The following is a 136,180-nucleotide window of genomic DNA, read 5'->3' as shown; positions in this document are numbered from 1 at the left end:
ACTTCCTTGAGTCTTACCTGTTCCTGCTGCTCTGGCGGGGAGAGGGGGACGCCACGGGGGCTGTGGGGTCCTGAGTGACACAGAGCTCACGACATACACAGCGTGTTTTTTTTCCCCAAACACCTTTGAACGCAGCACCTCACAAACTCTCTCAGCCCCTAGAAGGGAGGGAAGTCCTAATTGTTCCCATTTCGCTGTGGAGACTGGGTGATGCCACTGATTAGGGGCAAAGCGGGTCTCCTGGAGCAGTGTCAGAGGCCACGGGCTCTCCCGCAGCCCCCAGCCTGTGCGCGGCCCCGTGGCCAGCTCTACAGGCCAGTGCGGGGACGGGCTGACACATTCCTCACTGGGCCCGGAGGGCGGCAGGCAGGGTGGCCCTGGCTTGGTGGGCTGAGGGCTGCAGCCCTGACCTGCCTTCCTGGCCCTCGGACACTGCTCTGCGGACTGACATCTGGCACCCCCATGCCTCTCTGCAGCGCCCCCTCAGTTCCTGGAGACGCCTCCCCAGGTGCTGGAAGTGCGGGAACTTGAGCCTGTGACCCTGCGTTGTGTGGCCCGGGGCAGCCCGCAGCCTCGTGTGACCTGGAAGCTCCGAGGACAGGACCTTGGCCAGGGCCAGGGTCAGGTGCAAGTGAGTACTGGGGCTGGGCAAGGAGGGTAGATAGAGCGGGGAGAGGCAGGTGGAGGCCTGGGAGCGGGGCTGGAGGACCGGGGGAAGGCCAAGCTCCCACAGGAGGGGCTTTGTGTTGGCTTCCTAGCCCGGTGTGCTGCCTCCCTCTGCTGGCCAGTCTCGGGAGTGCGGGGTCGGAGGCCGGTGGGAGGGCAGGGGGAGGCACAGGGGACCCTCCTCATCGCCTCCTACCCTAGGTGCAGAATGGGACGCTGTGGATCCGACGGGTGGAGCGAGACAGCTCCGGAGTCTACACCTGCCAAGCCTCCAGCACCGAGGGCAGCACCTCCCACGCCACCCAGCTGCTGGTGCTAGGTGCTCTGGAGGGGGGGGAGGGCCATGGCCTGCGGCTGGAGTGCGCACAGCAGAAGTGGGAGGGGTGTGTGGAGAGAGAGGGAGCTCCCAATGCAGGCGGGTCCTCCAAAACCAGCATCTTAATTTTTAAAGGATCAGTGAATGGACGAGTAGACATTTAGTGCCCAGCAGTGTAGTGTGTGACCCCCGCCCCCCCCGACCCCCAGTTTCCTCGTCTGCATATAAGGAGGTTCATATCTGCATCTTAGAACTATTACAAGAATTTAACCGAGCACAGTGATCAGCAGTTAGTAATTCCTGTCCAAGCCCCTTTGAGGAAAGTGAGCAACGGGGCCTGGACTCTGCCTGCCATCCGGAACCGACGTCCTGTCGCTCTCCTTGGTCCTGAGGGCGGCGTGTGCGGAACTGCTAGGGGCCAAGTCCACCGGAGGCAGGAAGGCCTGGATGAGGCTTGCCTGCCCTGTTAACCTGGGGCAGCTCTCCTCACTTTTCTGCCTCTGAGCCTCCATTTCCTCATTTGTGGAGGGAGACAGTGACTCCTGGTGTTCCGGTGGTGCCGGGGGTGTTCTCTATGCTAGCTTGGATCATGACCTGTTAAGACTGACCACTGGCGCAGCAGAGCCCAGGGAGGGGCGAGGGCGGTGGAGCAGCTGACCAGACTGCGTGGCCCGGCCTGACTCCATGGGAAGAGTGTTCCAGATGGGGTTTGGAGCAAAGGCAGGGCAGTGGGAACGAGGCGCAGAGCCGGCTGCCCATAGTGACCTGAGTCTGTAACGGTTGGCCGGGCAGGGAGCCGTTGGATCATGAGGGCCCATGAGGCTAGATCAAGAAGTTTGGGCTTAACGTGGTAGGAGCCAGGAGCTGTTGTGGGTTCTGGGGAAGAAGTGTCCCGTGGCCAAAGGGAGGCATTTCTACATGAATGGCTGCTGGAGGGGCAGAGATGGGGAGCCGGGATCAGAGGTTGCTGCAGTATCTTGGGGTAAGGTCCTGGGTATCCATAGCAGGGTAAGACACACAGAGGTGACTTCAGATAGGACAGATGAGGGATGTAAAGGGTAAATAGGCAAATAATAAAACCAATTTCCCAACCCCCCACACACGCACACACACACACACAGCTTCTAGGCCGGGGAATCCGGGTGAATGGTGGTGTTCCTGGAGGGAAGGAAGGGAAGCTGGTCTGGGGGAGAGAAGGAACTTTTTTCATGTACAGGGTCAGAGCCCATTTCAGTTCCCCGAGGCTTCTGTATTCCAGAAGGCAGATCCAGAAGAACTGCTGAAGGGACCTCAGGGTTCTGGGCAGACTGTGGGCTGATGCCCCTCCCTCCCCTTGTGCTCCCCCACAGGTCCCCCCGTCATCGTGGTACCCCCCAGGAACAGCACGGTCAACGCCTCCCAGGATGTTTCCCTGGCCTGCCGGGCTGAGGCGTACCCCACTAACCTCACCTATAGCTGGTTCCAGGACAGCACCAATGTGTTCCACATCAGGTGGGGCTCGGGGGTGGGTGAGGGGCTGGTAGGCAGCCTTTGGGGAGCGAGCCTGGAACCCGGCCCACACGTGCCATCTTGCAGACGGCTGCAGCCCCGCGTGCGGATCCTGGTGGACGGGAGTCTGCGACTGCAGGCCGCCCAGCCTGATGACGCGGGCCGCTACACCTGCGTGGCCAGCAACGGCCTCCTGCGCCCGCCCTCGGCCTCTGCCTACCTCACGGTGCTCTGTAAGCCTGACCCCGCTCTCTTCCCAGTCTGCTCCCCTCCCCTGGGCCAGGCTGAGCTCCTGCCCTCCAACCTGCCACTGCTCCCCTCCACCAGACCCAGCCCAGGTGACAGCGATGCCTCCGGAGACACCCCTCCCCGTGGGCATGCGGGGGGTGATCCAGTGCCCGGTCCGGGCTAACCCCCCACTGCTCTTTGTCAGCTGGACCAAGGATGGGCAGGCCCTGCAGCTGGATAAGGTAGGGGCCAGGGGAAGGAAGGGCTCAGTTTGGTGTTCTCCTAGTCAGGGTAGCTGGGCTGGAGGGAGATCCACTGAATTCAGGTCGGTGGCTGGGGTACACTTCTTCCCCGGGGCTGTGTGGGGTGTTTGGGGAACAGGAATGCCACAACTGTCCTTAAGAGCACAGCCTGGAGGGGCTAGGGCAGCCCACATGCTGGAAGGCCCGGGCTGGTTGAGGAGAGCTCAGCAGCCGCTTCTGGGACTTTGGTGATGGGCCTTGGGGATGCACAGACATTCCAAGCAGAAGTCAGGGCCCTGGGGCAGGGAACCGTGCAGAGTGTGGAGGGTATGGTGAACCCCAGGGTCGGGGCGGGGGGCTGGTGGGAGTCACAGTGCCTGTGGGGACGTGATGCTACTGAGAAAGCTCAAGGGATAGGTTGGGGCCAAAAGGAAGCTCTGTGGATACCATCGTTCCCTGGCAATCTTTGCAAAGGGAATACAACCCATGGGGCGCTGCCCCCATGTCTTTGGATCCCAGGGTCCCCGGGGCTTCTGCAATTAGGACTCAGTACATTTTTGTTGAATGTTACCAAAAAAGCCTGCAGGCAGTTGGAGCCCGTGAAGTTGTCTGAGCAGAGGTGTGACAGCTTCGGAGCTCTGAGCAGGAGCTGAGTCCGTCAGTGAGTGGAGGACAGAGTGGACACAGGGACAGGGGTTCAGAGGCTGTTGAGACGGTCCAGGGGAGAGGTGAGGAGGTCATGGCAGTGGACGGGCTTGACGCCTAGACAAAGGCCTTCCCAGAGGACAGAGCTGGTGAGCATTCGGATGGGGGAGTGAGGAGTCTGGGGTTAGTAGGGACAGTGGGGCCCTTAACACAGAAATAGGGAAGCCAGGGAAAGGAAGGGATTTGGGATGGAAAATGCTGACTTTCATCGTGGAGTGATGGGAAGACAGGTGGGGGACACCCCGGCAGGCAGGGAGCTCCCTACCAGGGCTCAGCTCCAGGGGGCGCCCCTGGGGAAGAGAAGTGAAGGATGAGTTCAGAGAGAGGTCAGGCCTGGAGGAGGAGTCCTCTGCAGGGAGGCGGCTTTCTCCTCCCTCTCCCACCCCTGCCCTGCTGCTGGGACTGGTGGCCATCTCCTCTCTTCTGTCCCCTGCAGCTCCCTGGCTGGTCCCAGGGCCCGGAGGGCTCACTGATCATCGCCCTGGGGAATGAGGACGCTCTGGGAGAGTACTCCTGCACGCCCTACAACAGTCTTGGTACCGCTGGGCCCTCCCCGGTGACCCGCGTGCTGCTCAAGGTGAGCCTGTGGATGGGCAGCCTCACCAGGCCAGGGGGCTGAGGATGCACCCTGGCCTTGATGCTGGAGGACCAGGGGGTGGGGCAGTCACGCGTGGGGAGGGGCTTCCCGTCTTTCCTATGGTGGGCACAGCCGTAGCTGTCAGGCACCACCCCAGAGGTTTCTGCAGAGATGGTGCTGGGGAGGTGGGACGGAAGGCCGGCACACCCCCAAAGTCAGATACCCCGCCGGGCCAACTCACGAACCTTGGCCTCTCTGGAGAAGGAGTGGGCAGCAGAGGGGAGGGTGAAAGGGCGTTCTGTGGAGGTGTATACATCCCTGGAGAGGCTTCCCAGCCCCCCAGTCCTTGTGCAGTCCCCCAATTCCCTGCAGCCCCTCCAGGGAGCAGAGACTACAGGGAGGGAGATGGGGCCTGAGAAGGGAGATGACTGGAGACCCAGAGAGGGGAGCGGCCCTTAGCTAGCAGGGCGAGAGGCCCTTCCCGATGCCAGATCTGGCTTGCAGGCTCCCCCAGCTTTTCTAGAACGGCCCAAGGAAGAATATTTCCAAGAAGTAGGGCGGGAGCTACTCATCCCCTGCTCCGCTCAAGGAGACCCCCCTCCTGCTATCTCTTGGGCCAAGGTAAGTCTCCTGAGTCTGCTCTGCCTGGGCTCCCGCCCGCTACACCCCTGCCTCTCCCTGCCCTGCTCATCCAGTGGGAAGGAGGGGGCCTTCAGGGCCCGGGTGGGGAGGACACTGGAGCTGCCCTCAGTGAGGGGTGGCTGCGTGTGTCCTCAGGGCTGACCAGTGGTTGACCAGTGGTTCTGTAGGTGGGCCGGGGGCTGCAGGCCCGGGCCCAGGTGGACAACAGCAGCAGCCTCATCCTGCGGCCACTGACCAAGGAGGCCCATGGGCGCTGGGAGTGCACCGCCAGCAACGCTGTGGCCCGAGTGGCCACCTCCACACATGTCTACGTGCTGGGTTAGTGGCTGGAGGGCCGGCCAGAAGCTGGAGGAAACTGTGTGGGACAGGAGATGGGGGCAGGGAGAGGGGGATTATTTTTGGAGGTCCACATGGGCGGGGGGAGGGGAGGGGCCTGGGATGACACAGAGGTGAGAGGCCCTGGGACTCCCCTTAGTTCTTCACCTTCCCCAGAGCCCTGACCATCGTCCCTCCCTCAATTCCCCCTCCCCAGGCACCAGCCCCCACGTTGTCACCAATGTGTCCGTGGTGCCTTTACCCAAGGGTGCCAATGTCTCCTGGGAGCCTGGCTTTGATGGCGGCTATCTGCAGAGGTTCAGTGTCTGGTATACCCCGCTGTAAGTGACTTGCCCCTGCCATTCCTGTCCCCCCAACCCCCATTCCGTCGGACCCTCTGCCCTTCCCCCACCCCTCCAGTCCAGCCCTGCCCGAAATCTGCCCTATTTCCAGGGGATCTTAGGTGTTCAGGCCCCACGCTTGAGACCCCAGATGGCTGAGAAGGGACAGGTTGGATCTCTACACTCCAAAGCCTCCTGGGCCTCCTAGTTCACAAGTTTCCTCATTTTCTCATGTCCTCTAGGGCCAAGCGTCCTGACCGAACCCACCATGACTGGGTGTCCCTGGCAGTGCCTGTGGGGGCTGCTTACCTCCTCGTGCCCGGGCTGCAGCCCCAAACCCAGTACCAGTTCAGCGTCCTGGCGCAGAACAAGCTGGGGAGTGGGCCCTTCAGCGAGATCGTCTTGTCTGCCCCGGAAGGTGAGAAGCCTCTGCCCCGGAGAGCAGCCGGCGGGGTGGGAAAGGACTGGTAGGGAGAACCCGGACGTGTGACCTCCAGGGTGGGAGGGGGCAGAGGTGCTGGGCAGCTGCTTGGGGTCCGCAGGGGTTTGTGGAACATGATTCAGGCTTGTCTTTGGGGCTCTGGGAGAATGCGCACGGAGGTGGGGGCAGGGGTGGTGGTGAGAGGTGGGTTGGAGGGGCGGGTGGGTGGTGGAAGGGGCAGGGGATAGGGGAAGGGCACTGGGAGCCTAACCCTATCTCCGTCGTGCCTCTCTGTCCTATTCAGGGCTTCCCACCACACCGGCGGCCCCCAGGCTTCCGCCTACTGAGATGCCTCAGCTCCTCTCACCTCCCCGAGGCCTGGTAGCAGTGAGGACACCCCGGGGGGTGCTCCTGCATTGGGATCCCCCAGAACTGGTCCCTGAGACGCTGGACGGCTATGTCCTGGAGGGACGGCAAGGCTCCCAGGGCTGGGAGGTGCTGGACCGCGTCGCGGCAGGCACGGAAGCGCAGCTGCTGGTGCCAGGGCTCATCAAGGTGTGTGGGAGGCGGGCACAGGGACGGTCCCCCGCTCGGCTGTCCCCGCCCCAGCTCCAGCCCAGGCCTCAGCCTCCCACCCTAACCTCCCAGCTGCAGTCTTTCTGAACGGGGCTGCGGTGGGGGGAGCTGGGCCCTGACGCCTTCCCGGACCCCCACCCCCAGGACGTACTGTACGAGTTCCGGCTCGTGGCCCTGGCCGGTAGCTATGTCAGCGATCCCAGCAACACGGCCAACGTCTCCACTTCCGGTGAGAAGCCGGCGGGAGGGCAGGGCGCTGGGCCTGGGGCTCCGAGCCCACGGTCGCGGGCACCGACACTCCCCTCGTGGCCCCGCCCAGGCCTGGAAGTCTACCCCTCGCGCACACAGCTGCCCGGCCTCCTGCCCCAGCCGGTCCTGGCCGGCGTGGTGGGCGGGGTCTGCTTCCTGGGCGTGGCTGTCCTCGTGAGCATCCTGGCCGCCTGCCTGACCAACCGGCGCAGGGCAGCCCGTCGCCGCCGCAAGCGCCTCCGCCAAGGTAGGCCCCGCCCTCCCTAAGCCCCGCCTACGGGGGAAATGGAAGCCCCTCCCCGCCGCTGCCACGCCCCGCGGCTCGGGGAGCCAGGTGCGTCCTGTCCCCGGCACAGTCCCGGGGCGGGAGGGGTTGCGGGCGGGCGATGGCTGAGGCTCAGCGCCTGGGGCCCTGGAGGCCCTGATTTTTGCCGCTGTCCCCTCTGGTTCTCCTGCCCGAACAGATGCGCCTCTTATCTTCTCTCCTCCCGGGAAGTCAGCTCCACAGTAAGTCCCTGCACCTCTGCGGCCTCCTCCTGCCTGCCCTCTGCGCCCACTATCTCGGTTTCTGGGGTGGTGCTGTGGGGTGGGCTGGGAGGGGCGGAACGGAAGTGGGAAGGGGGTGATGGTGGGAGTGCGGAGGCCCCGGCTTGGGGCCGCCACTGCTGCCTGTGCCTTCCCGCCGCAGCTCCACCACGGGGGTCCTCGTCTCCCTTACTCTTCCCAGCTCCGCTCTGTGGTACACCAAACCTCTCAAGGTCCCGAGGCTGGTTCCTGGGGGGAGGAGGGGGTTGGCCGGGGACAGGACGCCTGCCACAGAGCCGGATCTCCTGTCCTTCCCCAGCTCTGCCCCGGGCTCAGGCAGCCCTGATAGCGTGGCGAAGCTGAAGCTCCAGGGTTCCCCAGTCCCCAGCCTGCGCCAGAGTCTACTCTGGGGGGAGCCTGCTGGCCCCCCCAGCCCCCCTCCGGATCCTCCGCCTAGTCGGGGGCCCTTACCCCTGGAGCCCATCTCTCGGGGACCAGATGGACGCTTTGTGATGGGACCCAATGTGGGAACCCCCGAAGAAAGGTCAGTCTCTGAAGGAGCTGAACCTCGGACCCCGGCCCAGCGCCAGGTCAGGTCCTACGACTGCAGCAGCAGCAGCCCCAGCGGGCAGCCCCAGCCACTCCGCATTGCAGACATCAGCCCCGTGGGGCCCCCTCCCGCAGCACCACCTAGTCCTCGGCCTGCTCCGGGACCCTTGCTCCAGTACCTGAGCCTGCCCTTCTTCCGGGAGATGAATGTGGACGGGGACTGGCCCCCTTTTGAGGAGCCTGCGCCTGCTCCACCCCCAGATTACATGGATACTCGGCCCTGCCCCACTTCCTCTCTCCTTCATCCCCTGGACCCCGACACTGTGTCTCCCGGGGCAGTGCTTCCTGGGGCTGCGATGGGGGCCGGGGCCGCCCCAGAGCCCCTGTACACAGCACTGGCTGACTGGACGCTGAGGGACCGGCTGCTGCCTAGCCTCCTCCCTGCCGCCCCTCGGGGCAGCCTCACCAGCCAGAGCAGCGGACGGGGCAGTGCCTCGTTCCTTCGGCCCCCCTCTACAGCCCCCTCTGCAGGAGGCAGCTACCTCAGCCCTGCTCCCGGAGACACCAGCAGCTGGGCCAGTGGCCCTGAGAGGTGGCCCCGGAGGGAGCATGTAGTGACAGTCAGCAAGAGGTGAGGACAGTCCCTGTCCATCCCTGTCCTGGTTCCCGTTCCTGCCCAGACTTCCCCTAATGCTCTGTGCCTTCAGGCTCCACTCCCATCCTGGGACCAGGAAAACTTGTGCCCTGTTAGAAGCTTTGGCTGAGGTCCCAAGGATCTGCAGGGAATGCATGGCCCCTCCTCAGCTTGGGGACTCTGGGTTGGGGCTTCTGTGGTCACTCTCAAAACTCCACCCAGTGCTGGACGTTTGTCCCTTTTAACAGGAGGAGCACATCTGTGGATGAGAACTACGAGTGGGACTCAGAATTCCCTGGGGACATGGCACTGCTGGAGACTCTGCACCTGGGCTGGGCTGGCCCTCGGCCCCGACCTGAAGCTGAGCCAGAGCTAGGTGTGCGAGGCCTCAGAGGGGCAGTGTGGCCTCACTGTTCCCCGTCTCCCCACTCTGTTCTCCGTCTGGTCCCCATCGCCCCGTTCCCCAGGCTTGCTGTTCCTGTTCCCATGGCTCCTCTGCACCGGCAGGACCTGGGGGCTTCATGGGGCCGCTGACCCTCAGACCTCTCCCGCCCCTTGTTCTGCTTTCCCCTTGCAGATGTGAAGACTCCAGTGGAGGGCAGCCTCCCTAGCACGGCCCGTGCTCCAGGCCCCGAAGCTCGGTGCGCTGCCCTCCGGGAGGAGTTCCTGGCTTTCCGGCGCCGCAGAGATGCCACTAGGGCCCGGTTACCAGTGTACAGACAGCCAGTGCCCCATCCTGAACAGGCCACCCTGCTGTGAAAGCTGGGTGAAGATACACAGACTGGGCAGAGGAGGGTCCATGGAGACCCAGCTCCAGCCCTGAGCCCTGGCCTGCCCCTTTGGTGCTCAGACATAGCCCTGATGGTGGGTTGGGAGGGTTTGGCAGATGTCTGTGCTGGGCCCCTAGAGCCTGGGGACTGGAGCAGGGATCTTAGGTCTGCCCGTGTTTGTGTGTGTGTGTGTGTGTGTGTGTGCGCGTGCGCGCGCGCGTGCGTGCCGGCTCGGTGATGGTGATGGTATTTGTGGTGTGGGTGAGGTTTTTTACATGTGAATAAAGAAATTCTGAAAAATGTTTGTGTATTTTCTGCCTTTGAATCTGAGAGAGAGGTAGAAAAACCCCTGAACCCTGACAAAGGAGGAGACTCTTCCGGAATGAACAGAAGTGCATTCAACAGATCTTTGCAGAAAGCATTTATTGAGTGCCTACTGAGGCCAGCTACTAAAGACAGCCATTGAGTTAGATGCTAAGAAAACAAAGCTTATTAGGTCAAGCCTTTGCCCTTGGCGAGTTCTTTCCAGTCCGAGAAGCTGGCAGAGAAACAGTTACAGTGTGATGTGATAAATTCTGTGATAAAGCTTTGTGTTGCGTATTGTGGCTGCACAAAGGAAGGGGTCAACAATGAGTATTTATAGCGTCTGCTGGGACCGTGCTACCTCCGGCTGGGAGATCCTCCTGGAGTGGGAGTGATAGCAGTAGTGAGGGGCTGAGCCCCCACTGTGTGCCAGGCACGGCTCTAAGCTCCTTACATCGTTTTCCACCACTCAGAGGGAGGAACCATTCTTGGCTCCATTTTCTAGACTGTGGAACGGAAGCGTGGAGGCTGTAGGAATTTGTCCAAAGGTCACACAGCGGGTATGGAGTAGGGCAGGTCAGAAGTTGGTCAAGGGAGGGAAAGCATCCCAGGCAGAAGGCACAGAAAAGGGAAAAACACCTGGTTTCCCAAGGGCTCACTCTGCATCGGGTTATAACATTGGGGGGGGGGGTGGAGCAGTGGAGGGAGGACACTGGTGGTTGATGCCCTTGGAAACCAGGCGAAACAGTAGCTTCTACCAAACGGGAAGGTCCCCGCTGTCGGACGTAGGCAGGGACTCTACCGGAGGGGAAGAGAAGCCTCCATAGAAACCTGAAGAGGGGTGCTCCTTCAACCCTTAAACTATGCCCCCTTCCACCCTCAGACACAGAACAACTGCCAGGCTCCTCCCTTGAGGCCTCCTCTTCTGATCCCTGGGATCCCTCCAGGATTAAGAGATGCCAGGTCAGAGAGGAGGAAACGGAGGGGAGAGAAATCAGGTCTGAACCCTGGGTCCCTAGGCAAAGAATGACCTCACTGTGGGTTCCTGCCCAGGCCTGAAGAAGGTGGAGAGCAGGAATACTGTCCTGGCCTGCAGCCCCAGTACTGTCACACCCTAGTCACCCGGGGGATGGGGGTGGGGGTCTTCCGGTGCCTCCATTTACCTAACCACCCTTTTTAAGTCAAGAGGCTTCTTCCCACATAAACATGCCCATAGTCTTGAGCTGACCTTCCGGGCAAAAAGCTTCCCGCCAAGGCATAAGTTTAAGAGCTCCGGGGTGGAGGTCGAGATTCTCACGGATGGCGACCGCTGTCATGGCCCGCGGGATGGCGACCGCTGCCCTGGCCCGCATAGGCTCGGACTCCTCATACCCTCCAGCCCAGCTTCCCGCCCACCGCCCCTCCAGCAGAAGCTCTGCCCTCCGCGCCCGCCCTGCGGCGCCTTTAAAGCCAGGGGCGCTCGCCCCGCCCCGGGTCCGCCCCGTCCGAGGCGGGACCCCGCTGAAAACCCCCGGCCCCGGCCCCGCGCGCCACTCGGCCCGCAGGCCCCGCCAGAAGTGTACCGCGGCAACCGGCCAACGGTGAGCAGGGGGCGGGGGGCGCGCCCCGGGAAGCGGGAGGCCGGTGCTTGCTCCCGGGACTGCGGCGAGGTTCCGACGACCGCCCGCCCTGTGCTGTCGGGTCCTGTCCCCAAGCCCCGACCCCGCATTGCTGGGCGATGAGGTCAGCCCCGGTTGCCGGTGCACGGACAGGGCGTCCGTCCGGAGCGGGGGGACCCGGCCCTCGGGGGAGAGGAGCGGCGGGCGCCGGGGCTTGACCCGCGTGCTCCGAGGGCGGGCGCGCCGGAGCTTCCCCGCGACCCTCAGTGCCGGGTTCCAGGAGCACGTGTGGGAGCTGCCCGCGCTCCGCGGCCCCGAGGCCGCCCTTTCCGTTCCTCTTCCCGCCCGCCGTCCTGCTGGCGAGTCGGGGTCTCGGGCTGGCGCGGACAGCCCCCCGACCTCGGGCTCCGGGGGCTGCAGCCCGCGCCGGCGGGCGGTGTGGGGAGGGGGTTGGTTGCGGGCGCTCCTGCCCCCGCGCCCGCCGGGGCCCCCACCCCGCGCCCCCTGCTGCTGGGAAAGCCGGCGGGGGCTGCGGGCGGGCTGCGGGCGGGCTGCCCAGACCACTGCGTCACCCCGGCGGTGGGCGGTGGGTGACTCATCCGGCCTTAACGGCCCAGGGCGTGGCGTGGCGAGGCGGCGGGGCCGGACCTGCAGGACCGGAAGTGGACGGCCGCCTTCCCGCCCCTGCGGGCCCCCCGGAGCCTGCTGGAGCCCCGGCCGGGGGAGTTCTGGGGAGCAGAAGGGAGCGTGGCGGGAGTGAGGGTGGGTGGGGGGAGGTCCCGGGTACGGCTTGGCTGGGCTCTCCCGACTGCTGACTCCAGAGCACCGGGCGCAGGGACAGCTCCCCTCCCCAGCGCCCCTCCCTGCCTATGTCTCCTTCCTCGGTCCCCCGGGAGACCAGCCGCCCGGGGGCCAAGGTAGGGTGGGGCGGCGGGGCCCTGCCCTGCGGGGGGCAACCGGTGGTCTTTGTCCGGCTGCAGCCCCCAACCGGCGCCCCAGCCCTCTGCTGCTCCTGGATTGGCCTGGGATCCTCCCCTCTGCCCCAGCCCTTCTCTCTCCAGGATTTCAGGGAGCGGACGCTCTAACTCCAGACTTGCCCTCGGTGCCCAGAGCATTGCTTCTGAACTATTCCTTGAGGCCGCTTCTCTGTCCCCCGACGTGTAACTTCCCACGCCTCCAGCCCCCCACCCCCGCCTCTGCCGCTGACCTAGCACCCCCCCACCCCGCCCCACAAGGGATCCCTCGCACCTGCCTGCACCTGGGAACTGCCGTGGTGGTGGTGGTGGGGCGGGCTTTTCCACGGAGGCCGCGTGTGGCCCCCGGGCGCGGAGCCTCCTCCCCACTGCATGGGTGTTGCGTGCGTGTTTCTGCCCGGCGCCCCCACCCTGCGGGGTTCCTGTGTTTGGTACACAGAAGCCATGGCAACGGCCCCACCTCACCCCTCCGCCCGCTAGCCTTGCGGCTTCCTGTTTGTGCGGCTTGGGCTTTCTCTTCTGCTCTTCTGCTCTGCTCGCTGACTTGATGGGGAGGGGCTGTCCCCCGAGGGGCTCCTCGGTCCCAGGTGTCCACCACCCTTGCCTCTGCCTGCTTCCTCTGCGCTACCCTCTGGGGGCGCCCCCCCCCAATCTGGTCCTTTCGGAGTAGCCCTAAGCCCCATTCTGACTTGGGAAGTTCCCCTGCGACTTGTGTGCACAATGAAAGGAGAGTCTCTTTGTCCCCCCCCCCCCCCCCGCCCCGTGAGACGCCCCAGCCACGGACCTTTGGCATCTGCGTGGGGTGGGGTGAGGTGAGAGGCCTGCCCCTCCCCCTCGTGGGAGCACTGCGGTCTTGTGGGTGGGGGTGAGGGCTGTTCCCCGGCTGTAGGCAGCTGTAGGCCCCTCTGGCTTATGTTACTCACCAGGGGGCCGACCCCCAAGTGGCTCAGCTCTTGTCTCCTCTTTGGCTCCCCAGCCTTGGGGCTATACCGCTCCCCACCCCAGCAGGCACCTGGCTGTCTTCCGTTCTGTTGAGGCAGGACTGCAGAAGGTCCCCTGGGTGGCACTCGGCTGGGCACACCAGCTGGGGCCCGTCAGCTCGAGCCTGCCCAGCGGGCGGGGCTGAGCCACAGCTGGGGACAGGCTGGCTGGGCCGCCCCTTCCTGGAGCTCTGCCCCAGGGCTCCTCACCTACCAGGTTCCAGGACAGTGGCCCCTGGGGGAACCCAAGACACTGCGGCTGGAGGCTGTGACAGGCCCAGCTGTGTCCAGGCTCCAGAGTGGGGAAGGGGCCCTCAGCATCCTCTCAGAGCCGGAGCCCTGGGGCGGGGAGGAGGGGTGGGCGGCTGGGAGGCCAAGTCTGTTTTGCCCCTGTGGGGGGACACTGGAAGGGTAGGGCGTCAGGACTGTCCTCCCCTCTTAACCCGGTGCCTGGGTTAATGATTCTTCTGCCCTTTTTCTCCCTGGGCCACTGTGATCTCTTGGCCTCAGGCCACTTGGCTGCAAAGAGACAACCCTTAGGCCCAGGGGACCCTGGTGAAGCTGCTCCAGAAGAGAGATCTGGACATTGAAAAGGGGGCTTACTGGTGGCTGCAGCCCCATCCCCCTCTTTTCCCCCCAGGTCTCCTTGCCATGCCCCTGTGTGTCACGGACCCCAGGTTGAGCTGCTGGGGCCGCGCTGGGAGGAGACAGTCTTGTTCGCCTTCCTTCTGAGCTGCTCTCTGCTTGCCCTCCCCCAGCCGAGAGTATGTGTGCCTGGTGGTGTAGGTCAAGGCCCAGACCAGCATTTATCAGGGCCAGCCTTCAGGCGGGGGGAAGTGAGGGTGGGTTGCTCTTAATGAGGTATAAAAATAACTGATTTATGGGGAGGATCGGGGCGGAAATGTGCTGCTGGATAAGCTGGAGTAGAAGGGAGCCGCCAGGCTGGAGTGTGGGGGAGGGGACCGGCCTGAGACCCAGGGGCTGAGAGCAGGAAGGGGTTGGGGCGGCTCTGCCCCTGGGCCTGGCTCCACCGCTGAGCCCGAGGCCCTTGGAGGGGGTGGCAGGATAGTTGAACCTGGGGTGTGTGGGCGGGAGGGAGACAGTGACTTCATCCCTTCATTCTGACCTGGCCTGGAGCCAGATGTGGGGAGTAGGAGTGGCTTCCTTTCCTGTCCTTGGGCACAGGTGCCTGTGCCTGGGGGTCCCCCCCTCCCCCGCCCTGTGGGCCACAGCTGGATCTCACGGTGGAAGGGGAAGAAAGGGAAGCTCATTCATTCACAGAGGGTTGGGGACAGGGAGTGAGGTCCTGTCGCCCCTGTGGTCCTGGCCCACCGCCCACCCCCCAACCCCCCACACCCCTGCATGGGTAGCATCCCTGGGACTTGAGCCCCAGGATCCTGGGGCTGGGACCTAGGCAGTGAGGTAGGAGGTGGGGACAGACTGCCCCTGGGCCCGCGGTCTGGAAACCACCCAGTTCTTCCCAATACAGGTTCTCAACCGAAGTTCAAACGTCCTGTGTGTTTCCCCAAGTCTCCCTTCCCTCCAGAGTTTCCCTAAAAATACCACCCACCTCCTGGGTCAGTTCCCTATTCCTGCTGTAACAGATGAGTACAAATTCAGTGACTTAAAGCCACACCCGTTTCACGTGGCCGGGACCTCAGCAGAGGTTCAAATCAAAGTGTCAGCGGGGCTGCCTTCCTCCTTGGGGAGTTCAGGGAGAACCCCTTGCCTTGCCTCCTCCAGCCTCTGGAGGCCCGTCCCCCCCCCCCACTCCAGCTTCTTTCTTCTCCCGCTCTGACTTGTCTGCCTCCCTCCCTCGCTTGTAAGGCCCCTGCTGTGTGTATAAAGCCCCTTGCTGTGAGGACTCTGGGCCATCTTGGATGATCGAGTGCACCGTTCCCTGCCGGGACCCTTCATTCAGTCCCACCTGCAAAGGCCGTTTTTGCCACGGAACCTTCGCAGGCTCTGGGCGTTAGGATGTAGACACCTTTGGGTGGCACCGTTACTCTGCCCGCCGTAGCTTATCGAGGGGAGGTGGGATTGGTTTTGATTGCCTGGTTTCTCATGGGAAGTTCCTTCTGCCTGCTAAAACCTTTTCTTTTTTCTTTTTATTTATTTATTTGACAGAGATCATAAGTAGGCAGAGAAGCAGGCAGAGCGGGGTGGGGGGGGCGGGAAGCAGGGGATGCGGGTTAGGACCTGAGCTGAAGACAGAGGCTTAACTCACTGAACCACTCCGGCACCCCCTGCTGAAATCTTTTAAGGGACTACTCAGACCTCCTCTTCCAGGAAGGCTTCCGGACTGCTTCTGCCCATACTCTTCTCTACGTTTGTGTCACGTAGGGTCTGATTCGTACAGTATCTTCCCGCACAAGCCTTCCGCTTTCCTGGGTGCTCTCTTTGTCTCTCTGTGGGCTTTCCAGGACCAAGAACTTCCACGGCTTTCACAGTCGCGGGCACGGATGGGGGTGCTCGGTCAAGCCCAGAGGCCGGTGGTGAGGGTGGGTGTGTCCGGTTCTCGGGCTCCTGGAAGAAGTTCCCTAGTCATGTCTTCCTCTCCCCAAATCCTCCTCCTCCCCACGGCTGCGGTTCTAATGACCGGTTTGCCTTGGCTAAAGCAGACCACCCCGAATGAGGGGCCTCGTTTAGGCCGTATTCTACTCCAGTGGGTTTTCTATTTCATTCCAGTAGTGGGGCCGTTTGAATGAAGTCTAATGGCAGCACTCAGCGAGGTCAGCCTGCCGTAGGGGTGGGGGAGCCCAGAGATGGCCTGCACGGGCCCTTACCCCAGAGCTCTGAGCAGTGTAGTTTTGGGCCCTGTGCCAGAGTTGGGGTGAGCCCCGTGTTTGACCGTGGTTCTCCCCTCTGGGGCCCACCCTGGGGATGCAGGGTGTGTCCCTGCAGGCTCAGAGTACTGACTGCGGGCCCCGCCATGTCCTCTCTCCAGCCACCACTGCCCTAGGGAATGGCCAACAGGGGACCTGCCTACGGCCTGAGCCGGGAGGTGCAGCAGAAGATTGAGAAGCAGTACGATGCGGACCTGGAACAGATCCTGGTCCAGTGGATCACCACCCAGTGCCGCAAGGACGTGGGCCGGCCCCAGCCTGGGCGCGAGAACTTCCAGAACTGGCTTAAGGATGGCACGGTGAGCGCTGAGCCCTTCTGACTGGAAGTGCCAGGAGCGCTGGGGGTCTGGGGGGCCTGGGTCTGTTCCGCTTCCTCCTTAGCCTGGGTCTCTACCTCACAGAGGACCCACCGAGTGAAAGGGGATGCCCTGGGGGACTCCGGGAAGAAGTGCTCCGGGGAGAGGACCTCGGGAGGGTGTGTTGTTCCGGTGGGACAGGAGCCCCGGGGGCACGCCTTCTGTCTCCCGGCCAGCGGGCTCTCACCGCCCCACACCTGTCCTCACCCAGGTGCTGTGTGAGCTCATCAATGGGCTGTACCCCGAGGGGCAGGCCCCGGTGAAGAAGATCCAGGCCTCCACCATGGCCTTCAAGCAGATGGAGCAGATCTCCCAGTTCCTGCAGGCCGCCGAGCGCTACGGCATCAACACCACTGACATCTTCCAGACCGTGGACCTCTGGGAAGGTGGGTCAGGCCAGGGGACTGTCTCCCAGAAGACCAGACACCAGGCGGGGCCAGCTAGCTCCGGGAGACGGGGTGGGTTTCTGGCACCCTGAAGACAAAGGGGGTATGTGTGTGTGTGTATTTCATGGTGGGATGGGCCCTGTGGGAGGCTGGCGGGGAGGAGGGTGTGGGGACAAAAGGAATTAGGAAGCCATTAGGTGCATTAGGAAGTTAGGTGCTGGCCTAAGTGGTCGGGGTGGAAGGCTGGCCCCCAGGACCCCAGCGTCGCTGAGGCCAACACAGCCCCTCCCCCTTCCCAGGAAAGAATATGGCCTGTGTGCAGCGGACGCTGATGAACCTGGGCGGGCTGGCCGTAGCCCGGGACGATGGGCTGTTCTCTGGGGATCCCAACTGGTTTCCCAAGTGAGTATGGCACGGTGGCCCAGGCCTGTCCCTAGCGAAGGGTCTGGCACAAAGCCCTTTCCTGTCCCTCGCAACTCTCCAGGGATGGCAAGGGACTGTCCCCTTTGAGACACGAGGCGGTGGCTTGAGAGAGCTCGGGCCTCTCAGACGGGGTGGACACCGGCTCCCGAGCCCCCCAGCGAAGCCTCAGCCTGTCCAAGGGCAGACGTGCGCTGGGGCAGTCTGCGGGCTCGTCCTCACCGGCGCTTCCTCTCCCCCCAGGAAGTCCAAGGAGAACCCTCGGAACTTCTCGGACAACCAGCTGCAGGAGGGCAAGAACGTCATCGGGCTGCAGATGGGCACCAACCGCGGGGCGTCCCAGGCCGGCATGACTGGCTACGGGATGCCGCGCCAGATCCTCTGACCCCGCCCCAGCCCCGTGCCCACCTTCCCATGGATGGTTAATATATATGTATATTTTTTAGCAGTGACATTCCCCGAGAGCCCCTGGGACTCTCAGACTCCCTTGGCCAGGGTGGGGGCCCGGCCTGCCTCCTCTGGGGTGCCCGGTGGCAGGCCCCCCCACCCCGTGCTTACTAATACATTCCCTTCTTCAAACCCACCAAAACTGGACCAACTGGCCTCCTTCCTCCTGGGACCAAAAGTGGGGGGCCTTGCCACCCTGCAGCCCCATACCTCTTCTCTTTCCCTTTGGCTTCTTTCCGCCCTGAGCTCTGCCCTCAATCTGTTCCTTGGCTGGGGGTCCGAGACCCTGCCTTCTGGCCTTCCTTCACCTCGCCCCTTAGCTGGGGCTGCAGGGACTTAATTTATAGGGAGAGGCCTGTGGCGGTGGCCACGGGCCCCGGCTGGGCTGCCGTCCCCACACATGGAGGCGGTCTGCCCCTGGCGGGGCCTTCTCTCTCAGCTTCCCCTTTTCCATTCCCTGTGCTGTGGCTACGGGGGAGAGGGGACAGGGACAGGACTGCGACCATGGGCTGGGGCTTGAAAAACCTGAGTTTGCTGATTTCAATAAATATCTCTTGTCTTTTTTGGGTGGTCTCTGGCTGTGTCAGGGGCCCCGAGCCCCCCACGGGGAAGGGAGGAGTGTGGGGCCAGTACCGTGACTTTGACAGGGGAGAGGGCTTCGAGATGAAAGGCTACAGTCCTCACCCCCATCTTCTGATTTCCTTCCCGGGCACCTTCGTCCCCAGGTTTAAGGGAGGGGAGGTTGGGTTGAGGACCATGGCCCTTGGTCCCGGAGCCGAAATGCAGGAGATGTGGGCGGTGTCCACACGCCAGCCTAGGAATCGGGCATCCACCCTGGTGCTCGGGTTGGGCCCCTCGCCCAGCCCAAGTGGCTTCTTCGCCACCGCAGGAGGGTGGGGCTGGCTGCTGGCCCTGCCGGGAGTCCTGGCAAGTCTGGAGGCAGGAGGCCCCTCAGGCAGGCCTGGGGTAAGGCGGCCTCTGGGAGTTGGCTAGGCCAGCTTGGGGGCCTGGGGCAAGGCTGGCAGTGCTGGGGAGGAATGGCCCGGCTGTGAGTGAGCTGGAGGGAAGAGGGCCTGCAGACGAGGCGGGGGGGGGGGTACTAGGTTATCTGGAGCTTGCCCTGATGGAGGCCTGAATGTCCCCCACCCCCACCCCCGTTTCCAACTCCTCGGTGTCATCTTGACCCCACAGCCTCCCCATCAGACCCTGGGACTTTATAGGGAGAACGGGACAGAGCCTGGGCCAGCCCCTCACACCAAGTTCCCCCACCCTCTCTCTACTTCAGCGCGTGTTTCCTTCGGAGGGCAGAGCCCCAGCACTGTGCCAGGGGGTGACAGATGCTGAGGAGGTTGCTAACCAGAGGGCTTCACGTCTCTCCTCCCTCTGCCTCACTGGCTCCCTCTGCCAAGGAGCACCTACTGCTCGCCTCAGGCTCAGCCCGCATCTGGAGGGGTCCGCCTGAGGGAGGGAATTTGCTGCACAGCAGGGGCTGAGGCCCAGATTAGATAGGCTGCCGCCTGTATGCAAATTCCCAGGGATTAGCTGTCACTCTGTCCCTTTATCTCTGGCTCTGGAAGGCTTTCTCCGTGGAGTACAGGGAGGGAGAGTGACATCATTTCAGAGAAAACCTTGAATTCACTAATGGTTACACTGAAACACTGACCTACTCACACCCTTCCCGGATTTAACCGTTTACAGCTTCCCATCCTTGGCTGGGCGCTTCCCAACATTCTGAGACACTCCGCTTGATCCAGAGCTGAGACACTGGGTCCCAGGGCATCCATGGCCATGTAAAGACTAAAGGGGGGATGTGGGTTCGATGCCAGGTCAACCTGGCTGTGATCTCGTGCCCTTGGAGGCTCAGTAAGAAGGGGGGTCGTGGAGGGGATGCGGGGGCGGTGGGTGCCCCTCCTCTGAAAACTGGAGGTACTGGCTCCCACCTCCTGTAGCTGTAGGGGTTTTGCCAGCCTGGGCAGCAAGTGCGGTCCTTGGCCCAGCAAAGGCTCCAGAGACAGACATGCAGGTGCAGCGGCATCCATGTGGATGCCTCGTGGGGGCAGAGGTGCCGCCTGGCTGGGCTCCGAGATGCTTCAGGCAACAGCCAGGCCCCCCACCCAGAGCAACTGGCTTCCAGCCAGACACAGAGGGGATGGGGGAAGTGCTTGGTTAAGGGGCACGCCCCCCTTCTGGCTGTGACCGCCACCCCCACAGGCCCTGTGAGCCATCTCCTCCACTGCAATCCACCTGGCCACAGCTCCAGCAAATGCCTTCTGGAAATGGCCTGCACCGATACCCCAAAATCGGGTGCGTGTTTTGTCGCATGGGAGGCCACAGTTTTGTGCCGAATCTGGCCTATTCCACCTCTCCTGACCTCTCCCCTTTCGGGGTCCAAGACCTAGGGGAGGGGGGCAGCATCTCCTCTGTGTGGCACTTCCTTCTCCAGGGCTCCCTACCCTGCTGTCTCCTGACGCCCCACCTGCGGGACTGTCCCCACTGCTGCTAGGACCCCTGTCCCCTCCAGGTCTCACCAGGGCTTGTCCTTCAAGTCTTTGTTCAAAGTTTACCTTCCAAGTGCAGCCGTCCCTGGTCAGCCTACTTTGTGCATTCCTTCCTCGGCCCCCCCCCTTTCTCCTATCACCACCTCTGGGTGTATTTTACTTTCTGTCTCCACCCACAGAATGTACACTCTTTAAGGGCAGGTTTGTGTTGGTTTTGTGGATGTGGAGAGGTGCCTGGCCCGTTGTCGGTGCTGAATAAATATTTGTTGAACAAATGAATGAATATCACCCCACTCTCCCGTTCCTCAAACCCCTGGCCCAGTGACACGGCGCCCCGGTCAGGCCAGGGTCTCAGCAAGCCAGCCTGACCTTGGGTCTGAGATGGAAACAGCGCCTCTGTCTGTTTCCTTCCAATGCTCCCCCATGGTTCATTTCCAGCAGGTGGAGAATGGGAGACTCTGGGGCTCCAGAAGGCTGGAAGGGGGGCTGGGGAGGGAGGGGAGAGCCCTGTGTGGTCTGCGCAAAAGTAAGGCTCACTGCGGATTTGCGGGAAGACAGGCGGGCGTGCCTACGAGTAGGGCAGGAAGAGGTAGGAGCAGACTTGGGTTCAGGTTCATTGACTCCTTGCCTTCAGCTTTGAAGTGCAGAATCCCTGAGGAGGTAGAGAGAAGGCAGGTTTGGCTCCTTGTGGCCCAATGGAAAGAACTGGAGTAGGAAGGCAGGGAGAGGCAGGGAGAGGCAGGGAGAGGCAGAGCGGGGAGGAGGAAGAGGAAGAGGGCTCCCAGGGCTCAGCCTAGCTTGGCTCACCCTTGGGGAAAAAGCACAGGTCTCTGTGGTCCCTTCCAGTGCGTGTGTGTCCAGGTGGGTGAGCATTTGCAGGGCTGGGGCTCAGGGGCGCAGGTGGGAGCAGAGGAGTCTGTCACCCCACGTGGAGGCCACCTACAAGCGTGTCTGCCAAGGAGCAGAGGGAATGGGTGCAGAGAGCTGTGCGTCCTGCGTGCGTAGGCAGAAGGTAAGCATCTGTGAGTTTGCGCATGGGTCCTTGGAGAACAAACAGTATGTCCCATTCCTGCCTTTCAGCTGGGGGAGGCCTTGGAGAGCTTGGCAAAAAGCCCAAGGAGCGGCAGAACAGGGAACAGGCTGGGCAATAGGGCCCTGGGGAGAGAACTATGAAGGGTCTGGGATTAAATTTGTTGAAGAGAAGCCCAGAGAGTAAATTAGTAACTGTCTCTGTGCAAAGCAATGAGTTTTAGTCCCAGTGGCCATAGAGGTGGATTAGAAGAAAATGCACTGAAGTTGTATCTAGAGAAATTTAGGTGAGCCAAGGAAAAACGATGCCCTTGGCTCTGAAGGTTATTAGCCTCTGGTCTCTCTTACAGATCAAGAGGCATGTTTTCAATAATAGGATGGATCCCGTCTTGGGGTGGAAAATGGGCAGTCTGCTTGGGAATGCATATACTACACCCATCTTTAAAATTCAGGCCTTCATTCAATATTTATTGGGGTTCTCTATGTCAGGCCTTATGGGGGAAATGAAGATTATTAATACGTGATCTCTTTGCTCAAAGAGCACAGAGTCCTGCAGGGGAGATAAAACACAGATATGAGCCGAGCCACGATCATTGGGGAAGCCAGTGCTCCGTGCCTTTGGAGAAAAGCAAACAGCAATGTTTGGGCGGGTCACTCGCCAACCACCCGCAGCCCTGGGTCCCTTCTGCAGTGGAGGGGGGTGACATCATAGGGAGCTAAGACTGCATATCTCGGGGATCAGCTCAGGGGGAGCAGGGCTGTAGGTTGGGGGCTGGGGGGGCTCCTCCAGGAAAAGGAGCAGTCCTTGCTCTGTGGTCAGAGGTCAACTTTCAGCGCTGTTGGAGGGGGGCTGTTCCCTTCCATCCTGGAGTCGGGGGTGGGCAAAGAGGCCTGAGTTTGGGTGAGCACCAGGGACTGGGTAGGGAGAGATCAGCATCACGGGTGGGCTGTGAGGAGAGCATGAAAGAACTCAGACACTTCGCCCTGCGCCCAGCAGACCCTGACTTCCTCTTCTTCTTTTTTTAAGATTTTATTTATTTGTTTGACAGGCAGATCACAAGCAGGCAGAGAAGCAGGCAGAGAGAGAGGGAGGAAGCAGGCTCCCTTCTGAGCGGGGAGCCTGATGCAGGGCTCTATCCCAGGACTCTGAGATCAAGACCCCAGTGGGTCCGACACAACCGACAGAGCCACCCAGGCGCCCCTCAGCAAATAGTTCTCGAGCACCCATTTTGGGTAAGGTATTTGCTGAGTGCTGGGATAAAAGCATCGGCAAGGCGAGTAGAGTTTTTGCCCTCCTGGGAGGAGCTAGGGAAAGCAAAGAGCAGGTTATAATGGGATATGGGGGGTGGAAAGGGGAGAGAGCGTAGGTGCTAAGGGACCCCGCAGCAGGGGACTCAACCCAGCCTTGTAGGGGTGGGGTGGGCAGGGGATCCCCGAGAATCTCTGGAAGATGCTGGAATCTGAGCTGGGGATTTAAGGACAATGAGAAGCACGAAGGCAGGGCCCGTGCTGGTGGGGAGAATGTTCCAGGCAAGGGTGCAGCATGGGCATGGCCTGGAGGTAAGAATGCGCACAGCCGGACAGTAGAGGGCTGAGAAGGGAAGAAAGGCCCAGCTCTTCCAAGGAGCGTCAAAGTCAAATGAAAGATTTTGGATATTTCATTAAGGACTTGGGGGTACCCCTGAGAAATTTTAAGCAGGGGGCTGCAGAGACGAGAGTTGTGTCTTGTTTAGAAAGCTTCCCCCCGTTGTAGGGCAGAGAAAGGCCTGGGGTTGGGAAGACTCTGGAGGCAGGCCAGCCTGAAGAGTCTACTGCACCGGTCCAGGCTGGAGAAGAGCCGGGGCTTAGGGGGCTGGGCAGGCGTGAGAAGGGGAGAATGGATTTCCAGATTGGCTTGTGCTCTGCGGAGAGTGAAGAGGGTTTCAGCAACCAGGTGAGTGCTGCCGTGGTCGTGGTCTCCGGGATGCGAAATCCAGGAGCAGGGGCTCCACAACACAACGGATTCGTCTCCTCTTCTCTCCCATATTCCAGGTAAGGAAACTGAGGCTAAGAGCAAAAGTTACTTCAGAACCCAGCTGGTGGCTGAACTGGGATTTGAACTGATAAGCAAAGCAGTTGAAGCTTATCGCTTGCCCCATCGGGGCCTGCGAGCTGGCTGACCCGGGGAAGGGTTCGGCTGGCAGCCAGCGTGAACTGTGCTGTTTCTGTGGGCGGAGGCCGGGGCCGCAGTGAGGAAGCAGGAGGTCAGGCCTCAGAAGCGGGGCAGGAAGTTCAGCTCGGAGGCGGCTACCCCTCCAAGGCTGTTGCCGATCTGGCAGCTTCAGAAAGAGGCTAATGGAGAGACCCCGAGGCCCAGGCCCTGGATCTTGCAACTCGGGGTTCCTGTCCTCAAGGCTCTCTGACTTTTTCTGGAGCTTTCTGACTGCTCAGCTTACCCCAGCAACAAAGGCTATCGCGACCACGAGGACTTGGAAGGCACTCCCGTGTCTTGGAAAGGCTTTAGTATTCCCATATCCTTTGCAGAAAAGAGAAAAACACACCTGAACTCTGTTAAGTGGTGTGCCTTAGGTCCCAGCGTCCTTGAACCCCTGGTGTATCTGCCTCTGGCTTCTGGCGCTCAGCCGGGAAGCTCCTGGCCCACCAGTGGGCTCAGGGGAGTTGGTGGTTTTGCACTGGTTCTGCATGTTCTAGAATCCAGATCTCTGGACTCCTGGTCACTCCCTGGACACTGAAGATACCTAAAGGGAAGCATCAACAGGCCTGGGGCCGGTGGCAGGCGCCAGCAGACACAGCGGGGTTGGGCTACCCTAGGTCCCCTCCCGTATCTCCCCTGGTCCTCCACAAGGAGCCCAGCTTGCTCAGATGTCTTCTGTTTCCAAGTGACATCTGTCCTCACGGTGCCAATACTGAAGTCATCCCGGGCGCTGGTTTGAGATATTTAGAAACACAGATTCCAGTTTGTCCTCTTAGAACCCTCCACCCCCCAGTTTCCCCCGGGGGGTGGGGTGGGGTGGAGGGTGCTCTCTGGAATTTGGTTTTAAACGCGTTTCCCCCATAATGCTTAGGCAGCCCTGTCCTCAGAGATGCAGAGAGAAGTTTCTCCATGGAAAACAGGTCTGGGAGGGCCCTGGCTGGAGGCCTTGCCAGGGAGTCGTCCCTCCCCCCCCCTACCCTGCACTGTTTGGCGACTGTGGCTGGGTTGCCAGGGGAAACAGGCTCTGTAACTTCCGGGCTTCGGCGGCTTTCCCTCCTTGGCCTTATCTCAACATCCGCCAGGCAGTCCCGGGTCTGTGCTGGTCACGTAGGAGGGGAAGCTGGTGCCAGGCGTGGGGAGGCGTGTGGGGCACCAGGGACCTGGGGCAGGCCAGAGGGTGGAGATGTGGTTTGGAAGAGGGGCGGAGGCTGTGGTTTCCTCTAAGGTCTTTCTCCTTGGCCTGGGGGCTCTCTGCCCTGGGGGGCTGGGGCCAGGTAGGGGGTGGGCCGTGTGACCTGCAGGGCTCTGTCAGCGCTCTGGGGGTCCAGCACCCCACTCCCCACCGTCCCCCCCACCCCCCAGGCCTGAGGGGGGTAGGGTGACAGTGCTTCCTTGGCCAGTTCCCCTCACCCCTTCCCTGCTTCCTCCCTCTGGACCCACTGCCCTGGGGCGCCTGCCACTCCCTCCTCTCACTCCCCCAGCCCTCTGTCCCCCTGCCCTTTCCCTGGTGCTTCCCAACGTTCCCCATGGTCCTCCAACTCTCTCCCCACTCCCTGCCCCATGCCTCATCTCCTGGCTGTAGCAGGGAGGCCCCACAGTTTTTAAGGATGGGGAGGAGAGTTGTGAAGAAAGAGGGAAGGCAGTGAATACTTTGGGGAGAACAAGTCACGCATTTGAGTGTTTGTTCATGTGCTCGGCTCTACTTTGCTGTGGGAAGAACTGAAGGCCGTTTTGAGAGTTCAAGTGCTCCAGGAAGAAGGGGGTGGTGAGATAGGCTTTCAGGCATCTTTGCAACTGGGAAGACTGGCCCCCTGATTCCTGACCGCATTTGTACTACACCCAGGACGAAGATGTCCCCCGCCGTGGCCCGCGCACGCCCTGCTCTGGCGGGGAGGAAAAGGAATAGTAACCACCAGGCACGGTGCAAATTGTTTTTCGAGCCTGGTGGGGACAGTGCCTTTTGGGGCGGTTACCCCATGTCAGATGAAGAGGCAAGGCCCAGTGGCTGGGCAGGTGGCCCAAGGGCTCTCCCCTGTGAGCGGCTAGGTCAGGGCTGTAATCCTGCCAGTCTGGTTCAAAACTTAGTCACCGCTTTCCTTCTTCACGCTGCTGCCCCGCGAGCACAGATTCAGAGACATGAGCGGCCAAGGCCCAGTGGGAGAGCTTCTTCCCGCCTGGATGGACTTCCTGGCCACGAGGCAGCCGAGGAGCAGCGTGTTTCCTGAGAAGGGAGCGCGCATCCGCAATTCCCTTTACCGACAGCTGGTCACCTCCGCCTCCAGCAGAAGCTGGTAGGCCGAGGGAGGCAGGTCCAGAGGAAGGAGATGGGGGCCCTATGTTGGAGAACTCCCGAGACCCGTGCATCAAAGGCGTTCAGAGACCACAGGAGCGAGGAGAGAACTCAGGGCGACCAACACAAACTTTTGGAAGCCTCTGGGCTGCCGGCCATTCTCTCCGTGTGGCCCAGCTACCCCCAAGTCCCTTACAGGACCCTCGGCCTCACGGGTCCCTGGCCTGCAAAATGCAGGTTCCTAAATGCTTTTCAAGCACGGAGAGAGAACGAGAGAGAGAGAGATCAAAAGAGATAGAAGGGAATCAGCTTCTCTTCTTGCCCTTAGGAGACGCGCTCCAGCGAGCAGCCAGACTTGTTTTAGCCGTCGGCTCCTCGGGTCTTTTGTCCCCGGCTCCTCCCATTTAAATATGCTTATTCATCAGGGTCCAGGTCCTTACCCCTCTGGCCGGAGCCAGCGTGGGGAGCGCGTCGGGACGCCTGCAGGGTGCGGCCGAGGCCCGGGAGGGCTCCAAGGCCTCGTGCGGCGAGAGGAGCTGCGGGGGTGCCCAGCGCACCCCGGGGACCGCGGGGTGGCTACTCTGGGAGTGGCGACGCGGTAGGGACGGCCCGGGGAGCCGGGGTGGGATTCGGGCAGGGCCGGGAGTCGGGACCGCCCTCTTCCTCGGGCTCGCCGGCCTCTCTCGCCGCGGACTGCTCTCCCGCGGGGCTGGCGGGGCCGCGGGGCCGCGGCGAAGGGGCGGAGCGCCCGGCGCGAGGGAACCGGGAGCCTGGGGATGGGGCCGCGGGAAGCGGACGTCCGAGTCGCACCGCGAGGAGGAGGGACGAGAGGGAGGGCAGCGCGCAGGCGAGGAGGTGGGAGAGGGCTGCGGGGAGGAGTGGACGGAGCGGGCGGAGGCTGGGAGGGGAGAGCGGGGGCCGCCCACCCCGGCCCCGCCGGATACGGCCGCCCTGGGGAGCCAAGTTGTGCTAAGGGGAAGGCTGCCTCCCGGCTTCTGGGGGTGGACCCAGGCTTGGTGCGGCCCGAAGCGCGTGCAGTCTGGCAAGCCCCGTCGGAGGGACACAAGGCCGCATTATGAATGCACTGTTAATGGCGAGACTGGACGTTTATTTAGTTTAATCCAACGTGACAGATTGGAAATGTTTCAAAATCTGGCAGATACTGTAAACATCATCACATCTGGAAGAGTAACAGATTTAAATGAATTCACGGCCTGAGACAACCCCGAAATAGCTTTCACCCTTCCCTTTTTTGGGCTGTTTATTCTTTGTGTCCAAATGACAGCGATTTTATAGATATTTTATATGGAGAATAGAGTGATAATTCATTCCTTCTGATATGGATTGACACTTTTATTATTATTAATAGATTAAGGGGGCGCCTGGGTGGCTCAGTGGGTTAAAGCCTCTGCCTTCGGCTCAGGTCATTATCTCAGGGTCCTGGGATCTAGCCCCGAATAGGCTCTCTGCTCCGCAGGGAGCCTGTTTCCTCCTCTCTCTCTGCCTGTCTCTCTGCTTGTGCCTGTCAAACAAATAAATAAAATCTTTAAAAAGAAATAGATTAGGATGTTTCTTTTATTTCAGTTTGCCGTTGGTAAAATCATATCAATTTTTGTAATTGTCCAATTTGGGGAAATCTGTGCTACGTTCCTTACCTGGGCTGTAGAATTTCAGGACATTGTTCAGTAATTACATGTTCTTTGAATTGATGGCACTCATGAACCAACTTGTCATTGGTTCTGATTCTAGCGTACTGAATTTTATGCAAGCTCTGTCAATGTCAGTATTTTATGTCAGATCAACAGGAAATCTGATACACTCCCGATGTGTTCATAGGATTTTCTTCTTGTTAATTGCATTATTCAACAATCCAAGGGCCTATTTATTCAAAATTTGTCTATTTCTCTTATTGAATTATGCTGTTGATAGAGTCTGATCGCTTTTGCTACAATTTACTTTTCAATTTCATAATAATTTGTGCTGATTTCATGGTTCATTTTTATCACTTTGGTTTCATAAACCTACTGAGTTCTTTTATTGAGATATAATTGACACATAACATTATATTAGCTTCAGGTGTGCAACAGAATGATACAGTGTTTGTATAAACTGAGAAATGATCACCACGAGAAGTCAAGTCAGTGTGTGTCACCACAAACGGTGACACATTTTTTTTTCTTATGATGGGAGATGTTAAGGTCTATCCCTTAGCATCTTCCAAAGATACAATACGGTATTATTAACCACAGTCGTCCTGTTGCACATTCATCTCCGCGACTTACTTATTTGATAACTTGGAGTTTGTGCCTCGGGTGGGAGCCGGACGGGTGGATCTTCCACCTGCCCCTCCAAAATCTTAAAAGTTTGCAGAGAGGCCTTAGCTGGGTCCAGTAACATATACTGGCCAAATGGTCTCAGTGCCACATCGTTCTCTTAAGGCTGTGTTCTTGGAGCAGCCTCTGGGAGTGGTAAAGCCAAGTGGAACCCATATTCCAAGGTCAGGGTGGGGCTCAGGAGTCTCTGATTGCCTGGGTCCAGCTTACGGGTCAACCAGTGGTCAGGTCTTTGATGACCTCCCCAACAGCGGGATCATACCATTTGTCTCTTCCTGTCCAACTCATTTCACTTAGCAAAATGCCCTTGAGATGTATCCATGTTATCACAGATGGCAGGATTTCATTCTTTATGGCTGACTAGTATTCCATTATATATAATATATGTATCACATTTTCTGTATTCATTCATTCATCGGTGGACACTTAGGTTGATTTCATGTCTTGGCTATTGTAAATAATGCTGCAAGGAACACAGAAGCGTCTATACCTTTTTGATCTAAGTGTTTTTGTTTTGTTTGGATAAATACCCAGAAGTTGATTGCTGGATCATACAGCAGTTCTCGTTCTAGTTGTGTGCGGAACACTGTTTTCCACTGTGGCTGCACTAATTTACATTGCCACCAGCAATGCACAAGGGGTTCCTTTTCCCCACACCCTTGCCAACACTTGTCACTTCTTGTCTTTTTGAAACTAGCCATTCTGACAGGTGTGAGCTAATATCTCATTGTGGTTTGCATTTCCATTGCCCTGATGATCAGTGATGTTGAGCCCCTTTTCATGTACCTGTTGGCCATTTGTATGCCTTTTTTTAAAAAAAATGATTTTATTTATTTATTTATTTGAGAGATGGAGACAGCACGGGCAGGGACGAAGGATAGAGGAAGAGGGAAAAGCAGACTCCCCGCTGAGCCCCATCCCGGGCTCGATCCCAGGACCCTGAGATCATGACCCCAGCCAAAGGCAGACGCTTAACTGCCCTTGACTGAGCCACCCAGGTGTCCCCATTTTTATATCTTCTTCGGAAAAATGTCTACTCAGAACATTTGCCCATTTTTTCATTGGATTTTTTTCTTTTTTTTATTCCTTCCTTTTTTTTTTTTTGATGTGGAGTTGTAGGAGTTCTTTATATATTTTGGATATTAACCCCTTATCAGATACACAATTGGTAAATATTTTATCTCATTCAATGGATTGCCTTTTCATTTTGTTGATCGTTTTCCTTTCTTGCGCAGAATAAACTCATCAATTTTAAAGTAACTTTTCTGTTCTTCAACACATACATTTAAAGTTGATGAAAGAAGGGAATGTGCTCTTTTTAAAAAATTTAAAAAAAAATTTTTTTTAAAGTAAACTCTGTGCCCAGCATGGGGCTGAACCTCACGACCTGGAGATCAGGAGTGGCACGCTCTCCCGACTGAGTCAGCCAGGTGCCCTGAAGAGGATGTCCTCTTGACATAGGTCCACGTCTGTTCAATCTCACATTATTTAAATCTTCAGAGAGACTCCAAGATCAGTTTAGAAAGGCACGTTCAAGTTGTATCAACTTTTTGAATAAATAGTTTTGCATTTCGTTTTTTGTATTTCTCTCCCCAACCTTTGGAAATATGTTACAGATCCTTAAAAGGTCCATGTTACCAAGCAATGTGTGGTAGGCAGAATAAGGTACCACCTCCCCTCCAAGTACCTACCTCTTAATCCCCAAGCCTCTAAATATTTACCTTACGTGGTAAAAGGACTTTGCAGGTAGGAATAAGTTAAAGATCCTGACATGGGGAGATTCTCTTGGATTATCGTGGTGGGCTCGACCTAATCAGGAGTCCCTAAATGAGAGCAATTTCCCCAGTAGAAGGAAGGATGACTTGTTCGAGTTGCTCAGCTGCGTGATGTGACAGGCTTTACATACGGGAGCAGGGGCCGTGAGCCCAGGAATATCATGGCCTTCAGAAGCTGGATAAAGGACTCACCCTAGAGCCTCCGTAAGGAACACAGTCCTGCTGATACCTCAGTGTTTAGGCCGGTGCAAACTCCAGGACCATGAGATAATACATTTGTGCTCTTTTAAGCAACTAAATTTGGGGTAATTTGCTAGAGTAGCAGTAGACAACTAATACACAAGGCTTGAACAGTTATTAAATGGAAAGACTGTCTCACTGTACTCAGAAGAGTTCAAGTGGGTGTGTGGGTTTGAAATTCTCTGCGAGAAGAGCGAGGAGGACAAACTGGGTCTCTCACTGTTGGCAAAAACAGAAGTCGTCAACACGTTTAGGCCCTCTGGAGGCCGTTTCTTCTCTGGTGAGATGTGTAATGTGTTTATAACCATATATGTTGTATTACTAGGTCTCTTCCTGGCCAGCGAGACCCTCCTTTTTGGCCTGGCAGTGATAAGAACAGAATCTCCACTTACAATTTGACACAGTAGGAGGGTTAACATTGATTCACAGACTGGCTTCTGGCTTCTGAAAAAATTTCAAACTTTGTTTTTCTTCCATTTCGCAAATCTTTCTGCTGTCGGGCACCACAGCCCCTCTTTCCAACGGAGAATGTGGCCAGCACTTTCCGGTCAGGACCTCAGATGAGGTGGCGGGTAGAGGGGTGGGGGTAGAGGGTAGAGGTAGGTCGTGTCGGCCTCACCAACAGCCCGCCGGGGAGGCAGTAACGCAACTATAGAGGTGATGGGGAACCAACACAAACAGGTTTCCCCCAGCCAAAATCCATGGATCCCTAACCAAGCTTCCTTTTGCAAACTCCAAACAAACACACAGCGAAGAGCCCTGAAGGCCCGGAAGCATATTGGGCTTCCAGGTCAATGCAAACAAAGCTGGGGCTTTGACCCTTGACAAAGTGGGGTTCCTGACCCTGTGCCGTGTCCTGCTCCCTTCCTGCCTCAGCCTTACCCTGGCCTTCAGAGCTCACCTGGGCTGAGGAAAGAACACCAAGTTTGGAGTTTGGACGGTGGTCCCTCTGGGCCTGTCTCCTCTCTGGGGATGGGGATGGGTACACAGAGACGTGGCTGCGAAGATTCAGTGGGACACTTAGAGGAAGAGTCCCATCCGGGGCAGGCCACTCACCGCGTCATCCCTGTCCCTTCTCTCCATGCTGCTTGAGGAGGCTAGGAGGAACCCAAAAGCCCTCCCCTCACTCCCAAGCCCAGCGGGTTGTGCTTCCCCTTCAGGCCTGCCGGGTGGGGTCGCTGCTCTCTCCTCCAGGTCGGATCCCACCTCCCACACTGTGGCCTCCCACAGTCCCGCCCCCATGTTCTTTTGAGGATCCCAAAGGAGATAAGGCTGGGAAATTTGGAGAAGGAATGTGAGGTCTGCGGGAGTTAAGTCCTTTTAAGAAGAACTGGAGGTGACCCCGGCTGCCTTCCTCCATTCCCCTGGGGCTGTGGACAGCCCTCGGGCCCCTGGCTCTGCGGACCGTCCAGCCCGGAGTGTGTCCCGGATGCAGCGCGGGGCTTGGAAGCAAAAAGTCAAGCTGGAGGGAGCTTCAGAAGGGCGGGCTGTGAGGGCATGGGGAGAGGTTCCCCAGTGGGAGGCAGTTCCCAGGATCACGGCGTCATCGTGGCCTTCTGGCGGGAGTTCAGCTCGCCATGGCTGGAGGGGAAATGTGCCTGGTGCTTGCAGAGGCTCCGAGGGGCTTGGGGTCAGCAGGCCGAGGCCTTAGCTCAGTTCATCCCTGCAGGCTGGGAGGCGTGAGGGCGAGCCAAACTGGGAGAATCCTAGAGCTCCTAAGACCTCTTCCAGAACAGTCCACACAAAAGTTAAAAGGCAGATTTCCTAAGGCCAGTTCCGTCGATTTCCATGCTGGTAGTCTTTGGGGCCTCCCCGGTGGCTGAGCTGGAGGGCCCAGGAACTGCTGCTGAAGCTACACGCGCGCACACACACATACACACACACACACACACACACATGCACGCACGAGCACACACGCGCGCACTCACATGCACATGCATGCACACACACACGCACGCACGCGCACACACATCCACACACACGCACACACCCACACGCACGCTCACACACACATGCACGCACGTGCTTACACACGTACTCGCGGCGGTAAGTTCGTCCTGCGGTCTCACTAGGCTCCCTCCTGGTGTGCAACTTGTTTCCTCTGATCCAGGGTTGCCTGGATCTCCCAGGCGGCCCTTGGGCAACAGTAACCATGGTAACCAGGGGGCGTCCGGGCCTGGCTCTTGCAGGAGTGCTCGCAGTTGGACGTCCTCGGACCGTGCCAGGCCCTTGAGGGTTCGGGTTCTGACCCTACGGTCCAGCCAGAGCCAGTGAAGAGCCGCGCGCCCTGGCGCTCAGGCTTTCGGGAGCGCGGTTCCCGGTCGAGGCGGGGGTTTGGGTCCCCGAGATCGCTGGACGCCGCGAGCGTCTGCGGGAGCCGAGGGGCGGGGCCGGGGCGGGCCTGGGGGCGGGGCCGAGGCTCTCGCTCGCGCGCTCTCTTGTTGCTATGGTAACGCATCAACATCCAGTGCCGGCGGCGGAGGTGGTGGCCGAGGCTCTGAGCCCGGGCGTGCCGCTGAGATGGTGAGGTCCCAGGAGGACAAGGGTGGGGGCCCTCGTGTGTCCTGCACTGGGTTGGGGTTCTGAGCGGGGAGCGCGGGGAGCTGGGGAGCGCAGAAGATGAGTCAGGGTCTGGGATCCGGAAGGGCCAGGGGCAAAGAGGACATCCCTATAAGAAGTAAGTGAAGTCCTGAGGAGGGTCCACGGGGGGAATTAGGGGTGGGGTCGACAGGGCTCCAAAACGTGGAAGGGTGCTAGCCCGAAAGTTGCCGAGAGAGGGACGCTCTCTTCCCTCCCCGTCAGCCTAGAGCCTCCATGGGCTGGGGACAGTGGCCGGTGATGTGGGACAACCGCCCGCGAGGAGGCTACATGCAGGTTATAGGGCCTGCTGGGCCACAGCTAGCAGAGTGACAATGCGTAAGTCACCTAATGTCCCTGAGCCTCAGGTTTCTCTTCTGTTGGTTTCTCTTCTGTTGGTGGGACCTTTGTTCCCGCACTAGGGCTCAAGAAGTACTTGTGCATGAATGAACGGATGGGTAGGTACCAGCTTTGAAAGGCCCTGGGGAGGGACCGGGTCTGCTCTAGCAGGCCTGGGCTTCCCTGTGGTGAGGGTTGACAAGGGCACCAGGCCCAGGAGGAGCTGTGAAGAGGTGTCCGGTTTCCAGTAAGGAACGTGTTGGTCCCTGAGGGATGAGGGAGTGAGCCAGAAGGTAGGCACTGGAGCCTCGGGGTGTTGGAAGTAACGTAAAAACTTCTGGGGCACACCAGGGGGCAGAGATGGTGACCTGGGTATTCTGTGGACACATTTCATGCCCATAGGTCACGCTGCTTCTCTAGGACCAGTGGTTCCAATTCAGGGCCCCCAAGTAGTGATTTCCAAGAACTTTGTTAATTATACACAAACCAATCTCCAACCAATGCAGCTCCCAGTGTCTGAGGACTCCTTGCGATGTGGCAGTGGGGCCCTTCACGGATCTGTTTTATCACATGGTTATCCCGGGCTCTCCCCGGGGCTTCCTAAGTGCAGGGTGTCATCTGTTTATCTGGGACGGCCTAGCGTCACCTCAGGCATCCTGGCTGGCATCTAAGGGCACCCAGTAACGGTTACTTCCTTTCTTTCCGGTTTAAAACAATTCATATTTTCCAGTGCAAATGAATCAGCTGCACTTGGGCTGGACGTGTGGGAATTAGCAGATCGGGCTTCCCTGCCAAGCGCCACTCAGGGCAGGGATCAGCCCACTGTCTGAGCACTTTGAGATCCCTTGGACAGGACCGGGCCTGCAGGCACCTTTGGGAAGCAGTGGGTCGAGTCCGTGGTCCCCGCCTCCTAGCAGGCTGTGTGTGCGCGTGTGCGTGTGTGTGGCGGCTGCTGCTGACCAGCTTTTGAGTGTGTTTGGAGGGATGGGGAGAGGAGCGGCCCTGGGGAAGGCAGGGGCCCAGGGAGGCGGAGTCCCAGGACTCTTGCGGAAATGACGAATAACACCATCCTCCAGAAGGAGGCTTGGGACCTCTGTACTGACTAGGATGCCACCTTGTCTCCCATTTGAGGAAAGAGGTGCCCTAAGTGGATCACTCAGTAGAAGGCAGGAGCCGCGTGCTGGGCACCCTCACCTTCTGGGTAACCAGAGCCCACGGAAAGGGAAACAGCGTTGGGCTGAGAGCTGGAAGCTTGCCTTTGCTGGCCCCTGATGAACCTATATGCAAAAGGAGAACGGGGCGGCAGGGTGAAGAGGACGTCCGGGGAAGGACGCCCGAGGTCTTTGCTCAGTCGGCAGGTGTTACCATCACGTCAGGGAAGCGCGCCAGCTGTCCGCACCACCTGTCCCGGCCCCTTCTCACCGGATTCGAGCTGAACGGACGGGATCGGGGACATCGAATACTGCTGTTAAGGGCTACACCCTTCTGGTCAGAGTCAGGGACTAGCCCCAAGGCCAGTCCTTTTATTTGTTTTCAAATAAAAATACAGTGTGTTACCTACAAAAATAGTTACCGACTCAATGGCAGAAAAACATTCTCTACGGGAACCGACGGAAGTTAGTAATGCTCACCCCAAATTTCTGTTCAATGTTGTTTGGTGAACATTCTTTTAATACGCCCTTGGGGTGCATACCCTTCAAACAGATATTTTCGCGGGAAGTACTTTCATGGGTCTTCTCATCTGCTTTCTTCAGATCTTAGTATGTTCTGGAGATTGTTTGTATCAGTGACAGTGAAAATCGTCTGACTGACCCGCTCATCTTTTGGCACTGGAGTCTCTCCCCACATTCCTAGCAGTGGCCACATTCCTGCGGCCCTGGGGTGGGAGGGTATTCGAAGGGAGGGAATTAGCTGGGTCAGCAAGAGGAGAACATCAAAGCAGAGCTGGCGTCTTTATCTGTCCCCCGTCCTCATCTTTGCCTGTGGAACTAGGAACTAGATGGGCTTGTCTCTGGGCGCTGCTCACCCTCTTGGGGACATTTATTTGGTGATCCAAGAAGTCACACCAGCCCCTCATTTCCTGAAAGAACCTTTTGGCTAACGTCTCTGGCCTAGAAGGATCTAACTTTCCATTTCTGCTTGGCTCTTCATTTTTTTCGAGTGCTGTTCCACAGTGACCTCCCTAATTCTTCTTGTTGCTCTTGGCCAAAGTGACCATTCTAACCATGGTGCGTGGCTTGTGGCTTCAAAGTCAGCATTTCCTCAGTGAGGTTTCTCAGCCACCCAACCCTAGACAGCGCAGTGCCTCCCTCCGCCCTGCCCACTGGCCACTTCTCTGTGGTCATCTCTTTTCCTTCCTCTGTTCTGACTTCTAGGCTCTGGCGGTGGACCGTCCCTTGAGTGGCTTCCTCTTGAGCTGGGTGCCAAGGGTGCAGGAAAGAGGTAACTCGGTGTCAGCCCCGGAGGAGCCTGTTGCCCGGTGGGCACCCGAGCAAAGGGCAAACCTGCAGGAGCCCTTGGAAAGAAACAGGAGAACACATACAAAAACAGTAATAATACTTTCCCTCTGCCTTTCAAAGTCCCATCACTGCATTATTTTCCACAGCGATTTGGAAGATGTGGGGTCGGGGAGGGGCCTGGAGTCAGGCGTGTTCTGGGAAAGCTTCCAGCTCAAGCTGGCCCGTGGCCCTCGAGGGGTCACCTTGCTTGGTTCCATCCATTCACGCTTCATCAAACGCGTGTGGAGCCCCTCTGATGTGCCAGGCGCTCCGGCTTTTCCCGTACTCAGAGACAGAACTCACTCCGCCCCTGCTGATCTGGTAGCTTCCACCTCTCCTCCTCTCCCAGTGCTTCCCCTCAATCCCACTGCTGCCGGGTCTGTTTGTTTCCTCTGGTTCTATTTTTGGTGGACAGGGGAGCAGTGGCTCACCACTAACCATGCGATAACCCTTCCGAGTCTGTTATTAGGCGTCCTCGGGGCTGTTATATTTACCTTTTAATAAACCCAAGCTTTCCTGCTCTGCTGTATTGGGGCTGCCTGAGGCTCTAAAGGGAGGCTCCCACCTTACTGGCCAAGAGCCAGTAAGCCTCTTGCTGGCTGAGGAGGCAGAGAGGGGCCAGGGACACGCAGCGGTACGCAGCTGGAGAATAAACTGGTTTAGCGGTAGAGCAGGTGCCGGGGAGTCTGGTTGGTTAGGGCGGACGGGAGAGAGCTTTGGAAGCACACTGTCCAGGGCTTACTGACCTGGAACGACAGGGTCCGTCTCCCTGTCTGCACTGCCCCTTGACGGCTGCTGATTCCAAGGCTTGGGAGACCCAGAGCAGGTAGCTCATGCTGCGGGATATCTTAGCTTAGAGACTGGGGGACAGGATGTCTCCTGCAAAGGGAGATTGGGATCAGCTTGAGAGCAAGGCGGGAGATGCCCACAGTCCTCACCAAAGCCACCTGCCGGAGACAGACTCCTCTTAGGGCTGAGCTGGGCTGTGGGAGTGCAGGTTGTCTAGTGCTGTTAGGTGCAGACAACAGAGCCAGAACTCTGGTTCAAGTACAAGGGCACACAGGGAGGGGGTTTTGGAGAGCTTGCTGGCTGGGAAACTGTGCTTGGAAAATGGGGACAAAGGGAGGCCCTGCAACTGGAAACGGGGCCAAAATCACAACCCAGACCCGGTCTGGCCAGGCCCGGGGATGCGCCGCGGCCCGCCCAGCGCTGGCAGCTTCGTGGGGTGCTGCTGTGTGTCCTTATCAGCACGGCCCCAGATGCCGGCGGTGGCTGCCGCTCTGCCTCCGCCACAGCTTCTCTGGGCTCTCCGGGTGCCACCAGCTCCCCTCCATCTCCGGCTCTGGAGATCTGTGCCCAGCCCTGTGCCCAGGCTCCTACATATCAGGGTTTACCCGGTGCTTCCCCCCAGTGGTGTCCCCACATGCCCACCCGCTTCTCCCCAGCACGGGCTGGCGAAGTGTTTACCTTACCCCGAGTCCTGCCGGCCTCTCCGTCCGGATGAGTCGACCTTTCTGCCTCTCCCTGCAGCCGCTGAGCACCGCTGGCGTCCTGAGCTCGGCCTCCACCGCTTCCAACAGGTCGAGGAATAGGACGCGCTATCGGACCAAAGCCGTGAGCTCCGAGGTGGATGAGAGCCTCTTTGGAGGGGTCAAGGTAACCGTCCCCCAGCCCCTCCCGGCAGCTGGCTCCTGGAGGCAGTGGCCGACTGGCATTGCTCAGGATGAAGCCAGCCTTGGGCAAGCCGTCCCCTCCCCGGATTGACTCTCAGAGGGAGACCGGAGCAGCGGCACGCTGGCACCTACTGGGGCCCTTGGGAACGGGGCACCCGGCTCCCTCCACCCCTGCAGTCTTCACATCTGCCCTGTTGTGATGTCGGGGTTGGGGGGCTCTGCTGCAGAGAGCGGATCGCTGCCCAGTGAGTGCCCCAGGAGGAAGGCCTGCGAGGGCCACGGACGGAGCTCGCAGACCCGGAGCTACGCGTGGCCCCCCAGCCCGAGAACAGCGTTAGAGACAACCCCCGATCCCCTCTCCCAGTGCTCCAGTAGCAGGGCTCATCAGCTCTGGGGAACCCTGAGCAGGTTTTCATGGGCCGGTGTGGTCCCCACTGAAAGGCCGACAGCTTCCTCCGTGGAGGAGGAGAGCTGGCTAGAGCGTGACTCGGACTGTAGGACGCGTAGCAGGTGAGAAGGGGGAGAGCAAGGACGGAGGAGAACGGGACACGGAGAGAGGGCGGCGAGAGACAGAGACACAGACGGACAGAGCAAAGGGCGGGAAAGATGCCGGCAGCCGTGTGAGCGCCAGCACGGACGCCTCTGCACGGGCAGGGGGCGGGAGGCGAGCGGATGTGTGTGCTCCTCGCTGTCCTCAGAGCCTCGAAGGACTCTCTGGGGGCATCTGGGTGGCTCAGCTGGCTGAGCGTGTGACTCCTGGTGTTGGCTTTGGTCTGATTTCGGGGGTGTGAGATCGAGGCCCCCGCCCGCATGTCAGCTCGGTGGTGTGACCGTGATCGTGGGAGTCGGCTTGGGGAGTCCTTCTCCCTCTGCCTCTGCCCCCCAACCCCTGGGTGCTCTCTTTCTTTCAAGTAAATAAATAAATCTTTAAACAAATAAACAGAACTTTCCAGAGATTTCAAGATGGGCACCTTTCTCCCTTTATTTTTTTTCTTATTTATTTGTTTATTTATTTATTTGGGAGAAAGAGAGAGAGCAAGAGAGAGAGATGAGCGCACGGAGGGAGAAGCAGGCTCCCCACTGAGCAGGGAGCCCGATGCAGGGCTCGATTCCACCACCGGAGCCAAAGGCAGATGCTTAACCGACTGAGCCCCCTAAGTGCCCCGCTGTTCTCCATTTAGAAGACCCCCATCTGCGACTGTTTTCTATCGACGGGGAAGGAATCAAAGGAACATACCCTCACTTACAGACAGGTTCTGATTTGGCCCCGGGGGATGACAAAATGTTTTGGAAATGGCCAAGTTCTCCAGGCGTCCGTCGTCCAGCGGGCTCGCGGGAGGGGCCGTCAGAGACTTGCCTGTTCCCGGCCCTTGGGCCTCCTTGCTGGGGGAGTCCGAGGTCTCTCAGCCGGCAGCAGGGGGCAGGAGCGGTCTGTGGGGCCCCGAGGCGCGCCCTCTTGGAAGCACACGGACAGCAGGTGGCAGCAGCGCTCTGGGGACGCTCTGTGCAAAGGGCCCTCAGGACCCCAAGACCTCCCCCCCAGGCCGGCCACTGGGCTCCATGCAGGACCACCGTCACTGCATTCATGAGACAAAATTCTCTCCTGTGTCCAGAATTTTCCTGAAATAAGTGGTTTCATTTTCTTATTATCTGACTCCTTCAATGAAGGTCGGAATGTTTCAGAAAAAACAACACAAAGCAAAACATGCATTTAATATGTATTCCTGCTACTTCTGACTCCCTGACATGCTCACCGCATTCCATTTGGCCATTTCTAACGTCCTCCATGTGATTTTTTTGGGGGGAACCAAAGTAAATTAATCATAAGGAAAGATTGAAAATTTCGAATATCATAGGTCGGATGAGTCTGTAACAAATTGTATGAACTCAAGTCACAATGTGGTCCGAGAGAGATCATTATTTCTTCTTTCCTAAATCATGGAGGGGGAGCAACGAGAGACCCCAGATTTTCATCCCTGATGGTTTTAGGTTAGGAATGGACACAAGCTAGCCACTCCCCTCCCCATCCATCCAGGACTATCTGCGCGAGACACGGGAAGGCCCTGCTCTCAGATGGGCTGGTCAGGAGGAACGCACACAGCCATGGTCAAGGGCAAAGCCGTGTGCTGCTTCCTCAGTGCCCTGGAGACTGTCGGTGGTCCTGAGGTCTGGGCCCCAGCCAGCCTTCTCTGCCACCGGATGGGCTGGAAGAAAGCGGGGAAGGCTGCCCTTGAGGACGTTGGGATGGTCCCGTAGGATGTGGGCTGACCAGCTTCTAAGCTGTCCTTCCTGACCCCACAGCCTCAGGCCCAGAGCGACAGCCCCGTCGTGCTCCTCCGAGATAAGCAAGCCATTAGGAAGACGCTCACGGCCCTGGGCTTGGAGAACAAGCCGGAGACCATCCAGCTCATCACCCGGGACATGGTCCGGGAACTCATGTGAGTACCCAGGGCACAGGGCCTGCCTCTCCATCCGGGCCTGCGTTTCTGCTGAGAACCTGAGCAGGGAGAGTGGCCATCTGGCCTCCTCCAGAGAGCCCAGCCCCACTTCTGTCCTATTCCTCTCCCCCGTTCGCTTCCTGGCTGTCCTTCCTTGGAATCCGGCCTCTCTCGTTTCTCTGCCTCTTGTATCGATTCTTGCCTTTACGTTCGGTCCCCAGCTCCTTCCTCTTCCCTGTCTCCTGGCTGTGGAGGGACCCGTGGGACCGCGAGAGGCGCCGTGCTTGGTTGGGTCCTCGCTGAGCCCTCCTTAGTGCTCTTGGTAGAGGGAAACGGTGCAGATGAGTCAACCCCTTCTGGCTGCACCAAGAATCTGAAGTGAAGGGAAACTGACCAGAGGCTAATCGGGCCCCGGGCTTCTTCCCAGGCTCTGAGGCCAGAAGAGAAAGTTCCCTATTGGCTTAGCCTGGCTTCCTTACTGGAGCTGCCCCCTTGCTTGGCACCCCTGTGGGTTATCAGCAGTGGGAACTGAGCTGTCGCTGGGCGTGGGTTGGTGGGGAGAGGTGAGCTGCTCCCTTGGAAACCGTCCTCCCAACTCTGGGTTCGCCCTCGGGGAATCTGAGCTCCCAGGAAGTGCCGTCTGTGTCACGAGCCCAGGGACACGGAGCGTGGTCTAGTCAGCCCTGATGGCAGATGGCCATTCATGGTCCGCGCCGTCCTGCAGCCCCTGTGGGGTGAAGGAAGGTTCCTTCTTGGCGTGGTCTGGTCTGGCAAGCGTGAGATCCGTCCTGGTCAGTCCAGGTCCCATGACAAGCCCCGGATCCACTCACTCATTCAGTCTTCCTCCTGGACTGCCCCCCAACACACACACACACACACACACACACACACGCACGCACACACACGTTTTACGAGATGAGGTTTCACTTCCTGCCTCAGACCGGCTGCGTCTCATTGCTGTGTCCCTGTTAAAGGGCCTCACCCAGAAGCAGCTTCGTTCCTGGCCCCTGCTGCTGCCGTGGCCTCCACCTCCAGTGCCTGTCGTTTGTTTGTAATCATTATAATTAGCTATTGGTTTGTTGAGTGTGCTGGGCGGCTCGGAGGAGAGGTCCCCAGACATGCCTCTGACTGTTGTTGATCAGAGATTTTAATTAATATTTAGGGTTCAAAGCTTCTCTCTGGGCCGGATGGACCAGCATGCTTGGGTTTCTCATAGCATCCGTTTCAAACTGGGCTGGCGTCCCCCCTGCCCTTTTTATGTCATCCTTGAGGAATAAGCTATTTTAAAAGTCTAGTTCACCAGCGCGGTTTTGAGGTCTCCCCCTGGGCTCAGCACGGCACCGGGGGGGCTGTGCGGCCACTGTGGCCAGTAGAGGCTGCGTCCTGGGGGAACACACGGGCCATGCCTGGGGATGGGGGACACAGCCCAGTCCATGAGGGCAGAGTGTGGTGGCCTCCGAGGAGGTTGGCTCTCGGCCTGGCGGGGGGGACTGGCCTATGTGCACATGGCGGGGAGGTTCTCTGATGGGTGCACAGAGAAAGTGACACATGTACTAGGCCTTTTAGCGAAAGCCCTTAAAATGTCTCTGTTTGGCTCATCACTCACCTGGGACCCTTTCTCCCCAGTGGGCCAGGGGTGCAGCGGGCAGTCTCTCCTGCCATTGGTGTGGCACTGTGGGACACGGGCTGTGACGGGGAGGGGTGACGGGGGCCCCCCCGAGCACCAGCAACACTGTGCTAAGAGCTTCCCTGCACCTCCCCACTGACTGCCATCCCCTGGGGCAGCGTTCCCGCCAAGGATCCCTCCGGGGAGTCCCTCATCATGAGCCCTGAGGAATTTGAGCGCATCAAGTCGGCATCTCGCGTCCTGACCAGAGAAGAGCTCGAGGCCAGGGAGCAGGCCTTCAAGAAGGAGAAGGAGGCCATCGTGGTAGCTGCCCTCCACCAGCCCTGATCTCTGCAGATGGGAGGGGGGAGCTGTGGTCTGGGGGCCCGGGAAGGAGGCGTGAGTGTGTGCCTCGTGGAGACCAGAGACGTGGTAGCGTGGACACCAGGTGTGGGAAGAGCTGGGGGCCGGGGTGGGGTGAGGAGGAAGCCAGGCTGGGAAACTTCTGGGTTCTGCTAGCAGGACGGGCGAAGCCACATGGTGGGGGGGGTCCCACTGGGTGGCCTGTGGTAGCTGGGCCAGCGCCCCTGGCAATCCCCCACTGATCCAGACCGTCTCCTGTAGGATGCAGTGACCAAGCGCAAGAAGGTCATGAAGCAGAAGGAGATGGCGCGGAGAAACAGTGAGAAGCTCAGTGACCTGGAGGAGGCGGCCCAGGAGAGGGCCCAGAGCCTGCTGCAGAGAGCCAACGCGCTGCGCATGGAGCAGGAGGAGGAGCTCAAGGACATGAGCAAGGTGGGGACGTCCGTCCTTCCCTCCTCCGAGGACTCGCGGCCACTCCTCCTCCCTCCTCGTGGGCTCTGACAGCCCGGCTCCAGATGGACTTGGGGCAAGGAGGGGGTGACGGGTGGGGGGCTGGCGGAGGGGGGCTGTTGCCGCCGTGAGAGGGAGGAATGGCCCTGCCGCGTGCTAGCTGTGTGACCTTCAGCCGGTCACTCGCCCGCCCTGGGCCCCACTTTCTTCCCGGGTCAGACCACTTAGCAGGGTGATTGGCGGGGAGAACTGAGCTCTGCCAAGTGCGGACTTGTCTTCTGTTTCTCTCCCGCGGGCTCCGTCGTGGCCGCATGTGGGGGCCCTGGGAAACGGGCTTCTCCTCAGGAAGAGGAGAAACCAAACTAAACCAAGTCCTTCCTTTAGCTGAGAGCGAGAAGACTGGAGGCTGGGGTGGGTATTTGGGTTCTCATGTGCATGTGGTTCATTCACTTCCCAAGCAAATGAACCCTGCTGACTCCCAACCCCGTCATCTACACCTTCTCTCCCAGGCCGAGCGGTCCTCATGCCTCCTCTTGTTCTTTGGTGCTTTCACTTGGTCGTTCTCGTGGATGGCTGTCCCCCGACTGTCATGTCGGGCTCTTCCAGTTTAAAAATCTAGTAGCTTGGCCTCTGCATGAGGATTTTAGTTTCCCTGAGAAGTAGAGCAGATGTTGGGGTTCATGGGTCCCTAAGGGGGACCTTGAATCTCTGCAGTTTTATGGAAATTTTATGTGTATGTATACAAGTGAATCTTAAGGAGGACAGAGCCTATTGCTTCCGTCATACTCTCAAAAAGTGGTCCATGGCCCCCCCAAATACGGAGACCCAACGCCCCGACAGGTACTCCCATGGCTTCTCCTTGCACGGACTAGCACTTTGCAGGAGCCCAGTAAGTGCCAGTGCAGAGCTGTAGTCAGGGAGGGGAGCAGAAGAACGCTCTTGCTCTCGCGGGCTTGCGCGTGGCTGCGCGTGTGTCTAGCGCACTCCGTAGCACCTGCACCCGTGTCCCCCTCCAGCTCCCTCACCCCACCATGCGTCCCTCCCTATCTTTGTGCCTAGACCTGGTACCACCATGTCATTCCACCCCTCCCCAGATCATCCTTAATGCCAAGTGCCACGCCATCCGGGATGCCCAGATCCTGGAGAAGCAGCTGATTCAAAGAGAGCTGGACGCAGAGGAAAGGCGACTGGACCAGATGATGGAGGTGGAAAGGCAGAAGTCCATTCAAAGGCAGGAGGAGCTGGACCGGAAGAGGAGGGAGGAGAGAATCCGGTAAAGGGGTGGTTTTGGCATCTCCCTCCCTGTCATTTTGATGCTTCTTTAGGTCCTTGTCAAGAGGGAAGGGAAGAGAAATGGTCATTGCCACCATCGCTTATGATCTCAAAACCTTGCGAAGAGATTCATAGAACCACAGACTTTCTTAAAGCTGATTCCTAAGATCACAACAGGAGCTTCACAACCTGGCCCCAACGCAGCCTCACTCCCCGCCTTCCCCTACCATCCCCTTTGCACTCTGCTGTCCCCCAGCACACCGGGACAGCTCACGGTTTATGCTATGGTCGTTCCTTCTGCTTTTAGTACACGTGTCTTTCCTTTTCCTCTGGAAAACGCTTTCTCTTCCTTTAGTATGTGGCTTTGCTGTCGCCTTCCCTGGAAAGCGCTCTCCCCCCAGCAAGCAGGCTTGGGGGCTTCCTTCCTTGTGCCCCGCCACACCGTGTTTATACCCCAGCACATGGCTTCTTGCCCTGGGACTCTCTGGCCCTCACCGGAGGCCTGCACGCTCACGGAGGACAGCACTCCCGGCGTGGTTCATTTCTGTAGCTCCTGGAACTAGTGCGCTGTTTGGCCTGTGGCAGCTAATTAACACACATTAGAGGGATACATTCAGTCCCCTTCCTTTTGCTGAGAAGGACAAGTAAATTTACCCGAGCAGGTAAGTTATTTACGAAAATGACAAGTAGATTGACCAGAACAAGTAAAGTACAGAATCCCAGGGTCCCGGGTCTAGAACGTCAACCACAGAACGCGAGCGTCACCTTGAACCACCCTGACCGACCGGCTCTGCTCTCCCCAGCTCTGATTCTGGGCTCTTGAACCATTCATCTCTGTGCCTCCAGTAGGTACCTGCTCGACTGTGGCAGGCTCCCTATAAATGTGGATTTAATGGCTAAGTGGCTCTTCATCTTCTGCATAAACAGCTCCAATTAAAGAAAAATCTCTGCCTCATTAGGCCGCTCTAATGATCTGAGCTGGTCCTTACACCGAGCCCCAGAGGCTGCCGTGTAACTCTTTTACTCATTCCTCCCGCGTATTTCATCTGGAGTCATGAAGCCATTCAAGTGCTCCACCTGAACGGGCACCCCATTGTCCTTCCTCTTGATTCTTACCTTACTCCGTGTCTTCTCTCATTCTCCCAGCCTTTACTCATACATCATGGGGTCTGGATGCTTCTAAGTTTATTGCCATCCAGCAGCACCTAGGGAGTCACTGGCAGCAGCACAGATTGTAGACTCCGGGCTCTCTGCTTTTTACTGTTGAGCAAGGGCCTCGCTGAGTGGGGAGGCTTGTTCAGACCCAGCCCTGTCCGCCTGCGGTGGGGGAACCATGGCACGTGATAGCGAACGCAGTGGGTGTGGGAGGCGGGTGGGAGACAGGACACACCGGGTGCTAGCAGGAGCCCCGGAGGAAGGAGAGGTCCTGGGCTTTCTAAATCTGTGACGCTGGCAGAGGAAGCTAGCTCCCCACGGTTGCTCCGGGAGGGTTTGGGAGGTGGTAGGATTTCAGAAGCTCTTGACACACTGAAAGGCAGAAGGTATGTTGCTGATGTGGGGTGCAAACAAAGTGGGGGGTCTCAAGACGGGCAGCTTTCGAGAGGAGAGGACAGCCCCTCACGGCACTCCACACTTGAGGACTTTGGTCCGGGCTCACGTGTAGGAGGCGCTTGTCCCATTGTCCCTGCGACACCTCCCATCTTGGTTATTTGGGTGAAGGTGGGAGCAGAGAAATGTGGGTGTGGGTTTCTAAGCCCCTGCGGTACCGTTCACCCCTAGAGGAAGACGGCACATCGTGGAGCAGATGGAAAAGAACCAGGAGGAGCGGTCGCTGCTCATGGAGCAGCGGGAGCAGGAGAAGGAGCAGATGCTGGGATACATGGAACAGCTCCAGGAGGAGGATCTGCGGGTAACGGGCCAGACAGATAATGCCAGCTTCCACCAGCAACAGGGACAAAGCTCTCCGGGTTTGGGGGTGTCAGGGGGTGGACCAATTTGCTGTCAGGCCCGTGCTCACTTTGCAAAACCATCACTGTCAGCTTTTATGGCCATGTTGAACGTTCATTTGGCTGTGGCGCCATACTGGGGGTCGAGCCGGGATTTGGACAGCTGTGGTCTGCCTCCTGGGGACTTGGGGTCTGAGACCAACGCATCCACAGGCATGGACACAGAAAGGAAATACACAGCTCTATGCATTGCACCAGTAAACATAGGGATGTTTCTTGGTCTTTCCACGGCTGGTTAGAGATGTGATACATTTTGTAGATGTCTTAGCCCTCCCTGTCTTAGGCTCAGGCTCCCTGCTGTTCCCTCATATCAAGTACACAGCACCTGAGTGTGGTTAATAGTGTGAAGGAGCCACCCCCCCAACCCCCCACTAATCTAGATAAGATTAGCAGGCATTTCCATTGCAAAAGAAATGCCTGCTCAGACCAAATAGACTTGAAGAAACCCTCTTCTGTTTGCCTGCTCCGGTCTGTTTCCCCCGCGTATCTGGGGGGCCGGGTGAGCCTTGGGGTGTTCATTCTTTCTGTCCCCCTCAGTTATTTACCTTTGAAAATTTTTATACACACAGACACGTTGAAAGAATTGTATCAGTCCCGTCCACGCTTCGTCTAGATTTCATGATGAGATGAAGGTGAATCTGCCTTCGTTGTTTGTCCCTTTTTTGGGCATTTCTGTTTTCTGTTACTGTTAAAGTCTTTGACAGTGAGTTGCGGACATCTTGAGACTTTGCAACTAAACGCTTCAGCCCTCATCTCTGGAGAACAGAGATATTCTCTTACCATTACTGCTGTCTCATTCCCTCCTCCAAAAATGGAATCCAATGGAATCTAGTATCATTTAATACTTAATTCACATTCAGATCTCCCCAATTGTTCTAAAAATGTATTTTTAGTTTTCTTTTTTTCCAGCCAGGATCCATTCAGTTCCCTGCCTTGCATTCACCTAAACCTCTTTCATCTACTTTGACCTCGAAGAATTCTCTCGTTCCTTCCTTCCTTCATTTTTGGGCACCCAGGCCAATTGGCTTGAAGACTTTCCTCCATTCTGATCTGTCAGATTATTTCCTCATGGTGTCATTTGACTAGTGGGACACGCCTTCTTCAATTTTTCTCCTCCTCCCCCACGATAATGGACAGTGGGGTGGTCATCTCCCAGTGATCTGATGATGGTGGAACCAACAGAAACAACAACATGGAAAGTAAATAAATAGGCAAAGATGTACGTCAATACATGACGGTATACTTGTCCTAGATCAGCATTTGGCAGGTTTCCCAGCTGTGCTGGTCAGTGGGATTAAATAATGCGTGGGTCCCAACGGCAGGACTGACCCTGGTGGGAAGCTGGGAGAAAGGAAAGGAAGAAAGGGAGAAGCGGGAAAGGAGTGGAGAGTCACTGGGCCAGGTGGGGAGAAGTGGGGTGAGTGAGAAGTAGGCACGGGGAGGGGGAGGGAATGCTGGCGGCCGTGAGTCATGCACCTCCGGCCGGGTGGGAGGCAGGCAGCACCGTGCAGATCTGGTGCAGAAGGCTCTCCAGGAGGCCTGGACGTGGCTGTGAGTCAGGCTTGGGGAGAGCCAGCGGAGCTGTCTCCGGATGAGTCAGGGTAGAAGCTGGCCTGAGGAGGAGCTGGAAGCAGAGGGTGGGGCATAGCCTTTGAGCAATGGAGGGAGCCGGGGACAGCGCGTGTGGGGAGTTGCTGCATGGAAGAATTTGGAGGAGAGTTGGAGGTCGGTGGGAGGTCACCGGTGGGCCAGCTGCCGAAAATTCTACACTGGGGCCTGAGAATGTGCTCTTCTGATCATCCGGGGCTTTGAAAGGCTCAGGATCCTTCCTCAGAAGGGAACTTGCTACTCAAGGTCACGCTGGTACCCTGACCTCCATCATTCATTGTCTCTCTCTGTGTCTACTGTTTTTTCCCCTTTTTTCTCACATGCCACTCACTTTGGTTCCCCCTTTCCTTGTTTTAGTTTATTATTTGTTGTTTTCCTCTCATCGGGCTATGCATGTTGCCAGGGAAGACAGGGAGTGTGACATGGTCCCCATCCTCTGGCTGGGACAGGATAAACACACAGGAAGGAATGGGGACTGACAAGGTAGTTCCTAACCAAATCCCAGGAGGTGTGGCACCGTCTTAAGGGCAGAGGGGATTCAGAAATGAAGAGAGAACTGGAAGCTGGGGCAACGTTCCCGAGAAGATTGGAACTTTAATTTAGAAAGACCAGGTTTCAAAATTCTGGCTCTGGATTTTGTTAGCTGGATGGCCCTGGACAAGTAAATTTGGGGACTCATCGTCTTCATCAGCACGAGAAAAATAACAGGTTCTACCTTTCAGGGCTTGGGGCTGTATCTGGGTTTCCGAGATAGGCTATGTAAAGTGCCCAGTGAATAGAAAATACTCAGTTACGGCGATACTTCATTATTTCATTCCTCACTATTGAACAGAGGCCAGAAGTCAGGGTTGGACGACGAGAGGGAAACTGAAGGCAGGGGAAAGACCAGGAACAATGGGTAGAACTTCGCTTGACATGTGGGAGACACTGGGGAGAATTTTAAGAGCCTCCTCTTCCCTGAGAGTGCGTAGAAATCATCTGAGCCAGGTTGCCACCAAGCCAGGTGGGTACAGACTGAGAAGAGGCCATTGGCTGTGAGGGATCATTGATGACGCTTGAGAGAGCTGCTTTACCGGAGGCTAGTGGCAGCAGCTGGCTTGCAGATGTGCCCCTGCCCTTGTGTTTCTGTCCTTATGGGCCAGTGTCTCTGGGCCTTGTCCCCTTCCACGTGGACGCTCTCTTCCTTCTGATGCCAGGACATGGAACGGAGGCACCAGGAAAAACTAAAGATGCAAGCTGAGATTAAGCGCATTAATGATGAAAACCAGAAACAGAAGGCAGAGCTACTGGCTCAGGAGAAGCTGGCGGACCAGATGGTGATGGAGTTCACCAAGAAGAAGATGGTAGGTTTCTGATGCCTGGGACTTCTGGCCATGGGGAGTGGCCGGCTGAGATGTAGGGGACTCACGACAGAAAGCCATGTGTCCGTTCCCGAATTCATGTCCTTCGTTCAAGGGCCTGGCTCCTCCTCCTCTTCCTTTTGGCCAGTGTTTCATTAGGCTGGAAGGGACACCCAAATTAGGGCATTATATCCTCGTTAACACCTTTGATTAGAAGTTGAATGAGGGTCAGTTACAGGCCGGGGAGAAGATGAAAACTATTGGGGAAAGTAAAGTTTTGTGGATTCCTCATGGAAAGTATAATTACATCCCCAGTAATCAGAGGTCACCCGCCCTATAAATTTCTTGTGACAATTCTGCTATTGGGCATCCTGTACTGGGGGCTAGACTTTGAGAGGAGAGCTTCTCCCACCGCGGCTGTGGGAACTCCAAGCACAAATGCAGTGCGGGGCAGAGAGCGACACCGCTCACAGGGACCCGGAGATGCTGCTCTGACTCAGGGGCCAGGCTGAGTAACGGAGTGACGGGGGGGCAGTGAGAAGTGGAGGCGAGAAAAGCTTCTAAGCCCAGTTTCGATGGAGTGAATCTGGGGTTACGTAGAAAGAGAAGGACAGAACGTGGCAGGGATGTTATTCTGTTCTTCATGTGCTGGTCCTGCCTCCCCTGCTAGTTTCGAGGCTCCATGGTGACAGAGAGCACATCATACCTTTCTCCGGTAGGGGTGACAGGCAGGGAGACGGGTGCGCTCCGAAAAGGCGTGTTTGCTATGGCCATATGCTCCGAACGCAAACCTCAGACAATGAAGCTCAACCAAGTGTATGTTTGGGCTTTGGCTTTCTTATTGGATGCTGGGATATGCAGGCAGCAGAGCAAGAACACATACGGCGACGAGGGTGGCTGGTGCCGAAGGATGATCACCAACTGCCATTCACTGAAGGTGAAGACTGTGCATGGGCTCTGTGCTAAGTGCTTTCCCTGTGGGTCTCGTCAAGCCATTACAATCCTGTCACTGAGGGATTCAAAATATCCTATACGCTTCCCTGTGTGTCCAGTACGAGCCTGGGCCGAGTAACGGTGTGGACTTTGTGCAGAGCTCAGCCGCCGTTTGCTGGTGGGTGAAGGTGGTGAGATGAGCCGGTCAAGTACAGGAGCTGCTGAACAGGTTGGCTGGGTGCGGCAGGCCTGATGATGGTCACGGTCAGAGATGAGGTGAGGAGGCAGGTTGCGGAGATACCTTGAACCTTGAGCAGAGCTGGAAGCATGGAATGAGGAGGAGTCACCGTAGACTTCTGAGAATAGGGCCTGTCTTCATATGTGGAAAGGACATCGGTGGGAGGAGCCACAGGACAGGCCAGCCACTGCCAAAGGGTTGGGCACTTGGGCATGCCCACAGCCCGCCATAAGTACCAAGTGTATCACAAGTCCATCCCTGACCTCACAGTGGTCTCTCTTCTTGTAGCCGGGGCTGCCCCTTTAAAGCTAGGGGCAGAGATTGGTTGTGGAAACCTCCAGAGTTCCATGCCCTGCCGTCTCCGGGGGAGGTGGAACGGAGACCAGCTTTGACACACAGCTCACAATCAGGCAACTCACTGGGCTGCCCTGCAGTCTGGGCAGGTAGAACGATGGTCGTGGAACATTGTTTAGGGGAGGATCCCATTTCCACTCAGCTCAAGTCATGCGTCTTATGACTACCCAAGAATGGTGGCTGGGAGGCTGGGTTTGGGAAGATTTTAGGGGTATGTCTGTTCTTTCAGAGAAGTGGCAAAGGGAGCTAACTTTGATGGTTCACTCCTTTCATATCTGCTAACCGCAGTGGGACTGCCCAAAGCATGGTTGGCCATTCGCCCAGGGACTAATGAAATAACTTCCACCTGCTGCACTTTACAAGACAGGCGGGCTGCCACAGTTGTTACTTGTAGAAACGTGACCCGGTGGCCTTGAAACTTAGACATTGTCTGCAATGCAGTGGAAAGGACATGAAGGCTGGGCTTGGGATACCCGTGTTCAAATCCTCTTTGGTAGTTGACTAGCTACGGGATCTTGGGCAGGACCCTTGATCTGTATGAATGTCAGTTTCCTCATCTATAAAACCTGTCCCACAAAATGTTGTAGGGGCCCTCTGGGATCATATAGGAGGAAGCATTTTGTAAACAATGAAGCATTTTGCAATGCTAATTGACTTTGTTCATGCATTGCTAGTTATTTTGCCCTACTTTAAAAAGAGTCAGGGAGTGATACGGGAGATACTGGACAGATTGTGGCAGGAACTGTTTTTCTGCAAGGCTGGGGCAAGGGGAACCAATCTACAAGACCTTTTCTTCCTGGCAGGCTCGAGAAGCAGAGTTTGAGGCTGAGCAGGAGAGAATACGGAGGGAGAAAGAGAAGGAGATCACTCGTCTGAGGGCCATGCAGGAGAAGGTCCAGGATTACCAGGCAGAGCAGGTACCTTCTTAGTCTAAGCTTCCTTGAGCCTCTGCAACCCCTTAACTATTCCCTTGACAGCCTGCAACATCGACCTGAAGGACAGAGATGTGGAAGAGAGGGTGCAGGTTACCTAGACTTGAGTCATCTGAGGGCAAAGGGGTGGGCTGCCCCAGTGCCTGGTGCAGCGAGAACAGGGCAGGGTGTTATGTGCTGAAGGTTCAAGAGAAAGTTCTCGGCTGCTGTGAAAAGAACTTTTGACCTTAACTCTCACTGGAAAGTGTCACCAGAGGAACCGTGGTGTCTCCATCATTAGTGGTATTTAGAATGAGAGGTGACTGCAGGATCGCCTGGAAGTGTTGGAGATACAGGGAAAGAACTGGGATCAGTGGTGGGAGAGGACAAGCCAAGACACCTCAGGGTATCTATCAACCAGAAAGTTCTACAAGAGTCCATGTGCTCTCCCTTGTACTCCACCTTGCTCTGTACTCTACCTTGTACTCTCCCATGCTCTGTACTCTACTTTATACTCCACCTTGCTCTGTACTCTACCTTGTACTTTACCTTGTTTCCAGGGAAACTCACAGCTCTTCTCAAAGAAGGCTGTGTCAGATCCTGCAGTTGGCATCTTCCTAAGGTGCCCTGTTGGTACGGAGGTCAGTTTGCACCCTCGCAGGTCTCCCGACCCTCTCCTTTCCCAGGACGCCCTGCGGGCCAAGCGCAACCAGGAGGTTGCAGACAGGGAGTGGCGCAGAAAGGAAAAGGAAAATGCACAGAAGAAGATGGAGACAGAGGCCAAACTCCGCAGCAGCCGGCTGGAGCAGGTGGCTTTCAAGGAGCACAGTCTGGCCGTTCAGGTGCAACGGGACCGGGATGAGTTTGAGAGGATTCTTCGGTAGGTGGGGCTGGGCACCTTGGCTTCCTTTCCTCATATTGTGGCAGGGATGGCCTCTACTGGGTGGAGAGGATCTTCCTGGCATGTCCACAGATGGATGTGTGTTCATCTTGCCTGGGGTGGTAGAGTCATTCCAATGAGATGAACAGCTGAAATGGGCAAAGACGAAAATCGAAAGCCAAGAATTTTCTGATCAGAGATTTGGAAAACAGCACCTGGACATGTCTAAGGAACTGGGTATTTCTGGTGTGAGCAAAAGTGTCTATCTTGTCCCTCTGCCCTCCCCTGCTTCCATGTCCCCCCTGCAAGTTAGGGATAAAGCTGCAGCAGGAAGGTTGAGGAGAGAAAGAGAGGCGTTCCAACACCAACGTTCTGGGTCACTGGAGAAGAGCCTGGTTTGGGGGCTGGAGCCTTTGCCATTCATTTGATATATATGTATTAAGCACATAAATTCAAGATTCATTCATTTGATAAATATGTATTAAGACATAAATTCAAGACTCTGTGCTGGATTGTCTGGGAGGTATTGGAGGTGAGTAAAAGGCTGTCCTTGCCCAGTCATGTGGGAGGAGGCAGAAGACTCATATTTGGAGAGACCTCACCTATATTTATGCATCTGGCCCGGCTTGCCTGCTCCTCATCCTTTTATTTTTGTTCTCTTTTGGCTCCGTGATAATCCCCACCCATAAGTGGCAGTGAAGTGCTCATACCCGTCGCTCTCCCCGCCCCGCGTCCACCCCCAGAGCTGCCAGCAGCCACAGCCGCTCTGGCGTCTATCAGTCAGATCTGCCACCGCCAGACCCGGCCCCTGGGTGCTCCCCTGGCTCTGTTCTGGCCTAACTGGGAACGACTCCTTTCTTGCTCTGGTTCAAAATCTGTAGGATCAGAAGCTTTCAAAGGAAACAAACAAAATCGGAAGGGGGAGGGTGTAGATACAAAATTAAAGAAATTCTGTTTAGGTGAGTGGAGACGCGATGGTGCAGCTTGGCTTTCTGGTCTACCCGCTCTCGGTCCTTGGCATTGTCCAAGGTACTTGCATGCCAGGCCAGCTCTGGGCCCCGTCAGCCCCCACCCCCACCCCGTCCAGGGCCCCCAGCTAGAGGCAGAGCCAACCTGTAGGAATCTCCATCCTTGCCAGAGCCAAGTTCCTGGTCTTTTACCAGGGCCCCTAGCCTGCCCCCACTAGCTGTGGCACCCTTTGGCTCTGTAGCTTTCCTGGTTGGTACCGGGCCCTCAAGGGTCGTGCCATGGTCTCTGGAAGCCTGTTGAAGGAGGCAGCTTCCTTGATGGCCCCACAGATTCCGCCCCTGGGCTCCAGACTGCCTTTCAGATGTCTGCCATCACCGACCTCTATGCTCTTGGACACCCCTGTTGCCTTTAGCAGGGAGTCACAAATATTAATGAAAAGGAATTAAGGGTCCTACTTTTGTCACTGACTCATTTGTCCCTTCTTCACTTTGTTTGCCCAAAGCATATGCACTAGCTGGTTAGTAAAGTGAGATCGGCCCTTTGGAGACATTGCGCTTCACCTGATCTTCTAGGTGAGCGTCTAGACCTGGTGTCCCTGGGGACACGTGACCGTCAGCGTGACTGTCTTCAAGCGCTCCGAGCATCTCTGCCGCAGCCAGCAATCCAGGTTTTCCTATGTCAAAAACATGACCTTGTAGACGGCCTCTCTAGGGGCTTCCTGCTTCTGGGGAGAGGGATGCCTTTGCCAGGCATCCCACTGACGAAGCATGATAGCTGACCTACCCTACCCGGTGGCTCTTAGAGATGTCCGCGAGCTCCCATAGAGCTCTGAGTCCTGGGCTCCAACCCCACAGATTCTGATGTAACTGGTGTAACTGGTCTGGGGTGAGTCCTAGACAGCTGTAGGTTTTGGAAGCTCCTGGGTCCCTGTAAGACAGCAGGCTCCAAGGTCATGGCCCTAATCCCATGAAGTGACCAGACTTTTCCCCATTCAGATTTCTAACTGCCTCTCAGCCCACGGGCTCCCTAGTGTGACACATAGGCTTCCATTTCCAGCCTGTTTTGCTGCTCGTGAAATAACAGAACGCCATTCTCTATATAGGAAAATACATGGGCAAGGCCAAGAGGCGGGGCTTCCTGTTATCACGGAGGTGTCTGAATGGTTGGGTTTGGAGTCTAAACAGAGGCGTGAGGAAGTCGGCAGGTGTCTCCTGGTGGACTGGGGGGTGGCGGGGTCTCTGTGGCAGGTGCAGCACTGGGAGGTGGTCCTGGGCAGCTGAGCTCAGCCTTTCTCCTGAGATGTGAATACATTTCATTCGAGGTTTTTTGGAACCTGTCTGGCCCACATTGGCTGCTTTCTCCAGGGTATCGGGGCCCGTGAAACCCCCCTTGTGGGGAGATTCCCCTGAAGAATCTGGAGAGCTGGAGGAGCCGGAGCACTGAGAGGTCCTGGGGCAGCTCCTTCCTCCCGCCAGCAAGTGGGAGAGCTGCTGTTCCCAACACCGGCACTTTTCACTTCGGAGCATCCCCTTCGCAGTTTCGTTGATGTCGTTGCTATTGTTCCTGGGAAGGGAGGAAGGGAGATCTGGGTGTCTTAGAACCAGCTAGAGAGGAGCTGTGCATTGTTGCAAAAGAGAAGAGCTGGAAACAGTTTCTGATGGGTGAGCCCCTGAGTGCAGGCCAGCTCCAGAATTTGCAGGGCCTGGGGGTTCCCCGGTTCAAATAAGTATTAAGAATTTCAAAACAGTGATGGAAGAGCAGTAAAGCAATGTGGGGCCCTTCTAAGCATGGACATGGAGTCCTGCGCGCACAGCGCCAGGCCTGGCAGAGGAGAGGGGCCGCATGCCCAGGGGCAGCTTGGAGGCTGGTGTCTGAGCCACAGAAGACGGGGGGAGTGGGCGGGGCTCTGAAGCGCGTCCCCTGGAGAAGCCCTTCCGGAAGGCTTCCTCAGTGCCTCTCCTCGCTGGGCCAGCTCAGCCCAGTCCATTCGGCAACCCGTGTCCCTCCTCCAGGGCTCAGAGAGAGCAGATCGAGAAGGAGCGGCTCGAGGAGGAGAAAAAGGCCACGGGGCGCTTGTGGCACGCCAACGAGCTCAGGCGCCAGGTGCGCGAGAACCAGCAGAAGCAGGTGCAGGACCGCATTGCCACCTTCGAGGAGGGCCGGCGCCTCAAAGAGGAGGCCCAGAAGCGGCGTGAGCGCATCGATGGCATCAAGAAGAAGAAGATGGAGGAGCTGAGGTGCGCTGCAGTTCACGCCGCCCACTGCCTCTCCCCGTCTCCCCCTCCACCCCAGGGCAGGGCATGTGGAGTCAGGGGACCGAGGGCGTGACACGTGCTCTGGGAAGGCCCTTTCTCCTCAAGGGAGCTGCGGCTGAAGGCTCTGGGACGGGGGCTGCCTGGCTTTCTGGGAACTCCGAGGCGGGGGGCTAGAGCCTTGGGGGGAACGTGTTTGGGGGGTGGATTGTGGGGGCAGGGGTGGGGGCAGCCCCCAGGTCTGTAAATCCCCCACAGGACCTGCTTCCTGCGGCCCCGTCACACCTGCCCTGTGTCCCCCTGCAGAGCCACCGGTCTCCCCGAAAAGTATTGCATCGAAGCGGAGCGCAAAGCAAACATCCTGCCGGCCGCCTCTGTGAACTAGGGGAGCCTCAGTATCCCCGGGACGCCCGCGGGGACAGGCTCTGCCCCGCCTCTGGGCGTCCATAACTGCCACTATCCTAGACATTTTATACTTACAGATTAAATTGATTCTACTTGATTAAGCCACAGTCCAGCTTTCTTGGGGGCCTGTGGCTGCCAGGGGCGGGGGTTCCTGCGCTGAGAGCCCAGTGGGCCGTGGGAGCGGAGGTCGTGGGTGCTGTGATGTTCTGGGGTGGGGGACGGAAGTGTGCTCTCTGCGGGTGGTCCCTCCTAGCCTCACAGGCCCTATGCCCTGGGTCCCCTGACTTTTTTGGGACCCTGGGGACATTGCCTTTATGTCCACCTACAGCACAGCCTTGCTCTGGCTCTTTTCCGTGCCTGGTTCAGAGGTATTTCGGGCCGGGGGGCTGGGGCTGCTCTCTCAGGGAGGGGCAGGGTCAGGAGGGAGCAGGGCTTCAGACGCAGAGCTCTATGGGGCACCTGTAACTCAGATCACACCAGTGCGGGGGAGGGGTGTGTGTGCACCTGGGGCTTACCCTCTGGCGCTACCCTCCCCCCCAGAGTCCCACAGACACCTGCTGTCCCCTCAGGCACACCCAGGGCCCCACTCCTCACCCAGCCCCGGCTGCCCCCTCACTGGAGCAGTCTGCCTCACTCTGACGGGTGGGGCTCCCCACCGCCCTTGTTGCCGGTGTCAGCCTGCCTCTGTTTCCCCCAAACGCTCTCAGTCATTCGGTCCCTCACTCAAATGCTCCTTGGGTGTCTCCTTCGTGGGGTCCACGCTGGGCTCCCAGTGCCGCAGACCTGGGTCCACCACATGGCTTGCGCCTTTAGAATAGTCTCGGCTCCTTTGGAAGCAGCCTGATTCCCAGGCCCCTTGGGGGCTGCAGAACTGTGGTCCCGGTGTAGAGCCATTGTTCCGTTTTGTGTGCCTGGGGCATGGGGAAGGGCTTGCCTCCCAGCTCCCAGCCCCAGGGCACCCTGACCCCTCAGTGCCCCGTTCCTCCAATCCAGAGCCCAGCCTTGCCGCCCTTGGTGGGCCCAGCACGGAGGAGGCAGAGGGCAGCAGCTGGGCGCGTCCTGAGTGTTTACAAAGCCAGGTTATAAGGGCCTCCGGCAAGAGTCCTCTTTTCATAGGACCCAGGGAGAGTGGGCGGGCAAGCTGCTCCCTGGGCTTCCTCCTCCTCAGAGAAGCCTCTCCAGGGCCCTCTCCACCTGCCCCGCCCCGACCAGGCTAGCTGCTGGGGAGGGTGGTGCTTACCCTCCTGTTCAGTGTCCCCAAGGACGCCCGTCCTACCTGGGGAAGCTGCTCCCTTCCTCCCAGAGGATTTGGAAAGACGTCGTACTCCCCCAGGATGCGAGGGAGCCCCTGATCTCATGGCAGCGCCACCGAGGGTCCCGGCGTCTCCTGTGGCTCAGCCTCCGTGGGTGAAGCCTCTCACTGTTCATACCTGCAGGGACTGAGCCATGACCCCTTCCCTACTCCAGGGGACCCTCCTGCCAGGACAGCCAGACAAGGCCTTGGGTGCCTGGAGTTTGCCCAGATCCCTCCCTGAGTCACTCGGGGCCGGGAGGAATGGGCGTCCTCGGAGTGAGGGTCAAGAACAAAGGCGTTCCAGGCCCATCGCTAACTTGTGAGGCCATGTGGAAGAAAACTGGCGACGTCCACAGGCTTAAAGCCAGGCTTGCATTTTGGCAGAACGGGTCCCCATGAAGCTGCGGAACCCACAGCCTAAAACTGAGACCATCCTGACATGGCCTGGATAGCGGAGGGGCACGAGGCTGTAGTTCTGAGTAAATGTCTGGATTCAGAGGCTGAGGGGCCGGGGGTGGGGGTGGGACACAACTGCCTCGGAGCAGGGGAGGACAGTTCTGCCCTCGGAGTCGCCCCTGTGAATTCTTGGAGTCGGCCTGTGATGCGGAAGGGAGGTTTGGTAGCTCCCCTGGGGATTCCTCAACAGCCTCGTGCTGGCTCCTGCGGGCTTCGGGACAGGCCTGAGTCACCTGCAGGAACCCAGTTCCTAGAAGTGGACATTCCCGAGTGCCAGGCAGGCCGCTGGCATCTGGGACGAGCAGGCGGCTTTGGGGCTGCATCTTTTATAAACACCCTCCCGCCCCCTTGCTGGGACGGCAGTGGGGATAATGACAGGGAAGCGGTCCGTGTTAGTGGGGCCGGTGGGGTCAGGCTGCAGGAGGGCGGTGGCAGAGCCCCGCTGACAGAGAGGGGGCGGGACACGCCGGGGCAAAGCGGAGAGACACCTGGGATTCCTGGAGGACTTCGTGGGCCCCGAGCTCAGGAACAACCAGCCTAAGTCCTGCTGCTAGAGATTGGGCCTTGTGGGGGACGGTGTTTTCTCCTAGGGAGGGCTTTTTTTTTTTTTTTCCCCTGCTCTGGGGTGGAAGTGTCGGAACCCTTTGAGTTCCCGAAACAGCTCAGGGGTGTCTGGGAAGCTGCAAAGAGTAGAGCCGTGCTGGGGGAACCAGGGCGTGCTGTTTGGTGCGCTGTGTTGGTTGGTGTAAAGATGTTAGAAATTTGTGGGGAAAAACAAAGTATGCCCAAGCTACGACTTAGTTGCGTGGGTACCCAAGGGGCTCCCCAGCTGCCTGTCCCCGGCTCCTTGGGTCTTCTGCTTCTGGTAGTCTCGGATCGGGCTGGTTGGCGTCGTCTGGCAAATCCAGTGGTGGGGCTGCACCTCGGAGCCCTGGGTCAGGTCTCCAGGCAGCTGCCTCCCGCGCACGTGACCCCGGCTGCTGGCAGGCCCGGTGCCCCTACCTGCCCCTGTGTGCCTGTTGCCTGCGTCATGCTGTGGCTTGGGGGCAGTCTCCAACCTTTGCACCTGCGGGAGAAGCAGCTCCAGTTGAGTGTGACTCAGCAGCCTTCCCTGGTGGCCAAGCCAGGCTGTCCCTGACTCAGTGGGGCGCTGGGATGTCCTCAGCATCCCCATCTGGGACTGGGGTCACAGCCGGGCGTTAATTGGTCTCAGTAAAAGCACTTTGATTAGGCTCGGATGAAAGGGGCTCAGAGAGTTCAAAGCCACACGGGGCTTTTGGGGTGAGAAAGGGTGGCAGCTGTCTAGGTGACAGTAGAGGGAGACGCGGGAGTCTCAGACAAGAAGTCTGGGGGCGGAGGCCATGGTCTCCTCACTGGTCTCTCTTTCATCCAGGCTGACAGCTCCTTCTGCAGAGGGGGAGCCTGGGAGACAGCTGGGTGGGAGACTGCCTCCCCCTGCATCCGAGGCTGCTGCCAAGGTGACCTGCCCCTCCCCCACACTCTGGGAGGTATCCCCACAAAGCACTCAGGTTCCCCCCGAAGAAGCTCATTTGCAACATGACAGAAAACCAGCGTCCCCTCCATCTGCCAGGGTTTACATGGTTAGACCTTCCCTCTCTCGTAGCCTCCCTGGCTCAAGGTTTTCCTTTCCCCCTTGTGTCCTCTTGGGAGAGGTGTGGTCACCATCTCAGTGCCCATTGATGGCTTTGATGCTGGGATAGGAATAGGGTTGAGGGTTTGGGTGGCTTTTCAGGAGGCTCCTGGGAAGAGGCGTCCAGGGGGTGCTGAGAGTGGAGATCGCGGGGAAGCAGCCAGAGCTAATGAGCGCTTCCGTGTGGCTTCTGGGGAGAGAACGTCCCCAGGCTAGTGGGTCGAGCCCCAAATCAGAGAGTTTGAAGTCTTGAAGGGATCCACAACACCCTCTGGTGCTTGGATCTCCTTTGTAAGCTCTAACCAAACAACTGGGCAGTGTGAACTTGCACACCCCGAGAGAGAGGGTGCTCACGACCTCAGAAGGCAACCCAAGCTTGCTCAGACCAGCCCTGATGCTCAGAATGTCTGCCTGTGCACCCACCTGCCGGTGGGGCCCTTTCTACAAACCACACCCCTTCAAGCACCTCGTACCCCGGGTCCTGTGTAGTCCGGCTCCGTGTGGGCACGGATTTGAAATTCTGGAAACACAGAACTCTTCTAAGAGTTTGTGGGGTGGGGACAGTTGTTGGAAGGAGGCGGGGGAGGGAAGAAGCTGGGCATTTAGCCCTCCTGACAGTGAACGCTTCCGCTGTCCCGACCAGGCTGGCGGGGCTGTGCTGCCCCTGAGCCCCACCCCTCGGCCGCCTCCCCTCACCTCGCCCAGTGCCTGGGCAACAGGAAACAAACAAACACAAGGAGAGCCCAGGGAGGGCCGGCCCGGCGGCTCCGTGGGGAAGCCTGAGGCTGACCTCCCCCGCCCCCCACGCCTGGGTCTGCCCCTGCCAGTTTCCACGCATCGGCCACTGCCAGGGCCACCGCGAGGGGCTGCCCTGGGCACCGAGGAGGACCGCTGTGCTGCTCTGCAGCATGTGCTGGGGGATTCACACGGCACAATCAGAAGCAAATTTTATTTCTGTAAATTCAAAGTCAGAGTTGGACTGCACGTGTGGAGTCACCCAGCCCAAGGTCTCCCCACAGACAGAGATGTGCAGGCGTCTGGGACGACCAGTCTGCGTCACGGGTCCGTCCTGCAGGCCCGGCTCCAATCCCAGTGATCGCCCTGCTGGACGGGGGGGACAGCTCCCCAGCGGTCCTGGTCTCTAGGATCTTCCCCTCAGTGCGAAAGCCAGCATCAGCCGACTCTCCCGGCCTCATCCTCTTCTCCGGTGGTTGGACACCTTCTGGTTTATTTCCCGAGGGCCGACACACTCCTCCGGCCACTCTCCGTGCTCCCGGGGGCATCACGAGTGGTCCTCCAGAGCTCTTTGTACGTCCCTCCCACCAGGTCAGGGGGCTGCCTGCCTAACGCCATGGCTCGCGACCCCGTGAGTGAGGGGGCGCCTCTTCCCTTGCTGATCTCCCCCAAAGATGGGACTCCAGGAGGACAGGGCGGGTTGTGCTGCTGGCTGCCTCCCCGGGGCCCAGCCGTTTGTGGGATGCATGAGGGTCCCGCAGGATACGGCTGCCCTCTGTGAGGGGAGCACAGCTCGGTTCTCCAGAGCCGCTCTGATCTCTGGGCGTGTCCCCAGGAATCCCCACACTCCTTCTAAACCCGCTCAGCCGGGGATGCTGAGCCCCTCAGCCCCAACCCGGTTCCCGAAACTGAGCCCACACACACATGTTGGCCTTTGTCCATCACTGACCACCCCTTCCTCGTCCGAACTCGGCAGTCTCCCGCCACGCCCCCGGTGCCCCCCGTAACCCACTCTTCTCGTCCCCCCCACCATGGCCTCACCTGGTCGCCCGCCCACCGGCAGCCGTTGCTGAGAACAGCTGGAAAGGGCGGTCAGCCGTGGGGCTTTTCTCTTCTCTGCGACCCTGAACTCGGAAGCAGGTCTGCGCGCTCTGGCCCCGCGTGCTGGTGTCCCTCCCGTGGCCGTTCAGACGGCTGCTCCTGGACCCTGTCCTCCGGGGCCCCTCCCGGGTCTGCTGCCCGCGCCCTGGGTGGGGTAGGGGTGAGCCTGGGTCTACACAGGGTCCTGAGAGAGGGGGCGAGGAGCCTGCTGTGAGCGTGTGTGTGCCGCTTCGCGGGGGGCAGGCTGCAGACCCAGGGCCCTGGAAGGGGGGTGGGAGCTCAAGCTTGAGCCTGCGGTCCGGGCGGCGAGGCTGGAGGCCGGGCCCTGCGGGCTGCGTGTGAGCCGTGCGGGGCTTCAGAGGAAGAGGAGGTTGGCTGCGGCCTCTGCTGTCCTTCCTTCCCCAAGACATTGTGCCTCTCCCCCTGGCTCAGAGGCAGCCTCGGGCTCCTCTGGCTCCTGGGTCTGCCTCTTCCCTTCTTCTCGGTGTCTCTGTTTACTCCTTTCTATGTCTCTGTCTTGAGATTCTGCCTCTGTCTTAGGAAACAAGGAAATACAACCCCCACTGGGCGGCCTGTACAGAGGAAGGGCCATCTCCCCGGTGAACGACGGATTTCTTAGGAAATGTGGGTGCTGCACCCCGAATGGCAGCCTGGGCCTCTGCCGCCTCTGTCCCTCAGAGCCTCTGATGAGCCACCCGGATGCCTCTGCCTTCACGAGCCCCTGCTCTCCCAATCACCTTCTCTCCCCCTGGGGCACAGACAGACCGCCACAGTCCCCTGGATGTGGCCAACCTTTCTGAGACCTGCAGAGAAAGTGGGTGGGGACATGGGAAGTTTGGGGTGGAGGCTGGGCGGGGGAAGGGGAGAAGGAGGAGTTGGGGTTGTGGGCTCCCACGAGTGGCCTCTCTTCCTTTGCTGAGGAGGAGCCCAGAGCGACAGTCGGGCTGGGGGCCAGGTCTGTGCTGTGAAAACCAAGCTGATTCCCCAGGGCCCACCCTCCGCCGCCTCCCCCCAGAACCCTGCAGGGCTCAGGGCACAAGGCAGGAAGGCTGGCGGCCTCATTTATGGGCCCCAAACTGTAAGGAGGTGGCAATTAGCCCTCAGTGGGTCAAAGGGAACAACAATGTGCTTTGCCTTTTAAGGCTTTGAGGGGCCCCTGTGTGGAGCCCTCAAAAGTGGCTGTCCTTCTAGAAGCATCTAGGCCCTCAGTCTCTCCCAACATGCATCCCCAAGACTCCAAAACCAGCCTCGTCTGAGCCAGTAACACTTCCGCTGGTGGACTCTGTCTTCCGGTTCGATATGGTGTCTGCGCCCCACTCACTGCTGAGAACCCCGGCACCCCACGGCCCGCCCCCCGGGGAGCTGCACTGGGGGCAGGCTTAGGCTGTGAAGCGGGACTCCTGCGGTTACATTTGCTAGGGGGTTAGGTTGCTTTAGTGGGCTCGTGCATACGTGGAACTCTGTCCCTCGCCCTGGGACCTCCGTTCACACGCTGAGCTATGACGAGCAAAGGGGTGTTCTTCCAGAGCAAAGGGGTGAATATTCTAGCCAGTCTGGGATTAGCAGGCGGACACTGAAGTCTTTCTCATAAATAAAACCTCACTTTGGCTCTGCACACATCACCCTGCCAGAACGGCAGCCCCTGTCCTAAATGGAACCATCGTCCGTCCAAACTCCAGTCCCTACTCAGATCGAACAAATTCTTGTAGCAGGAGGCCCAGCCCGAGTCCGTCTCAGCCCGGCCTTCAGCTTCCCGAGCCAGGCTGTGAGTGCAAGTGAGCCCCTGTTCATGCCTTGTCCTAACACGGACCCGGACCGGGACGGGGCGCCACAAGCCCCAGCCTCAGCTCCTGCTGTTAATCTAGCTTAATCTAGGCTTTGTTCCCCTCCTGGCCTCAAGGCTGACCGTGAGCTCATTGGCGATCCCAACTAACTGACCGAAGTTTCACCCTGATTCTGGCAGGAACCATCAGGACCCAATGTACCAAGCCTATACTCCAGTGTGTCCAATCTCCTTCTTCCTGGCCCATGGTTCTCCCCCTGCCCATCCCTGACCTTCCACGCTTTTCCCCTGCGCGTGGGTCTACGATCCCACAGGGCCACGGAGCCCTTTCCTGGGGCCCCTCTGAGAGTCAGGATGCCTGGCTGTCCCCCACTCTGTCAGGCCCACAGCAGCCCCCGGGCTGGGTACCCCGCCTGTGGGGTGGGGAATGGTGATCCCTGTTCTGAACGTGCAGGACAATCCCATAAACCTTGAAATAAACAAGGAAATAAGGATATTCTCTGGTACGGCAGAGCACCCTGTCATTGCTGAGAGCGCGGTGGGGTGGCATGGAGCGCGGAGACGCGTGCATTCCTTGTGCTTCCTCGTTGGGCTGCCGCTGAGCCCGGAGCTTTCCCCGAGACTCCCCCCCCACCCCTGTCCTCTCTGTGCCCCCTGCCAGGGAGGGGGAAGCCCTGCCACTCAGGACCCCCACCATCGTGAGCGGGCGGCCCTGGGACACCCCGCCCCAGAGACCATTAGTGGGGCTCGTGCTCTGCCTTGTGCCTTTCCCTGCCAGGACCTCCCCACCCAGCTCCAACCTGCCCAGAGCTGCGCTGGCCTTGACACCCCAGTGAGCTGTCCAGGTCACAAGGGTCCTGGTTGCCTTTCTGGGCAGAGAAGCAAGGACACTAAGTGGTCCCTAAAATAAGTACACACAGCAGAGATGTGGCTCATGTCGGGTGAGCAGGTGCACATGGGCTCGCCACCCCAGTCCCCCACCCTCCTGGGGCTGTTCCTGCCAGTCCCCTGGCTGCCCCGGTGGCCCGTGCTCTCCCCTCGCCCCCTCCACACACCCTGGCTCCTCTCCTGCCAAGCCCCGCTGCAATGGTGTTGGTTCTGCAGGGATGGAGGCTTAATCCCCCAACAGCCCTGCTCCCAGGGATCCCTTGTGCTCAGGGCTGACCTCACCCGGGTATGGGTGTGGGGCACGGCTCCAGAGGGAGGAAGACCCCCATTCCCAGACACCCTTTTCTCTCAGCTCTGGAGGCTGGACTCCCCTTGAAAGGCCAGAAGCCTACCGGGGAAGGTGGGCTAGCCATTCCCCGGTCCCTTTCATCTGCCTGGGCCTTCCCTCCAGCCTATGTCCCCCTCCCAGCAGGCCACTTCCCACAGACCTCCACGTGGTGGTGGTGGGGGGGTCCCCAGGGTCTGGGTGCTGGAAGGAGGGACTTGGAGTGCTGGAGCCTGCAGGGGAGGCTGGGTCAGGCCCTTGGGCTCAGTATTAACCCTTCAAGGCCTGGCCGCCCTTCCTCCCCAAGCCTGACTCTCCTTCCACTTCCCCATTTCCCCCAGGGAAGGAGGCAACAAATGAGTGGTGAAGGGAGCCTCGTGGACGCTGTGAAATGGGGCGACTGTTGTTACCCCGAGGATGGGGCCAGGAGGAAGTGGAAGTTTAACAGGAGCCTAATTACAAGACCCGCTGGCCGCCCTGCGCCACTCTCGGGATCGGGAAGAGCTTGGGTGAGGGCTGGGTAATGCCTGGGTAGGCCACTCTGTCACCCCGATAATTAGGGTTCCTGGGGCTCCTCCCCAAGGCGGGGACCAGGCCCCCTCCCTCCCATAGAAATAACTCCGGCCGCGGCTGGGCACTCATTGCACGTTCCTGCCACCCCGGGCAGTGTCTGGGCCCTCAGCCCCCCCCCTCCACCCGTCCCCACACACCCACCACCACCACCGGCCCCCCGGGAAACCCAGCCCAGGCGGAGGAGACACCGAGCCTAGAGACATGGGAGTTCGAAGAGCACTCCACCTTCTGCTCGTGTGCCTGAGCCCAGGTATGCGGCTGGGCATCGGGCAGGGATGCCCACACGACGCCGGGGCCCAGGGGGCAGGGAGAGGGGCATCGAGGGCCCCGCAGAGGAGCCTGGGGGTGGTCAGAGACACCTGCCGCCCGCCCGCAGTGCATATGGCCAAGGGCCCGTCCCCAGGAGAGCCCTGTGCCCAAGGGTTTGGGGCACGTGTCTGTGGGGCAGGAGTTCTGGATGGATCTGGGCTGTGCCTCTGAGCCGTGCAGGGCTCAAACACACATGCACGTGTGCATGGGAGCCCAGGCCTGCCTGGGGGACTCGGGGCTCTGGGGGTGGGGCAGGGGGTCAGGTGAGCAGCAAAGCTGGAGGCGCCGAGGAGGAGCCTGGAAAGACCCCTCTCCTCGGCGTGTGCTGGTCCCAGACTGGGGACCCCCCAGCCCCAGGCTAGCATCAAGGGCCTGGAGGTGCTTGCCACGAGAAGGCAGAGCCTCGGTGTAGTCTGCGGGGGCAAGGACGGACCCTGCTCCAGGCCCCTGAGCTCTGAGAGGCCCTGGGAAGCGCCACACCCCTGGCATGAGGCCTGAGGAGGGCGAGGAGGGAGCTGCCCAGAGCCCCCTCACCCCGGTGGGGCACACCCGAGAGCAGGGCTGGGGAACAGATGCTGTGGCCGCCTGCCCGGGCTGGGGCAAGTCCCAGCACGGGCCGTTCTGTGTGGGCCTCGCTGGAAATGGCTCCGAGACCCTCGGGGGTTCTGGATTTGGCAAGAGGGGCTTTGTGGGAGGAACTCGGGAAGGGGAGCACATTTTCAGCCTTTGTTCATGCTCGTGCGTGTGCGTGTGTGTACATGTGTGAGAGAGAGAGATTGAGAGAGAGAGAGACTGTATTGTCAACAAGGTGCTTGCAGAGCCCCCGGGCCACTGCGAGCGGGTCGGCAGAGCCCACTCGGGACGCGTCCATGTGTGTGGTGTGGGTGCGGGAGGGCAGAGCCCGCGCTCCAATACTCTCTCCTAAGGGAGCCTGTTGTCCCCTCCCGCACCTCCAGAGGGAGGGTGAGCAGCTGGGGAAGCAGCTTGAGGCTTCTTGGAGGGTTTACAAGCCGAGAACAGGTAGTGCAGCCCCCACCCGGTGCCCTTGTGGGGGACCCTGCATCGCCACTGCCCCTGTCCTCCCTCCCTCTCTGTGCTGACCAGCTCTCTCTCCCACCCTGGCTTTCTTCCCGCTCTCCGGTCTCTCTCTTCTCTCCCATTTCTTGGAATATGTCCTTATGGCCACTGCATGAGGGACCTAGGTGAGAGGGCAGGGACGACTTCCTCAGGGGAGCGTGAAGGGGTGTGGAAAGGCTGGAGCCCTGGGTGGAGGTTGAGAGGCTGGTGAGGCTGGCCTGGGACCGCGGAGGGTGGGGCACCCTCATTCAGCCCGTCCCTCCTTCCCAATGCCCGACCCTCCTGCCCACTAGCCCTCAGGGATGGGGACAGCTGGTCCCGTCCCTCCTTCCCAATGCCCGACCCTCCTGCCTACTAGCCCCCAGGGATGGGGACAGCTGGTCCCCTGGGGATGGGGACAGGCCTCAGGGCTGTGGGTTGCTCCCAGAAGCCCTTCCTCAGGGCGGAGCCTCTGCTCTCCACGGAGCCGGCCCATCCCTGGCTTGTCTCCTGCTGCCTGGGGAACTGGGAGTCAGCGCTAGGATCCTTATCTCAGGAGAGCGGGTGTTTTCTTGTCCTGGGGCTGGAGGAGGCATCCCCGGATCCCGTTAGTGCCCAGGGGCCAGCCTGCCTGCTTCGGGTCCCTCTGGAAGCTATGGGGTTAGGGCTGCTGCCCGCCAGGGTCCCCGGGGGCAAGCTCAGTGATCCTTGAGGGCTCGGGGGCTGTTGAGAGGCCCCTGCTGGCTCTCTAGAACTGGGTTAAGCTTCTGAAGATGTGTCTAGTCTTGAAGGACTGCACACGGGGACTCTGGGAGTGTGCGGCGGGTGTGTCTTCCGGGTGAATGCAAACGGGTGTCGGCGTGCGGCTGCGGGTCTGCGCGGGTTGGCCCGTGTCCCCGTGGGCAGGGCGGTGGGACAGCACAGGCGCACAGCTGCGTCTGTGTGTTGCTGTGTGGCTGTGACCACGCATCGCTGCATCTGTGTGTGGGACACACTCTCTACCAAGAACGCAGGCCCCAGAAAGATCAAGGGAAGGGCAGAGCCCAGCGAGAGGCTGAGACCCGAGACCAGGGCTGGGGCTCCAGAGGGTTTGCTGGCTGTCCTGAGCATAGGAGGGGAGAGAGCCTGGCTGGGCCAGGGGCCTGGGAGGTGGAGCCCTCCTGCCCTGCTTGCCAAGGTTGGGGCCCTGGCACCCCCTCCCCCTTTGTCTTCCTCTCTGGGTCCAACCGGTCGGGGCTAGTGCTCACCTGGGGCTTCAGGTTAGGGAGGGCAAGGAGCCCAGGCCTGAGCTTCCGGATCCTGGCCCCTCACCAGGGCTGACTCAGCGCAGCTCAGGCTGTTCGGAGTGGGAGGGGCCCCGAGTAGAGAGCGAGCAGGAGAGGGCGGCTACCCCGAGCCGCACCGTCACTGTCGTACAGGGAAGGACACAAGTCCACGACGCCGTGTCACCACGCGAGGCTCTGACTACGTTGCGGAGGCACGGGCCGTATTCCAGGCACACAGCCTCCCTCCCCATTAGACAAAAACCATCAGACGGGAGCCTGGCTACCTCCTGTCGTGCACGGGCACAGACGATGGCTCAGAGCACTGACACAGCGGGGCACACGCAGCCACACCCAGGCTTGTGGCCACAGGCACGCATGGTCACACACAGAGACGCACACACAAACATGACCGGCCTTCTGCTCCTCGGGACAGAAAGGGGCCCTGAAGGCCGTGGTGCCCATCCTCCTAGAGCCGGTGAGCCTCCCTGGCCAGAGGAGATGGCTCTGCACGAGCCCGGCTTCTCCGTCAGAGCATTTAACGACTCTGGTTGTTTCATGCGCTCAAACACACACACGCATACATGCACACACGCACACACACACACAGTCCTGTGTGCATAAGATACCCTGGTTATATGCAGGAGATCCCTACAGTACACCTGAGCAGCCACAAATACTCACAAGCACACAAAGTGTACACACACACACACAATCATGCACGCACACACGCAAGCACACATAACAGGCATACACATGCGAACAGTGTTCAGACACAATCCCACACTAGTGTAGGCTGTAGACATGTACACAAGTACGCGCAGACATGCACAGACCAATCCCTGCCTCCTCTCTCTCTCTCTCTCTCTCTCTCTCTGTCACACACACACACACACACACACACACACACACACAATGGGGGCAGCCGCTCCTTCCTAGGAACTCCACAGAGAACGGTGAAGAGAGGGGCTGGAGCTCACGCCCCCACTTCCCCATCTCCACCCCCATCTGCCCCTCCCCCAGCGCTGCTGAGTGCTGTGCGGATCAACGGGGATGGCCAGGAGGTCCTGTACCTGGCGGAAGGTGATAACGTGAGACTGGGCTGCCCCTACATCCTGGACCCTGAGGACTATGGCCCCAACGGACTGGACATCGAGTGGATGCAGCTCAATTCAGACCCCTCCCATCGGGAGAATGTCGTGAGTGTCTGGCTCAGGGTCCCCCTTACCCTGCACTTCATGGTGTCAACCTGGAGGGTTGCTGACACCCTCAGGGGAAAGGGAGGGCAGAGAAGCAAATGAAGACCTTGAACTTCCCCCACGGCCTCTCTGGGAAAGGGGGCTGCAGCAGGGAGGGCTCTGCCATCACAAGTCACACCTCAGCCGCCTTCCCCCACCTGCTGCAGAGGGCACGGGAGGCCTCAGGGCAGTCCCAGCCCGACCTTGCGCTTTCCAAAGCGTCTGATCGCATCCACTCTCATGCCCTCACCACGGGGTTCCGGGGTCGGGTGTCATGACCACCATCGCTACCCTCCACAGGGACTCAGAGAAGTTCAGCGAGGCTCCTGAGGACGCCGAGCCGCGCGGGGTCCCTTGCTCTGCCTGTGTCACATATCCCTGCTCTCCTCTTCCTCACAGTTCCTGAGCTACCAGGACAAGAGGATCAATCACGGAAACCTCCCCCACCTGCAGCAGAGGGTCCGCTTCGCCGCCTCGGACCCCAGCCAGTACGATGCCTCCATCAACCTCATGAACCTGCAGGTGTCGGACACGGCCACTTACGAGTGCAGGGTGAAGAAGACCACCATGGCCAGCCGGAAGGTCATCGTCACTGTCCAAGGTACCGCCGGATACCGCCGGGTGCCTCCGGGCGCCCCTGCCGCAGGCTGCGGCGCCTCCGGGCAGGGCCCTGGCTCACACCTGCCCCATTCTCCACAGCGCGGCCCGCGGTGCCCATGTGCTGGTCCGAGGGCCACATGACCCACGGCAACGACGTGGTGCTGAAGTGTTTTGCCAACGGCGGCACCCCGCCGCTCTCCTACAAGTGGGCCAAGATCAGCGGGCACACCCACCCCTACCGCGCCGGCTCCTACCACTCCCAGCACAGCTTCCACTCCGAGCTCTCCTACCAGGAGTCCTTCCACAGCAACCTGAACCAAGGTGGGACTGGGCGAGCAGCGGGCCCCGGGGTGCAGAGGGCAGGGTCTGGGACGGATAGGTAAGAGCGAGGCTCGGCTCCTGGATTCACCACTGTTTGGCGGCAAGACTCAGGCAAGCGGCTGCATGTTGCTCTGCCTTGGCTTCCCTCCCCCGGGAAAGGGATAATAACATCTACCTTCCAGGGCCGTGTGAGGAGGAAATGGGGGGCGGGGGAGACTGGGAGAAGCTGCGCAGGACTCACAGCCAGAGAGTATCAGGGCTGGAGGGGCCTTTACAAATTCCCGGGTCTAACCGTGTTCTCCCTGTACAAAGAAGGACACCAAGGCCTGGGGAGGGGATGCATTTCCCTAAGGTCACAGAGTGAACGAGGGGTGTCTCTGTGCTGGTGCTGGGAGAGGGTGCCTTGCCTCTCAGTTTCAGCTGGGGGAAAGGGACTCACCTGGAGACTGGGGTGGGCCTCCGCCTTTCCGGCCCCCGCAGCAGCCTCGGCCGGGGTGGTGCTCTCAGACACGGGGCCCCTGGGCCTCCCTCCAGCCCCCTGGCACTCTTCCGTTTCAGGCCTGAACAACGGTGACCTGCTTCTGAAGGACATCTCCCGCGAGGATGACGGGCTCTACCAGTGTACAGTGGCCAACCACGTGGGCTACAGTGTGTGCGTGGTGGAGGTGAAGGTCTCAGGTAGGTGCAGTGGCCGTGGCCCTGGGGGTCCGGGGACCAGAGGGCGGGGCTGAAGGAACCTGGGCTGTGTTTGGAGCCTCCCCCCCACCGGCTCTGCCAGCCCATTGCCATCAGTGCCCAAGGCTCTGCTGGGGGCGGCCGGGAAGCCCTGGGAGAAACATGCACTTAGCGCGGTCCCTTGCCTCTCCTCATCCTTCCTCACTGGGTGTGCCAGGGCCCTGAGATGGCCGGGGATCCTGGCTCTCCTTCCTACAGAGCGCCTGCCCTGGCCCCTCCCGGTGATCCGGCTCCTTACTTCTCTCCACAGACTCCCGGCGCATAGGCATGATCATAGGCGCAGTGCTGGGCTCTCTGCTCATGCTGGCCTGTCTGATGGTGGGCATCTGGGGGCTCATCTGCTGCTGCTGCGGGGGCCCCGGGGCCGGCGGCGCCCGCGGTGCCTTCGGCTACGGCAACGGCGTTGGCGGCGGGGTCGGCGGCGGCGGGGCCTGCGGCGACTTGGCTAGTGAGATCAGGTAAAACCTGATGCATGCTGCATGCTGCCAAGCGGCGGGGGACCGGCGCCCTGCCCTCCTCACCCCCGCCTGCCACCGGCCGGCGGGACCCCCACCCCCACCCTGCCTGCCATCGCCAGGAGTGCTGGGACCGCAGCATGTCGACCTGCCACTCGTCTGGCTCCTCCCCCTCCCGCGCCGGTCTTCACCTCTACCCCCTGCCCTCCGTTTCCCTCCTGTCGGTGCACCTCTCTGTCCATCTCGTCTAGACTGTAAGCTCCTGGAGGGCAGGGTCTGCATTTTTGCATGTTTCCCCTGTTTCGCGCCGGTGACAATTCTGGACATGCTTATTTAAGAAGAGTCAATAGTAAGAATAGTGCTAATAACATATTAGAAACCAACTAGTAATAAAAATAGAACAAGACTAGTCGTGCTAATGGCTGCAGTGCCCTGGGGATGGAGGAAGGGATGGAGCAGGAGGTTGAGGGGCAGAGGTGTGGAGAAGAGAAAGCGAGAGGGCCAGGCTGGTGTTAGCTACGGAGAGAAGGACAGGTAAGGCCGCCCCTCCTGGGTCCCCGCGCCTCCCTTCCCGCGAAGGCGGGCGGCGGTGCGCACGTCAGACGGGGCCGCAGGGCGCCTGACGGGGCTGCCGGACAGGCTCTGTCTGCGGCGTGGAGACCGTGGCCCCGGGGTCGCCGGCCCGGAGGAGGCAGAGGAGTGCAGGTGGAGGCCGAGGGAGAGGCGAGGCGCAGGCGGAGGGAGGCGCGGGGCCGAGAGGCTGCTGGCGCCCCCGGCTCCCGCCAGGCCGTGCCCACGCCGCGCCCGGAGGAGCCCGCTCACCCGCCCGCCTGTTGTTTCCACAGAGAGGACGCCGAGGCGCCCGGGTGCAAGGCCAGCGGGCGCGGCCGCAGCGTCACCCACCTGCTGGGGTACCCGACGCAGACCGTCAGCCGCTCCCTGCGCCGCAAGTACGCGCCCCCGCCCTGCGGCGGCCCCGAGGATGTGGCCCTGGCGCCCTGCGCCGCCGCCGCCGGCCCCTGCGAAGCGGGCCCCTCCCCGGTCTACGTCAAGGTCAAGAGCGCCGAGCCCGCCGACTGCGCCGAGGGGCCGCGGCAGCGCACCGACGGCCTCCTGGTGTGAGCGCGCCGCGGGGCCGCCCGCCCGCCGCTGGGAATGCGCTCGGCCCCGGGCCCGCCGCGCCCGCCCCGCGCCTCCTGGCCACCGGGGCCCGCGGCGCCTCCTCGGGGCCCGGGCGAGAGGGGCGCGGGGGCCGGGAGCGGGAGGGAGGGGGCAGCGCCGAGCGCGGTCGAGGCGGAGGCGCGGCGTCTCCAGCCCAGCCGGAGGGCCCCGGGACCGGGGAGGGGGTGCGGGTCCGGACTGGCTGGTGGCGCGGGAGAGCTGAGCTCCCGGGCGGCAGTGTTAGCACAATAAAGCACCTGTAAGACCTCAGACTGTGCCGGCTGTGGTTCCGCCGAGGGGCGGCGCGGGGGCGGGGGGGACGCGGGTGGCTGCTCCCGGGCCGGGGCTGCGCTCCCGCCCTTCTTCCCTCCCACCTCTGGCGGGCGGCGGGCGGGCGGGAAGGGGTTGCGGGGGTCGGGGGTGGATGGGGCAACTGTACCCTTCGTCCCGCTTTCCCTTCCCATTCCGGAAGGTAGAGGAGGGGAACCGGGACCCTGACCGCGGGGACCTCCCGAAGGTTCCCAGCCATCCTCCGCACTCCCCGTCCTCCGCCCACATCCACCTCCTCCTCCTTCCTCCTCTCTCCCGGGCGTCTGCCTGCCTTCTCAACCGCCAGGAAGGGTTTCAGAGCCCCACTCTGGGGTAGAAGACCTCCGAGGGCCTCTAACGTAACCTCTCCCCACCCCGCCCCCTTTAATGGAAAACGGACGGACATTTTTTGAGAACCCACTAAGGGCCAGGTGCTTTCCAATATGCTTGTCTTCTTTAATCGTTCCTTTAGTCGTATGATGTCGTGCGCTGTCCCCTCGTGCAGATGAAGAAACCAGGGCTTGAGGGATAGATATCTTGACCAAGGCCACAAAGGTAATGCAGGTGTTGAAGCAGGCTCTTTGGCTCTAGGACCTCAGGCTGTCTCTCTGATATTTGAATTCCTGCTACAGCATTCCTGACAAATGATGCTCCGGCCTCTTGCGTACCTCCAGGGGCATCTTACTATCTCCCAAATCAGTCTCTTCGGCTTCTGACACAGTCAGAAAGATATTTCTTCTATTGAACCCAGAGTTTGTTCCCTAGAACTTTTATCTCTTGGTCCACATTCTCTCAGGGAGCCCTAAACGTCCTATTTCCAAGTCCGCCTCCTCTAGGGGACCAAGGGGTTCGACTCCCTACAGGATGTCTGCAACAGGCAACAGCTGGAAGTGTGTCTGGTCCAGGGGTGGAGGGTCTGAACACGGAGGGTAGAACACGGTTCTACCAGCTGCTGCCCAGCCACCTGCCTGTTGAGAGCCCAGGCGTTTCCTTCTCTTTGCCTCTTTTTCCCGGAAGGCTTCCTAATGCGCCCTGCTCCTACCCTGGGACTGCATGAAGTGTGGGGTATGGATGACCTCAAAGTAGCCGGGTTCCAAGTTTCTAAACTGATAAATCCCTGAGCCCCTGCCTGGCTATACACAGTTATGAAGCCCTGCCGGTTGGCTTGGGTATTTGCCAAGGGGCGAAGGCATGGCTGGCTCTGGCTGGCTTGAACTTGGGAAGAGAAAGGAGAGACAGTGGTGGGACCGAGGGAGCCAGAGACAAGAGCTATGGAGTGGGGTGGGTTCTTGGGGACGGGCGGGGTCCAGGGCAAGGGGATCGAGTGTTTAGGGGCACGGAGAACTGCAGGGATTTTGCACCCCTCATTGCCTTTGGACACATCCGTGAGCATCGGGAAGACGACTTGCTTGTGGGGAGAGTTACACCTTGGGCTGGGCACTGTGCCTGGCACACTTTCCCCCAAGGCTGGAGCCTGCACAGGATGACTTGCGGAAGGTTCTCCCAGTCTGAGGAGCCTCCAGCTCAGCCTCCTGGAAGTCGGTGAGGGACGGACTGACGGCCAGCTTGCTGTTGAATGATATCCTCTTCCCCATTCCAGGAACCAGGGAGCCATGATCAGACAGCCTTTATTTGAGGGGTGAGGACAGTGAGGTCTGGCAAGAAAAGCTCATTATAAAGCAATAAGAGAGACTTTAGGGAGGCTCTGGAAACGACTTCCCATAGGGTGACCCAGTGTGCCCTGGGGAAGTTCGTAAAGCCCAGGTGGGTGTTTGTTCAGTCCCATTGCCCGCTCCACCGCAGTGAGTGGGAGAGGCGCCTCTCCCAGGGACCCCTGAGCCCTTGTCAGTGCTGGGGGAGAACCCTTGTGGGGGTGAGTGTGTAATGGTGGCTTTGGGAATGGAGGGGGGAGAGGGTCAGGGGAGCCCCGATTAGTAGCATGTGCCTTCTCTGAGATGTGTGCCTTGCCAGCGTGGACATGGCGTCCCGGCGCAGAGTGGGAGCGGCATGCAGAAGGATGCCCCTGTAGGCTAGTTGCACGAACCAGGTTCCACGGAAGCAAATGACCTCCGGCACCGAGACAGTACGGAGCCTTAGTAGGGGTGCCTGGGTGGCTTGGTCAGGTAAGCGTCTGACTCTCGATTTCGGCTCAGGTCATGATCTCAGGGCTGTGAGATGGAGCCCCACGGCAGGCTCTGGGTGGATTCTCTCTCCTGCTCTCTCTGTCCACCCCCCCACCCGCTGCACATGTGCTCGCTCTCTCTCAAAAAAAAAAAAAAAAAGAAAAGAAAAAGGAACCTTAGTAAGATAATTAGGCAGTGATGAGTTCTGAGTACTCACCTCTTTTGTTTTAATGTCATTTAATTGTAAACTTACAGAAATTAATTTTAATAATGGCTGCACTTAACTACAGGCTGGTAAATTTTAGGTGGGCTATGTCACCATGCAAGCAGATGGCTGTGCACCCAGATGCTGCCTCAGGAGAGGGAATCCCAAGAACAGTCCTGATTCTTCTCTGGTTTTCCGTGGAGACACTAGCGGCACAAACTCTCTTGTCTCCCTCCGGCTTCTTCTGCTGCTCTCTGTGTCTCTCCCCAGCCTTGCCAGAGTGGGAGGCCAGCTCCTCTGCTCACTGAAAAATGAGATCATTTATGTGTCCCTGGTCACCTTCAGGGTGACCACAGAGTTCCTAGCTTGTCATCCACAGAATTCCCGTGAACCCGTCTCCCAGGATACCCTGGGAAATCTATTCAGGAGACACCGGGTCCCTCCTGACTCAGTTCCTCCTGAGTCTCTCCAGGTTTTAGGTAGTGATGCTCTAGTCATCCTCTTATAAGCCACCAAGTCTCAAGACCCGAGAGGCACGGAATCCCAGTGAGTTTTCTTCTCTGGGTTCCCGTCAGAGTAAGTCTCAGCACTGTGCGGCCCAATGTCTGGCGAGTGCTCTGGGCCCACAGACTCTGGTGGTGACTCTGGGAGGGACTGGCGGTTTTCCGGCCTCCCTGGAAACCCAGGGGTTTTGAGAATTACACAGTCACAGTCTGGAGTCAGGGGACGGTGCCAGGTGCTTCCCCGGAATATCTCTGGAAAGTCCTGCTTGCTGTCTGGACTGTGCCCCAGCCGCTCTGCCTTGATCTCTCCTTTATTCCTGGGGTGTGGACACAAAACCCGTTCCCGTCAGTTTTTTGCAGTCCCATCAGGAGGGACGTGCAGAAGGGACGGAGCCTAGAGGGAAGTGGGACCGTGCAGGCCGGGTGGAACCACGTGGCTCTCTCTCAGTCAGGCTGGGGGAGCTCGGGCATTGTGCAGGCCAGTGAGGCTGGACAAGGCAGCCTGGCTGGGGCCATGGCAGGCCTGCAGGGAGCGAGATGGGAGGAATGAAGCCTTGGGGTTGAACTTGAAGGTGACTGACCACCTTGCTGGACAAGGCAGCCTGGAGCCGCCCACATGGCCTTCCAGCATGAGTTTTGGGAGGACAGGGTGGGGCACTGCGTGCCAGGAGGGGGACTGGAGCCCTCGGCCAAGTCAGGGATGGGGTGACTCTAGGGGCTGAGTCCCCCAGTGATGACGGACCCATGGTGGGTGTCTTGGGGAAAAAAGAAGAAAGGGGAGGGGAAGAAAACTTGTGATAAGTATGTGTGAGTTAGTCTTGTTCACACCTGCAAAGGAAAAGGCCTCTGTTCTGCAGAGAGACCTGAGTTCACAGTTGTGTCATAGGCCCCCAAACCTCCTCTTCTTCCTCTGTAAAATGAAACAGTAACAGGGCTGATGCGTGTGAATGCTTATCACAGAGCCTGGTGCATTGCTGGGGCTCTGCAAATGGCTGGCCCCGGGGCCCCCAGCCCTCAGTATGGAAGTTCATACTTACAAATTTGAAATTTCATGGAATTTCAAGAAGGCAGGCTTGCAGGCAGACGTCTAACCACACACAGAGTGGGGGCTGGGGCCATGGCAGGCCTGCAGGGAGGGAGATGGGAGGAACGGAAGCCTTGGGGTTGAACTTGAGGGTGACTGACCGTCTGGGGGAGGAGATGAGGATCCAGCAAGCAACAAATAAGCAGGAGGAGAACCAGGAGTCCACATGCGGGTATTCATATTGATGACAATGCTCGTTAGGAATAACGATGCTAATAACAACAGGAAGCACCAGAAACACAAGCTCAGCGGGGACCGGAGTCAAGCCTGGGGCCACCACCCTGGGCGTGCCCTCCCGGCTCGCTCTTGTCTACCCCCTCGCTCTCAGCGGCGCCAGCACTCAGGCCCGCCGTGGGCCCCCCTACCCCCAGCACTGACCTCCACAGCGCCTCCCAGGGGTGCAGTCTCTGCTGAGGGGTCCCCAGGCTCCTCCCGAAGCTGAGGAGGGACCCTCCCAGCAGGGGCCGTAGAGATTTTCTCTAGCATTTTTGGGAGAATCAGTTCAGTCTTGGAACTGAGCTCCTTCAGCTCAGGACAGGTCCCACTTCCTGCCTGTCTCCACCTGTCAGTCCCCCGTGGGCATCCCTGGGCTCAAGCTCCGCCCCCTCTCCCGCTGGGAGGCCACTGGCCCCTCCCTGCCAGGACCCGCCTCCACAGGCTCCGGGGCTCTGCAAACTCCCAATCCCGGGCCTCCGCGCTATCCCAGCCACACGTCCTGCTCCCTCCTCTCTCCGCTTCCCCTCCTCCACCCTCCCCTCCCCTTCCGCCCCTCCCGAAGCCCACCGCCTCCTCTCTTTCCTGTCCCCTTTCCCCTTCTGTTTCCGCCCCCCATTATCTCCCTACCTTCCCCAATCTCTCTCTCCCCATCTCCTTCTCTCTCCTCCCCCCTCCCTTTTCTCCCCTCTCTCCCCCTCACCCCCCCTCTTTTTCTCAGACAGCATTGTCTTAGGAGACAGAATGACCATATTGGGTTCTATTATCCCAGGCTCTACAGGGCTCCCAGAGAAGGGCAAGTGGTGTTGACTTACCTTTGAGCTGTCCTGGACTGTCCTGCTACACTCCCATCTCCATGAGACCAGGCTCCCCCCGAAGGCAGACCTGGGTCACCTCCTTTCTCAGTATCTACTCCTTCAAGATCCCACAGGTGCCCCAGGCTTCCCAGGCCAGGGCACCCGGGCCAGCTCTCCCGGGCAGGTGGCTGGGCCCTGAGCCTTTGGCCAGCAGGCTCTGTGGAAGCTGTTCCCTGTAGGGCGGGGGCTCCTCATTCCCAGCTCATGAAGGACTTGAGGAAATGGATGTTCACGATTATTGCCATCACAAGCTTGCTTGGTCGGGAGAGGAAACTGCTGTTGTAACTTTGCTCCTGGATTCCTTCCTTTCAACACCCAGGAGCCTCGCCAGGAGCACAGCGCAGGCGGGGAGAAAGTGAGCCTCGGGGGCGGGCACCATTTTCTCCCTAGCTTTCTACCTGCCCCGCTGAAGCCCGTGTGCCCATACCACCCAGACTTGAGCGCACCAAGGCTGGACCTCCCTCCGACGCCCCCTCACTGCCTGCTTGGACGTTGAGCAGGCGTCTCAAATTCAGCACGCCCAGAGCAAGCGTCTCAAATTCAGCACGCCCAGACCCTGCCTTGCCCCCCGCCCCACCTGCTCCTGGCTGTCTTCCCCACTGCACCTGAGGGCAGCTCTGTCCCCCGGCTCCTCTCCCCCTGCACACCCGCGCGGTCAGAAGTCCAGCTGACCCCACCTTCAGAGTCCACCCAGGGTCTACCCTCCTCTCCTCCCTCGCGGGCTCCCAGCCTGGGTTCTAGCAACAGTGCCAGGGCTGGGCCCCTGTTTCCTCCCGCGCCCACCTACACTTCGTTCTCAGCAGGCAAGCCAGCATCCTGCTTAGACCGTTCTTCTGCTCAAAATGCTGAAACGGCTTCCCATTTGACTCAGAGCCAAGGCTGAGGTCCTCATATTGATCCTCCGGACCCTGCATGGTGCCTCAGGGACCTACCCTATGGCCCTCCTCCCCTCGGCTCTCCACCACCCTATGCTCGAGCCCACTGGCCCTTGCTTCGTGAACAGCGCAGGGGCTCAGCCCACGAGGTCTCTTTGCCCAGAACGGCTTTGCTCCAGGTTTCCCAACGGCTAACGCCTCACCTCTTTCAAGTCTGTTCAATGCTCTCACAGAGCCTTCGCTGAGGTCGGAGGGCCTTCTGCCCACACTCCAGATGGCCCTACCCCCTCTCTGTTGTTCTTTAGTCCTGAGAGCGCATCCCCCCCAACATGCTCTCATGGTTTCATTAACTGACACCCCCGCCCGTCACCTCCGTGGGGGTGGGCATCTGTGTTTTACTCACTCGTGCACCTAAGATGCGAGAAAATCCCAGGCGCGTAGGAGGCACGCCATGCATTTTGTTTCAAAGATTTCTGGAGGCTGGGGGGAGATAGGCACGCTGCGGCAGGGTGCCCGCGAGGGGGTGGGAGGTGATGGGAAGCAGCTTGTCTCCTCCCGAGCGGCTCTGAGCTCCCTCAGGCCCAGAAGGCTGTCTGAGCCCGGCCGGCCGCGGGAGGGTGGCCCCACGGGAAGGGCGCCATCCAGACATAAAACCTCTCGATCCAAGACTCCTGGCTTCCCCAGCGGAGGGGATGTCTGCAGAACAGCCCCTCACTGTCTGCCTGCACCACAGCCCACCCCCTGGGAAAATTCCAGAATTATGCTTGTGACCTTCGATTTTGTTCTCTGCAAGGCTGGGGTGGGGGTGCTCTGGGGTCCATGGAGGGAAAGCTCCTGGGGATGGGGTCGGCTTCAGAGATTGGGTAGGAGGGCAGGGTGGATAAGGGGCCGTATTCTCCCTGCGAGGGGCAGGAAGAGCCTGGAGAAAGGGGAGGAGTGCGTGAGGGGCTCGGGTTCAGGGGGCAGCCAGCTACCTGGGACGGAAGGTGCCGGTCGGGCTGCTGGTGGATGAGTCGTTTCCCCCATAAGGCCTTGCTGGGGAGAGGCCAGGCACGTGTCATCTTGGATGCTGGCCAAAGAGGGGTAGGGGTGCGGGTGAAGAGGGTGTTTCCGCCTCCACCCTGCAAGCTGAAGAACCTCATTTCTTCTGCTGAAAATCGTCCAGTGAGGCCTCATCCCTCCGGGACTGCAGCTTCCTCACCACCTTCCCCTGCATCCCCACCGGGTCAGCACAGGACCCTTCCTCTTCTGGGTGGGGTGGCGGACCAGGAGGGAGGCGCCGATCTCATGGCCCGGCTGAGGCTCTGCTGGTCCCTCAGGCAAAGAGGCAACTTGGTGATGGGCTGTTTGGGTGCCCTTCAAACTGCGTGGTTGGACAGCCTCATGGGAGGCTGAGTGTGAGGGGTCAGGATGCCCACTAGGGCCAGTGGTGGCCAGGTGGCCACGGCTCCAAGGGATGGGCCACAGCAAACCGCCAGTCCCCTCCTCTGTCCGCCTAAGAACACCCGTACCCCAGAGCCCTGACTCCTGCACCCCTGACTCTCTGCCCTCCCCTCCCCGCCCCCCTCCCCCAGGCACTCACTGACCTCTCAGGAGAATATGGGACATTTCCGGCCCGGAGTGGCCGTGTAACACAGATATTCCCCGTGTTGCCCACTCCAGCTCGTGGTTGAGACCCCCAGGCAGGCAGGGGCTGGCCTCCATTCTGGGGGGCTGCACCCTCCCTACCATTTGCCGAGGCACTCCAGAGCCTTCTCTCACCGGCCAGCCTGACCCTGTGGTGTCGGTGTCGTTTGCTCCCCGTGGCCTTGACCCGGCTAGAGCGGCTTAACCCACGCTGGACGGTTGCGGTGACTGTCGCTTCCCGGAGGTGTCTGAGCGTGCCTGGGGCCCCTCGCCCGGGAAAACTCTCCGGAGCAGCCCCGGGGGCTCCACCTGGGCGGTCCACGTGGGACCCAGGACGCCTCGGCCCTGGGTAGGGGAGAGCGTCTTCCCTGAGCCCTGTCCGCAGCCAGGCTGTCCCAGCGTCCGTCTCCGTCAGCTTCCTGTACAGCCATTCTTCACGAGGCCGCCCGAGGGAGCTTTTAAACATGCAAGTCTGGTCCTGTCCTTTCCCTTCTTAAAACTCTTCAGTGGCCTCCTTTCACGTGAGAATTAAATTTTAAATCTGACCGTGTCCTACCGGACCCTGCACGGCTCGCCTCTGCCCTTGCCTCCTCCCTGCGCGCTCCTCCTCACTGCCCTCTGGCCGCGGGGAGGAGGCTGCAGACAGCCCGCTGAGCCAGGAGCTTTCCAGAGGGCCTTTCAGGGGGCCCCAGGCCTCCCCGCTCTGCTCGGTGACACTCGGTGACTCCTGTCCCCGCAGGGCTCTGCGTGGGCCGGTCCTCGGAGACAGCTGTGTATCACCCTGTGCCAGAACCAACTTTCTCCCTCGTCTTTCTTGCTTGCTGTTTTCTCTTCTTCTCTGTGGAGCTTACCACAATTTTAACTAAACGTTGTGTGTATTTGTATTTTTTAAAGGTTTTACTTATGAGGGCACCTGCGTGGCTCAGTCAGTTGAACCTCTGCCTGCAGCTCAGGTCCTGGTCCCACCCCGGGTAGGGCTCCCGGCTCGGCGAGAGAGCATCCGCTCCATGTCTGAGCTCCACACTGAGACCCACAGATCCAGGATTCTGGATGCCTGGAGCGTGTTCTAGAAAGGCAAGAGAGAGCTCCAGGTGGAGGGGGCTCGGCTCCATGCCCGTGGGGGAGCATCCCGGCACTCTGTGCCCAGGGCAGTGACCCCCTTGCCTGGGTGCCAGGGGGTTACTCTCTGTGCTCACACCCTCTGGGAACAACTGGACAGGAATGGGACTGGCAGACATCCTGCTCTACCTGTTCTTGTCACACACAAGCCCCAGAAGAAGGGACTCTCCAGGAACAGCTGCCCCGAGTTGGCTGGGGCTCTAGCGGCTGACTCCTGCCTTCCTTCGGTGTGCAGCTCCCTCTTGTGTGAGTCCTAGGTGAGTGCTCTACATCTCCTCATCCCTTTTGTGTTCTACCAGGAGGGGAGCCTAGGGACATACACCTGCCAGCCTGGGAACACAGGGAGCCCACACCCTGATGCCGTTCTAGGACACCTGCCCCAGGAATCCCCTGGCCTTATCTTCTTCAATCCCTGCTCAGTGAAGCTTTGCTCCCAGCCAGAGTCTCTGTCCCTTCCTTGGCTTCCTTCGGGGACCTGCCTGGCTTTCCCTGGGGACAAAGTTCTCATAGGCCAGGAGATGACTTTGAGCACAGGCTGGGGCCGTATTACCGTTGTTGGCACATTGCTTCCCCCATCGGCTGTGAGCTCTTTGGGGGTGGGTGGGGGGATTCCAGTATTCAGACTTCTTGGAAACTCAGTGCTGGGGCGCCAGGGGGCAGCAGGTGAGTGGACAGCACTGACAGAATGGACACCAATGCACATTTCCTTCCCTACCTATGCCAGTTCATACTTTTATCCTTGATTTTGTTAAACCAACCCCCCCTCTGACAAGATGTTTTGCAACCCTCCTCCATCCCCTAGAGGGAGGATTCTTGACCCCAGCCAAGCTGATCAACCTAGATCTGTTTGTTGGGAATTTTAACCTCCAGAGAGCCATTAGGGAACAGAAACAGAACAGAGTTATTCCATGGTGGCCCTGAGAAGGTTGTCCCTAAGCCACGTGGCTGTGTCCTGGTTCCTTGGTGTTTTCTTTGGTTCTCGAACATTATGCACTGAATGTTTGTGTCCCCCTCAAGTTCATAGGCTGAAAACTCTTTCCCAAAGTGATGGTATTTGGAAGTGGGACCTTTGGGAGGAGACGAGGTCCCGAGGTGGAGCCCCATGAGTGGGGGGAGTGCCCTTAGCAAAGAGACCCTAGAGAGCTCCCTCACCCCTTCTGCCCCATGAGGACATAGTGGGAAGCTGGGTGTCTGTCCGTGAACCAGGAAACAGGCTCTCACCAGACCCCGAACCGGCCAGCGCCTTGACCCTGGGCTTCCCAGCCTCCAGAACCACCAGCAATAAGCGTCTGTGGTTTGTAATGTGCCCAGACGACGGTATTCTTTTACAGCAGCCTGAACTGACAAGGACCCTGGGCTACTACAACTTTCTGAACATTTCCTTCTCCTGCTTTAGTTGAAACCAGAGCTGGTTTCTGTTCCTCACATCCGAAGAACTCCGATGCTAGGATTTTTCACTTTATTCTTAGATATTCCGAAGAACAGGATCGTTCCAGCGGCCACAGGTGTGCTATTGACTTATTTGGCTGACGTCGGGCTGCTCGGTGTGTCCTTGGCCGTGGCATTCCTCCTTTCTGCCGACCTCGCCTTCTTTGCGGCTCTGATGCCTCCCCCGAGCCGCACGCTGTGGGCAGGGCAGAGGAAAGGAGGCTGGAAGAAGTCTCGTTGGCAGGAAGCTGGCGTGTTTCCCACACACGAGTCGACTCCGTTCACTGGCCTCCTTTATTCCATGCTCCACTCATGCTTTCCATCCGCCCTTGATAATTCGTTTGTGATGTGGGGAGGATCTTAGGGTTGTCTACGGCAGGAATGGCTAATAGGTTTCGTCTTGACTCCCAACCTCAATTAATTGGCCCGAGTCACTTGAGCGTCGTGCTGCCTGTGGCTGGCTCCGTGGGAAGAATGTGGCCTCATGACTCCTGCATGCCCGACAGGGTCCCGGAGGGCGGGAGTCTGTGTGCACGTACCGCACGTTTGTCATTCCTGAGCTAAATGCAACTCCCCCCCGATAGGAAAAGTCTCTCGTCTGAGATGGTTTCAGCTTCAGCACATTCACGGAAGCTGCTCGCCTCGTGTGGGGCTTCCTCCGTTTGTCGGAAGTCCTCCCTGGCGGTATAGGGTGCAGGGGGCAGGGCTGGGCGGACGAGATAAACCTCCCCCTAATTCCGCTTCTGCCACCGACCAGTTACGTAATTCTGGGGAGGAACAGTTTCTCTGGACCTTGGCTTCCCGCCTGAGAAATGAAGAACTTGAACTGAGAAACCACAAGATTCCCTTCCAGCCTTAAGATCCTATTACTCGTGTGAGTCATCGTCTGCCTCTCGGGGGGCCCCATCCAGGGGCCTCCGCTGTACATCCTGGCGGTGCGAGAGCCCTTCAGACCACGGGGGGACCTTCCGAGTCCTTTGTGGTAGGCTCCGTACGACCAGTTTCTTTAATCCGTTTTTTCACAGGGTGAGGTCTCGAGACTTTTCTCCACATGGGTCATTCTCTTCTTGACCCTTGAGCTTGAGTATCCCTGCCACTTGCCCTGTGCTCGGCCTGCTCCCCCGTCCCTGGCAGACGGGACCCACGCGGACCACGGCACAGCCCGAGGGGAGGCACCGGCTGAAACCTTCCCGGGTCTGGGGGTGGGGGCGCGGCGCGGCTCTGGAGGTGTCCCCTCATGCTGCAGCGGCAAAGCTGTGGGGAGCCGCGGAGTCAGACCTGGAAGGAGCCGGTGCTTGCCCTGAAGACCAGTTACTGACCAAGTGTTGATTAACTGAACAGGTGCTGCTTCTGAACCAAGATGGGAGGAAGGTTTCCCAGAGATGTCGTTTGCCAAAAAATTTTTTAAAAAGATTATTTATTTATTTGAGAGAGATCGTGTGAGCAGAAGCAGGGGGGAGGGGCCGAGGGAGAAGCAGACACCCCGCCGGGCAGGGAGCCTGATGCGAGGCTCCATCTCAGGACCCTGAGATCATGAGCTGAGCTGAAGGCAGACGCGTCACCAACTGAGTCACCCAGGTGTCCCTATGAAAAAAACGTTTTTAAACAAGGCCCTGGGTATTCCTGTCTCCACTGATGAAAACAAACGCGTCTGTCTCACCCTCGGCTTTTGCTCCATTCTCGCTGACGTCAGGTCTCGTGACCCCGACGCCCCAGCAGCTCTTGCTTTCATGCTTTGCACAGAAGGACAGGTACAAAGGCTCCTGTTCAAGGAAAATTTAACGAAAACAGAGAAAAGCAAAAACAGAGGGACAGGGTTCTGGTCTGACCATGAGCCAGCTGGAAACAATGGTGGAAAGGTCGTCACGGGAGGAATCTGACTCCCAAACAGACAGGGGTGCTCCTGGCTACGCCAAGCCCAGGGACGGGTGCTGTGAAGACCCCAGGGTCCCACGCGCGGTGGCCCCAGGCCCCCGCTCGGATCTTCCCCATTCCATTCTCCCCCACCACGCCCTCTCTGTTTTCACCAGCCAGCCTGGCCTCCACTCCAATTTTTTTTTAAATTTTTTATTAAGATACACTGTATTATTAGCCGCAGGAGTACAGGTCCACTCTATTTTTTGAAAACACTAACCGCGCTCCCCCTCCGGAGCCTTCGCACCTTCCGGTCTCCAGGCTAATCCCACCACCCACCCCACGGTTCTCTCCACCGCCTTTATGAGACGGGCTCCCTCCTCCCCGACGCATTCTTCTCTAGACTTTTACTCTGCTTTCTCTCCTTACGAGAACCCATCAAATCTGACACACACGTCCTTGCCTATTGCGTTTCCAGCGTATAAACTCCATGAAGGAAGGACATTGCTTCACTCGCTTCTGGTTCCCCCAGGGCCTCAAGCTGGACCCGGCGCACGCCGAACCGTCCAGCGATCCTTGTTCTGGGCGAACTTCGCGCCATTAATCCCAGTGCTCGCCACACAGACCCTGGCCTCTCAGAAGCATTCTGAGTTTTCTGGTGGACGGGGTTCATTCGTCTAGTACTGGACAAGTGAATCACGAGGGATGGGAACATCAACGTATCCCAGCAGCACGGATCCACGTAAAAAGCCCGGGTGTGCCGCCCCATCAAACCACTTAATAAAGTCACTAAGAGGGAACTCGTGAGGGGGGAACTAACTGTACGCCCCATTCCATCCAGAACTGCTCTGATCTGAGGTGGGGCCCAGGAGACGAAGGGAAGGAAGGAAGGAGTTACCGTGTGTGTGTGTGTTTCCTCAGAGTCACCACGGCTCCTTGCCGGATCCCCGGCTTTCTCTTTCACATCATTTTTAGGGGCTGAGGACGGCTTTGCATACGAAGTCAGTGGCCACAGGGAAAGCCTCCAGGTGACAGGAGGAGGCGACACCGGTTGCCAGGTTGGGAGGTCCTGTGCACGGTACAGGAGGACTTGGGGAAGGTGAGGGGAGAAAGTGGGCACAGGTAAGGCAGGAGGAAAAGACGAAGCCTGGAGACTAGTTGCGGACTGAGCAGAGCCAGAAGGTAGGGAGATTCCAGAATGAGTTGAGTAGATGAGTGGGGCTGTGAATCTAGAGGCCGATTGTCTGACCATTTGATGAAGGTGAAGTGACCGCCCAGCTCCTGCGGAAGGAGGGGAGAGATCCTTGCACAGGACTGACCTCATGGGCGGAGCGATGGAAATTGTCCTGGGAACGTACCTCATTCCCTGCCTCTGCTTCCTCGAGGCCTCCTTCCTCTCCAGTACCAAGCCTTGAGGGAGGTCCCAGAAAAGAATCGGGGTGCACCTGGGCGGGAGTAACGTGAACTCGCCAGCCACGAACCCCCAAGTCGAAGTTTCCAATGGCGAAGTCCCAGAGTTTTCCCCTTACCAGAACCACTTATTGGCGGACGCTGTTTCAGCTTCAGCACCTTCACTGAAGCCGGGATGGCCACGGTCACAGCTTCCGTCCCACATGCTGCTCTGAGACAGTGACCTTGGCCGGCTTTGCACTGAGGGGTGGAGCCTTTGTCTCTTCCCCGTGAGCACGAGGGCATCTTCCGCTCGTGCATCTGAAAATGAGTGTAGCAGATTCTACCAGACCGAAGTCTGGTAGACTACCGCCCCTGTTCCCTCCACACTTGTTTTCTGCTCAACTGTTCTGGCTCCTCACCCTCTTGGCCTCAGGCAGAGGCCCTCAGGCTGAGCTGCTTTTCTTGAGGCCGTGCAAGAGCTTTCTGTTGGCTGCGGAAAATTTAATACCTCTTTCGTGGTCGCTGTGCTGGAGAGAGCAGAGAGGACCTCAGATCCTGCAGGAGGCATGGTGCTCGGCAGAGATGGTGAAAATGTCACTCATGAGGTGTTACCTGCAAAATGGCCTCACCCCAACCAGGCTATGTCAGCCATCTCTGGATTGTCTCTACCTGTGAATTACCTTTGAGGGGCCACAAGGTCAGACGATCTGATAGTCCTTCATGCTGGAAAGAGAATCCTGTCCCCTGCCTCTCACCTTCATCCATTTCTAGATCTTTTCTTACGAGAATGTCTCAGGCATCAAGAAACATCTGGGTCTCAAACTACAGGGGCTGGGCTGGGGCCAGAGCTGGAAGGGGGGGTGGTTCAGAGTTTCTCTGTTAGTTCAGATGTCTAGTGTCTTTTGGCGTCTGGGACCCAGACTGGAGGCAATCCTTTGGTGCCAGTTAGTTAATACTTGCTGTGGTCTGCTAGGGCTGCCGTAACAGGATATCACAGAATGAGTGGCTTCAACAACAGAAATTTATTTTCTCATAGTCTTGGATGCTCAAAGCACAAGACCAAGGTGTTAGCAGGTTAAGTTTCTTCTGAGGCCTCTCTCCTTGGCTTGTCGATGTCTTCCTTCTCTCTTTGTCCTTCCATGGCCTTTTCTCTGTGTGTGCATCCCTAGTGTCTCTTCCTGTTTTACAAGGACCCAGTCATAAGGATTAGGGCCCATCCCAATGACCTCATGTAATTTTAATCTTCTCTTTGAAGTCCGATTTCCAAATACAGTCCTATTCTGAGAGATTGGGGATTAGGACTTCAACAAATGGACTTTGAGGAGACAACTTCTGTCTGCAACAATACTTCATGAACCATGGTGGGGGTGGTGAATGCCCAGGACCATCAACGTCCCTGTGGATCCTGGAGAACTTCACATGTCTTGGAGGGGATGGTCTGTTATCTTGCCCGAAGCAGAGCCAGGAGCAGGATGGAAGCGGGGATGGGGTTGGGGGGGATGTGGAAGGTTGTGCTAGTGTTTTCTGTTGGGCAGCTCCCAGTGCAGTAGCTGTCTAGGCTGCTCCCGGAGGTGGGACAGAATTCTCAGTGGAAGCACAAGGCCCATGGTGGTTTCCGGACACCAACGTGTTCCAGAGCATCACGTGCTTGGGCAGTGGGCTTCCTGATGGTCCACGCAACAGTTTATGTCCGCCTTCATCCAGATCCTACACAAGGGGGTTCTCTGTCTCTGGAGTCACTCTGTCATTACAGACGTCCTTCTGCTTTTTCCCTGGTAAAGAGATCAGAAAGTTACCCAATGATATCTGGACTCTTAGCATCCTTGGCTTGGCCTGAAGCCATCCCAGACAGCCTAGGGTGGACATCTCCACAAAGCCCAGGTCTGTGGGGTGTTTCTGTCAGGGGCAGGACATCCTGAGGTTGAGGGAAGGGCTAAGCAGGAGGGCCAGTTCAGAATCCAGCCACACCTCTGAGTTTCCACTGCTCTCTTCTCCTTGAGAAGGAGGCCTCATTAACCCCTAGCCAGAAAGTTTCTTCCTTCAGAGGCATTTCCTAGGAATGGTAGGCAAGAGTGGGTTGGGATTCATCTAGACTTCCACTCAGCAAACCTTTATCTGTACCAGCGTTGTTCCAGGAACCACTGCTAGTTGCCTGGTGGGGTGGTAAGGCAGCCTTTAAGGGGTGGAGAATTCAGTGGGAGAGTTAAGTGCAGTGAGCACGGTGACTAGGGTAGGCAATGGAGATTAAAGGAAGAACACCCACTCTGCCCAGACCAGGGGAGGAGGTCAGGAAGGCTTCCTGGAGCCGGTGTCCCTTGGAGATTGTGGAGGAGATAGTCACATGAAGAAGGGGGATTGGGTGGGAAACCATGGAAAGGGTGTTCCAGACAGAGATAATGGCATGTGCAAAAGCCTGAAGAAATACATAAGACAAGAGTTCATTTGAAGAACTGCAAATGAGGCTTCACGTAGATCAATCTGATTGGACACCAGAGTAGGAGTCAGGAGATGTGTTGGCAGAGGTAAGGAGAGCAGACCCTCTGAAGCCTAAAATGGAGCAGGTCCAGCGTGCTCTCCTCCTCCACAGATCCCCCACCTCCACACACCTCTGGTACCTGCAGGACTCCTACCTGAGTAGCAGGAGTGCCAGGCAGAGAGGAGACCAGCCAGGGTCAAGAGCAGGGAGATGGGCACCACCACCAGCAGCACATCTTTGTAGGAGGAATTTCCTGGGGCTGGATATGAAGGGGGCAGGTCAGAGAGGGGCTTGATTCTTCACAATCCCTCCACCATCGACCCCAGGCCTTTGGCATACCTGCCTCATGATTGCAGCTCTCCCAAGGGGTGACAGTGGCCAAGTCCCAGCTGACAGGGTTAGAGACAATGCAGGAATAGGTCGTGCTCTTGTCTCCTGGTCCCAGTGAAGCCCTCAGCACCTGTCCGTCCGTGAAGAGGTCGCTTGGCTCCATACCAAAGTCAATGGTCCCTTCCCGTCGCCAGCTATAGGTTATGTCACTGATGTTGGGGGCCCAACAGGACAGGAACACCTGGCAGGTCTTGGGTGGCTGAGTCTCTCCTGGTACAGCGATGAATACTTGCACCACGGGTCTGGGCACCACATCTAGGCAAGAACAGTAGAGTGGGCATGGGTTACAGTGATGCTGGAAAGGGCATGTCGTGCCAGCCCTGGGATCCATGCAGGGTTAGAGGTCACCTCTGACCAGCCCACTCTTGCTCCAGAACATAGTCTGGCTTCCCATTGCCCACAGGATAGAGGCTGAATTCCTTAGTCTGGTATTCAAAATCCTTCATGACATAGTTGATGTCAACCTCTGTAGCTGTAACCTCCTGCTGGTCTTACTCACCTACCCTGATTAATTTCCTGTTCTCCCAAGCACGCCATACTTTCCCATATCCTGGGCGCTTTCATCTGGCTCAGCTGTGCACGTATGTCTCTGTCTTCTCTTCCTCCTAGGAAACTCCTACCAACCCTTCAAGACCCAGCTTGAGCACATAGCTTGCTCTTCTGATCCTGAAGCCTTCCCTGACACCGCAGGCTCGGAAGACTCCAAAACTGTCTATCCTTTGTCTTAGCACTTTCCTCATGACATATCAGGCAGACAGATGATAGGCATCTATTAAGTCAGGCAAGAAGACAAACACATTCCTGGACTATTAGAGCTTACAGTTTGGTGAAGAAGACAGGTGCTGACAAGTGACTGAATAATTAAGGAAATAATTACAAGGGTGTAAACTGCGGGGGAGACCAGGGGGTGGGGGTTCTGTTTCGTTATGTTCATAACCCAGCTCTCTAGGTGCTCAGCCACCTGGACCGGTGAACACATTGGAGTCTCGGCCTCCCTGGCAGAGGCTCGCCTTTTCTGTATAGGTTGATGAGTAAATCTCGAGTCTCTGTGGCAATGGGGGCCAGCGGGAGAGCATTCCGGTGACAACGGGAGGGCTCTGTCTCTGACAGCATTCCAGAGTCAAGCAGAGTAAAACCTCATTAATGCCAGCTCAAGCTGGTGGGATTTGTGATATGGAAAAGGAAAGATTTGCTGGGCACCCTAATAGTATAAACAAAGATTACCGTGTGTGTATGTGGGGGGGATATTTACACTACTTAGGAGGACAAGCTGCTTCCAAACACTATCAGGCACAGTAGAAACACCCATTGACATTTGTAGTAACTGATCTGCTAATTCAAATCATTCTTATCTATTGTCAAAGCAGAGCTCCCAAGGACGGCTGCTGGCAGCGTCGTGCAATTAGTTCTAATCATGCTATGTATTTGGAAGCAATAAAACAGCAATTTCCTTAAAATCTGTAATTCAGATGCTGAGAACAAGGCATTTGAGAGCTTAGTGGTGTGGGTGCTGCGTGTGTTATCCCATTCAATGTCCTCATTTCACACGTGCAGCAGCTGAGACTCAGAGCAGGAAGAGGCTCCAGGGCTGCCTGTATGGTTGTGGAGGTTATTCACTGCACAGGGGCCCTGGGCTAAGGGGATAACCAGTGAGGGTGGGGCTGCTGAAATCCAGCCGGTGCTCTGCCTGCCAAGCCGTGCAACTGGGTTCCGGGCTGCGTGCATCCAGAACACACGAATAATGGCGTGCTGGCGTCCTGAGTGGCTCACAGACAACCTGCTCGCTGTCCCTGGGTTAGTGGTGGGGGTGGTTGGGGTCCTCTCTCCTTCCCGGTTTCCTGACTTTCTCTCCCTCACTGTCTTCCTCTTCCTAGCTGTCACCCCTACTTTTCATTCTTAACACTGGACCTTTTTCTCCCCATTGCCCTACCAAATTTCTGAGGTTTTACTGAAATAGTGATTTGGGGTACCTCGCATTCTTTTTCCAAGCCATTAGGCAGATAAATGAGAGCTAAAAAGCCATTTTTCCCCCTTGATCAGCAACAAATATGGTGGAAGGGGAGGCAGAAGAGGTGGAGATAGAGGTGGTGATGGTGGAGGTGGTGGACATAGACGTGATGGTGGTGGAGATGATGGTGGAGAAAGTGAAGGTGATGGTGAAGGTGGTGGAGGAGGTGATGGTGCAGGTGATGGTGAAGGTGGTGGTGGAGGTGATGGTGGAGTTGGCAGTGATCGTGGATAAGGTGGAGGTGATGGAGAAGGTGGAGGTGATGGTGATGGTGGTAGAGCTGATGGTGGAGCTGATGGTGGAGGTGATGGTGGAGAAGGTGGAGGTGAAGGTGTTGGTGGAGAAGGAGATGGTGGTGGAAGTGGAGGTGGTGGAGGTGCAGGTGATGGTGGAGGTTATGGTGGTAGAGGTGATGGAGAAGGTGGAGATGATGGTGATGATGGTGGAGATGACGGTGAAGAAGGTGGAGGTGAAGGTGATGGTGATGGAGGAGGTGGAGACTGTGGAGGTGAAGTTGCTGGAAAAATTAGCTTGTCCAGTGCCCGGTGAAGCCAGCCGCCCCAGCTGAGGTGTTGACTGGCTGCATGGACGAGTCTGGCAGACCACGGGGAGCAGAAGACCATCCCTGCTGAGCCCCGCCACCCTGCAGGTGGTGAGAAATTAAAATAGCTGTTTCCAGGCAGTAAGTTTTGGGGTGGTTTGTTTTGCAACAATGAATAATTGAGAGCACCCATGAATGTCATATAGTTAAAAGTCTTTACGTCTAAAGAACTCTTCAAAGCAATAGGAAATAAACATTCCATGCTTCAATTGTTTTGATTCTTAGTAAAAAAAACATTGTGCCATAGTTTGATTGGCAATATGTTTTTTCTTGTTAGTGTTTTGTCTAACAATGGCACATCTGATAACCTCAGCATTCTGGAGTGTAGGCCAGACCTCCGTCTTGGATGTGTTCCCAGATGCAGTGTATCCTGTCTTTGTGGGCAGCTACGGGTACTACCACTCTCGACGCCCATGTGATCAATGAGAAAGGTGAATGCTCGGGAAGCTTTGCATCGTGTCCAAGGCCACGGAGCCTAGAAAGGACCCCGCTGGCATTCGGGCAAGGACAGTGGGTTGGCAAAGCTGGGCTGCCTCACACAAGAGGGCACCTGGGAGTCCCTGAGGAGCTTTCCCAGACGTGTCCCAAATCAGCTGCAAGGCCCGAGGCCAGAGGTCTCCCCAGCTCCCAGGACGCAGGACCTCTTTCCGGAACTTTCTTTGTGGGCAGCACACAGTCCAGTGTGGGGCGCACTCACCGTACACCTTGAGCTGCAGGACCTGGGTCCGGGACCGACCGCCGGTGTCCACCAGCAGCACGGAGAAGTTGCCGCTGTCTCCAGACTCCAGCGGCTGGAGCTCCAGGCTGAGGTTGCTGTGCAGCTGGGCTCGGCCCAGGAAGCGGGAGCGGTACAGAGTCTCTGGGGTGCCCCGGAAAAATGTGGCCAGGAGCTCCTCGGAAGGCCAGAGAGATCTCCAGATGGCCTCTCGGACTTGGAAGCCGGAAGGGCGCTCTGCCACCAGCAGCACGGAGCCCCCAACCTGGCCATGCACTTGGGCGCTGGAGGCTGCGGTGAGAAGAAATGCTGGAAGAACGGAGCCCCGTTGCTGCCTGGCCAAGGCTCCTCACCCCTCTCGGGCAACGCTCAGGCACCCAGCTAAGCGGCTGCGAAGCACGCTCCCTCCACCCCAGCAAGGTACACTGTGCTGGGGGCTGGGAATAAAGGCACAAGGGACAGAAGCCTGCGTCTGTGCTCCGGGCGCTCCCAGAGGAAGCCCGACTCTAAGCATATTAAGTTAGGTCCCACGATGGGGAAGAAGGGATGCCCTGGGAGAGCACACGTGTGGCGAAGGCCTTGGGGGCTCCGAGATGTGGTTAAGCTGAGACCAGGAGGAGGAGAGGGGATCAGCCAGGTCGGGTGGAGGAGGGCTGTGTGGAGCAGGGACGGGGAAGTGTCGCGGACCGGGGAGGGAAGCCGGCGGGCAAGGGTCTGGAGGGCATCCGGAGCTCCTGGTTCTGGGAACTGAAAGCAGCTCTGTGCAGGGGAGGAAGACGCTGGCCTGTGGAGCGGGTGGGAGTCAGTCCCGCAGCACCTGGGCTTCACACGAGAGCCCAGGGGGGGCTTCGCACAGGGTTTAAAGTGAGGGAGCAAGAGGGCGACATGCCGGTTGGAGAGCCGCACCAGCAGGGGTGTGGGGGCACTGGAGCCCGCCGGCCTTCTCCTGTGCCTCCGCCTGCGCCTGCGCAGTGATGGGGGCGGCTGAGATGGGGAGGAGCGGGAGGACTTGTGCAGCCGGTGCGGCCTGGTCCTAGGTGTGGTCTGGGGAGTGACGGCGAGGGCCCTGGAGGGCACCAGGGACCCACAGAGCACTGTTCTCCGTGGTCCAGAGCAGGAGGAGAAGCAGGCTGGCCGTCGGGGGGATGCTGAGTTTAAGGGCTCTGGGCGGTGCTTTTGCAGTAGGGAGGCCTGACTCCTTCGCTGTCCAATGCTGCTCATCGTTGAACACCCCCTGCCTCTCTTGGCCTCCCCATGTCTCAGGGGCGGGGGTTCCGCACTGTTTCTCTGCGTGGCCTGCAGCTGGGGGTGCTGGGTCCCCCTGCCGTGATTGCCTGTGGCTGCGGCAGGGGCTGCCACGCGGGACCACGGGTTCCTCTTGTCTTCTTCCTACCCCCACGCCCACACCAGCAGGAGCGTGGAGGAGACACTCAGCACATTGTACTGGGTGAAAGACAGGAGGAGTCCCCGGGCGTGTGGCGCGGGGGATGCAGGGGCGGAAAGCAGCACACAGCTCCTGTGGAAGGTGCCCAGGCCCTGGGAGTGAGCTCGAACAGCCGCGTGCTGGGGGTCACTCGGCCAGCCCCCGCCCGTCTCACTGCCCTCCAGGTCCGGCTGCAGCAGTTACTGTGGGGGGAGACCTGGTCTACACAGAGGACAGAGCCGGATGCTGGTCAAGGCTCCTCGGTCTGTCCTGCCCGAAGTCTGCTGCAGACCTGCTCTGTGACATCAGCCCATGGCCCTGGTCCCTTCTGTGGTCTCAGCCCCGAAACAAGAGGGCACAGCCAAACGGTGGGACACATCTGGTTTACCGTTAAGGGCCCTTTTTGCCTTCCACATCCCAAGATTTGAAAGATTTGTGCACCACACAGGTTCTTTTTCCTTTGTGAGAATTTCCCACACGTGCTTGGACAAGCCCAGGTGAGGGACACTGGTTGAAGTCATCTCCAAGTCCCTTGGAGTCCCTGGTGGGAATCTGGGCTCCTTTGACTCCTGCCCTCTGGCCTTGCAGCGCTGGTCCCTGTCACGGGTGCTGCTTGCTAACCGCGGGGGGAGGTCAGGCAGCAGACAGGAAGGGGAATCGCCGGGGGTCGCCCTTCCCACAGCACACCTTTCCCACCTGCCAAGTCCATGTGCTCTGTGTGGCTCGCTCTCCCTTGTCGCCCTCCCCAATATCCCCCTCCCTTACACAGACCTGCGGAGAGCAGCCTTGGCTTCCCCCAGGCTGAGGGAAAGGCTCCCATCCTTGTCTGAGCCTGCTCCGCCCTGACCTCCTTCTTCTCAGACTGTAGTAGAATTCCTTCACCCTTCCCACAACTGAGACTTTCCAAACCACTAGGACCACCAGCCTTAGTTTTGAATGGCCTGGGGCCACGGAACAGCTCATGTCCCACGGACGTGGACGCTGCTGTGGCCTCCACCGCCTTCCACACAAGGAGCTGCAGAGCTTGGCTGGGTCCATCTTCTAAGGTCACGGAGAACATGCTTCAGTCTTCCCTGTCCCTCCCCAGCCCCTGGGCTCTCACTGGGGATGGGGTCCCTGCCCAGACGGCAGATGCCTCTCCCTGGGGAGAGGCACCCAACTCTCTGAGGACAGGCCACACACTGGCCCCCCTTACCTTCCCAGAGAAGCAGGCTCCACAGGAACCACAGGGCCATCCTTCTCCCTAGAGGCCAGCAGACTCCTTCAACAACCCAAATCCAGAATATCTGGGGTCAAGTGGGTGTGCGGAAGAGGCTGTGGTCCTTCTGGAAAGTCCCATGTTCCAAAGGAGGAATCTTTGACTCAGAACTGGATGCCTCGAAAATGAAAGTCTCCAGAGGAAAGTGGAAGTTGGCCCCGGCCTGGCTGGGCTTTTTCAGGAGTGGATTCTTGTAAGTCAGCCTCTTCCATGTGCCCGTGGTTGGCCAAGGCCGTCGCCGGCAACAGGTGCCTCAACGCAAGCCCGCATCCTCCGTTTGGATCCGCCGGCCTTCCTGCATCCCACCGGCCCCACGGCCGGCTGCTTTCCTGCCGTAGCCACAGAGAACCCTCTAGATTGCAGTTCCCTGTGTTACTTCTCTAAAATTCTTCCGCACCTCCCACTGCCCTCAGAAAACAAAAGACAAAACCCTCAGCTTGGTGTACAAGGCACTCCTAAGTTCAACTCCGGTCTGCTGGCCCGAGCTGGGCTCCCCAGCCCGCTCTCTGGCCATGCGAAGGCAGGACGGCACCTCCGGGGAGCACCCACGACACCCCACGCTCTGTGCTCTCTCTGCCGGCAGGTGCACTGCTGCATCCGGTCCTCAGGACCAGGGAGCGGGCACGCTGTGGCCTGCCAGCTCCCACTCAAGCCATCCCGAGCCCCCTGCCGGCCGGCTCTCTGCCCTTGGCACAGTGTCTCGTGGTGGTTTTCTGGTCTCCACGGACTGCTTGCCGGCAAGGTCTTCACCTACCTGTGCCTGTGTTCCCCTTGGTGCTCGGCATACCGTGGGTGTTTCCTAAACATTTGCAAACGAGAGCGTGAATTCTAGACTTCTTGAGGGTCTTACTGACTTGAACCCAGAGCGAGGTTAGCCCCTTGCAGAGGTCATGAGCGAGAGCTGGGGTGGGAGACTCGCCCCGGGGAGCCTGGGCCCCTTTGCCGGCGCTGCCCCTCCTCTCCCCTCCTCTCTTCTCACTTCCGGTTTCAAGGGTTTGCTTGAGTCAGGGGAGACGCTGCAGGAAGGCCAGGGGAACCCCCAAGAGACACGCCAGGCTCGTGGCGTCTCGTCCCGCGGAACTCCTGACCTCGGCTTGGGAGCCGGCCAAGAGCGAGGCAGGCACAGTGGCAGGAGAGCAGGGGGATTCTGGGTTAGGCTTCCTGCTCTCCAGGGCCTCACAGCCCAAGTGTAGAAACAGGATATGCCTGGAAGGAAGGTCCCCGGCAGACAAGCACAGCTCTGGCAATGGGCAGCGGGGTCTTCTCGCTGCAGAGGGGGTGGGGGAGAGGTCCCTGTGGATGCGGGCGGGGGGCACATCCCCCAAAGTGGGCTTTGAGCTGCACCTTGATGGTAGGCATGAATTGGACAGGCAGAGAGAAGGGGAGAGCCAGGGGCTGGGGCAGGTTCTGAGCATGAAGTAGAACCGAGTGGGCACAGACAGATGGGGGGAGTCCCAGGTGGGCGTCTGGGATGATGAAGGAGCGAGGGGAGGAGCCCCTAGGGCTGCAGTGGGTAGGAATGGAAAGGGAGGTTGAGGGTTTGCTCACAGAGGCCTGGAATACTGGCTTAGGGACTAGGCTTTTGTTTTGGGGGCAGCAGCTCTCTGCTTTGCGGGACTCAGCCTTGGAGACTCTGGTTCCGTGGGGCTGGGACAGGACCCGGGAATCTAGTCTGGCCCGTGCGCCGCTCCAGGTGACTCTGCAGCTGGTGGGCCGAGGGAAGGCTCTGAGAAGGTCTGCTCAAAGGGAGCGGTTGTGGCCCGCTGCGAGCTGAGCGTAGCTGGCTGTTGGAAGGACAGCGTGCAGGGCAGGTTGGCCGAGAGAGAAGAGGCAGGAAAGCCTGGGTAGCGGCTGTTGGGATGGTCTGACTGGAAGAGGAAGGAAATATTCAGAGTAGAGAGGAAGGGACAGAGCAGAGTCAGGGGCAGAACTGGGAGCCATCTGGCTTCACGGTGAGAGGCCGGGGGGGGCGGGGGATCCCATCCATGACCCCGCTGTGAATTCCGTCCTTCTTGCATCAGGTGTTTATTGAGCATCTACTTCTGTGCCAGGGGCTGGGGACACAGAGATGAAAGGCCTGGCCCTGCCCTCTGGGAGTCTGCAGTTTGGGTGAGGGACGGGGAAGGTAACCTGCTAATTATAGTCCGTGGGGCAAGAGTGCAGTTAAGGGTTTATTTAGGATGGGGTCTGGCGCATAGTCAGCTTTTAAAAAACCCTTAACCATTGGGACTAACTGGCCAGAGAGGGAAGAGAGGAGGGCAGGTCCATGCAGAGCAAGGGGGCTCGGGTGGGAGCAGCCCCCTCCCAGACCGTCCCAGACCGGAAGCTCGTGAGGGCACGTCCGCACCCCGCCTGGAGCCAAGGACAGGCTTCCCAAGTGGGAGAGCCCTCCAAGCCCGCGGAGAGGCAGATGGTGTGATGCTGGGCTGGCAGGCCTGGGACCGGGAGGGTGTGGAGGCAGGAGCTGGGCCCCTGGGGGGGGAATGTGGGCAATATAGACGCGGAATTCCCGCAGAGAAGACAGTGGGGGGCCACACTCCCTCATAGTGGACTGGACCTGCACAGGGTCCGTCCAAGCAGGGGCAGAGTTGCCATCGCCCCAGCCTCGCATCCCACCTCACGCCCTTCTCCTGGAGGGGAATTTCAGGGACGCTGGGGAAGGGAAAGGAGGAGGTTGGTGAGGGTCCGCCGACATCCTCCCTCCGCAAAGGGAAGAAGAACTCCAGGCTGTGTGGCCACTGGAGAGAGACGAACAGGGCAGCTCAGGATGGACAAGTCTGCGGGGACAGGCTCCCCCCGCTGCGGATCACTGGTTCGGAGCAGGATAATTACCCCGCCACCGGACGGTGCGCTGGAGTCACAGGGCTGGGAGTTCAAAGGCACCACTCCCACATTCCTTAATTAAGAGAGCAGCCGGCAGCTGGGCCCTTCTGGAAGCCAGGGAGTCGGCCGGTTCGGGGCTCTGGCTCCCTCGGCCCCCCCTCCCCTAGCTCACCTCCGCTGTGGGCAGGGGCGGGAGCAGGTGTGCCCGGACGTCACGTGTGCTGCCTGCGCTCCCTTCGGGGCCAGTGGAATCGGGGTATCCTGTCCACTCACGCTTGTCCTTGATTCTTGGACTGGCTTGGGGACAGGCTAGGGCCACACCAAAAGGCAGGAGAGATGCAGGAGGGACAAAAAGTGAGACGGGAGAGAAGGGGGAGCGTGAAAGCAGGCGGAGCTTCAGACAGGAAGGGAGGGCACCCAGCAGGCTTTCTGGGAGGAAAGGGAGCACCTCTGAAGGGTGGTAGGGATGAGGGATGGGGGCTGAGAGGCCAGGGGGACCACCTAAGCCACATCTTGATGTCTACATTTATCTCCTCGGTTCACGCAGAGAGGACCACCTGCCCGCACGGTCTGTTGGCAGACGCCAGGCCACCGGGCACCAGCTGGCCCGAAAGGCTGCCCTGGGTGCGGCAGCCCGTGCACACCACTTCCCCATGGGCCAGCTCCGGCAGCAGAGGTAGCTCCCGCATGCGTGAAAACAGGGAGCCCGACCTCCCCTGAGATGCCATTCTCATGCCTCCACTCATGGCCCTGAGCCCGAGTGCCCACAGCACCTGCCGTGCCCGCCCTTGTCCTGGCCTTGCTGGGGATGCGGAGAGAGAGGAGCGCTTGATCTTTGAGCGAGAGACCGAGGTGCACCCAGCAGGAGAGGGGAAGCAGGAGACAAGAAACAGCCCTGTAGAGGCTGGGTGGGATGGTCCGAGGCTTCGTACGGTCTGCATTTGAGGCAAAGACACACTATCCCAGGGAGCTGAAGGCAGGCTGGGTACAGGAGGCAGACCACCACCACCGAGCCCCACAGAGGTAGGGAGGCAGGAGCTGGTGTCTCCCTCACTCGCTCAGCAAACCTCTGAGGAACCTGCCCCCTGGGCCCCAGGTGCAGCGTGGGAGGGGCCTGCTCAGCCCAGCGGCGAGGGTCTGTGCCAGCGATGGGAACCTGCGTTCAGGGCGCAAGACATCCCGGTGTTGGATGAGAAAGCCTGGGTCTGCCCTGTCCTGTGCGTCTCGTCTGTGGTTCCTGCCCCCAAGGTCCCTACCAGTGGATGCTGGTTTAGGTAAAAATGTCAAAGACCTCATTTTCTAGCCCAATCTCAAATAAACCTGGAATGGAAAGAAATCCCAGCCTCTGCAAACTGCCTGGTTCAGGGAAGGCGCATGCTCCATTTTTGTGGTGTGTCTCTGAGGTGTTGGGCCAAGGACAGGTGTCCAAGGGCACCTCCGGATGCCGCGGTCCTAGGGATGGTCAGACCCAAGGCGGCCAGCAGAGGGCAGCCGTGAGCCCCCGGTGTGCGCCCCCGTCTCCCCACAGGCGCAGCAGCGCGCAGGGCCGGCCTCTCAACCCCGCACAGAGCCCTTTCTGTCCTGTTTACCTAGGAAGTGATGTGAAGCCCCACAGCCCCGGTCCCTGCGTCCCTAGAGCAGGCTGACAACTGCGCGCTGCTGGAGGAGCGTCTGCTTTTGCTCTGACTTGGAGAGGAACTGAGAGTGCGGAGCCTTTCGCTCGGTGATGTCTGCAGGGTCTGTCCCTGGGGCCCCGGGAGAGTGTGTTTTCTTCGCCACCAGCGTCCTAGCGTCCTCCGGGACCAGCAGCGGGTTCCTGCTCTGAGCACCGGCAAGGGCCCTGGGACCCGCTGTGCTGCTGTCAGGCCGGCCGGGGAGAGTCTGGGGACTCCTCTGAAACCTTTGCTTTCTCTACGTGCTTTTTGCGGATTTTCTTTTTCTTCCATTTTCTTGGTTACTGTTCCTTTTAAAAAATCATAGCCCCTTCTTTTCTAAACTAAGGGGAAAGGATACTTTCGCTGTGCAAATAGAAGTGGAGGTGGGGGAGGGATTCTGGGGAAGACACAAGGAGCAGGAGAGGCCAGAGCCAGGTGTGCATGTGTGTGTGCGCACGTGTGTGTGAGAGCGTGTGTGCAGGAGTGTGAGTGGGTGTGTGTAGAGGATAAGACTTCTCACCTGTGTCAGAGGAGCTGTTTTTCTTTATTTTGAATCCACTGTGGAACTATTCTTTCGTAGAATAGGATAAAATCCATTTACTAAAAGAAGAAATAAAAAGAGACATCCCAAGGATGAGCCCTACTTTTTACGATTGTATTAAACAAACAAAATCACTCTGTGAGATTGCTATAAAATCCACTTATCCTGCCTTGCATTGGTAAACACCATCCACAGACAGGCCCCAGTGTCACTGGTGTGGGGCAGGGGGCAGGTGGTGCGAATGCTCCGGGAAGAGCTGGCCGGGGGGAAGACTGGCAGGGCCAGCTCCTTCCCGCTCCCCATCATCGCTGTCTCCTTCAGGAGCTGTCCTGCCTTTGATTTGACTCTTTACAAGGGACCAGCCTGTTTACAGAGGGCGTGGCCAGGCTTGGCTTCAACAGGTGCTTCCTGATGGACCAGTGAGGACCCTGGGCTTCTACATGATCTGGCCTGTGCTCCCCAGCCTGACAGAGGAAGTGAAGGGGAGGGACCCTGATGTTTTCTGTACCCGGACTGGACCGGTGATGAGAGAGATGGGGAGGAAGCTGAAGAGGCTGGGGAGGAGGCAGGTCAGATGGCCGGTGGGAAGGAAGAGAAGACCTGGGAAGCTGGGAAATGCCAGCGCGGGTTGTCTTAGCAAGTTCTCTGGGTCCTCTGTCCTATCCCGTGATGTTCCCAAAGGCGAGTGGATGAAGGTAATCCCATGAAGTGTCTTTTGGAGGCAAATCAGGCTTTCTAAACTTTAATGTGTTTATAGAGCAAACACAAGCAGGGCGAGCAGCAGGCAGAGGGAGATGCAGGCTCCCCATGGAGCTGGGAGCCCGATGAAATGCGGGACTCCATCCCAAGACCCTGAGCTGAAGGCAGGTGGTTAATGCCTGAGCCACCCAGGTGTCCCTTACAGAACTTCTTTAAATGTAGATCACGAATAGATACTTCTCCAAAGAAGACATATAAATGGCTAACAGACACATGAAAAATTAGCCATCAGGGAGATTAAAATAAAAACCACATTGAGATACCACCTTACACCAGTTAGAATGGTCAAAATTAGCAAGACAGGAAACGACATGTGTTGGAGAGGATGTGGAGAAAGGGGAGCCCTCTTACACTATTGGTGGGAATGCAAGCAGGTGCAGCCACTTTGGAAAAGTGTGGAGATTCCTCAAGAAATTAAAAATAGAGCTTCCCTATGACCCTGCAATTGCACTACTGGGTATTTACCCCAAAGATACAGATGTAGTGAAAAGAAGGGCCATCTGTACCCCAATGTTCATAGCAGCAATGGCCACGGTTGCCAAACTGTGGAAAGAAACAAGATGCCCTTCAGCGGACAAATGGATAAGGAAGATATGGTCCATATACATTATGGAGTATTATGCCTCCATCATAAGGGATGAACACCCAACTTTTGTAGCAACATGGATGGGACTGGAAGAGATGATGCTGAGTGAAATAAGTCAAGCAGAGAGAGTCAATTATCATATGGTTTCACTTATTTGTGGAGCATAACAAATAGCATGGAGGACAAGGGGAGATGGAGAGGAGAAAGGAGTTGAGGGAAATTGGAAGGGGAGATGAACCACGAGAGACTGTGGACTCTGAAAAACAACCTGAGGGTTTTGGAGGGGAGAGGTGGGGCAGGTTGGCTGAGCCTGGTGGTGGGTATTCAGGAGGGCACATATTGCATGGAGCACTGGGTGTGGTGCATAAAACAATTAATCTTGGAACACTGAAAAGAAATAAAAAAAATTAAAAAAATGTGGATCGGGGTTCATTCAGCAGGTTTGGGGCTGAGTCTGAGCGGCTGCAGTTCTATTAAGCTCAAGGGTGAATGCTGGCTGTGGGCAGCTCGGGCGCCCAGGGGTGGGAGCTCTGGGGGTGGGGGATGTGGGCCTCTTCCGAGGACAGGCGGGTGGGGTCGGTGATCCAGCAGCATGACTGGGACCTCACTCTGTGATTGGGGAACACAGCCTGCCGGCAGCCAGGACTGGAAGGAGGAGCCTGGAGAACGAATCCTGCTAGTTCCTGGGACTAAACTGTCAGCATCAAGGAGTATGGACTCAACAAGGCCGAACTAGGCATCACACCCTGCACGTGATTGGTGAATAATATGAAACAAACTGATACACTTCTACAAGCGCATATTTTGGTAAACACATGAGGGGTAACCCTCTACAAGTGGGGGTTTTGGGCAAACATCAATTCCAGCAACTTTGGAAATCTGGCGGCCTGGAAGGGGTCTGAGCAGAAATGGGAGGCAGGGCTCTCAGTGCCAGTGGAGGTGGCGGGGGGACTCTGGGGTTAAGAACTCCGTGATATTACCTGGGCCAGGCCTCTCCCCCCAACTCTTGGTCTCTCCGAGCCCCTGAAAAGTCCTCAGCCCTGCAGTCACCCAGAGGCCTCAGTGGCAGCTCGAAACTGGAAGTTCTCCACCGGACCACTCAGGCCAGCTCTCTCCTTCAGGGCGAGGCCAAGGACACGCATGGGGACGGAGGGCCACTGTAGAAAGCCCTCATGAATGTGTGGAGAGAAGGCACGCCAACCCTTCCACTCACGTGCAAGGAAACATCTGTGGCTTCCATGTCAGGTCCCCTGCTTGTTCCTGTCCTTCTGCTCATTTGGATTCAGATAATTAAGGGCTTCCTCGAGTCTCCTTGGGACCCTGGCCAGGACGCCGGGCTCCCTTGGTGTTGGGCTTAGGGGTTGGGGACCTGGAGAAGGGGCTTGGGTACCTGTTGGCCTCCTGGGGAGCACTGGGGGCCTCGGGTGGGTAGAGTTGGGGGGCTGCCATCAGTAGTAGGGGACCTCCTGGAAGTTACCAAGGGGAACTTTGTGGGTCCTGCTTCTTGTATCAGGCCTCTGGCTGGAACCTCACCAAGCCTTGAGTGTTTCACATCCGTGTAGATGGTGTAGCACAGAGGGGGAGGGAAGAGCGGAGGTCCATCTCACCCAGGTTCCCGAGGCTAACTCAGCACGCCTGGCTGTGGGGGAAAGAGAAACTCTTGGGTTCGGGTGTCTGGCTCACCCGTGCACCTGCCCCCCACCCTCCACCCGAGGGAGCACTGTTCCCCCTTTGCTTCTCAGTACCCTCACCTGTCATCCAAACACAGGTGGGCCCAGGAACCAGGAGGCCTGCGTCTGTGCAACTCAACCACAGCCCAGCTGTGTGACGGCAGGCCAGCCTCTTGGTCCTGGGACCTCCGCTTCCCCAGCCAGGAGACAGGAGGCGGCGGTAACAAGGCCGCCTCACAGCGGTGATCGGGAGACATCAGGCTGTGACCACACACCAGGCAGTCCTTCGGGTGTGGGGACTATATTGATTGTATTAATCTGACACCAGTCCTGCCAAGTAAAGATGACCAATTCCTTCTCAAACTGGGGTGAGAAAATGGAGGCTCAGAGCGGCTAATACTCCCAAGGGTCATATCCGAAAGAAGGGGAACTGGAGGCAAATACCAAATCTTTTTTCTTTTAAAGATTTCTTCTATTTACTTGTCAAAGAGAGAGCGTGCACAAGCAGGGGGAGCAGCGGGCAGAGATGGAGGAGAAGCAGGCTCCCCACTGAGCAAGGAGCCCCGATGCAGACGCTTAACGGATGGAGCCATCCAGACTTCCCAGCAAATACCAAGCTTTGCAAACATGAAGCACTGTCCCAAGAGTAGCTGACCCAATGGCCCCTTCCTCTGTGTCTTGGAACACGATGGCCTCTCCTGCCTTTGGGTTTCAGACCCCCTCGCCCTCCCCTCAGGGAGAGCCTGCGCCTCTTGCAAGCAGGAGCCGGGAGCCGGCTGGCCGTCCCGTCCCAGTGAAGCCTTCCCCTTGTTGCCCTGCTACGATTAAAACAGCCACATTTCCTTATTTTGTCCATGAAAACCACATATTCACAGCTGGCTTCTTTCTCTCTTTCTGCTGTTTAAGTTCTCACTGGACCTCTCCTCTGGAAGGAACTGTGCCCACGTGTGCTTTCCTACCTGCCCGCCAATGCGTGGGTCCTGGGGAAAGTGCCCCCGAGTCCAGGAGACTCCCCGTTTGTCCACTTCCCCTACTGCTCTTCACGGCAGGGAGCAGGAACCCAGGCTGATTCAAACCCATTTTACAGACCAGGAATAGAAATCTCAGTAAAACAAACACAAAACCAAAAAGCTTCCTGTCTCTGAACATCTATTACACACCAGACAATCCTGAAGATGTCTAGAACCACCCCCTCTTCCTAGTAATTTATAACAGTCTTGCAAAGTAGGCATCATCTGCACTTTATAGATTAGGCTCAGAGACCTTAAATAAGCTTCCCAGTCGCACAGAGAGTACATAGTCGGGTTTTGAACTCATGTCCGACGGACTCAGAAACTCCTACTCTTCCCACGACGCCACGTTGCCGCCTCTCTGTGGGGGCGAGGACCGGCCCTGCCCCGTCCCTGCCGTCTGATTCTGGTTATCAGGGGCTGGAGCTCACGGTCTTCTTGGCTCCTCTCAGAGCTGGGACTGCCCTGCTGAGACTTACACTCAGGGGAAGGACAAACTGCATTGTTCCCTTCTCTTTTCTTTGTTTCCTCACAGGGCTCAGAAAAAGGCAAAAAACCCCTGTCTGGTTAGGGTGGCAGGCGGGGTGGTGTGGGGGAGGCGCTGTTGAAGACCGTCGTGACGGCGGACACAGTGGTGTTTGTGGTGGGGACAGAGAGGACGGGGTAACCGTGGTGGCGGCAGACCAGTGATGGCGGCGGTAGGCAGCTGCCTCAGCCCCGGCCCCGGACTTGCCTTTCCCATTAGCAAACGTGTCAGGTTCGGACGCGCTCGCTCACCTGCACGCTCCCTCGGGACGACACTCCCTGAAGGGCACATCCCGTCTTCCCCCTTCTCCCTCCAGTGACTGGAAGGAGGGTGAGGCCTGAAGAGGACCCGCGTGTGCTCTCACCTCCGGACATCAGTGTCCTGAGGACCTGTCCGGAGGGAAGCCAGGCACGGCGGTGACAGGAGTGGGACGCGCGGTTAAGGCGGGACGTCCGCGCTGGCCGGAGCTGCCTGCCCCGCCGCAGACTCTCAGCTTCACCAGCCCTGACGTTGTTTCGGCTGGAGGCTGGCAAACGTCTTCTGTAAAAGAGTCAATATTTCAGGCTTTGCTGGCCGGATGGTCTCTGTTGCCACGGCTCTGCTCTGTTGACACATAATAATGTTCTTTGCAAAAGTGCTCGGTGAACTAGATTTGGCCCATGGGCCAGCGTTTGCCAACCCCCGTCTAAACCCTCCCTGCCCTCCCCCTGGAGGCCTCCTCGCCCCTCCCACTTCCCTGGCCCTCCGCCAGCCCCAGAGCAGCCCGTCACGCTCCCCCCAGAAGCCATCCGCTTCCTGCCCCTGGGACTGGTTCCCGAGCTTGGGGCTCACAGGGCTTCCCTCTCCTCGTTCCCGCTCAGGCTCCTTCTCCATCTTCGGGGACGGACCAAGCAAGGTCCAGCTGCAAGTCCTTACCATTCCCATACAACGGGGGCTGCTCTCCACCCGGAGCTGGGGCGGGCCCCGGGTCGGAAGGCGCCTCGGAGATGCAAAGGCACAATTCTGAGTTCCCTCCGCGAGCAGGCTGGACAGGGCGGGTAGAGAGTCTGAGAGAAAGAAAGTCAGTGGAGGCTGCCGGAGGTCTGAGGCTGGTGTTTTCACGAGGCTAATTCACAGGTCTGGACAGGGCTGATTGTTAGAGGATGTTTCCTTTGAAAAATATCCCGGAGGGTAGGTAGAGTGGCCCCACGGGAATCACAATCGCAGAGGAAACAGGATCAGAAAGGAGGGGTCACACCCCTGCGTGGAGAGGGCCCAGACTTGCCAGTCAGGCTGCTTTTCAGAAGAAGGAAAAGCTGGTAACTTTGGCCACACGCTGTGCCAGACGCCGAGCCGGGGAATTCAAACACGACGTCGACTTGGCAGTGCAGTGCCGAGCCCAGCGACCAGCACGTAGCTGGATGACCAAAAAAATCCTCTCTCCCTAACTCTTTGGTGTCTGACATTCTTTGCGACCGTCCTGCAAGGGCTGATCCTATGACGTCATAGTATCATATATAGATGAGGTGACTGAGGCTGCAGAGGGGACTTCTCCAAGGCCACACAAGGTAAGGGGTAGGGACCGATTCTTAATCCAGGTTTACCTGCTTTTTCTCGGGCCTGTTGCGTCTTGGAAAGCAGGTGCTTCCAGAACTTTAAAAATTAGCTCCTAGGATAGGGATTGGGTCACGGGGTTGATGCCTGGCGCCTAAGAAATGTTCATTATCTCTGACAGCAAGAAGGCAGCAGGATCACTGGCGGGATTGGCGGGACGGCAGCTTCCTATAAAACCAGCAGGGCATTCACGGAAATTCCGAGAGGCTCCTGGTTGTTAACCGCCCCCCGCACCCCGCCCCGGTGCTCATTCGTCAGGGCTGTTTCTGGGCCGCCAGGTACCGAAGAGCTCCGGGAATTCGACGGACCTCTGTTTCACGTGGGGTGTGACAATGGGTCGTAAGAAGGGCGAACTGCCGTGGCGCACCCAGGCGAGGGCTCCTGGGACGTGGCCCCTTGCATGACGATGCACGGGGCTAGTGACACCATCGTTGGCCCAGATGTTTTGAAAATTGCCTTCGGAGATACAGCCTGTCACGTGTTTTGTTTGTGGGGGGAGTGGACACGCTCTCCGGGGGTGGTTAAGCGTCGTCTGGACCTGGGTGTGAAGAACGGAGCGGTGGATCTCCTGTTTTTCTTGTGAAGCTTTGGAAAGGGGCCTGAAGGTTGTTTTCTGTGTGACATTCTCAAGGTTCTGTGCCTCGGAGTTTCTGAGAGAAGCGGCCCAGGAATGCCCACCAGGAGCCCAGCTTTCCCAAGAGACAGGCTCCTTACTACAGGGGAGCCCCGCTGTTCCCAGGTTGGCAGTGGGCGTTGGGCCCGGGAGCGTGGGCCGCGCGGCGGCAGAGCCTCCCCACGAAGAGGGATGTTCTTTCCCTGCGAGAGGCTGCTTCCTCTTGAGGATCTTTCCCCAGCGACTGCTCCCCACCACCTTGTCTGCGGCTGGGAGGGAGACCGCTCTGCTGTGCTGCTCTGTCTTGAATGCTCTGACCCGGGGGTGAGGGGCCGGGAACAGACACAGCCGTGTTCCCGAGGCCAGGTGAACGGCTGGGCCAGGAGGAGGGGGCTTTACTGCAGGTGCAGGGATGGTGGCGGTCACACACCTTCGGCTCCTGGTCTGCTGCTCCAGCTGCCTCTCCGCCTAGCCCCGGACCCGCCTCCATCTTTCTCCTACTGTGCAGATACGCCTTGAAGCAAGGTAGCTGTCAGGGACCACCCTCATCCCCCCCCCCCAAAAAAAAAAAACTAGAGGGAAGGTTTGTTGCCCAAAGACTGCTAGAAGGGGACAGGAAGTTGGAGGCTGGCCCGAGCCCTAAGTGGGGGCTGGTAAAGCAGGGCAGGGGTCCAGGGCTGGGAAGGCTAGCCAGGCCTTTCAGGCAGCCCAGCTAGGGAGGAGCACTTGGACTGCGTGCCAGGGTGGTCTTTCTCACAGAGTAGCGGGGCCCAGCTCCTGAAAGACTTATCGCGCCGTCCTTAACGGAAGGAGCTGCCGACTTGAATAAGTAAACGTAGCTTTGGCGGTCTGCGGTCTACAACAGCAACCACTTTCTCCCCTGGCAGGTGGAAAGTAAGAATGAGACCCCTGGGTTGGGGGGAGGGGAGAGGCTGGGGCTGACTTGAGTGTCTGTCGGTGGGTTTGGAGAATCAGCTGGCGCCAGAAAGCTTCGGCATCAGCAGCCCTGAAATGTGGCCTGAGGTGAAGAAAGGTTAGAATAGGAGCACGTGGAGAGCTACCCAAGGTGATTGCTGTGAGAGCCCCCCCCCCATTCCTGCTTCATCGTCATGGCCGGACCGGAGCGGGGGAGGGTCCGGAATCCGCGTAGACCAGAGGGAGAATGTCCCGAGCCCTACGAGGTGTCAGCCCAACACGTTAGTAGCACGTGGATGTCGTCTCCTTCGCTGAAAGACAGTGACCCCAAGAGGGAGACGCTTGATGACTCTTAGAGTGAACGGGCCGAAGTCACAGAATTAGGAGCCAGCAGTGCTGGGAGAAGGCCATCGCTCCGTCCTCTCCGCCGTGCTTCCTTTCTCAGGAGTGAATGTCCACCGAGCCCTCCTTGGTCCCAGGACCAGACACGAGGGGTGCGTGCTCATGGCACAGAGACGGGCACTGGGGTTCTCTTCTTTCTTTTCCTCTGCTCAGCAGAGCTCCAGTCTGACTGGGAGCCGGTGGCCGGGGGTGGTCCTGGCATAGTCAACAGCCACAGAGTGTCTTGCAGACGTGAAGGACTCCGATGTGCACCACATTTGGCTGGTGAGAGTTCCCGTGTTTGATCCTCCTTTCAGGCCCAGGTGTGCGGTCGTGGCTTTGCGCGTCTCTGCATGACTGTGGGTGTGAGACAGTGTGTGTCCGTGTGTGTGTGTTTTGGAAGCGGTTCGAGTCCCTCCATGGGCTCCTTTGTGTGACACCCGAAGAGAAGTCCCTCCTCCCGCCCAGCACCCAGAGGAGGCAGCTGGTCCTCTGAGATGCTCTTTAGAGGCTGGGGTGCCTGGCATAGGGACTTAGCCGCTAAGAAAGTCACAGAAGTCACTGGCCGGTTTTCCCCAGGGGCTGAAGTATGCCACAAATGCAGTGGCGACGACCAGCACACCAGGCAGGCTCACAGATAGACAAGGAACCAGCCAGGGCTGCTGGTGACGGCAGACAAGCCCCGAGGACCCAGGGGTGAGGTGGGGTGACCACGAGCACAGAAGACGGAATTCAGAAATGCACCCTGGACGGGCACGGAGGAGGCAGGATGGCTGGCATCAGGGGGAACTGTGTGGCCCAAAGGAGGCTTGTAGACAGAATGAAGGTGGTCCAGGGGACACCAGCTCGGGCAGGCAATACCGCTGAGGACCATGGACCCACCCCTTCCCCCATGGAGCTCTCCCTTCCCCTCCAGGTTCAGTGCACAGATACCCAAGCAGGGTCCATGCTCCCTCGTGCAGTGCAGGGGGGTAGGGGGTGGGGCAGAGAGCGGGAGACCTGACCCCTGCCTGCTTCCTGGGGCTCAGAGCCCGGGTGGGGGACAAGACATACCATTCAGGGAGAGCGTCCTGGGCTCACTTGTCTCATTGGAGACATCGTTCTTAGCTTGGCAAGAGTAGCTCGCAGCATCCTGCTCTGACGGCACAGTGATGGGGAAGGGGGCGGCTCTTCCATGGGCCACAGTGAGGCCTGTGGACCGGGGTCTCAGGATGAGCGGAGGCCACAGGAGTTGGGCAGCACGCGGGGTGGGAGGCTCGGCTCTCCTTACCCAGGCTCCTGGCCCCTCCTCCCCGGGACCCCTTTCTATGGGCCCTGGGTTCCCATTACCTGAAGCTCAGATCCCGGGGAGTGTCTCCCTTTCCTTCCCACTTGCCTTGTACCCTCACCTCCAGCTGGGGGCTCTGCTTCTGGACCTGCTACCCTCCGCGGTGGCCTGATTCCAGTAAAGCCCAGAGGCTCCCTCCCAGGTTTCTGGGAGGCAGAGCTCTGAGTGGGGACCCTGCTTCTGCGAGGCGCGGCCATCTTTGCGGAAGGAGAAGAGGAGACCGGAGGCCGACCTCCGGGGGCGCAGCTCCGTCTGGCGTCTCAGGGTCGGCGGGCTCCCCTCCCGGCGCTTGTCCTGAGGTGGGAACAGCTCTGGGGAGAAGCAGGCCCAGGCTCCGCGGGGACTCCTGAGTCCCGAGTCCTGAGTCCCCAGGGGCAGGGTGTAAGGTGGACACATCCCAGGCCACAGCCCTGGATCTCCCCAAGGGAGACCTTGTCCTTGTCCCCCAGGACCCACCTCTCAGCTGTGACCCACACCACCCAGAACCAGAGCCAGAGGGTCTTGTTTGTCACCTGGTCCCCAGAGGGCAGGGTCTGGCCCAGGGTCTCTGGGACTGAGTGGCTGGGCTGGTTCGGGGTGCTTCCACGGCCCAGGGCATCCCCCTCCTTCCCCGGGCTACAGAGTGTCCCATGGGGGTGGGATTTGGGCAGCATGGTGGACATCTCAGGGCTCTGTGGTTGGCCCAGCATTCCGGGCTGGCAGGAGAGCTGCTGGCCTCTAGGAACCAGATCCCTGAGCAGCAGCCCCCAGCCCCACTCCCCCGACCCCCAGAAGCTGGTGACTTGTCGTGAAACATGGTCTTGAAATGTGGACTTGAAACGTGGCCATATCTGACCTTTGTGTGCCTAGGTTCGGAGGAAGCTTGCCTTCCCAGTGCAGCTGTACTGGCCATTGCTTTCCAGTGTTGCTGTCCCCATGGGCAGAAACCGTTTGGCCTTTGGGTCATGGAGTGATTTCCCGTCTTTGTAGAACTTGGCCAGGGACAGGGCTACATTCCTCCATCCTTGGCACAGCAGAGTCAGGATGTTGCCCTCAAACATGGGGTTGGCGAGGTTCGGAGGTACAACCAGCCTGGGAGACACAGGAACGGGGTCCCATCAGCCCGTTTTCTCCCTCCATCCCCCAGCCTCAGGCCTCCTCTGGGGACAGAGGTCCCTGGACAGCACCTGCACGGCCGCTCCCTCCGTCCCCAAGCCTTCCTGCCAGACCGAGGCAGGGTCTCCACTGTCCTTCCCCTCCTCCTCCCTCCTTCCTCTTCCCTGCTCTTCTAGACCCCTCCCCTCCCCTCCCCCACTCTTCCTGCGCCTTCTTTCTGGTCTTCTTCCCTTCTACCTCCTCCTCGGCTCCTTTCCAGCTGCCCTTCCAACATCGCCCAGCTTGGGTTCCCTTAAATTCTTTCCGCCCCTTGTTCTACCTCCTTCCTTCTGACCCAGTTCTCTCCCCGCAGATGGGCTCCTCACCGCCTGGCTGCCCCATGGCAACTCTGTGCATCTTCCACTTCCGAGCCCGGCTGCACACAGCCCACCAGCCAGAAGCTGGAGGGGGGGACGTGGGGAGTTCCCCTGCCTGGGCTCGCTCCTGCTTCCCTTGTCCGCACCCCCAGGCCCAGCTGCCGTCTCTGCACGGAGTTTCACTTCCACCACCGTCCTGGGGAGGGGCCTGTCCTGTCTGTCCTCATTCCTAAAATGCATTCTATGGCCTGATGTGGACAAGAGACAAGCTCCCAGGGGCCCAGCACCCTCTGCAGGGCAGTCCCAGGCCGGCCTGTCCCCAGGCCATACTTCTTTGACGAGCCAGACACCGCTGGTCCCAGGCAGCCTCAGGAGCCAGGCCTGAGAGCTGCGAGCGATGGTGGGGAAAGGGTGGGAGCCCCAGCACAGCCTCCGCCTGGGTCTCTCTGGGTCCTTAGGACCCCCTTCCACCCTCGCCGGAGGCTCACGCAGAACTGAAGGTTGAGCCTTGCTTTTGCCGCTGCTCTTTCTAGCAGCGCGGACCACGGGTTTGCGTCCTGCCCAGCACCCCTCACCCCAGCCTGGCACCACAGAACGTGTCCCTGGCCGTCAAGATGTTCACCAGCGAGCGTTTTTCCTACTTGACGGGAAGCTCCGTGGAGGTCGGGAGGGACTGGAAGACAAAGGGAGCTGAGGGACAAAGCTGACTTCTCTGAACACGCAAGGGACAGAAGGGGGTCCGGGGCCTTGGTGAGTGGAGAACATAGGACTTTAGAGCCACTCGGAGAGGAGGAGACAGAGGTTGTTCCATTTACAAGGGAATAAGATGAGGCCCAGAGCCATGTACTGGGAACCGAATCACCCAGAATTACTCTCAGCCTGAGACCACTGGGGTCCCAGGTCCCATTTCTGCCTGGGCACCAGCCAGGACTCCTGAGCAACAGGCCTAGTCGGCTGCTCTGAAGATGTTTCCAGGGGACCCAAAGGCCCATCAGTTAAGCTTTGGGCCAGAGTCCTATCTGGAGTTGGAAAAGACATATAAGACTCACCGGTTTGTCCAACACAGGGAACTGTAAGAGAACAGAGTGATAGAATTAGGGTAAGCAGCATGAAGAACTTTTTCACAAGGAGGCCTGTCGCCTCGGGAGTGGGTGCTTATACCCATTCAATAAACCAACCACCCAGTCCCCTGGGCACCTACTCGTCCAGCCACCCAACAACTCAGCCACCTAACCACCCAGCTACCCAGCCACTGAGCTACTGAGCCCCTCAACCACCCAGCCCCACAGCTCCCCAGGCCCCCAGCCACTCAGCCCTCCAGCCACTCCATCCTCCAGCCCCCCAGCCACCAGCTTTTATGTTGGACCCAGTGCCTAGAATCCTCTGCCCTATCTCAGTTCAAATGTCACAGCCTGACGTCTTTCTGGGACCCACAGTTGAAATAACCCTCCTCAATCACTACTACAACCCCATACTGTGTTATCATCAGAGCACTTGGCTCTGTTGAAGTTATCTTATTCTTTAAATTGCCTACTTGTTACCCCCCTCTCCATCTGTCTAGAACGTAAGCACCGCGAGAGCATGGACTCTGCCTGTCTTCTTCACAGTCACGTCACCTGCGCCTGGAGTCTGTGCCAGGAACAGTCTGTGTTCCACAAGCCTCTGTTAACAAACACGCGCAGGCTTTCCTCTGTGCCCAGCCACGTGGGACAGAGCACACGAAGTAGGAGACAGAAGAGTAGACCCTTGCAAGGGGCAGGGTCGGTGTCCGAGCTCCTAGCTGCACCGGCAGAACTCAGACAGCGAAGGCAGACCATGCCGTCTGGTGGCCCAATCTGTCCACAGAGCTCCGGAGGGCCCAGCATGGAAGTGACAGCAAAGGAGGTGAGAAATCACGAAAGGATGAGGGACCCGGCCTGGCGGCTCGATCAGTTGGGGGATGACAAACATGGAGCTTGCAATTCTTTATATGCGCCCAAATGCTTCTAGCTGTCTGTCTGTCTGTCTATTTATCATTTTGTTATTATTTTTTAGGATCTTATTTTTAAGTAATTTCTATACCTAATGCAGGGCTTGAACTCATAACCCTGAGATCAAGAGTCACACACTCTCCTGAGTGAGCTAGGCTGCTCAGAGCAGAATTTTTATTTTTATTTATTTAAAAATAAAAATTTAAGTAGGGTCCATGCCCCAGTGTGGGACCTGAACTCATGCCTGTGAGATCAAGAGTCACATGCTCCCGCGACGAAGCCAGCCAGTGCCCCTAATGCTTTTAAGTGAATGAATGAGGAGCAAAAGTGGCCTGGGAAGGCAGCCCAAGCCACGGAATGATGGCGGATGGGGGATGGGCAGCGCAGTGGTGGAGACGAAGTGGTGGAGAGTGTTCTAGACTTTGGATAAGGCGTGAAGCAAGGAGTGGCACAAGGCTAAGCACAGTACGGCAGCTGTCCTCAGGCTGCATCCTTTGTGGGTGGAGACCCTCTCACTGGGGGCTCGGGATGTGGCTGCTTGGCATGTGACTCACACGACGTCACACTTGTCCGCACGGCCCGCGACCCAGACGGAGGCTTTCAGCTTCACTTCTCTGCTCAGCTCTGGGCTAGCTCGGCCACAGGCTCTCGGCGTGTGCAGAAGGAGGAGTCTTTCTTGCCACCCCCTCCAATTCCCCCTGGCCCCATGTATACACATCTTTTCCTCTGAGCCTGGTGTAGTAGGAAGCATGCAGGATTTGGAATCCCAGGACCTGAACTTGACTCATGAACCTGTCTCTTTCCATGTGAGCTTGGATGCACTGTTTGAATCCCAATAGCCTTCCATTCCTGATTCTTTCTATATGATAGGAACCACGACAGCCATTTCCTCCTTAGAGAGCAGTTGCTCAGAATTTCACTCCCTGGAAACGTGGTTACTGCCTTCACTGAAAGCAGAAAGAAGGCTTGAACTCAGAGTGACTAAAACCTTGCAATGTAGTGATGCCCCTCTTTCTTTCCCCTCTTTACTGCAAAAACACCTCTGCAGCTTCAAAGTGAGGAGTAAACAGAGCTGAGGGCACGGAAGCCTACAAGGCAGAAGGCATCCAGAGAGCAGAGGGACACTTTAGATAAGCTCATGCCCCCGGCTTTGATGACCTGCTGTCCAGCACGGTGAGACCTGGGAGCTGTGCCTGCAGACCCAGCGTCTGCGATGAAGACAGTCGGCTGTGGGGTACACCGAGGGGTGGTGGCTGCATCACAGTCCTCTTACAAAGGGGACCGTGGACCCCAGTTTGTTACAGGCTGAAGATGATGTGGTGACACAGCCATTGCATAAGCCGCAGAGCAGAGTCCCGGACAATGGAGGCTGCAGCCCAGCCGACCTTGGTGCTACTCAGGCCGTGGGTGGGGGGGAGGGGAAGGCCCAGCTCCTGGCCCACCGACCAGGTACATCGAAACCCAGCAGACCAGGATGATGAGCAGGGCTGAGAAACCATTCCCCACTCGAAGGGTCAGGAGACGCTTATCTGAGAAGGGCACAACAGAGTAGGGATACAGTAGTCTTCAAATAGTCGATGAGTGATGCTTAAAAGGGGGGGGGGAGACTTCAGGCAGAAGTGGGACTGATTCAAGGGAATGAGAGAGACCAGGGAAGCAGGTTTCAGCAAAGCATGAAGGACTAGCTCACAACAGCTCGAGAACATTGGAACAGGCTGCTTTGCCAAGCTGTGGCTTCCATGGTGCTAGAGAGTGGTAGTGTTGTGGGAGCTCTCAGACACTTGGCATGGGTGGTGTGGGTCTACAGAGGGTGGGTTCCGGTCCTGGCACTGAACTTTCTAATGCTCACCTCAGCAGAAAGTCAAGGTTCATCCCCTAAACTTCCAAATATACCTTTAGTGTACTGCCGTGGACCAGCACGTTCAGTGTCGGGGACCCTGGCCTCTCGAATCTGTGATTGTCAGTCATAGTATGAGGCACCATTTGTTGTGTGAACATATCCCACCTGGCACTTGAAATGAATTTTATTTTCCTGTCTACTTGATTAGAACCCGACCACAGCCCTGAGGGTGATATTACAGTGGGACGGAGAAAGGAGCTCCAGGTGGACGTGGGTTTGCATCTCTCTGTTTTGCTCTTGCTAGCAGGGTGGTTCTGCGCAAGCTTCGTAACCTTTCTGAACCTCAATATCCTCAATTGTCTACTAGGGATTAAAAAAAGCCTGTCCTATGATTCTAAAGGTTAGATGTGATACATAACACACTATAAAACAGGCCTTCAGTGCTTTCTTCTTGGTCTCTGCCCACATCTAAGAGGAAATAGCAGCTCTGCACTTACGGAAACTCTGTTCCTCCACATCTAGCCCTGGGGTCCCAGCATCTTAGGCTAGTTTTCTGGGGTCCCCAAGCATCAAGTGTGACTCTTTTAGGTCTGGGTCCTCTACCACCTTGTCCCCTAGTCAGCCAGTTTTTCACTCTCTCCTCTTCATTTGCTTTCTTCCGTTCAGATCATGGGTCCCAAGCTAGAAAGCACTGCGACTTTATCCATTCAAGTCCACCAAGGTCTGGTCCTTTTATAAGGTAGTGATTTGCCCTTAAAAGCCTTTCCTCTGGAGTATACCCAGGTACTAGGCCATCCTGATCCTGCCCTTGGTATGACCACTAGACTTTTTCACTTGTCCAAATGGCCATTCATAAACACACAGGCAACAGTGACCTGGGGGGGAAGGAAGAACGCTGAGGAGAACAAGGGTCTTCCTCACAGGGTCAAACTCCCACAAACTCTGTCTAGGAAGAGATCATATTTAGGAGTGGTTTTGCTTTTCTGGTTCAATGAAAACAAACATCAAGCAAACTACTGGGACCAAGTTTAAAACAAAAAATAAATCGACTCAGAAATTGTAAACCGAAGTAAAATATGTGCCCAGACTTGTTCCTTCTAAGTGTAGCGGGTAATAGTGGCTGAGACTGAGTTGAGTCTGGGGGGTCTAGTGACCCTCTCCCCACCCCCATAATTCTCTGTTATTGGAGGAACAGGTTTTCCATTGCTGGCATGGTTGACCGGCCCTGGGGAGATGGTCAAAGAGAGAGTTATAGAACAGGGAGAATGGATTTGATCTTTCAAACTATCCCCAAGGACCAGTCAGACCAAAACAGACCGTCCACCTCACCCCCAACAGAGAGAGGATGCAGGCAGAAGGGGGAATAGCCAGTTTGTAAAAGGCTTTGAACACTCAGAGCAAAGCCTCCTGACCAGAGGAGGAGACTGGTCATGGTTGACTGCTTCTAAGAGAACACTGAGGCTTCATAACAATACATCTTTTTGTAAAAGCCCATTCCCTATTTCTGAGCAAAATACACAGAACTGCCTTTTCCCATTTCCCTGATCCCTCCAGCTTACCCCCTACCCAAAGCCTTCTTTCCTTCTATAACTTCATTTTCCTTTTGAGACAGCCTGATGAATAGTTAAATCTTATTTGACAGGATAAACATGTCAGTGGGTCTCAGAATATGATTTTTCTGCCTCCCTAATTTAGCTCTGATACTTTGAAGACCTGCCCTTCCAAGTACCAAGGAAAATGGGATGGGAACAACAGGGAGGCCCCCCACCACACCATATTTCTGTCAAGCACACCCATGTGCACACACTCATTTGAAGCTACAGCCACAACACCCACTTGAATCCAAAAAAGTAAAACAAGAAGTCCCATAAATGACTTAGAATCTTTGGTGCCCAAAAGGGAAAGCTCATGCTTGGTGACTTACCAAAGCACAATCCTGAAGCACACCATGGGGTCTGGCCTGGCACAGAGGAAGGACATAGGTCCAGCTAAAAGCATATGGAAAGTCAGGATGGAGGGAAGAGCATCAAAGCCACAGGCCCAGGGGTAGGTGAGTGACCCCCATGATGTAGTGGTGTTACTGCTTCATACACCAAATAGAGGAAGTGGGGGAAGAAACTTTAAAAGTTCAAATTAGTATTTCCTCTTTGGTGAAGGGGCATTATATAAGTGAACTTTCTTCACCATGATGCATAAAGGAGTCAGGTAATTTACTAGTAAGCACTTTTGAACCCTCTCTGTGGCTTCGAAAAGCTTATGCTAATGAACCAAGATGGGACAAGGCTATGGAAAGATCCAGAGACTGCCAGAATTTGTGTGATTTCAGTATCATTTAGCTTGAAAGGCAGCACAGTTCTGCAAACACTAAGATCATTCATTCCCCACCCTGTGTGACCTCCAGTTCTCCAAATTTCCCTCCTACCCAATGAGAAATGTGTCTGTCTGTACATTACAGACACAAAAGTGAAATCCTGAAAATGGTCCATAGGATCACCTGCTCAGGAGGCATTCAAGGGTTGATGAGGTCAGAGTAGAATGGGCTGGAAGTTCTGAATCTGAGGTTTTAGGACTGTCAGGTTATTATTTTGAGAATTGTTCCTTAAAACATACCAGTAAAAGAGTAAACAGGCAAGCCACAGGGTGATGAGATATTTTCCATACACATGGGTGGGAAAGGACCCATAACCAGAATATAAGATTTTTAAAAGTCGTTAAAAAAGACTGACAACCCATTGGGAAAATAGGCAAAATAACTGAACAGGTAATTTACAAAAGTAGATAACCGAGTACCAAATGAACTAGAAAAAGAAGCTTGACTTCATAAATCACTGTGGAAGTGCAAATTTAAACTAAATGAAACACCACTACATTCCCCATGAGAGTGGCTAAAACTATCAAGATAGACAGGTAAGTGCTGGTAAGGGTGTAAAGCAGCTAGAAATTTTGCACACCTCCAGTGGGAGTGTAAATTGATACAACCAGTTTGAAAAACTGCATGACAAAATATGATTGAATCATAAAAATAACTGCTGACCCAGCATTTTCACTCCTAGGTCCATGCTAAACAGAAATACATTTATGTTGACACCAAAAGCAGCATCACTTCTAATAGATAAAATCTGGAAACTACTTAATGAGCCCTCAACAGAGAAGGAGGCCACACGTCCTCACCTCCTTTGAGGACAGAACATGGGATTTTAAACTGAAGCATGGAAAGTTGGGTAACATATAGGATGCACTTTCTGACAGTAAGGTTTTTCCTGGAATTCTTTAGGTGAGAAATTCCACGCAGCCTGGGAAGAATTCAGTGTGCTTTTTGTCAAAGACAGGAATGGAGAGTGTGAACTTTCTAACTTTTTGTGCTCTAAATTCCCTGATTCTCTGGAAGTGGGAAAACAATGACACTGGCAGGCACTTCTTAAGTGACTCTATTGATTGGGAGAGAGGTGGACATGGTGAGGAAGTAAAATAGGAAATGGATATCTTATCCACTTGTCTTAAGATATTAACATTCGTACATTTCCCCCTATTCTCTTTCTAGGCGATCTCTTGACTTGAGTTGTCTATGCCTTTGCTCAGCTGCAGATCCAGAGTGTGGAGCGTCAGCTCTGCAGGGCTGCAGCTAAGGTAGAGATGGGGCAAACTGTCTAGCTTGCAAGCACTTACTGTGCTTTGGGTGCAGAACAGTTGAAGCTTCTACCCTATCTGCTTCTACTTTCACCAGGTTCTGGCTTTTTGGGTGTGTGAACTCTTCCTGACTTCTCACTCTACCCCTGAACAATGAGATGTCGCTGCATTTTTAAAGATGTTAGTGGAATTGCCTCTCTTAGCTGAGCTTGCTGCATACCATTCTCTTGGGGGAGGAAGGTGAAGTTAGAGGCTGCTGCTAGGTTAGGAATCTTCCAAGACTCAGGCTGATCTTGAAATGAGATGGAGATGGGTTGGGATAAGAATGAAACCTATAATACCAAAACTCTAAGGAAGATTTAGGGCTGAAAAGAGGTGGGGAGGGTAATGGGGGGGGGAATTCCCATCCAGATGGGGTTTGTAGACTTAATAGATATAGAGCATTCCATTCCCAAATAGCAGAATACACATTCTTTTCAAGTGTTCATGAAACCTTTTCCAGGATAGAACACATGTTAGGCCACAAAATAACTCTCAACAAATTTAAGAAGCTCAAAATCATATCAAGGATCTTTTTTGATACTAGAAATCAATTCCAAGAAGAAAATTGGAAAAAGCATAAACATGGAGACTAAATAACATGCTACTAAACAATCAATGGTCAATGAAGAAATTAAACAGGAAATAAAAAAATACCTTGAGACAAATGAAAATGAAAGCACAACATCCCAAAATACATGGGATGCAGCAAAAGCAGTCCTAAGAGGGAAGTTCATAGCCATACAGGCCTACCTCAGGAAACAAGAAAAATCTCAAATAAACAATCTAAATGTAACCCAAAGGAACTAGAAAGAGAATAAACAAAGCTCAAAGTTAGTAGAAGGATGGAAATAATAAAGATCAGAGTGGAAATAAATGAAATAGAGACAGAAAAATAGAAAAGATCAGTGAAACTAAGAGCTGGTTCTGTGAAAAGAAAACAAAGTAGGTAAATCTTTGGCCAGACTCCTCAAGAAAAAAAGAGAGAGTCCACGTAACTAAAATAATAAATTAAAGAGAGGTTGCAATGGATGCCACAGAAATACAAAGGATTGTAAGAAACTACTACATACAAGTATACACCAACAAATCGGACAACCTAGAAGAGATGGATAAATTCTTAGAAAAATGTAATCTTCCAAGACTGAACCATAAAGAAATAGAAAATCTGAACAGACTGATTTCTAGTAAGGAGATTGAATCAGTAATCAAAAAATTTCCAGCAGATAAAAGTCCAGGACAAGATGGCTTCATGGGTGAATTCTACTGAACACTTAAAGGAGAATTAATACCTATTTTTCTCAAACTGTTTCAGAAACTTGAAGCAGAAGGAAGACTTCCAAACCCATTCTATGAGGCCAGCATTACCTTGATAACAAAATCAGAGAAAGGCAACACACACACACACACACACACACACAGAAACACACACAAACACACACATTACAGGCCAATAACCCTGGTAAACACTGATACAAAAATTCTCAGCAAAATATTAGCAAACCAAATTTGACAATACATTCAAAGGATCACACTCCATTATCAAGGGGGACTAATTCCTGGGCTACAAGGATGGTTCAATATACACAAATCAATCAACATGATACACCACATTAACAAGATGAAAGATAAAAATAATATATGCAGAATAGATGCATCAATAGATGGAGAAAAAGCATTTAATAAAATTCAACGTCATTTTATGATAAAAAATCTCAGCAAGGGTGGTATAGAGGGAAAATATCTTAAATTAATAAATAAGTAGTAACCCACAGCTAACATCATATTCAATAGTAAAAAGCTGAAAGCTTTTCCTCTAAGATCAGGAGCAAGACAAGGATGTCCATTCTCAACATTTTTTCTTAAGATAGATTTATTTATTTATTTATTTATTTATGAGAGTGGGGAAGGGGGAGACAGGGAGAGGGAGAGAAAGTCTTAAGTAGACTCTGCACTGAGTGTGGAGTTTGATATAGGGGTTGATCTCATGGTCCTGAGATCACAGCTTGAGCAAAAATTAAGAGTCAGACACTTAACCAACAGCACCACCCAGACAGCCCCATTCTTAACATTTTTATTCAATATATTATTAAAAGTCCTAGCACTAAACAGACAAGCCATCAGACAAGACAAAGAAATAAAATGCAACCAAATTAGAAAAGAAGTAAAACTATCACTATTTACAGACTGATACTATACGTAGAAAACCTTAAAGACGCCACTAAAAAATTATTAGAACTAGTAAGTTAACTCAGTAAATATGCGGAATACAAAAATAATATCCACGAATCTATTGCATTTCTATACAGTAATAATGAACTATCAGAAAGAAAAATTAAGAAAATCCCATTTATAATTGCACCAAAAAGAATAAAATACATAGGAATAAATTTAACCAAGGAGACTTTTACCCTGCAGATTATAAGACTTTGATGAAAAAAATTGAAAAAGACACAAAAAATGGAAAGGCATACCATGCTCATGGATTAGAAGGATTGATATTGTTAAAATATCTATACTCCCCAAAGCAATCTACAGAGTCAATGCAATCTCTATCAAAATACCAATGGCGTTTTTCACAGAACTAGAAAAAAAGTCCTTAAAATTGTATAGAACCACAAAAGTCCTAGAGTAGCCAAAGCAATCTTGAGGAAGAATAAAGTGGGAGACATTATGCTCACTGACTTCAAATGACACTACAAAGCCATAGTAATCAAAACAGTATAGTGCTGGCAGAAAAACAGACTTAGATCAGCGGAACAGAATAGACAATCCAGAAATAAACCCACATGTACATAGTCAATTAATCTTTGACAAAGGAGGGAAGAACATACAACGGGGAAGAAAACAATCTCTTCAATAAATGGCATTGGGCAAAATGGACAGCTACATGAGAAAGAATGAAACTGTACCACTTTCTTACACCATACACAAAAATAAACTCAAAATGGATTAAAGACTTAAATGTAATACCAGAAACCATAAAACTCCTAGAGGAAAACACAGGTAGTATGCTTTGGGACATTGGTCTTAGCAATACACTTTTTAAAGATTTATTTATTTGAGAGACACACAGAGAGAGAGAGAGAGAGAGAGAGAGAGAGGCAGAGGATGGGAAACAAGGAGAGATGCACATTCTTTGCTGAGCAGGGAGCCCAATGCAGGGCTCCATCCTAGGATCCTGAGATCATGACCTGAGCTAAAATCAAGAGTCAGATGCTTAACTGATCTGAGCCACCCAGGTGCCCCTTATCAATGTATTTTTGGATGTATTTCCTCAGGCCAAGGAAACAAAAACAAAACAAATGTGACTACATCAAACTAAAAACCTTCTGGACAGCAAAGGAAACCATCAACAAAATGTAAAAATAACCTACTGGGAAATGATACTTGTCAATGATATAACTGATAAGTGGTTAATATGCAACATATATAAAGAACTCATACAACTCAAGGTGCCTGGGTGGCTTAGTCAGTTAAGCGTCTGACTTCAGCTCGGGTCATGATCTTAGGGTCCTGGGCTTCCTGCTCAGCAGGGAACCTACTTCTCCCTCTTCCTCGGTCTACCATTCCCTACTTGTGCTCTCTCTTTCTCTGTCAAATAATAAAAAAAAAATCTTAAAAAAAGAACTCCTACAACTGAATATATAAAAGATATGAACAATCTGATTAAAAAACAGGGAGAGTGAACAGATGTTTCTTCAAAGGAGACATGCAGATGGCCAACAGACACAGAAAAGATGCTGAACATCACTCATCATCAGGGAAATGTGAATCAGAAGCACAATGACTTATCACCTCATGCCTGGTTGGAAGGGCCTTATCAAAAAAACACATGTTGGCAAGGATGTGGAGAAAAAGGAAGTTTCGTGCACTGTTGGGAATACAAAATGGTGCATATGGAAAAGAGTATGGAGGTTCCTCAAAAAATTAAAAATAGAAACACCATATAACCCAGCAATTCCATTTCTGGGAATTTATCTGAATAACATGAACATATTAATTTGAGAAGATATGCACACCCATATGTTCATTGTAGCACTATTTACAGTAGCCAAACTGGGAAGCAACGAAGTGTCCATTGATTGATAAATGGATAAAGAAGGCATGATACTTTTATACAATGGAATGTTACTCAGCCATAAAAAGAATGAAATCTTTCCATTTTTGACAATATGGATGGACCCAGAGGGTATCATGTTAAGTGAAAGGAGTCAGAGAGAGAAAGACAAATACAGTATGATTTCACTTATACATGAAACCTAAAAACCAAAACAAATGAACAGCAAAAAACCTGAAACAGAAAAAACTCAAATACAGAGAACAATCTGGTGGTTGCCAGTGGAAGAGGGTTGGGAGATGGGCCAGATAGGGGAAGGAGATTAAAAGGTACAAACTTGAAGTTATGAAATAGACATGATGGGGTACAAGGTACAGCACAGGGGGTATAGTTGATACTATGTAACTAGTTGGTGTGGTGACAATAGATGGGAGCGACATTTATCCTGGTGTACATAACATCAGTGACTCCCGCTGTTGTACAGCAGAAACGAATATAATACTGTATGACAACTACACTTCAATCTAAAGAAAGGGTTAAATCCCTGTGTTCCCATCAGCCTGGGTCAGCTGTGAGGGACAGTGGCTGCTGAGGACAGGGCCGCTTGCACGAGGTGGAGGGGAGAACACAGCAGCTGGGATTAGGGGCAGCTCTGGGCGTGGGGACAGCACGGTGGATCCTGGAACTTCAGAGATCCCTCCAGACTAGAACCTGGTGAGACCTCAGGGTCCTTGGGTCTAAGGTGAATGAATCATTACCTTTGCGTCATTGGGTTGTTGTGAAGGTTCAGGGAGAAAATGTGAGTGGTGCTGCCAGAGCTTCCCGCGGCCACGGTGGAGATGTTCCCTGGACTGTCCGGTCAGCATCTGGAGCCACATGGAGCCACCCAACTCTTGAATCGGCCAGAGAAAGTGAGGAACTGAAATTTAGTTGTTCTTAGTTTTACTTAATTTAAATGTAAGCATTTACAGGTGGCCAGTGGCTGCCTCACTGGATGCTGGTAGTGGCTGGCAGGTAGGACGGCTTGATGGGGGTCAGCTGCAGAGAAGGAGCCGGCCAGGAAGCCTGGAGCCTCTGGAGCCTGCCCCCCACCTGGGCTTTTACTGGCCTCGTCCTTGGGACAGATGCGGAAAATGGGAGTCTGTGAGGGCAGAGCCAGATTAGGCACGAAGGTCTGTGCTGGCCTGCAGGGGAGGGTCACTTGGAGGTGTCTCATCACCACACCTACCCTCCTGGCCTTCCCCACCTTCCTTCTAGACACAGCTGGAGGGAGCCCAAAGGGTCAGGGGAGAGAAAGCGGGGGCGGGGGGTGGTGGTGGGAGAGAGAGAGAGAGAGAGAGAGAGAGAGAGAGAGAGAGTGTGTGTGTGTGTGTGTGTGTGTGTGGTCGGTCTGCAGCGACCCCTTGTGGCCACTTGGATCGCCGCCGCACTAGGGAGCAGGTTACTCCTGGAAGGTCATTCTTAGTCTGCCCAGCTTCCATTTTTCACAAAGCCCAGCCTTGCCTCCCAGAGAGACAGGCTTATACTCAGTACAGGCTTTGTGCGTTTTATTTTCAAAATGCCTCCATGAGTCTATTTTCCCACACTGCCTCGTGATTGTTTCATTGTCTTTCTGGATTTCCGGTCTGTGACCTCCTCAAAGGCAAGGGCCAGGTCTAATTCCTGTCTGTGTCTCCAGGCCTCGCACGCTTTGAGCTTCAAGATACACCAGACCTGACTGTTAGGAGTTCTGAGATCAGATAGATCTGGGTTCAAGTCCAGAATCTGCTGCTTAATAAGGAGAGGACCTGGGGCAGTGGCTTTAATCTCCCTGAACTCAGGTGTGCCGCCTGTGACCAGGCCATGATGACCTCTGACTTCTAGCATCGTGGAGAGGATCACGCTGTCGCACACATGACATTCTGCACACTTGCTCGCCTCTCCACCTGAAAGCGAACCCACCCTCCGTCTTCTCAGGAGCCGCATACACTCAGCATCATTCTAGTTTTTTCTGTCTCGGCATATCCAGTGGACGGTGTCTGTTCTCGCTCTGTCTGTCTGTTCCCATTGTTCCTGCAGACAACCCCATCCTTTCTTAAACACCAGGCACCAAGGCACGGGAGGGCTCTCCCGGTTTTCGTCCCCGTTTTCTGGCCGTGCTCCTTCGGGCTCTCTCAGCCTCCCTCCTCTGGCAACTTTGAATGAGTTCTGTGGACCCTGTCCCCAGGACCTTTCTCTCTGTACTCTGCACTCGAGCAGGAGTATTCTCATCTGTGATCGTGGTCTCAGTGACGGCCTCTAAGGCAATGAGTCCCAAGCGCATCTTTCTAACACATTCTGCAATCCCGCATTTGGGGTATGAAACAGCTTACCTGGGGGGTGAAATGTAATGGGCGTGCAGGACGGGAAAAGTAAGGACATGGAGATGGGGGTGGGCTCGTGATTCAAAGGAGCAGCACAGATGAAGTGGAGGTCCCCCAGGGAACTGGCCACCTCCCCTGCTGAATTATTTGGATGCTAGGCTCAGGGTCAACTGAGCACCTTCCTGTCGGGGAAACTCACCTAGCATCCACTGATTAGGAACGCCCAACGTGCTTCCCCATCTGTGTGGCAATGGGGTGCATAGAGAAAGTTCTGTTTAGACTGAGCATGGGGTAACAGGATAATAGGCATGGGGTGGAGGCTCCTTAAACTCAATATGTCAAGACTGGACCCAGCCTCTGCCTCCCCACCTGGTCCTTCTCTGTTGTCGCCTGTGTTGGTTGGCAGCATCACTCACCACCCCGCTGTGCAAGTCGGAAACGCGGTGTCATGATTCTGATTTGCCCCAAAGTGCAAATGAGCTCAGCAAAAATGTTCCCCCAAATATGATCCTTTGGGATGACAGCGATCAGGGCTGTGTGTGTGTGAGCACACACGCTTTGTATTTCTGTTGTGTATAATTTCCCCACTGCCCCCCACCACGGCCAGTCTGGCGAAAGCCTGGTCAAGCCCCAGATTTCAGTTTATATAACATTCTTGATGACTGTGTTCCACCCAGGTGGGGTCAGGTGCACACACATCCTGTGGCTGCACATAGCACGTCCATCCGTCTATCCATCCATCTGTCTGTCTGGCATGGATTTCTATCACATGCCTCCCCCCAGGACTGCTGGCTTGCTGAGGGCACAGGCCACGTTTGTCTTGTTCACCAAAGGCGGGTGTAGAGAGTAGGGGACAGCTCTGCAGAAGGGCTGGAAGCGGGTGGAGGCACATTCTTTCCTGGAGATCGGGGAAGAAAAGCATATATAATATATAGTTAAGGTGATAAATTGGATTTTTTTTCGGTTCCCTGTTTACCACTGTCAAGCGTAATCTATTTCATGCATTTGTACAGAATGCATAAAATAGGTCAGATTTCATTTTCTGCAGGTTGCATATTTTCACCCCAGTTCCCTGGGTAGACGTGGAGCCCAAATGGAAGCGGAAAGGCTGGGAGATGTGTGCTTAGGGGAGGTGGCCCTAAAGGGTTTTGCACGCTGGGCGTGGGAGCTGGATGCCCGGGGGCGAGAACAAACTCAGAGGAGGCAGTGAAATGTTTGGGCAAGACTGGGGCATTTGCAGGTGGTCAGACAGGAACCCCCACTCGGCTGCATCATCCTGGGGCTTGGGTTTTGCTCTGTTCCCTCCTCTAAGAGCTCTTCCCTGCCTTCCTCTCCTCTCGTTGTTCCCCCGCTAATGCCTCCTGCGCTCCCGTCCTCAGCTGCACATGCACCAGCAGACGTCCTCCCCAACGAGACAGACCTCTCCCCTGGCCTGGCTCGCCCCCTTCCAGCTCCCACCCCACCTTTCCCCTCCCACCGCAGCCTGGCTTCTCGAGGGTCAGCCGCGTCCACGTCTCCTCTGCTGCGATCACAGCCCCTCCTGTCCTGGAAGGTCTGGCTTCGACAGCCACACCTGAACCACCTCGCTCAGCATCACAACGACTCAGTTGTGGCAGTTCCCACCCACTGAGCTCCAACCCTCTGAAAACTGGGCTCCACGGCATATTCGAAGGCTGAACCCTGCTTCCCTCCCCAATGGCTTTTCTTCCCTGGCGTCCATCCTGCCCTTCCTGACCCACCTCCCTGGCCACTCCTTCTCAATCTGTTGGCCAGAACCTCCTCTTCTTGACACTGCATGGTGGGGCGACAGGTCCTCCAGTGCTGTCCTGGGCGCCCTCCCCACCCCTGCTCTGTCCCTTCTGTCCACTTCTCACTGTGCCCTAGTCCCATGGCTTTAAACCATGTGTGGTGGCCCCAGATTCCTGTCTCCCGAGGTAACGGCCTCTCCTGTGGACTTCAGACAGGAATATACAGGAAGGCCCTCCCCCCGCCCCCGGGGGGCTGTCGAACACTCGGAACGCAGCGTGCCCCAAGCAGAGCCCTGCCTGCCCCTCCTCCCGGGAAAAAAGAAGAGCCGACGCAGACCCCCACGCCAGCGCTCCACTGCCCTCCGCCTCGCAGCAGTGACCCCAACAGAAGCTCCAGGGTCACCCTCGCCAGGATCGCTCCCCCAGTTCTATAGGCCCCTCTCCAAAGTGTGCCTCAGAGTCCCTCACTCTCCCCATCGTCACCACCGCTGCCTCCTGGGAGCCCTCACAGCTTTGGCCCATGCTGCTGGGAGAGCCTGCTCCCTTCCTCCTGCCCCCCGGGCTTGCTCCCATGTATTTCACACAGAAGAAAGATGGGAACTACTCAGGATATGAACAGACCCAGCGTAAATACCCTCTGCTGGAAACTTCCACTGCCTCTCCAGCATGTTCCTTTGCATCCTGCGGACGGGCTGGGCCCCGTCTCCCTCTCCAGCCTTACAGGAGGCCACGGTCTTCTTCCTCTGTGCTGGGGATGCCCCCTGGGTTCTCCTCCTTTCTTCCCTCCTTTGTGCCCTCACTGGCTCTTCCCTCTACCTGGGGTTCCTCCTGTGTGTGTGTGTGTGTGTGTGTGTGTGTACAATGGCATTAAACATTCTGGAAAGCATACTGGAGGGCACCTGGGTGACTCAGTCGGTTAAGTGTCCATCTTCCGATCAGGTCATAATCTCAGGGTCGTAGGATCAAGGCCCATGTCAGGCTCCCTGCTTAGTGGGGAGTCTGCTTCTCCCTCTGCCTCTGCTGCTCCTTCTGCTTCTGCTCTCTCGCTGGCACTGTCTCTCTCAAATAAATGAATAAGATCTTAAAATAAAGAAAGCATAACGGATAACAGAAACACCCGGGTACCCACCCCCCGCTCTATTTAATTCCAAAATGTCATGTTTGCTTTAGATTTTTGTTTCCTTAAATAAAGTAGTACGGAATCATTTAAAGTCCCGCCCCTCCCCCAGCGTCCTGTCTCCCCTCCAGAAGTAACCCCTGACCTTGGCGTCCGCCGTTGCCATGTCTGTTTCTACACTTCCAGGACACGTGTGTGTGTCCGTCTGCAATAAACAGTATTTGGGGCAAGTTGAAAGTTTACATAAATGGTATTTTCTTGTGGGAGGACGGGGCAGGGCTCGGGCGACGGTCCGTGCTGACCCACGTGGCTCTAGCTGTCACTCCCGCCGCCACCAGCCTTCTATCCGGTACACGCTCCTCCGAGGATGGATAGTGTGCCGCCTCCGGCTTGTGGCCCTTCTGAACGCCGTGCAAAGAACATCGGTACACGTCTCCTTTGGCACGTACCTGTTTCTCCAGGGTAGACCCTGAAAAGCCGCATTTCGGAAGAGCGCTGGTGCCTCTCCAGCCTCGCCAGCGGGCGCCCGGTGCGCTGGGTGCACCTGCTGCGAACCGGGCGCCGTCGGGGCTGCCGCGCTCGGCCTCGCCGCCAGGGGGCCCCTCGCCGCTCGCCGGACCGGGGCCGCGCCCGCACCTGCCCGGCCGCACCTGCCCGGCCGCGCCCGCACCTGCCGGGGAGCCCAGAGGGCCGGACCGGAGCCTGCCGCCCGCCCGCTCCAGCCCTGCGTCTCTGCGGGACGTGGCCTCAGTTCTCCCAACGAGCTCCTGTCTAAGGTGAAAGCTGTACAAACCAACAACTTCCCGCCTTGAGCTCAAACCGACGAGGCCCCGGGATGCGAAGACAAACACCGGCGCGCTTCACGGGCAGAGAGGACAATGCTGGCATTTTAACGGGGGTATTCGCTTTGGACTTTTCTTTTGGGGAAATAAAACGTTCCAGAGTTTGCTTGAAGTTCTCCTCCCTAGGCCTTCACCGACTCTCCCCCACCCCCAACGCTCCAGCCGGCTCCTGTGTTGAGTCTGGTGGGGCCCAAGCATTAATTTTATGCACTATGTCCGCATCTGCATTTGCTCTTATTCACACAGATGGTTCCGTACCACATCTCTGCAGGTTCCTTTCTTAAGTGTCCAATGCCGTTTCCGAGATAAACCTGTGCTGAAGCCCATATACCTAGTTCACCGTCCATCCATTGTCCTAACAATTTTTTAAAAAAAGATTTTATGTATTTATTTGGCAGGCAGAGATCACAAGTAGGCAGAGAGAGGGGGGAAGTAGGCTCCCCAATGAGCAGGAAGCCTGATGCGGGGCTCGATCCCAGGACCCTGAGATCATGACTCGAGCTGAAGGCAGAGGCTTTAACCCACTGAGCCACCCAGGCACCCCTGTCCTAACAATTTATTTCAAAATCGTTCTCAGGGTCGGGCCTTAAACCGCGCTGTGCATACACTCCAGGACAGCAGATGGTTTTGCTTTTTGTTCATGCTCAGCTCTGAGCTCCTAGAAGTGTGCCTGGCGTGTAGTCGGTGTTCAAGACGTGGTGCGGGGTTTGGTGAATAAATAAGCAGCTTCATTCATGGTCCCAGGCTGCTCACATGCAGAATTTGTCCAGAAGATACATACAGATGTGAAGTGAATGGAACTTTCCGGTGAGCCAGCCCCATCACTCTCCAAACCTTCTGTGCCTATTTGCGTATCTTCCGGCAACATGAGAGTTCCCTTTCCCCCAGCCTTGGAAACTTTGGTGTTTTGAGACTTGGTAGATGTGCATGTCCACCCTGTTATATAAATAAAATCATATCTTACTTCTATTTTAATTTGTATTTCCCTAACTCCTTTCTGATTGCCCCCCCCACTGCTGTCATGATTTCCTTTGTGGCTTCTGGGTTATCAGATGAGCAGAAATATGAATTGAAGTGGGTTGAAGGTCACCCTTAAGCTCTCAAGGGTACGGCCTGACACCTGCATGGGCCAAGAGCTCTCCTTGCGACCCAGGCTCCTTCCCTTCCTGGAAGATTTGAGCACAAGTGCTGGGCCAGATCCAGGACCCACAGGACTGAGGAGCAAGCTTCGGAGGCCGCCCACCATTGCTGTCCCCGTCTGGTTCCGTCTTGAGCTCCTCAGGCTCCCATGAGGGAGAAGAGGGAGCCCTGGGTGCCCAGGCTGGCCCATTATTCCCTAGGTCTCCCTCTGGGGAGTGCCAGCCGCAGGTGCTCTGGGGCTCAGGGTGCTTTGGTGTCCACGGCTGCCTGGGCTCCTCTGAGGCCTGCGTGTTCCCTTGGTGGGGGCGGCCTTTGGGGACCCGGCATCACTCGCCCGTGGCACACCCTGTACCCTGCCCCTACTGGAGAACATGCCACTCGGTCTGCCTGGCTCCTCTGAATTTGACAGACTGACCACCACTGGGTCAAAAGAAGACAAGTTTGCAGGTCAGGGACAGACATAATGGGAGCCGGAGGTACAACTAAGGTAGAAAGTTTGAGCTCACAGGACGCCCTTGGCCTGGGGACAATGGGGACAAATACCATGGCCCTGGACTAAAGGCAGCTCCCCCCCTCCCCCCGCGGACCTTTGAATCGGGTGAACTGCGCGCACACCAAGACTTGAGATGTGACGCCAGTGAACCAGCCAGGGCAGTGGGCGCGGGAGCCGGACCAGCGGCCATCTAAAAGATGCGTTTCCGGCACGCGCAGATGACACTGGCTTGAGATCCTTTCCCATTTGAAAAGCATTAAAAAGTCATAACCAGCGAGCCCAGAGGGCGAGCGCGGACTTAACAACCCCTTTACTTTCTTTGGCAAAGCATTAAAGTCATTAACTTGCAGCAAGCAGGGAAAGCAGGTTCTTACTTAACGCGTATCTTCTGAAAAGTCTTAAAAATCAGCCGCGTTGAGACCTTGTCTCTCTTTGGCAACGCTGAATCATAAAGCACCATCCTGTCGCTCAGAAATGGGGCCATTCTGTCTGGGTGTGACTTGAGACAAATGGAGTCCAGCGAGCTGTCCTCCGCTCAAAGGCCCGTGGCGTCTCCACGCTGGAGACCGGATGTAACCCTGACCCTTCCGTCCCTCCACCATCTGAGTCCAACCCTGTGTTTTCTGCGGCCCCTGGGAGGGGTTTTTAGCTCCTCCCAGCATCTACCCCCACCCCCGTGGCCACCCACTCACCTTGCCCACCTCTCTAAGCCGCCGTGTGTGGACTCTGCCCCTGACACAGACCACCAGCGGTTTAACAACACCTACCCTGTGTATAGATCCCTTGGCTCTCCAACGCTACCACGCGCCTCTTACGGGAGGTGAACTTCCTGAATCTGACCGGACACACTCCTCTTTTGTCTGCAATCATGCCCACATGGCTTAAGTATTTATGTCCTGGATCTTGGCATCATACTTGCGGACATGCACCTGTCATGTGCCCCCCCGCTCCCCCCAACCCCAGATGATGCATCCCCTGGATTTATCCCGCCCGGCTCTGCGTCTCTGGCCTGTGGGTCCGGTGTCACGTGCTTCTCGAGCGTCCGAGTGCCAGGCGTCGTGCTGGGCGCCGGCAGCCTGGGCACGGTCTTTCGACTCCAGCAGGAAAGGGAGGCATTAAACGGTGAGATGAATCATAGGTGAGCCAGGCCCGGGAAGTAGAAGGACAGATGCTTCGGGAATATGTGTGAGTATGTGAGGGGGCGGTTGGAAACCTTTCCCCGGGAAAGGGTGTTAAGCTGAGACCAGTGGGGAGTGGGAGTTGGGAGCTGGGCAGAGTTGGGGACAAATGTCTCCCCGGCAGGCTGCCCTGACTGTCGTGTGGAGAGAGTCGAGGACGCCTGGCCGTGTGCAGGACTGGGGCGACTCAGCAGGCTGGCTGGGCCAAACCTCACGCGTGCCCAAGCTCGTCAGGCCTGCGTCTCAACCGGCTCCTGCGAGCTGATCGCTGAGCTCTGGAGACATCCTGCCCGAGAAGAAGTTCTCTGTGGACCTAGATCTTGGGCCAGGCAGAGGGTCTGTGCTCACAGTGTGGTGGTGAATATGCGGGCTGCTGGGGGCCATGCAGGATCAAGGCTGACCTCTGCGGCTGGAGCCTGAGCGCCTAAGGTCAATTTGCAGGAGCTGTGTGCCCACGGACCCGCCCCCAACAACACCGCGGCACCCAGGTTCAGGGAAACTGCGCCGTTGGGTGGTATATGTTTGCACCGTCCTCGGGAGAGGTGCCTGTCCCTGGGATGCCCCTGGAAGCCCGTGCCCGCTTGGTTTGGGCTCTGCCCCGTGCGCCTTCCCCTTTGCTGATTGTCACGGTGTCCTTTCGCTGCAGCGAGCCATTACTGGGAGGAGGACAGCTCGTCCGTGAGTCCCTCTAGCGAGGGTGGTCTTGGGGTCTGCTACCCGGGGAGAGCGGGGAACAAGGTCTACGGCAGAGGGAGGAAGGAGCTGGAGGAAGGGACTGGCTTCCTTGGGGCCTCACAAGTCATGGTCAAAATGGCATAGTTCTCTCTTCGGGCTTGACCTCAGTGTGGTTATTTAACCCTGTTCCACGGCCCAAGGCTGCATCAGCCCCAACTAGACCGCATGAAGTTGTCTAGGGGAAACACGCCAGTTGGCGAATTTGCCTGGAGTGGGCTTGCGGAGCCCAAGGGCATGTAGAACCCCCTGCAGGAGGTGAGGCGCGTCCCCAACCCATGGGATAGCCACACCGAGGACTGTCCGCATGTCCCACCTTGGGTTTGGAGCAGAGTCCCTACTCCATATGTATCGGTCGGGGAGACACAGCTGTGTCTTTAGTATAAAGGTAGGGGAGAATCCCAGAACCGTTCACCTTGCTGAATCCTACATACTGAAAGCTCAGAGGTGACATCACCAATTTGTTTCACGATCACATAACCATGGAGACAGAGTAAGTCGAGGGAAAAATAGGGTGGGAGAGTGGTTGAAGCAATTTAAGGAATTTATTGGCACAAAGGATTCCGTTATCAAGGTTGCAAATAAGTCATGAACTTCAGGCGTGGACGTGCGCCGTGCCACCTTCTGCTTGCTTGGACAAGCGTGCCGCCTTCTCAAGAGTATGACTTGAATCCAAAATAGCCGGAGAAAAATTTAAAAGTAATGACGGAAGTGCTCATATAACTCATTTCTCGATCAACAGGGGACTATCGTTTCGATGGAGCGGGAGGTGTGGGGGCGGAAGCCTGTTGGGCTGGTGGCCGGGCCGCAGGTCAGCACTCCCGGGTCAGAGCAGCACTGCCCGTCTACGGGGTGGGGGCGGTGATCCCGGGTCCCACTAACGGCCTGTGAGTCCCAGGGCCTCGCTTCTGGGGGACACAGATGCTGCTCTGTACTTTGCAATGACAACGAAGTCTCGTCTCGGCTCCCAAGAGACAAGGCAGTTTATAGTTAGATAAACCCAGGTTTGAATCCTGTTCTGGCTATGTGACTGCGTGTGCGGCTCAAACCCTCCGGGCCTCAGTTTACTCAGACATGCACTGGGCGTTATAAGAAGACCTTGTCCATGGGGTTGTTTGGAGGATTAAGTGAGATGATGTCTATAAAGCACTTGGTACAGTGCCTGGCGTGCATTAAGGGCTCAAATAACAACAACGAAAACCGAAAGAATATTAGAGTTTTTAATAAATCATCAGACACAAGAAGACATTTGCGAAGGCTCAGTGCCATCGGCGTGTGCTTCCGGATTGTCATGCTGGGTGAGGACGACGTCTGCCCTGAGTTATGTAGTCGTGGAGGGGACGAAGTGACCTGATGAGTCAGCTTCGCTATTCTGGACTTAAATGCTCGGGCTGCGTTTTCAGGCACAGCCCATAGCTCACATGTGTTGGCTCTGGTGTCCGATGTTTACTCCCTGGGCTCCTAGGAGGGTGGGGAGAGAAGCCACCGGAGGCTGAGTTGGTCAGATGGTCCTTGATGCCAAGCTCTGACTAGGAGGGCAGATTGCCCCGTGTCACCGGAGCCGGGGGGGAAGTCCCGGCGGGAGGGACGTCTGGATGTGATCCCGGCTCTTTCACTGCAAGTGTGAGGCACTGGGCAAAGTCAGCCAGTTCCATACACCTTAGTTTACCCTTGGAAAGGGAAAAATACCTGATCTTGCAGAGTGGTTGTAAGGATAAAATGACACGATGTGATGATGTACATAAAAACACCTGCCCTGTGGTAGGGCTTCATAAACACGACAGTTGTAACCGTCTAAGTAAACAGAGTACAGTCATGAACAAGGGCGAAACATATTAGCGGTAACTGGTGTTGTTCTGTGACAAAACGATCCTGTGAGACCAACTCGGTTTCCTTCTTGGAAAGAATGCGACACAGTCGGCAGAAGGTTGGACTGGAGGCTTGGCAAATGAGTGCAGTTCATTCCGGGAGATGGTTGATGATTTGGATCAGATCCCGGCCCCCGTGACATGCTCATCCCTGGGAAGATCTGGAGGGGTCTTGGGGGGCGGGCAGGGGCGCCATGCAGGAGTGGGTTTCCTTCCCCTGGGGGAGGATGGGGAGGAGCCGCCCCGCGGGTCAGGTCTCTATGTGTTTGGGATGGCAATAGGGTGCTGAGGAGGCTGAGCTCCAAGGGAGGTCTGGGGGTGGTCACGACGCAGGCTGATCTCCGCAGCAGGAGGCTGTGTGCTGGGGATGCATGCCTGGGGGCCAGCTACGGAACCTGGGGCCACAGAGCAGAAGAACCTGTGTGTGTGTGCACGGTTGGATCAAGTGGACGCAGAAGGACCAGGCCCGGGACGAAGGGTCTCAGAGTGGCTGGTGCCCCTCCTGTCCTGATGCCAGTTGTTTGCGCATCAGAACACTTCTCTGGGAGAGGAACCAAGGAGGGGACGGCTGCAGCGCCCGAATGACACGGAGGGATGTCTTCCCTCCCGACAGCCTCCATCCGGCAGGGAACTCAAGTCACACTGCAGACAACAAACAGGAATGGAACTTTGAAGACACGGGGGTGTGAGTCTGTGTCACTGCAGCTGTGCCCCCAGGCGCTCACAGAAAATAAACCCTTCCGAATGTCGAGAGGTAATGGTGTCTGTCGCCATCTTGGAAAGCCACCCAGTTGGAGGAGTGGGGCCGGAGCTGGGAACTGGGCACCACTCAAGAAGGTGAGCGTTTGATGCTGTTTGGTCCTTTCTCCCCCACAAGATGGTGCATCGGAGGGAGAAATTCCCAAGCATGTTCCCATGGGAAATGGGAGCTTATGGTGGCACCTGGTGCTTGTTGCTCTACTGTGGTGGTTCTCAACTGGGACCACTTCTGTCCTCCTGGAGGACATCTGTCAATGTCCGAGCACATTCTTGCTGTCACTATTTTTTTTTTTTTTGCGGGGTGGGGGGCGACATGCTACAGGCATCTAGTGAGCAGAGGTCAGGGATGTTGCTGAACACCACACAGTGCAGAGGAGAACCCACAACAGAGGTCTCCAGCCCCAGCGATCAGCAGCACTGAGGCGAATAGACCCTGGTGCGAGGGGGCGCAAAGGTCCTTTGTCAGTGGACGTGGGTCGTTCCTCCCACCCATCACCTCGGTGAAGGCAGAATGGGGAAGGGTCACGGCCAGCCTGGAAGCCGTGGCTGCTGGCCATGGACGGGAGAGGAGGTGGGGAGCAGGTGAAACATTTGGGGGTGGGGATGCACCCAGAATGAGCCTCAGGCTCACCTCCCAAGGTAGATGAAGGAGAAGGGCAGAGTTTTCCATTTCAAGTCAACTCTTACTTATTTAAAAACCGATTTCCTTAAGCACATAATTATATGTTTATTTCCCGGAGGAACTCTTGAGGCAGCGGAGATCTGCTTAAATTATGGGGACGGAGGCTGCACACAGGGCTCTAATGGGGTTAGAAAAATGTTCTGTCTCCTTTGAAGGAGCCTTGGGAGGAAGGGAAGGGCAGGTTCCTCTCCTGCAGTGCAGAGATGTGGGGCGGATGGAGCTAGGGAGCTCGGGAGGGCACTGAGTGCGAGGCCTGGTTGTCCCACGTGCTGGGGCAACAGCAGAGCTGAGGGGAACTCGGTGCAGCGTCAAGCCTCTGGCCTCTGGTTTCCATCCTGGTAGGCGGAGGGAAGGCATCCAGGAAGTGGGCCATCCGCATGCTTCCTGCCTTCACTTGAACACACACACACACACACACACACACGTGCGCGCTCCCCTTTGGAAGGGGCTGTGGGAGGCTTCCGGGAAGCCGTAGGTAGGATGGGGGGACTTCAGTACCTCTCTGTGCAGTACATCTCTGTGCTGCTTCCCACGTCTCTGTGGCAGCCTGTGTGCCTGGAATTGGGGGCTCCCCACACCCCCCAACCTGGCTGGGCTGGGTGGGGACGGAGGGAATAGGATGGCCAACTGAGTCCCTAGCTCTGGCACACCTCGGAAGAAAGGGGGAGGCATCTTACAGCCTGTTTCCCCCTCCCAGAGACATAGGGGGAGACTCTGGCCAATACGATACTGTGTGTGTTGGACGGGCGCTGAGCTGGACGGGCAATGGTGCAAAGGAGAGAGATGCATCAGGAGCAGGTGCCTTAGACCTGCCTCTGGCCTAGGCGACCCAGGATGGGGGCCTCGGGGGACCCTGGCCTCCTCCCGCTCTGTCTCCCCTGCCTCTGGGACGCACATCTCTCACAGTGCCACCGTCTGGGGCTGGACCTGGTCTGCGCCATCTCCTCCAGGAGGCTGTGAGTCATCGCGCTGGGCTGGGAAGCCTCCACACCTAACAAAGCCCGGTGCACACAGATGGGCACTACCTTGTCCAGCCCGCCTGCCACGGAGCAGGCCGAGGTTACCGCAAAGAGAGTCTGTCCAGCTGGTCTGCCCCACCCATCCCGTCTCTCAAAGCCCAAAGCGTGGTGCCAGGGCTGCTAGGGTGGGGCCCAGCTGGGAGTGAAGGCAACAGCTGAACCACGGCCAAGAGTTGTGGCCCTCAGTGTCTTCATTCACCCACCAAATATCCTCTCGGCACAAGCACCCCGGCTGGCTCAGTTCCAGCCTCGCTCAGTGTGAGGTGTGGGGCGGCATAACGGGCCGCTGCTCGCTTGGGTGCAGCAGCCCACGGCTTGTGAGGGGCGCCCAGCCCTTGGGAGCTGGAGATGGAGGTTCCCTATGAGCACCAGGCCTTCTCGGTCTCGAGAGGGCTAACAGATGCCACACAAGGGGGCAGAGGGGCCTTGACTGGGAGGGGAGGGTTTGAATCCGCAGGGGCTCTCCTGGTCTGTGGGCATCAGAGACCTGGGGCTGCTGGGAATTTGTGCCCTTTTCATTGGTCAGCTCCCCTGGAGACACATCAAAGATCATCAGAGAACAGAGTCTCAGCACCTTTCAGAGGCAGAGGGCCTGACAACCCTTCCGCTTTCTAGAAGCGTGGCCTCGAGGCTTAGCTACCTCCCCCACAGGACAGGGAGGGCCCTGATGGCATCCCCAGGTCACAGGGCTCCCGGGAGGCTCGGCAAGCTGCGGGTGCCGTGCACTGTGGGCTGGTTCTCAGAAGTTATTTATTCAGGGAAGCAGCGGAGGGAGCCCCCCTGTCCCCCAGTGCTGCTGCCCCTGTCTCTTTGGTCAGGACCTGCCTGCAGGGAACAGCCGCGCGGTCTCCCAGTCTCCCCGGCCAGCGGGAGCAGCAGGGCTGAGCGCTTCAAGGGCCTGTCCGCGTCTCCGCCTCCTGAACACGGGGGTCAGGGCCTGGGGCGCAGACTGGAGCTGAGGCCCTTCACTTAGTCCGCTGGTAGAACTGGAAGACGGCTTTCTCCTGCTCGTAGGTCTCGATGGAGCCAGGTCGGAGGCGCCGGATTTCAGCGATGGCATCCCCCGCGGCCAGACCCCGCTCCTTCACCAGGTAGCAGGCAAGCATGGTGCCGGTGCGGCCGAAGCCCAGGGCGCAGTGCACCCCCACGGCCTGGGAAGAGAGAGCTCGGTGGGGTGGAGCCCGACGCCCTGCCGGGGGGCGGGGGAGGCCATCTCCTTGTCCCCACACCTGCTTCTTCTGGGTCAGGCCCAGGACCTGGCAGGGGTCTAAGGCTCTCCGGGGCGAGAAGGGACATCGCGGTCAGGGAGTGCTGTCCTGCGCCGGGCGGCTTGGAGGCCGCCGTCACCTGCCTTGTAGTTGGTTCAAGAGCTCGGCCCCTGGGCTGCTTGCCCCCAGCCCTGGGCCGGCTTCTTTTTGGTTTAGAAACGTGGATCCCGTCTATCCGG

General features: G+C 57.2%; 6 protein-coding genes and 1 long non-coding RNA gene across 16 annotated transcripts in view; 4 read left to right on the top strand and 3 right to left on the bottom strand.

Annotated features, from left to right (window-relative positions):
• IGSF9 (immunoglobulin superfamily member 9) overlaps positions 1–9,544 on the top strand; it is a 16,931-nt gene extending 7,387 nt beyond the window's left edge. For all 6 annotated transcript variants that reach the window (XM_044266665.1, XM_044266662.1, XM_044266664.1 and 3 more), the window contains 17 exons: positions 477–631; positions 868–985; positions 2,332–2,473; positions 2,558–2,703; positions 2,798–2,940; positions 4,082–4,222; positions 4,727–4,843; positions 5,032–5,182; positions 5,397–5,520; positions 5,763–5,938; positions 6,246–6,496; positions 6,662–6,746; positions 6,837–7,013; positions 7,231–7,273; positions 7,611–8,471; positions 8,723–8,850; positions 9,052–9,544. In XM_044266665.1, the coding sequence (XP_044122600.1) occupies positions 477–631; positions 868–985; positions 2,332–2,473; positions 2,558–2,703; positions 2,798–2,940; positions 4,082–4,222; positions 4,727–4,843; positions 5,032–5,182; positions 5,397–5,520; positions 5,763–5,938; positions 6,246–6,496; positions 6,662–6,746; positions 6,837–7,013; positions 7,231–7,273; positions 7,611–8,471; positions 8,723–8,850; positions 9,052–9,233 (3,140 nt within the window). In that variant the 3' untranslated portion in view covers positions 9,234–9,544. The remainder of the gene's footprint in view (positions 1–476; positions 632–867; positions 986–2,331; positions 2,474–2,557; positions 2,704–2,797; positions 2,941–4,081; positions 4,223–4,726; positions 4,844–5,031; positions 5,183–5,396; positions 5,521–5,762; positions 5,939–6,245; positions 6,497–6,661; positions 6,747–6,836; positions 7,014–7,230; positions 7,274–7,610; positions 8,472–8,722; positions 8,851–9,051) is intronic.
• Positions 9,545–11,055: 1,511 nt separating this feature from the next.
• TAGLN2 (transgelin 2) lies at positions 11,056–18,118 on the top strand. Its single transcript, XM_044266660.1, has 5 exons — positions 11,056–11,127; positions 16,047–16,244; positions 16,513–16,687; positions 16,987–17,089; positions 17,351–18,118. Exons 2-5 carry the CDS (start codon positions 16,065–16,067, stop codon positions 17,490–17,492), a joined length of 600 nt encoding a protein of 199 aa, XP_044122595.1. The 5' UTR covers positions 11,056–11,127; positions 16,047–16,064; the 3' UTR covers positions 17,493–18,118.
• An 18,709-nt stretch (positions 18,119–36,827) lies between these two features.
• Positions 36,828–55,126, top strand: CFAP45 (cilia and flagella associated protein 45). The gene is made up of 11 exons (XM_044267805.1): positions 36,828–36,983; positions 39,302–39,438; positions 41,224–41,368; positions 41,669–41,839; positions 42,952–43,130; positions 44,909–45,038; positions 47,940–48,086; positions 50,412–50,525; positions 51,206–51,399; positions 54,381–54,605; positions 54,927–55,126. Exons 1-11 carry the CDS (start codon positions 36,828–36,830, stop codon positions 55,003–55,005), a joined length of 1,677 nt encoding a protein of 558 aa, XP_044123740.1. The 3' UTR covers positions 55,006–55,126.
• An 8,906-nt stretch (positions 55,127–64,032) lies between these two features.
• VSIG8 (V-set and immunoglobulin domain containing 8) lies at positions 64,033–70,929 on the top strand. Its single transcript, XM_044266224.1, has 7 exons — positions 64,033–64,081; positions 67,482–67,657; positions 68,096–68,297; positions 68,396–68,617; positions 69,176–69,295; positions 69,603–69,810; positions 70,653–70,929. Exons 1-7 carry the CDS (start codon positions 64,033–64,035, stop codon positions 70,927–70,929), a joined length of 1,254 nt encoding a protein of 417 aa, XP_044122159.1.
• A 2,656-nt stretch (positions 70,930–73,585) lies between these two features.
• LOC122918065 lies at positions 73,586–76,696 on the bottom strand. 2 transcript variants are annotated; one of them, XR_006386548.1, is made up of 3 exons: positions 76,221–76,696; positions 75,146–75,404; positions 73,586–73,909 (listed from the first exon to the last, which is right to left on the bottom strand). It is a non-coding gene; the product is annotated as an uncharacterized LOC122918065 (long non-coding RNA). The 2 variants fall into 2 exon arrangements; XR_006386549.1 differs by lacking the exon at positions 73,586–73,909 and adding an exon at positions 74,323–74,425.
• Positions 76,697–82,847: 6,151 nt separating this feature from the next.
• Positions 82,848–93,789, bottom strand: SLAMF8 (SLAM family member 8). Of its 4 annotated transcripts, none has more exons than XM_044266220.1 (5): positions 93,365–93,789; positions 90,729–91,055; positions 87,372–87,677; positions 87,187–87,291; positions 82,848–86,328 (listed from the first exon to the last, which is right to left on the bottom strand). In XM_044266220.1, exons 1-5 carry the CDS (start codon positions 93,402–93,404, stop codon positions 86,264–86,266), a joined length of 843 nt encoding a protein of 280 aa, XP_044122155.1. In that variant the 5' UTR covers positions 93,405–93,789; the 3' UTR covers positions 82,848–86,263. The 4 variants fall into 4 exon arrangements, with proteins under 4 accessions (XP_044122155.1, XP_044122156.1, XP_044122157.1 ...); XM_044266221.1 differs by having other exon boundaries at positions 90,729–91,037; XM_044266222.1 differs by having other exon boundaries at positions 86,246–86,328; positions 87,376–87,677.
• Positions 93,790–133,739: 39,950 nt separating this feature from the next.
• DUSP23 (dual specificity phosphatase 23) overlaps positions 133,740–136,180 on the bottom strand; it is a 2,973-nt gene continuing 532 nt past the window's right edge. The window contains exon 2 of the mRNA XM_044266659.1: positions 133,740–135,884. Coding sequence (XP_044122594.1) covers positions 135,699–135,884 — 186 coding nt within the window. The 3' untranslated portion in view covers positions 133,740–135,698. The remainder of the gene's footprint in view (positions 135,885–136,180) is intronic.

The sequence above is a fragment of the Neovison vison genome, chromosome 10, assembly GCF_020171115.1.
Source record: "Neovison vison isolate M4711 chromosome 10, ASM_NN_V1, whole genome shotgun sequence".
In the NCBI taxonomy this organism is placed as follows: Eukaryota; Metazoa; Chordata; class Mammalia; order Carnivora; family Mustelidae; genus Neogale; species Neogale vison.
The sequence above is the reverse complement of the archived record's forward strand: the minus strand, read 5'-3'. Positions and strand labels throughout refer to the sequence as shown.

Excerpts from the sequence above, each read along its gene's own strand:
- TAGLN2 (XM_044266660.1), top strand. The coding sequence starts at position 16,065 with ATGGCCAACAGGGGACCTGCCTACGGCCTGAGCCGGGAGGTGCAGCAG. Across the intron at positions 16,245-16,512 it reads ACTGGCTTAAGGATGGCACG|GTGCTGTGTGAGCTCATCAA; the intron begins GTGAGCGCTGAG and ends GTCCTCACCCAG. Across the intron at positions 17,090-17,350 it reads GATCCCAACTGGTTTCCCAA|GAAGTCCAAGGAGAACCCTC; the intron begins GTGAGTATGGCA and ends CTCTCCCCCCAG.
- CFAP45 (XM_044267805.1), top strand. The coding sequence starts at position 36,828 with ATGAGTCGACCTTTCTGCCTCTCCCTGCAGCCGCTGAGCACCGCTGGC. Across the intron at positions 45,039-47,939 it reads TCCAGGAGGAGGATCTGCGG|GACATGGAACGGAGGCACCA; the intron begins GTAACGGGCCAG and ends TTCTGATGCCAG. Across the intron at positions 50,526-51,205 it reads AGGATTACCAGGCAGAGCAG|GACGCCCTGCGGGCCAAGCG; the intron begins GTACCTTCTTAG and ends CTCCTTTCCCAG.
- VSIG8 (XM_044266224.1), top strand. The coding sequence starts at position 64,033 with ATGGGAGTTCGAAGAGCACTCCACCTTCTGCTCGTGTGCCTGAGCCCA. Across the intron at positions 68,298-68,395 it reads GGTCATCGTCACTGTCCAAG|CGCGGCCCGCGGTGCCCATG; the intron begins GTACCGCCGGAT and ends CATTCTCCACAG. Across the intron at positions 69,811-70,652 it reads GACTTGGCTAGTGAGATCAG|AGAGGACGCCGAGGCGCCCG; the intron begins GTAAAACCTGAT and ends TTGTTTCCACAG.
- SLAMF8 (XM_044266220.1), bottom strand. The coding sequence starts at position 93,404 with ATGGCCCTGTGGTTCCTGTGGAGCCTGCTTCTCTGGGAAG. Across the intron at positions 87,678-90,728 it reads CCTGCAGCTCAAGGTGTACG|ATGTGGTGCCCAGACCCGTG; the intron begins GTGAGTGCGCCC and ends GTTCTTGCCTAG. Across the intron at positions 86,329-87,186 it reads CTGGCACTCCTGCTACTCAG|GGAAAAAGCAGAAGGACGTC; the intron begins GTAGGAGTCCTG and ends TCTCTTTACCAG.